Here is a 144,179-nt window from a genome sequence, read left to right on the forward strand (position 1 = left end):
GTATCCAACAGTTCCTCTATCGCTTACAACTCCTCCATCTCCTCTAGGGCCTCCACCTGTGCCCTCAACTAGTCCCTTAACCCCTTCCCTATCCATGATGCCTACGTTGGCGTCATGAAAAACTGTGCCATTAAGACCCATGATGCCTACGTAGGCATCATGGTATAAATCACCCTCCTGCGGGTCGAGTGACCGGGGTCAATGAAAGGTCACCCAACCCACAGATACAGGAACAATTGTGCTTCACCACAGGGGGGTGGCTTTGCCCCCCGGGGCTATGATCTCTCTGATTGGCTGCCGAAAGTGAAACAGCAAATCAGAGCTACAGTAATATTTCATCAATGAAATTTGATGAAATATTACAATCCAGCCATGGCTGATGCTGCAGTAGCCATGGTTGGAGACCGCAATCAGACCCCCCACTGGCTGGCGGGGATGATTGGTCCCCACCTCCGACTGACTGCAGGGATCAGTTGCCGCTGTCATGATATGCTCCCCCTTGCCATCCCTCCGCTCCCCCTGCCTTCCAATCACCCCCTTCCCTGGTACCCTACAAGTCCCGCTCTGGCTCCTAGTGTCCCACCATCCCGGATCATGGGCGCCGCCATCTTCCAAAATGGCGGCACATGCGCAGTGCACCCGTCGAATCTGCAAGCGGCAGATTCCTTTCATTCATTTTGATCACTGTGATAGATCCTATCACAGTGATCAAAATAAAAAAATAGTAAATCATCCCCTTATCACCCCCATAGGTGGGGACAAATAATAAAATAAATAAAATATTTTTATTCTTTATTTTTCTATTAGGGTTAGGGTTAGAATTAGGGTTAGAATAATGGTTAGAAATAGGGTTAGGGTCAGAATTAGGGTTAGGGTTAGAATTAGGGTTAGAATTAGGGATAGGGTTGGAATTAGGTTTAGGGTTGGAATTCGGTTTAGGTTGGAATTAGGGTTAGGGTTGAAATTAGGGTTAAGATTAGGGTTAGGGGTGTGTTGGGGTCATGGTTGGGATTAGGGTTAGGCTTGTGGTTAGGGTTATGGCTAGGGTTGGGATTAGGGTTGGGGTGTGTTGGGGTTAGGGTTAGGGTTGGGATTAGGGTTAGGAATGTGTTGAGGTTAGGGTTGTGGTTAGGGGTGTGTTGTGGCTAGGGTTGGCGTTAGAATTGAGGGGTTTCCACTGTTTAGGCACATCAGGGGGTCTCCAAACGTGACATGGCACCACCATTGATTCCAGCCAATTTTGGGTTCACAAAGTCAAACGGTGCTCCCTCCCTTCCAAGCCCCGACGTGTGCCCAAACAGTGGTTTACCCCAACATATGGGGTATCAGCGTACTCAGGAAAAATTGCACAACAACTTTGAGGGTATAATTTCTCCTGTTACCCTTAGGAAAATAAAAAATTGGGGGCTAAAAAATTATTTTTGTGGAAAAAAAATGATTTTTTTATTTTCAGGGCTCTGAGTTATAAACTTATGTGAAGCACTTGGGGGTTCAAAGTGCTCAACAGACATCTAGATAAGTTCCTTGGGAGGTCTAGTTTCCAAAATGGGGTCACTTGTGGGGAGTTTATACTGTTTAGGCACATCAAGGGGCTCTGAAAACTTAACGACAAACACAGACCATTCCATCAAAATCTGCATTTCAAACCATCATTACTTCCATTCAGAGCCCCGACGTGTGCCCAAGCAATGGCTACCCCAACATATGGGGTACCAATGTACTCAGGACAAACTGGACAACAACTTTTGGGTCCAATTTCTCCTGTTACCCTTATGAAAATAAAAATTGCGGGCTAAAAAATTATTTTTTGAGGAAAAAAATGATTTTTTATTTTCATGGCTTTGCGTTATAAACTTCTGTGAAGCACTTGGGGGTTCAAAGTGCTCACTACACATCTAGATAAGTTCCTTGGGGGGTCTAGTTTCCAAAATGGGGTCACTTGTGGGGGGTTTCCACTGTTTAGGCACACAGGGACTCTCCAAATGCGACATGGAGTCCGCTAGCGATTGGAGCTAATTTTCCATTCAAAAAGTTAATGCTCCCTCCCTTCCAAGCCCCGATGTGTGCTCAAACTGTGGTTTACCCCACATATGGAGTATCAGCATACTCATGAAAAATTGCACAATAACCTTCGGGGTCTAATTTCTCCTGTGACCCTTGGGAAAATAAAAAATTGGGGGCTAAAAATTATTTTTGTGGAAAAAAAAGATTTTTTATTTTCACTGCTCTGCGTTATAAATTTATGTGAAGCACTTTGGGGTTCAAAGTGCTCACCACACATCTAGATAAGTTCCTTAAGGGGTCTAGTTTCCAAAATGGTTTCACTTGTGGGGGTTTTTCACTGTTTAGGCACACAGGGGCTCTCCAAACGCGACAAGGTGTCCGCTAACGATTGGAGCTAATTTTCCATTCAAAAAGTCAAATAGCACTCCTTCCCTTCCGGGCCCTGCCGTGCACCCAAAACAGTGGTTTATGACCACATATGAGGTATCGGTGTACTCAGGAGAAATTTCCCAACAAATTTTATGATCTATTTTATCCTGTTGCCCATGTGAAAATGAAAAAACAGAGGCTAAAAGAAAATTTTTGTGGAAAAAAGTACTTTTGTTTTTTACTGATCAATTTGTGAAGCACCTGGGGGTTCAAAGTGCTCACTATGCATCTAGATAAGTTTCTTGGGGGGGGGTCTAGTTTCCAAGTTTCCAAAATGGGGTCACTTGTATGGGAGGTCCAAAGTTTAGGCACACAGGGGCTCTCCAAATGCAACATGGCAACCGCTAAATATTCCAGCATATTTTCCATTCAAAAAGTCAAATGGCGCTCCTTCCCTTCTGAGCCCTGCCGTGCACCCAAACAGTGGTTTATGGCCACATATGAGGTATTGGTGTACTCAGGAGAAATTGGCCAGCAAATTTTAGGATCCATTTTATCCCGTTGCCCATTTGAAAATGAAAAAATTCATGCTAAAAGAAAATATTTGTTGGGAAAATTAAAATGTCCATTTTTTCTTTCCACGTTGCTTTAGTTCCTTTGAAGCACCTGAAGGGTTAATAATCTTCTTGAATGTAGTTTTGAGTAGCTTGAGGGGTGCAGTTCTTACAGTGGTGTCACTTTTGGGTATTTTCTGCCATGTAGACCCCTCAAAGTGACTTCAAATGTGAAGTGGTCCTTTAAAAAAATGGTTTTGTAAGTTTTGTTGTAAAAATGAGTAATCGCTGGTCAAATTTTAACCCTTATAACTTCCTAACAAAAAATAATTTTGTTTCCAAAATTGTGCTGATGTAAAGTAGACACGTGGGAAATGTTATTTATTAACTATTTTGTGTCACATAACTCTTGCTAAATTTTTCAAAATTTTTGCCAAATTTCAATTTAATTCACAAATAAACGCAAAAATTATCGACCTAAATTTACCACTAACATGAAGCCAAATATGTAAAGAAAAAACAGTCTCAGAATTGCTAGGATCCGTTCCTGAGTTATTACCTCATAAAGGGACAATGGTTAGAATTGCAAAAAATGGTCAGGTCATTAAGGTCAAAATAAGCTGGGTCATGACGGGGTTAATCTGACACGTATTCCAAAAGTGCAGATAGAATCCTCCCACCTCTGTACTGCGCAGCCATGGATCACAGCAATCAGGCAGTGTTCAAATTAATATGCCTTCGAGATCACAGTCACACAGCTCAAGACTTGTCGACATCTATTGAGGCCGAGTTGAAGCAATGGCTGTCACCACTGATCCTGCAGTCATAGAATACCTTGTGCATTAATAGTGCAAACCTGGTAGCGGCTCAATGCCAGGGCGGCCTAACACACGTGCTTTGCATGTCCTCAACCTGGTGGTACAGCAATTTCTCCACCACTATTCTGGCCTGGATGCACTACTGCAGAAACCATGGATATTCTGTGTTCACTTCCACCTATCTCACCTTGCAGGTGATCAACTTGCATCACTTCAGAGGTCATTCAACCTACCGGTTAACCGTTTGATTTGTGATGTTCTGACACAGTGTAATTCCACTCTGTACATTTTGCAGCAACTGTGACAAAAGCAAATAGCCCTGGTGCATACCATGGCATGGTGCAAAACACGCTTGCGGAGTAGACACAGGTGTAGGACCTTTGCATTCTTCTGCACAGTTTTGAAATGGCTACTAAGATGGATAGCGCTGACGATTCCATCAAGAGCATCACTATTCCGGTCATCTACTTGCGGGAGCATACTTTGAATAGTCTGCGTGAGGAGGTGGTGGTCCCAGATGAAGAAGTGGAAGCAGAGGAGGATGTGGAAGGGATAACAATATCTCAAATTTCCGGACTGTTGTCGCCCAGGCGAGTGCCATGGGAGGGTAGCTTACAGCGATTGAGGGGAGCTGATGGTGCCAGACAAACTGTTAATGAAGGTGCAGTAACAAATGGAGGAGGATAAGGTGATTGACATGCAATTGTCAGGAGATAAATAGGATATTGATCTACTCTCTGTTTTCCATGGTTGACAAGAGGAGACAAAGGAAGCAACTTTGAGTGCTACCCCGATACCAACACACCATTGACTTGGACCTCATGGAAGCGCCTGACACATGAGCGCCTTCTTGCTGCACTATCTTCAACATGATGCCCATATTCTTAGGGTTAGAAATAGTGCTGACTACTGGGTTGCTAGGTTGTTAGATCTATGGTACAAGACTAAATTTAGCCAGATGCTGCCCCCCCTGGAAAGAGATGTGCGCATGCTGGGGTATTGAAACACGCTTGTAGACAATCTTAAGGGTGGTTTTCCCCAAGGCAGCAGTGATGCACACAGTGTTCATCCCAGTTCTAGATGACCAACCAAAGGAAGATCAAGGAGTCATCACAAAAACATAAGCAGCAGTGTTAGTGGCATAAGCAATTTCTTTGAGCTGTTTCATACATTTTTTAGAGCAGCCCATCCACCAGCAGAACAGTGTTCAAGTCTGACATGTGGTGAATGACTGGAGACAATGATGCAGGAGTATCTGAAGCTCAATATCAATGCCATCGGAGGGGTTTGGACCCTTTTGCATTTTGGTCTTTAAAAATGGAAGAGTGGCCTGAGCTCCAGAGTTTGCCTGTCACGTCTTGGAGGTTTTGTTATGCCCGCAGCGAGCGTTCACTCAGAATGTGTCTTCAGCGCTGCTGGTGGTGTCCTGACAGATAAGCGCATCTGTCTGTCCCCTAAAAGTGTGGATCACCTAGCATTCATCAAAATAAACAAGTCATGGAGCTTCAGTGACTTTTGCATCCCAGTCACAAACTGGCCAGGCTAGACGATGGTGTATTTAGTGTAATGCCTTGATCTCACATTATTGCAGTCTGTGCCACCTTTGAGGTGTCTTCTATACCTGCTGCTCCTTCTGATGCTGATGTTACAAACAATTTTTTAAATGTGGAGACTCCAAGTTAGGTCTCCATCTAGTGAGTTGGCTGTAGTAAAAGGTTTGTCAGAGGCCTATTATACTGTTTCTAATCTGTGGAAATTGAAACCACATTAGTGGTGTGTGATAATAATTTTTTAAATATGAAGACTCCAATTTGGGTCTCCATCTCGTGGGTTGAAGTTTAAGTAGGGCTCCCAGACAGGCAGGCCTGCACTTACTTTCATTCAACTACCTGTGTCACTTTCCTTACATTTTTCTACCAATATTACTGTATGAAACCAATGTTTGTCCCATGTGAGTGTGGATGAAATAAAAAAATAAAAATTTGAGGTGTTGCATGAGGTGTCAGGGTTCCAAGCTAAGAAGGCTTACACTGTTCCCTTAACCACCACGTCCTCATTGAAACATCAATTTCAAGCTGTTAATGCTGGGCCAGAACAGGATAATCCATGCCATTTGCAAATTTATACTTTGGGTCAATTGATGCCACTTTTCTCATGTCTGTCCCTAACTTTAGCTGTTTTGGAAGCTTTTTGTCACCCCTTAATGTGTTGTGTATATACTTGGTTTGGCCTCCCATTGAATCTAATGGAGTTTGGGTATATTGGTCGAAAAATGTTCGGTGAACAGCTAAACGTTCAACAAATCAAACTGAACCAAACCTTGAAGAGTTCGCTGATTTCTAATCTACAGTGGTGTACTGCCAATGGCCGGAGACCACACAGCCACTATGAGGCCTGACATCATACTTTCAACTGTTTCCACATCCTGAAGTATGATATTGAGCCCATTATACTGTATGGAGCACGATATTGGGACCATTATACTGTATGAAGCAATATATGGGGCCCATTACACTGTATGGAGCATAATCTGGAGCTCATTATACTGTATGGAGGGCTATATGTGGCCATGCTACTGTATAGAGAACTATAATCACCAATACTAGTATAAGATTAATCATATTGAAAAAGGAAGAGACCCATCAGAATTAAAATATAAAATATAATTAGAAAATTAATTAAAAATACTTTTCTTTAAAAATTAAGAGTGCCTAGTTTGGGGGACCCTACTAAATCCAGAAATAAATAATAAATAACAGTATAACATACAGTATGTAAATGAATTGTGAAGAAACTGCTATCACTGAGATGTATAGTCCTAAGAAAATAGAGCACAAAATATTGTTTGAGTAGGATAAACTCAAAGTAGTTAAAAATAATATTATGGTGACCTATTGTTATAAGTTAAGGCTATCCTCACTTCATATATGTAGATAGTCTAAGTTTAATAGAGCTAGCTAGAAAGTAAAGATGCAAATACTAAGGACTAAATCGATAAGAACCACCATAAAATATTACAATAACTCAGATATGGGATCAGATGACAGCTGGAATGGTGAGCCTGGATAGAGCAGAGTCCCCCTCACCCCGACGTGCACTTTGCCTCTCGCTTCTTACAGGTGCGCCGGGTATTGTAATATTTTATGGTGGTCCATATTGATTTAGTCCTTAGTATTTGCTTTCTTACTTTCTAGCACACTGCTAGCTCTGTTAAGTTATAATGATTGGTCACCATAATTATTTTTTAAACTATTTTGAGTATATACCACTCAAACAATTTCTTGTGCTCTAGTTTCTTAGGACTATGCATCTCAGTGATAGCAGTTTCCTCACAATTCACTTACGTATGTTATACTGTTATTTATTATTAATTTCTGGATTTAGTATGATCCCCTAACTAAGCACTCTGTTAGTTTTTAAAGAAAAGTACTTTTAATTAATTTTCTAATAAAAATGTATTATTTTTTAATTCTGATGGTTCTCTTCCTTTTTCCATAAAATTATTCTCATACTGAAATCGGTGATTATAATATTAGCTGGAAGTGCCATCAATTATTGACTTTGGTCACCTTTTGGTTAATCTGTATGGAGCACAACGTGAGGCCCATTGTACTGTATGGAGCACTAAATGGGGCCCATTATACTGTAGGAAGGACTATGAGAGAAAAACAAGAGAATGCTAGAGTCAAAATCTATCTTAAACAGTGCAAATTTTATTAGCAATAGACAGGCACATGTAAAGAAACATGACAATACTGACAGTACAATAAACAGTAAGTAATTAGCCTGGAAAAAAGAACTTGACAAACCAGCTACCAATTAATAAGTGTAAACATACTACCACCCATGAGCAAGGGAATGGATATGTGCAAGTGCAAAGAGCAAGGGAAAATGCTGAGGATGATCAGTCCTGCAGTATATTTTTTTGCACTCAACCCTGGCAGTGCAGTTGAGTGGTGCCGCGGCGATGAATGCAGCCCCCTACTGGTACAAAATTCAATGTATTACACTAAAGTCTGTAAATAAAAGGTGTCTCAGCTGGGGCAGCAGACATCACCACAGGACCAACACAATCACAGTAACGTGTGCAAAGGTGATCAGTCCTGCGGTATATTGTATTGCACTAAACCCTGGCAGTGCAATTGAGTGGTGCTGCGGTGATGAACGCAGCCCCCTGCTGGTATTAAGTTCAATGTAGTGCACTAAAGTCTTAAGTGCCCTTGAGCAAGGGATCATTCGTAAACAGATCTTTTAGGGTCTTCTGACCAAATCATCCAGGATCCCTACTATATATTTTGTACCAAAAATTCACAAGGACCACCTTGACCCACCCAGACATTCCATCTTGTCACGCATTGGGGGGTTGTGCAAACCCATTTGTCAATTTATTGATTACTATCTCAAACCACTGGTGGGGGCACTTGCCTCCTATGCCCGTGACACAACGGACGTCCTGGCGAGGATCGATGATATGTCCTTGGAACCGGACATGCTCTTTGTCACAGCAGACATCGAGTGGCTATACACGTGCATGCGTCAACAAGATGGCATCGATGCAAGTAGATTTTTTCTTAGGAGCAGTAACTGGGATGGCCCTATATGTTATTTGATATTAGAACTACTTGAGTATGTCCTTACGCACAACTTCTTTGTGTTTAGGGAAGTGTTCTATTTACAGCAGTGCGGCACTGCCAAGGGCGCGGCCTGTGCCCCTTATTTTGCTTGCCTCTTCCTGGGCTACTGGGATAGGGAGGTTTTTGTGGGGGAGGGGGGCGGGCCACAGACCATGTACAGTGCTGGCTGCGATACATTGATGATTTGTTCGTGTTGTGGCAGGGATCACAGCAACAGTTACTTGAGTTTATGGAGAGCCTACACTGCAATAGATTTAACATTAAACTAACATACACTTTTAGCAGTACCAAGGTGGATTGTCTGGACATCAAAATTAGAGTTGAGCAAAACGGGTCGGTCAAATTAAAAATCGCCGACTTTAGCTAAAGTCGGGTTTCGCCGATCGAAACCCGACCATAGCGTGAGGTTGGCCATGAGGTCGCTGAGCACCAAAGTTGCGTTTCAAATAATACTTCCAGCACCTTTTCAGAGCCAATGATGGAGGACGCACACTGTGGGTAACACAATGACATGGGCAGTGGCCACCACCATCTTAGAGAAAGGCATTGAAGTGATTGGCTGGCTTTGTGTGGCGTCACAGTGGCTATAAAAGGCCGTGACTGCCGACCGCCATCTTACTTCTGCCGATCTTAGAATAGGGAGAGGTGCTGCTGCTGATTCTGAACAAGGGAGAGCGTTAGGCAAGGAAGAAGAACAAAAAAATTGCTTCTGCTAAGAGCGCTTTTCACTGTACAGTTAGTGTGCAGTGAAAGGGGAGGATTTTTGTTGTGTGCAGCAGCGCTGGTGGTGATTAGGCTGCCTTTTAAGGCTACCTGCTAGCTGCATTGCTGTGTGCACACTGCTGTTCAAACTGCTTTTTTCAAAGCACTCCAACTTTTATTATTTTGTTCTCGTGAGTTACCAAGCGTTCACTTTTTCACACACTGTATAGCGGTGTACGCTCCTCACACACTACCGTGTACTGGCTGATATCACGGACAAATACAAGCAATCTGTGTGTGACTCTGGAAAAACAAGCCGAGGAGATTTTCCATTTTTCCAGACCTACACCTTATAGAGCTGTCCGCTTTTCAAACAGTTTCGTATATCTGTTGTTTGATCACAGTCAAAACTATACAGAGACAGGGTGTGTCATTCCGTATAAAAATAGACGAAGATTGACAATTTTCCATACAGTCACCATATAGAGCTGTCCGATTCTCAAACTGTATTGTATATCTGCCGTTCGCATTACAGTCACATCTATACAGAGTCAGCGTGTGTGTGTGACACTCCGTAAATACATATACGGAGATTGTTAGTTACACAAAAAACATATACAGCTGTACATTTCTGTTACAGTTCCGTATATCTGCTTGTTGGATTACGGTCAAATACATACTGGTAGACCGTCATTGACTAACAAAATATATACGTAGATTTAATTTTTTTAATACACCGTACACAGCTGGACGCTCCTCAAACAGTACCATCTCTCTGCTGATATTTTGGTACATTTTCTCAAACTTGAGGAAGTATGGTGGAAGAGGCCGCGGTCGTGGGCAGGGGGGTGTAGCTGGTAATGATGGTGGTGGTGCATCGGCTGGTTCTGGCAAAAGCACAATAGGAGCTAAGGCAGGAGGTGTTGAACCTGCATCATCCTCTGGCCCAAGAAGGCCTGTAAGGTTCCCTTTTCTTGGAGTAGGAAAACCGCTTTTAAAGCCGTTGCATCTGGAACACGTTTTGGCGTACATTGCCGAAACAGCCACCAGCTCTATTGCCACCTCTTCTGAACGTTCGAAACCTGCAAGCACGGAGTCGTCAGTGCAGGGTTCTGGTCAGGAAAAACACCTTTCCTTGTGTCCTTCACCCCCACCAAAAGTTAAGGATGCGGCAGTCCACACTTCAGATTACTCTACGGAGCTCTTTTCACATACCATACCTGGGTTATCCAGTCAAATCCTGAATTCCCCAGTCAAAGATTAATCTGACATGGAGTGCACTGATGCACAGCCATTGCTAGATGAATCTGCTGGTACATTGACCCAGAGCACTACATTGCCCTCGCAGTCTACTGAGACAGAATCTGACCCTGATGAAACTCAGGTGCCTCTTCCCGCATACCATACCACCTTACACGGTGACACAGAGGAAGGTAACGAGGAAGGTGCAGATGACTTTGAAGAGGAGGTGATGGATGACCCAGTTCTTGACCCGGATAGGCATCCATTGGGGGAGGAGGGTGGCCCTGGCAATAGTTCAGATAAGGAGAAGGATCCGCAGCAGGCATTGACATCGCAGCAGCCGTTATCTAGCAGGACCGTAGCTGTCCAAAAACGTGGACCAAAAACTAAAAGAGTTACAGGACAGCTTGGCCAGATGGTCAACTTAGCACAGCGTGCAAGGCCAGAAAATGTTTACCATAGTAGGAAGAGTGCAGTGTGGCACTTCTTTGTCAAAAATACTACTGATGAGGCAAAGGTTACCAGTAAGAAGTGCGGAAAGACCTTTAGTCGAGGTAAACCACTCAGAAATTTGAATACCAGTGTAGTGTCGGTGGTGGGGTGCCGAGCTGGGGGGGGTGATAGGGGGTGGTCCCACTTCTTACCGCGCAGAGATGATACAGAGACACGATGAGGCAGATTCTGGGTGCAACAGGTCCAAGTTTATTGCTCACCGTCCGACTGACGGTCCTCGCGGTACACCGCGATATCTCTCTCTCTGCCCTCCGTGTTCAGGGCCGCTCCAACACCGTATGTTACACTAGGGACGTATTTATACGTCACGTCCCGTCTCGCACTGTGACAATCCTGACAGCTCGGTTACTGTGGCCGCCTTAGGCCCGTACACCAACAGCACTTTACTGGTCAGTTTCGTCGTAACACATACGGTGTCTTCCACCCAGAGCCTTGTCTCTGCTGCGGTCCTTCCCTGTCAGGACCACCCCCCCTGACGTTTCCTCTCCTCAGTCCCCCTGGTCTGGATTCTCCTCAGAGTGCACAGACTGTCGTAGTCCTCCTGTCACTTGAGCTCCCCCTGGGGACTGGAATCTTCTGGAACCCTCCCTCAGAATTTATAGCTCACCCGGTTCCTTGAAACTGTCACTCCAACTGTCACCTCGCCCCCCATGACCAACGGTTTCTAAAGCCCTAAGCTGCTGTAAAGTCCTTCGCTCACACTCCACCCTGCCATCTAATGGTCATCCCAAGGTACTGCACGTCCACTACACTTTCCTAGTTGTTTCCCCACTGTAATCACTGACTCCTACCTACACTGTGCAAACCTATCTTTCTTCACTCTGACTAGTCCGTCCGTCCGTCAGGTCACCTTCCCTACACTCCACCTTCCTTTGTCCATTGTCGTCCTCGACAATCGTCATCCCTGCCTTCGTCGTTCTGAATCTACACCTACATTCTGTTGTCGGACCAGAAGTTGAGCCAAACCCACTATCTGCGGGGGCCGAACCATACTGAGAGCACTATGCTCTGAGCAGCCTACTGCTACTCACCAGCGCGCACGCCACATGACAACGTCTTTCAAATTGGGCAAGGTACACCCGTATTCTCTCTACGGCGTGTATCTTTCCCCTACTCTCCCCTACTGTTACCTTTCACTATCCGGTACGCCATGATCGAGGCCACTCACCTACCAGATCATTGCCGGCGCCCGACTTTCCTTCTTCAGGGGTGTCCGTGGTGTTGGGGACCTGACCTAGGACGGCTGTCTTTCTCACGTCTTCCAACTCATTTTCCTTCTTTCAATTACATGTCATGGTCGGCGTCCCGGTCTCCCAGACCTCCTCAACTCTTAGATCCCTACCGGATCTCACACTTTCCTTTGGTCCCGCAGACCTTCCCTTACCCGGACCTGTTGCATTTTACTTTGCATATTATACATCATACAACTTTATAATAGCACAAGTACCCCATTTTTTATAATTTTTTTTTTTCCGTTTTCTTTTGCTCATTTTAAAACCAACATATAACAACATAACATTGCATGTCTTCTTTCTCCCCCCTTCCTTGGACATGGACACTCCCTCTCTTCTAAGTATCCCCGCTCTGTCAGTCTAACAAGTAAACACAAACTATCCTGTAAGAGGAACATAGAAAAACAGACATAAAAATCACAGATAAACATTTCTTTTTTTTTTTAAAAGCTGACCGCGAACTGTCCTTTTGACCTGCACAACGGTGCAACGAACTCCTGACAGTTCAATCCTCCTTTCGGTGGTCAGTAGTATGGGACCCCACAACCGTGGAGCTCCCAGGATGCAAGAAGTGTCCCTTTCTGCAAGATAGTATAAACGAGCCGTCCCGGGGGTCATGCAGCAGCCATGCCAGCCTCTCCCCTCTCATGGAGCAGGTTCCAGACTTCCTGCCCCCTGGCCCTCTTCTTCTCTATAACTCCTGCGACCCAAACAGAGGGTCCGGCATGATCTCTGGAGTCCGGTGGGCGGGACTTAACCGAGGAAGGACGTGGATCAGAGGCGGCCGATGATTCCTGCGGCTCAACAGCCGCTGGGGCCAGGTGGCAAATGGGGACAACCGGGTCCTTGGAGGCTGGAATCACAAGGCCCACTAAGTCGGCCGCAGTCGACTTCAGCAGCGGCATAACCGCGGCCTCAGGACAGGCCGCATCCACTACTTCCAATAGAGCCGGAGTAACGGCCGGTTCCAACGACGCAGCTGCTATCAGCAGGGGGAACGCAGCAGCGTCTTCTTTGGATGACTTCCGCACTGGCGGCTCCAGGCGGGGTACCTCAGGGACTTGAGCAGGGGCCTCGCACAACTCTGCATACACCACTGGGCCCGATGTACCCAGGCCTTCCGGTGCGCAGGGGGCAGCGTGCTGCGGCGGAATGATGAGGGCCGCTGGCGGAGGCACTGGTGGTGCCGGGGGTACTCTCACCTTCCCCGGCGCTGCGGCCTCCATCACATCAATACGCGGCTTCACCCGCAGCCTCCGTCCCTCGCTCCACTGTCCCGCGGGTCTTTCCCCCAAACTCGGGGGCTCCGCTGAGAAGTCCTCTGCTGGTATTGGTGGCGGCCGTTCTCGCTGACTCCGCTCAGGCTCCGCTCCCCAGCTCAGCATCCCGCTGCTCTCCCGTGGCTCTGAGGGCGACTTCTGGCACAGCTCCATCCCCTGCCGCCACTGCCACTCTAGGCGGCCGATGCCCCGACACCTGCAGAGTCTCATACCGTCCGTTGGGCAGCACTCGAATGGCATCAGACAGCCGCAGCCAAGTTTTTCTTCTGTGCCACTCCCTCTGTGAGGTGAGGTGTCGGCAGGCCTCTCCACCCTCCTGTCAGGGTCCAATATATGGAAGCGTCGATCTCCAGGCACATACTGCTTCCTTTTGGGATACGTTGGAGGGGGTCCCAGTCCATTCAACATGACTGCAAACACCCGGACCTCTCCTCTGCGCTGAAGCAACACCGCCATACTGCACAGTACCTGGTACCGCCCCGGATCCTCTGCTGGCCACACAGATCCGCCACAGCGCTTCCCATTTGTATTCCACAGGTAGGACATTTGTAATCCACAGGTAATTGTAATCCAAAGAGTAGTCCAAGTCCTTTTCCAGTCTTTGAGGCAGGCCTGCCGCAGAAGATGATGTATTAGCGGCGTCTATCCTGCCGACTACGCCAAATGTAGTGTCGGTGGTGGGGTGCCGAGCTGGGGGGGGTGATAGGGGGTGGTCCCACTTCTTACCGCGCAGAGATGATACAGAGACACGATGAGGCAGATTCTGGGTGCAACAGGTCCAAGTTTATTGCTCACCGTCCGACTGACGGTCCTCGCGGTACACCGCGATATCTCTCTCTCTGCCCTCCGTGTTCAGGGCCGCTCCAACACCGTATGTTACACTAGGGACGTATTTATACGTCACGTCCCGTCTCGCACTGTGACAATCCTGACAGCTCGGTTACTGTGGCCGCCTTAGGCCCGTACACCAACAGCACTTTACTGGTCAGTTTCGTCGTAACACATACGGTGTCTTCCACCCAGAGCCTTGTCTCTGCTGCGGTCCTTCCCTGTCAGGACCACCCCCCTGACGTTTCCTCTCCTCAGTCCCCCTGGTCTGGATTCTCCTCAGAGTGCACAGACTGTCGTAGTCCTCCTGTCACTTGAGCTCCCCCTGGGGACTGGAATCTTCTGGAACCCTCCCTCAGAATTTATAGCTCACCCGGTTCCTTGAAACTGTCACTCCAACTGTCACCTCGCCCCCCATGACCAACGGTTTCTAAAGCCCTAAGCTGCTGTAAAGTCCTTCGCTCACACTCCACCCTGCCATCTAATGGTCATCCCAAGGTACTGCACGTCCACTACACTTTCCTAGTTGTTTCCCCACTGTAATCACTGACTCCTACCTACACTGTGCAAACCTATCTTTCTTCACTCTGACTAGTCCGTCCGTCCGTCAGGTCACCTTCCCTACACCAGTTGCATGCTTAGACATTTAATCAACATGCACTTGCAAATGTGGACGGACTATAAAACCTCAGGTAGCACATGTGCACTTGCTCCGACTGAAGGTAGCCAGCAATGCTCCATCGCTTCCCCCACTGTAAGACCACCACCACCGTTAAGCACACCACCAGCAATAAATGTTGAGTTGTCGTCGCAAGGCCAAAGCTCTCAGGGAATCACAATGGTTTTGCAACACAACACTGAATCTAGGCCATCACCACCAATACCATCACCAACCCCCTCTCACTCCGTCCGGTCCACCGCTACTTCCCCTATATATACTGTATATATAACTGTATTTCGCAAAAAAACAGCTACTAATTCCCTCTTGCATGCGGAATCCTTTCATCCAAAAACTTTGATACAAGGAATTCCGATTGGCCAATTTTTACGTATTAAACACATTTGCTCAGATGACCATCAGTTCGAATTACAAGCCAAAGAGTTATCACAACGTTTCAGAGAACGCAACTACAGCCATAGGAGTATTCGCAAAGGTTATAATAGAGCAAAACAAACGCCGAGGGATTCTCTGTTGTGTAGGGCACAGAATAATCACTCATCAGGGAACAAGGTGAGGTTTATAACCACTTTCCATGATCAATGGAGTCAATTGAGGAATATTTTAAACAAACACTGGAATGTTTTATTGAGTGACCCGACCTTAAGTAAAATTCTGGATCCATATCCTTCAATGGTAGCCAAACGCTCGCGGACATTACGTGATTGTCTGGTGCACAGCCACTTTGAATCCAACAAAAAGATTAAATCCACTAGGTGTGATAATCCTGGCTTTTTTCCGTGTGGAGTATGTAAGGCTTGTGCTAATTTGATCAGGGCTAATACTTTTAAAAATTTCAATGGTTCTAAATCTTTTGAAATCCGAAGACATTTAACATGTTCGAGTAAAGGGGAAATATATCATGCTACATGCCCGTGTAATAAAGTGTATGTGGGCCTAACCACCCATGAATTGAAAATTCGCACCAGAGAGCATTGCTTAGATATAGAAAAGGCCAAAACAGTGGAAGATGAGAGTGTTCTCAAAACATTACCGAGACACTTTAAAAGATACCATGGGTGCAAGGCACAGTTGCTGAAAATTAAAGGTATTGACAGCATTGTATTAAACTCTAGAGGGGGTGATTTAGGTAAAGAACTTGCCAGATTGGAGTGTAGGTGGATATTTAAATTGGGTACTTTGCAACCTCAAGGTCTTAATGAAAATGCTGGTTTTGGTGCATTTCTATAGGATATTATTGGGTTTTCTCCTGATCATTTTTAGGGTTTGGGTGTTTTTATTGTTCTGTTATTGTTGTACTTACATCTTTCTGTTTTATTTTGGGTTTGTTGGTATGAGCCTCATCCATGACGAAAGAAGAGTTTGGGGTTAAAACCAATAAGCAAGATATCGGAATCCATCCGAGTGCAGCCATGCTAAAAACGGCATTTAAACAGGATCATCTATGCAGAATTTCTTCCTGCTTTGATATGAGCCTCATCCATGACGAAAGAAGAGTTTGGGGTTAAAACCAATCTACGCAGAATTTCTTCCTGCTTTTATCTGAGCTTTATCCATGACGTAAGAAGAGTCTGGGAAAAATCTACAAGCAAGATATCGGAATCCATCCGAGTGCAGCCATACTGAAAACGGATTTATACAGAATCATCTATGTAGAATTTCTTCCTGCTTTTTATATGTGGTGGATTTTGATCATTTTTTTTACAACGGTTTGGTTCAGAATATAGTATCTGGGGATTTCCAGACATTTTTTGTCGGTAGTTTGGTGATTGATAATTTTGTACATTCTTTGTAATAATTATGCACATATAGTATGGGGCATATTTTGATGGACATTTTGAAGTGTTATGCATGTATATTTGTCCTTTCGAATTTTGTGAGAAGAGTTAGTGGGTATTTCCGCGACACTTAACAACATATTTTTATATCAAATATTTTATATTGTGAAATCCCTTTGCTCTGGTTATTATAGTGATTATGTTTACGCACAATGATCATTTAAGCTTTACAATGACTAATATACTGAATTTCGCTTCAACCGTTTAGTTATGTGGGCCAATGATATGAGCAGTATGGGATTGGAGTGCGCATGTGCGGTTCGGCACCCTCCTGACATGCGTGCCGTGGGCAGTTACACTGACGGTGTTCGTCCCTCATCGTCAATTGGATGATGGGGGATAGGAGGCTGTTCATTATGACCGCGGCAGGATGTCTTTTAGTGAAGTGGAGTGGAGCGCGATAGGCACATGCGCCATACAACCATCCTTATAGTGCTTTTTGAAAGGGTTTGATTCATTGGCTGAAGCATGGAAGACAGATTCTTTCTGATTGGCTGAGGCTGGTATTTAAACTCAACACACCCATTGCTTAGACACGCCCCCCGAGGAAGCTGGGAGCGAAACGTGCATGTCGGGGTGGAGGGATTTTTCTCCCAGGGGACTTTAATTAACGCTGCCAGGATTCAGGTAATGGCATCAGTAGCTCTAATGCTAACTAGTTTACATAGGTATACCATGGATGTTATTTTATAACTTTGGTTTATCTGAACCGATAAGCTTGTGCTGTGTAGTCACTATACTCTGCATGTTTGAGTAAACAGCAGACATTTATAGTATAGCTTTCCAGGAGCATACATCAACTGACTGCTTAGTAGCTATGAGGTTCTATACCATGCAGCAGAAAAATACATATAATGGGAGTTGCAGGTCCCTCTCTTTTTGCACTGATCTTGGAAACTTGTATGTCTTTTAATGTTTTGATATTTGTATTAATAAAAGTAATTATATTTTACCATTTGAAATGCTCTGGTGTTGATCTGTACTCCAATTGGAGGTGATCTTGGATTTTTGTACTTCCCCTATATGCAGCTCTTCAGTCCAGCTCACCCTACCAGACACTCTGAGTAGGACAAGAAAGTACTCATCCTCTCATCCACGTACACTGTGTTTGAACGCCTACATTGCCAAACTAATCTCATTAGAGATGATGCCCTACCGTTTGGTTGAAAGCGAAGCTTTCCTCGAGCTCATGGCCTACGCAGTCCCATGCTATGACCAACCCAGTTGGCAGTTCTTTTCTCGAAAAGCCATCCCAGCCCTCCACCTGCATGTGAAAGACCGCATTGTCCATGCACTCAAGCAATCAGTGAGTGGAAAGGTGCACCTCAAAACTGATGCATTGTCCAGTAGGTATGGCCAGGGCCGTTACGTGTCCATCACTGCGCACTGGGTTATCATGGTGGATGCAGGGTCCACAGGGGACAGCAGCGGTGGAACAGTGCTGCCTAGCCCACGGTATAGGAAACAGTTGGCTGTAGGCTTTCGACCCTCTTCCTCCTCCTCCTCCATAAGCGAAAGTTCGTCCACAGAGTGCAGTCGCACGAGCACTCCATCCACAACTGCCAGTGTTGCACACGAGGTGTCCCACTATTGAACAGCTAGTGGTAAGCGTCAGCAGGCTGTGTTAAAGATGATAGCTTTGGGCGACAACAGATACATCACGGAGGTACTGGCCGACTACTTGCAGCGACAAACTGAGTCATGGCTGGGCACTCTACATCTTGAGCCAGGCAAGGTAGTCAGTGATAACGGCCGTAATTTTGTGGCAGCCATAGCCCGTGCAAAACTCCCACACATACCTTGCCTGGCTCACACTTTGAACGTTGTGGTGCAGTGCTTCCTTAATAATTATCCAGAGTTAACATCCCTGCTCCATAAGGTGCGAAGACTGTGCTCGCACATCCGATGCTCAAATGTCCACTCCACTCGTATGCAGAAGCTGCAGTGATTGCTCCACCTCCCCAAGCACCGCCTAATCATAGACGTTGCAACAAGGTGGAACTCCGCCCTGCACATGGTTGAGAGGCTGTGCGAACAGAGGCAGGCTGTAATGCATTTGTGGGAGGATACACGGGCAGGCAGTTTGAGGGAAGACATGGAATTGTCGGGTGTGCTGTGGTCAAAGCTGAAAGACCTCTGTAAAGTACTTCAGTGTTTTGAGGAGTGCACACGGCTAGTAAGCACAGATGACGCCATCATAATCATGAGCATCCCACTTATGCGCCTGCTCATGCAAAGTTTGATGCACATTAAGGATCTGGCGTGTGCAGCAGAGGAGGAACAGGTGGAGGAGGAGGAGGAGGAGGGAAGCCTTGCTGACAGTCAGCCATTGTCTGGTCAGGGAACTGTCCTGAACGAGGAGGAGGAAGAAGAGGAAGAGGAGGAGGGGGATGATTATTTAGGGTTGGAGGATGCTTCTCAGGGGGCAAGAGAAAATGTTGGCATTCTAAGGTCAGGTACAGTGTTTGTGCATGACTGTAGGGATGTGGATTTGCCAGAAAGTGCGTCTCCACCCAGCAGTGACAGTGCATTATTGACACCTGGAACATTGGCCCACATGTGCGATTATGCCTTGCGGATCCTAAAAAGGGACCCCCGCATTGCCAAAATGATGAAGGATGACGACTACTGGCTGGCCAGCATCCTCGATCCATGCTGCAAAGGCAAATTACACAACATCATGCCACAGGAGAACCTAGAGATAATATTGGCTAGCAAACAAAAAACACTGGTAAACCGTTTGTTTGAGGCATTCCCTGCACACAGCAGCGGTGCTGGTTCTCCCACGAGCCGTAGTGGGCACAATGGAAGAGGTGTTCATGGTGCACACAGCCGAAGTGGCGTTGGAGACAGGGTTTAATGACCATGTTGTGGAATGATTTCTCAAGTACCGCTCACATGACTGCTAATACTGTAATACTGCTAATAGTATTTGCTATAATCTACTGTATGTGATTATTGTTATGCTGTAATGTCTATTGTCTGTACAAATCCCCTCTGAAATGTAAAGTGCTGCGGAATATGTCGGCGCTATAAAAATAAAATTTATTATTATATTATTATTATTAATACTGCATCGATTACAAGTGACAGGAGACAGCAGTTGTCAACTATGGTTACAAACTCCTTCTCCTCCCATATCAATGTTCTCCCTCACAGGTCATTCCCCTTTGACTATTGGGCCTCTAAACTGGACACCTGACCTGAATTGGCACACTATGACTTACAGGAGCTCGCTTGCCCTGCTGCTAGTGTGTTATCTGAAAAAGTCTTCAGTGCTACTGGATCAATCCTGACAGAAAAAAGGACCCGTCTGTCGACCCAAAATGTTGATGATCTAACCTTCATTAAAATGAACCATGCATGGGTTTCAAAGGATTTTGTCCCACCTTCTCCTGATGACACATAGGTTGCCAGAAAACTGCCTCGCTTTTGTCTTCCTCTTCCTCGGACTTGTCCAATTCCGCCACTTGCAGCGCTAAATGTCCAGCCTGCACATCAACATATGCCATTTTCCTCTCAAACTGTGCAGCCCACCCCCCCAAAGGGCTGGGATCAACACCTGGAGCACCCGGGAAAGTGCCGTTGCTCTGAACAGCTGGATGGGCCCACTGATGGCAGACGGCACTGGCACAGGGCCCCTCATAGTACAATACAGTGTCTCTGATGGTGGGGGCCCCACTCGCCGTCAGACACACCAGCGTACTATGAGGGGCCCTCTGCCAGTACCGTTGCCCACAAGTGTGCCCCCCTGCTTGTCATGGCCACAATACTTGCAAGTTGCAATACTTACCTCTCCCGGCTTCACCGCTGTGTTATCTGGGCAGTTAACTCCTTCACAGGGACGGCCACTAGAAATTTGGTGTATTGATCGATGATAGTTAAGATGTAGCTATGGCCTGTCCTGCTGGCCTCTACCTTCAGATGATCTATGGCTAATATTTGTAATGGACGTCAACTTACAAGCGGATGCAGTGGTGCTTTATGATCACCTTTCACATTTGTGATAGTCACAGACGTGTGACATTCCTGCCACCATTTTTCAATGTCTCCTCTCATGCCAATCCAATAGAATCGCCTACGGCCTGTGGCTTCTGTCTTTTGCACTCCATTATGACCAGACACATCATGATAGGCAGTGAGGACCATGTCTACATCTCTCCCTGTGATCACGATTTGATGGAGACGAGTAACATTGATGTGATCCATGCTACTGCGATTAAGCAATCCTTTCTTCACAAAGAACCGTTTTCGCTGTCTCCACAGACACAGTAATAGAGGGTCTGCATCGCCTCTGCAACATCTACCGGGAGGTTTTCCTGCAATGAGTAATTCCCAAATTTCTGCAAACACTCGACTTTCCGTCTGTACTTGTATCCATGTAGTTTCCAGTAGCGGAGAGTCTGGACTGGCTTACTGAGATTGAAATATATACGAAGATTTAAAAGTACCACAACACTGTATACTGTTGTACGCTTCGATTACCTTTCCTTATTTCTACTTTTTCAATTCTGGTGTAATACACAGTGAGCCTGTGAGTTTCTGTGTCTGACTCCGGAAGTATTGACGGAAATTTACAATTACCCCTAGACTGGATACACCTGGTATGTGCTGATACAGTACCTTTGTTCAAAATTTTTTATTACGGTATCGTCAATAGTGAGTGAGCGTGTGTGGTTTACGTCTTCTATATAAACGGTGAATCGGAGATACCAATTTTTACCCTATACTCGATACAGCTTGTATCTTGTTATACAGTACCTTTGTTCGACATTTAGTATTACGGTCAAGTCCATACTGAGTGAGCGTCTGAGAGTCTGAGAGTAACTAAGGGACTATGTATACAGAGATTTCAATTGTACCCTATAATATATATACTTGCTATCTTGTTATCCAGTACCTTTTTTACAACATTTTTTATTATGGTCAAACCCAGACTGAGTGAGCGTCTGAGGGTGACCCTGGAAATCTATACCGAGATTTCAAATTTGGCCAACACTGTATACAGCTGTAAACTTCTGATACAGTATCCTTTTTTGCTATTTAGATTCTGGTGTTATCCATAATGATCCTGTGAACGTCTGTCTGTTACTCCGGAAATATATTTGGAGATTTAAGATTACCCCAACACTGTATACAGCTGTACGCTTGTGTTACATTACCCATTTAGAGCTTTTCATATTCTTGTGTAATCCATACTGGGCCTGAGAGCGTGTCTGCCTCCTGAAATATATACAGAGATTCAGAATGTTTACACTATACTATATATACCTTGTATTTGGTGATACTGTACTCTTTTTCAACTTTGTATTTTATTGGGTAATCCATACTGAGCCTGTGAGCGTCTGTGTATGACTCATGAAATATATATGGAGATTTAATGTTATCCCTAGACTGTATAGAGCTGTATGCTTCTGATACAGTACCATATATCTGCTGGTATTTTGGGTCCATTTTCCAAAACATGAGGAAGTATGGTGGAAGAGGATGCGGACGTGGGCATGGGGAGCAACCTGGTACTGATGGTAGTTGTTGTGCATCTGCTGGTAGTGCTAGAAACATAATAGCATCTAAGGCAGGAGGTGTTGAGACTGCATCATGGTGTAGCTCTGGAAGGTCTGGAAGGCTCCCTTTTCTGGGAGTAGATAGACTGCTTTTAAAACCGGAGCATCAGGAACTGTTTTTGGCTTACACTGCTGAAACAGCCTTCAGCCCTATCACCTCCTCTTCTGAAGTTTAAAAAAATGCAAGCACTGAGTCGTCAGTGCAGGCTTCTGGTCAGGAGCAACCCCTTTCCTTGTGTCCTTTACCCACACCAAAACTGAAGGATGCGACAGCACACACTTCAGATTACTCCATGGAGCTCTTTTCACATACCATGCCTGGGTTAATTAAAAATGGGGCCCATCATATACTGGAGCATTCCAAATGGGGGACATCAGACACTGGAGCAGCATTTATGGGGCCCATTATACACTGGAGCATTAGAAATGGGGCCCATTATATATGGAGCATTATTAGGGCCCATCATACACTGCAGCATCATCCATGAGGCCCATCATATACTGGAACATTATAAATGGGGCAGATCAGACACTGGAGCAGCATCTATGGGGCACATTATACACTGGAGCATTAGAAATGGGGCCCATTATATATAGAGCATTATTTGGGCCCATCATACACTGGAGCATTATCCATGAGGCCCATCATATACTGGAGCATTCCAAATGAGGGACATCAGACACTGGAGCAGCATTTACGGGGCTCATTATACACTGGAGGATTAGAAATGGGGCCCATTATATATGGAGCATTATTAAGGACCATCATACACTGGAGCATCATCCATGAGGCCCATCATACACTGGAGCATTATAAATGGGGCAGATCAGACACTGGAGCAGCATCTATGGGGCACATTATACACTGGAGCATTAGAAATGGGGCCTATTATATATGGAGCATTATTTGGGCCCATAACACACTGGAGCATCATCAATGAGGTCCATCATATCCTGAAGCATTCCAAATGGGGGACATCAGACATTTGAGCAGCATTTACGGGGCTCATTATACACTGGAGCACTAGAAATTGGGCCCGTTATATATGGAGCATTAATTGGGCCCATAAGACACTGGAGCATAATCCATGGGGCCCATCATATACTGGAGCATTCTAAATGGGGCAGATCAGACACTGGAGCAGCATCTATAGGGCACCTTATACACTGGAGCATTGGAAATGGGGCCCATTATATATGGAGCATTATTTGGGCCCATCATACACTGGAGCATCATCCATGAGGCCCATCATAAACTGGAGCATTCCAAATGAGGGACATCAGACACTGGAGCAGCATTTATGGGGCTCATTACACACTGGAGCATTAAAAATGGGGCCCATTATATATGGAGCATTATTAGGGCCCATCATACACTGGAGCATCATCCATGAGGCCCATCATATACTGGAACATTATAAATGGGGCAGATCAGACACTGGAGCAGCATCTATGGGGCAAATTATACACTGGAGCATTAGAAATGGGGCCCATTATATATGGAGCATTATTTGGGCCCATCACACACTGAAGCATCAGAGGCCCATCATATACTGGAGCATTCTAAATGTGGGACATCAGACACTGGAGCAGCATTTACAGGGCTCTTTATACACTGGGGCACCTTGTACACTGGAGCATTAGAAATGGGGCCCATTATATGTGGAGCATTATTTAGGCCCATAGCACACTGGAGCATCGTCCATAGGAACCATCATAAACTGTAGCATTATGTGGAACTCATCATATACTGTATGGAACATTATATGTGACCAATTATTCTGTATGGAGATTTATATGGGGCTCATTATTCTGTAAGGCGCACAATGTGGTGGCCATAATACTGTATGGAGTAATATACTGTCCTTTTTTTGAGCTATTGTACAATTTAAAATAGATCAGTCATGTCATGTAAGCAGTGAAGTATTTGTCATTGTACTATACCTATATTTCTGTGCCGTATCAGGGCATCATGAGTTGTGGTGTGTGTTAAAGGGGTGCACTGACACTCTTTGGCCCAGGGCACACAAAAACCTTGAGCCAGCCCTACCCCCCCACAACTTTAGCCAAATAACCCCCTGTTTTTAATGCGTAACTATTATTATGAAGTAAATTAAGGTTAACAAGCTTCAGTAATAAGATTTGATGTTTTTGGTATTGAAATGGGCACTGTAGGTGTGTTTACTGTCCTCCGCTCCCTGCCGACTTTGCTTCCCCATTGACTTGCATTGGATTTCGTGTTTCAGTCGGACCCCGACTTTTCCCAATTGTCGGCCGATTTCGTTCGACCTGACTTTTGCGATAGTCGGGTTTCATGAAACCCGACTCAACCCTAAAAAAGGCAAAGTCGCTCATCTCTAATCAAAATACTAGCAGATACACTATCGAATTTGCAGACTCATGTGTACAGAAAGTCCACCTCGGTTCATTCTCTCCTCCATGCTCAATCTTGCCACCCACGAACAACCATCAGGGCCATCCCAGTGGGACAATTCTTGCGTATTAGACGTATCCGCTCATCAGAAACTAAATTCCAACATCAAGCAGGTGAACTTGAGGACCGTTTTCTAAGTAGAGGGTACAATCACTGTTATGTGAAAAAGGGCCTAAATAGAGCAAGGAGGACAAATCGACAAACCCTCTTACATCCAACCCCCAAAAAACAACAACAGGGTTGTGTTAGATTTATTTCAACTTTCAATGGGGAATGGGATACAATGAGGGACATCCTTAATAAACTTTGAAACATTCTAAGGATGGAGCCCTCATTGACTAACGTGGTCTCCGAGCGCCCTTTTATGACATATCGGAGAATCCCCAATCTTGGGGACATGTTGGTACGTTCTCATTATACCCCATTTATTAAATGACCCTTTGACTCTCGCGGTCCTCCCCAGGGATGTTTTCCCTGTGGAGACTGTGTGGCGTGCAGAAATGTCTTACGGACATCAACATTTCAATCAGCTGAAGGCACAAAAGCTTTTTCTATTTGACAACATATCACCGGCAACACCACTCAGGTGATCTATTATGCAACCTGTGGTTGCTCCAAAATTTATGTTGGCTTGACTAGCCACCAGCTTAAAATACAAGTTTAAGAGCATGTCCGTGACATTTGAGCAGCCAAAACAGTCTCCGATCTAACACAACTCAAAACGATACCCTGGCACTATAAGATGGTCCACAATTGTGACCCCAAATCTTTTTTAGTCTGGGGTATTCAGCATGTCAAAAGTGGCATTCGTGGGGGTGATATCAAACGCCTCCTTGCTCAAAAGGAATGTAGATGATCATGGTCCTTGGGACCTTGACACCACACGGTTAAACGAGTCGCTTAGTTTTTCACCATTTTTATAAATTATTCCTGTTCTGCCTGTCCCTCCAGAAAATGTCTTTCCGTCTTTTTAATTCACTTTTTGTGTTTTTATATTTTTTTCTTTCAATTTAGTGTTATGTGTTTTTCACTTTTATTTTATTTATTTATTTCTCTATTCGGCTTTAGATATAGCGGTTAACATTATTCAAGCTGGATTTCATTCTGGGTGGTGTCAGCTATCTAGATTTCAGGAATCTCTGTGAAAAATTATGGAAAACATTACAGAGAAGACTCAATAAGATTCTTGACTATATGATTACATAATTATTTATGTGTTTACATTTACTGTACATCTTTGATACTGAATTTCATGCTGCAATATATGTAGTCAGTGTCTTTAATGTTTGGACCATATATTCTCTTTGTTTGTTCATGTATATATTGTTAATATCTTCTCTTTGAGGATATATGATTATAGATGCATATGTGGATATGGAAATATTTATCATTCTATTAGTGCCCATACCAATTTACCCCTTAATTTGACCCCAGTGGGGCTTTATATGCCCCTACAAATTTTAGTAGTGGTATGCGATTCTGCTGGGTAAATTACTCTATTGGAGCAGTGGAGGTGCACTATGATTACTTTTGGAGGGCGGGACCCTCATGCGATGTCAGCTCACTGCGTTATCCTCTTTAGTGTACCTGCCATTGCCTGGGTGACGGTCTGGCACCGTCCGTCCCCGAGTGACGTCAGTGCGCTTTAGAATAACTTCACATATGTGCTCCCACACATCAGCAGAGGACGCATGCCCTGTACTTGCTTCCTGATTGGCCACCGCTTACCATGTGACCGCTTTCAGCCGGATATTTAATCAGGTTATTTTACATTCTTAGCCACGCCCCCCGAGGAAGCGGTATCCATACCGCGAAACGCCCATTGGAATATACAAACCAGTGCCCCATCTATACCTGGACATGATGGGTATGTTTACATGAGGACATTTCTTTCCCCTCTTCAAAGGGCTTTGTACAATATATATATGTGTGTAATTAGCGGTCTTTTTGCTTTGATTATCTTGCACATATTACTATGACTGTGTTGGTCCTGTGGTGAAGTCTATTGCCCCAGCTGATACACCTTTATTCACAGACTTTAGTGCACTACATTGAACTTAGTACCAGTAGGGGGCTGCATTCATCGCCACGGCACCACTCAACTGCACTGCCAGGGTTTAGTGCAATACAATATACAGCAGGACTGATCACCCTTGCACATGTTACTGTGATTGTGTGGGTCCTGTGGTGATGTCTGCTGCCCCAACTGAGACACCTTTTATTCACAGATTTTAGTGTACTACATTGAATTTTGTACCAGTAGGGGGCTGCATTCATCGCCGCGATATCACTCAACTGCATTGCCAGGGTTCAGTGCAATACAATATACTGCAGGACTGATCATCCTCAGCATTTTCCCTTGCTCTTTCCACTTGCACATATCCATTCCCTTGCTCATGGGTGGTAGTATGATTACACTTATTAATTTGTAGCTGGTTTGTCAAGTTCTTTTTTCCGGGCTAATTACTTACTGTTTATTGTACTGTCAGTATTGTCATGTTTCTTTACATGTGCCTGTCTATTGCTAATAAAATTTGTACTGTTTAAGATAGATTTGGACTCTAGCATTCTCTTGTTTTTTTCTCATATCAATAGGAGTCATCGCTATCAATTGAGATTTTATGAGGCATAATCTCTGCACTGACAGTAATGGACTAAAAATGTTGTTTTGGAGGTTTTTTCTCATGTATGAAGGACTATGTGATGCCCATAATACTGTATGGAGACCTAAATGGGGTTCATTATGCTGTATGTAGCACCACAAAGACCAAAAATACGAGTACTGTTAAGATGACTATGTGGTGCCCAAATACTGTATGGAGGACTATGTGATGCCCGTAATACTGTATGGAGGACTATGTGGTTCCCATAATGTGATATGGAGGGCTATGTGGGACCCATAATACTATATGGAGGGCTATATGTGGTGCTATGTGGGGCCCATAATACTTTTTGAAGGGCTATGTGGAGCCAATAATACTATATGGAGGACTATGTAAGGCCAATAATACTGTATGGAGAACTATATGGGACCCATTATACTGCATGAAGGACTATGTGGTGTCCATAAGATGGTATAGAATCGTAAATGGTGCCATTATGCTGTATGGAGCACTATATGGGGCCCAAAATCCTATTAAGATTACTATGTGGTGCCCATAATACTGTATGGAGAACTATGTGATGCCCATAACAATATATGATGGACTAGGTAAGACCTAGAATAATGTATGGAGGACTATATGGTGCCCAGAATACAGTATGGAGGGCTATGTCATTCCCATAATACTGTATGGAGGGCTATATGGGGCCCATATTACTGTATGGGGAGCCATGTGGGGCCCATAATACTGCATGAAGGGCTATGTGGGGCCCATAATACTGTATGGAGGGCTATGTGGAGTCATTATACTATCTGGACAGCTATGTGGGGGCCATTATACTATTTGAAGGGCTATGTGGGGGCCATCATACTATTTGGATGGCTATATGAGGACTATTATACTATTTGGAGGGCTCTTTGTGGGTCATTATGCTATACTGAAAGCATTGTCGAGGCACTTATACTATATAGAGGGCTATATGTGGGCCATTATACTGTTTGCCGGACTGTATGAGGGCCGTTATACCATTTGCAGGTATATGTGAGGGCATTATACTGTTTTCAGGACTATGTGAGGGCTATTTTACTGTCAGCAGGACTATGTGAGGGCTATTATACTGTTAGCAGGACTATATGGAGGCCATTATATGGTTTGCAGGGTTGTGTAGGGGGCCATTATTCTGTTTGCAGGACTATGTGGGGAACCATTATACCGTTTGTAGGTCTATGTCGGGAGGCATTATACTGTTTGCAGGGCTATGTTGGGGGTCATTATGCTGTTTGCAAGGCAATGTGTGGACGATTATACTGTTTGGGGGCTTTGTAGAGGCCATGATACTGTTTAGAGTGCAATTTCGGGGTTATTATATTGTTTGGAGGACAATAAGGGGGCCTTTATATTGTATGTAAGCATCTAGACAGTGTAGAAGTTTTTGTGGGGACCATAACACCGTGTAGGGATCAGTTTGTGGTTTGAGTGCTGGGTGGGGGTCATTATTCTATTTTGAGAGCTTGTGGGGGCAATTATCCAGTGTATATGGTTGTATTGAGGCCATGATGCTGTGTGTGGGCTATTACACTGTATGGGAGCCCATTATACTGTATGGAAGGTTGTGTGGCAATCAAAGTTGGGGCATAATACCATGTGAGTGAAGAGTATTGTGGATGAATTAACTAAGGGGGTATCATGCCACATTGCAGAGGAGCACTATGGTTGATATAATACTTTATGGGGGCAATTAAAGGAGAATCTAGGGGCTTCTATAACAGGAAAATGACTCTGTAAGGCCTGCAAAGTTGTGAGTTATGGTCTTCTGTGAAACCTCAAATATTACATTTTTTTTGGTGGGGCAGAGGGAATAGAACCTTTTTAAATGGGGGATAGTGATTTCTATGTATGCCCTGGTTATCAAGCATTGAGTGAAATCTCCTTCTGAACTCCTAACTCCAGAAGGAGCAGATTCTTTGATATGATGCCAGTAGATTGTCCTGAAATTTGCAGGTCACATAAAATCCTTTATGGTTCTTCTCCCAAACCCTTCTTCATAACATATGAATTATCATTTGTGCAGTGTTATACTATTTTTAGGATTATACACTCTGTTCTCTCTTGTAAGACAATTTTATTTCCACATATTTTATATTTTCTTACTTTTACAGATAACTGTGTCTGCTTTTAAAACCAAATCATTTTTACCTCTATTATGTGGATTACAGTAATTTTTGGACCATAAAACACACCCAGATTTAGACAACAGAAAATGTGAAAAATTGTTTCTACTAAATCAGTCTTTGACTGTAGTTGAAGGAGATGTAAAGTAATGTCATTATTCTTTAGTGGGAGGTTCTTAAAACTTTATATTGTTTAGGCACCTAGGATCCCAATGGTGGTAAGATAAACCATATCGTCATGAGGATGTCAAGTCCCCTTGGGAGACCTGGAGTTAAATGTTCACATCAGGTAATGAATCGAAGGTCTTCTTTATAGATGGTGTGTTTTGTGGCCGATATTAAATGGATTCACCGATCATGAAGGTATTCAAACAGAAAAATCCAGTGTTTTGGCTTAGCGCCTTTATCAAGGATATCTGTGAACAATACAATATTTGTCAAATTTGAAGAACGCAAAAAAAGAGCAAAAGAAAAAAGGAAAAAAAGAAAAAAACAAGATAAAACATTGACTGTTGAAGTTAGCTTGCTCGAATACATAAATATATATGTTAATTCTAGATAATATGGCAAAATCTTTAATATTTATTCACATGAGATATATGAAAAAAAGAAATCAATTTAATTTTCTTTCCAGTCTCTGGAAAAATATATTTAGCTTTTCTTGCACACTAATACAATATATACAGTCATGGCCAAAAGTTTAGAGAATTACACAAATATTATATTTTCACATGATCTGCTGCCCTCTGGTTTTTATGTGTGTTTGTCAGATGTTTTTATCACATACAGAAATATAATTGCAATCATGTTATGAGTAACTAAAGGTTATATTGACAGTTAGAATGAGTTAATGCAGCAAGTCAATATTTGCAGTGTTGACCCTTCTTCTTCAGGACCTCAGCAATTCTCCCTGGCATGCTCTCAATCAACTTCTGGATCAAATCCTGACTGATAGCAGTCCATTCTTGCAAAATCAATGCTTTTATTTTGTCTGAATTTGAAGGTTTTTGTTTGTCCACCCGTCTCTTGATGATTGACCACAAGTTCTCAATGGGATTAAGATCTAGGGAGTTTCCAGGCCATGGTCCCAAAATCTCTATGTTTTGTTCCCTGAGCCTTTTAGTTATCACCTTTGCTTTATGGCAAGGTGCTCCATCATGTTGAAAAAGGCATTGTTGATCGCCAAACTGCTCTTGGACGGTTGGGAGAAGTTGCTCTTGGAGGACATTCTGGTACCATTCTTTATTTATGGCTGTGTTTTTAGGCAAGACTGAGAGAGAGCCCATTCCCTTGGCTGAGAAGCAACCCCACACATGAATGGTTTCAGGATGCTTGACAGTTGGCATGAGACAAGACTGGTGGTAGCGCTCACCTGGTCTTCTCCGAATAAGCCATTTTCCAGATGTCCCAAACAATCGAAAAGGGGATTCATCAGAGAAAATGACTTTACCCCAGTCCTCAGCAGTCCACTCCCTGTACCTCTTGCAGAATATCAGTCTGTCCATGATGTTTTTCCTGGAGAGAAGTGGCTTCTTTGCTGCCCTCCTTGAGACCAGGCCTTGCTCCAAGAGTCTCTGCCTCACAGTGCGTGCAGATGCACTCACACCTGCCTGCTGCCATTCCTGAGCAAGCTCTGCACTGCTGGTGGCTGATCCCGCAGCTGAAACACTTTTATGAGATGGTCCTGGCGCTTGATGGTCTTTCTTGGGCGCCCTGGAGCCTTTTTTGGCAACAAGGGAACCTCTCTCCTCGAAGTTCTTGATGATGCGATAGATTGTTGACTGACGTGCAATCTTTCTAGCTGCGATACTTTTCCCTGTTAGGCCATTTTTGTGCAGTGCAATGATGACTGCACGTGTTTCTTTAGAGATAACCATGGTTAACAGAAGAGAAACAATGATGCCAAGCACCAGCCTCCTTTTAAAGTGTCCAGTGGTGTCATTCTTACTTAATCATGACAGATTGATCTCCAGCCCTGTCCTCATCAACACCCACACCTGTGTTAATGGAGCAATCAATGAAACGATGTTAGCTGGTCCTTTTAAGGCAGGGCTGCAATGATGTTGAAATGTGTTTTGGGGGATAAAGTTCATTTTCTAGGCAAATATTGACTTTGTAAGTAATTGCTGTTAAGCTGATCACTCTTTATAACATTCTGGAGTATATGCAAATTGCCATTAGAAAAAATGAAGCAGTAGACTTTGTAAAAATTAATATTTGTGTCATTCTCAAAACTTTAGGCCATGACTGTACACTAATAATATTAAACAGTATAGGAGAACAAATATCTCTTGTATCTGGCTTTTTCCTGTCATGTCTCTTCAGTTAACGGCTGCTACTGTCAAGAACAATCCTTATTGCTCAAAGTAGATACATATGAGTGTCTTCAATGTTCTCTCATTTGCATCACTTATAGGGGTTATCCAGGACTTTTATTATTTTTGCCTATGAAGCTAAGAACTAATAGGCAGTTGGTTGCTAAATACCTGCATCTTCTGTCTTTGATGATATCTGCTGTTTCAACCTGCGATTCCCCTGCTTAACTTCACCTCACATCAGCAGAGTAGCTCTTCTTCTTCTGATCATCTATGTCAATTGGCATCAATGCCAATCTCATGCTGATTGACAGCTGGTTCCCTGAAGTCAGACAGTGGGGAGCCGGATGTCAATCAGCATGACATCAACAGAGGGCCGCCTCAAAAGAACAGAGCAGAAGAGAAGATGTTGCTCAGTCGACATGACATCAATGGAAGTTGTAGTATCACCTTCACGATAGGTCCATGACCACTCTGAGCCAGCACATATCAGTGGCAGGTAGCTCTTAGTGACTTTTCCAAAAATAAAAATGTCCATTATAACCCTGACATAACCATATTAGGTGCAGCAACCATAGATATGTATACCTCCACTCATTGTCCCTGATCGTTTGACATCACACAGTCTTTTGCTGTTACTGGATATTGACCATTTGGAAATCTGCTCTGCGGTAGTGATGTCTTCTTTTCAATGCTGGTGACTGAATTTGATATGGTGCACTGTACAATTTAGACATGAGGAATGATTTTATCATTTGTGTTCACTACTTGTGTCTAGTGTGAACAGCATCATTTAAAAGCATGTTCCATCACTTTCCAAAGGATTCTAATAGTACTACTGACTGTGTAACTATCACAAAGAAAAAATGTTACTGCTATTATTGATTTACTGGTTATTACATTAATAATCTAATCTAGGGATGACAGAAGCCTTGCTGTTTGCCCTTAATGTTTGTAGAATAGTATCCAAGAAGTATCATTTCTCCTTGCGGAGAATGACATGCTAAGCATGTCGAGGTGAGGAGACTTAAAGCCACAATGCTTTAAATTGAGATTCTGGTTTGGCTTTTATCCTAAGTCATGTAACAAGGCTCGTTAAAGGGTCACCATTGACTTTTAGGATTGCTACTTCCAGTAGGTGGCACTAGAGTTCTAGTCCTCTTCCTCTCTGATGTAGAATAGTAGTTATACTCTGAAATCAACAACTTTTGCAAGCCTGCCGAAATGCAATTTGTATAGTATCTCAGTAGGGACTGTATATATGATCATTGCAGCAACTTCTCCTACCCTATTCTAGCAGCTGCCATGCAAAGGAAGTAGCAGTCAGTAGGGTAGAACTGGCAGTATTGTTCATGCTTGCATCAGTGCATGCAGACATGTCTCTATTAAGTCAGCACCCTAATGTTCTTTCTCGACAATCATTAAAGAAGCCATCAGTCTGGTACTGATGGACCTCCTGACTAAGGACAATAATATTTTATCCACAGAAAACATGGGGCAATACTGTCCAAGATCAATTATAGCAAAGTGTATTAAAGAATGTAAATAACAAACTAAGCATCAACATCAAAATACATAATACTGATAAAGGAGATAAGAAGTCCTGCTAGGACTTCACAAAAAGCCATGTACTGTAGGGAACAAAGCTAGCATGAAGAAGAAGGTGCTCTAATTAGATGAGATCAAGGTAAAACTTTTAGGGCTAGAGGCAAAATGTGTTTGGAAAACCACCCTGAAAACATCATCCCCATTGTCAAACATGGTGGTAGCAGCATCATGCTGTGGGGATGTTTTTCTTTACTGGGACAGGGAAGCTGGTCAAGATTGATGGGAAAATGGATGGATCTATATACAGAGCCATCCTGAAGGAAAACCTTCTAGAAGGTGCAAAAGACTTGAAACTGGGGTGTAGGTTCACCATCCAGCAGGACAACAACCGTAAACATACTGCCAGAGTTACATTGAAATTATTTAGATCAAAACATAACCATGTGTTTGAATGGCCCAGCCACAGTCCAGACCAAAATCCCATTGAGAGTATATGACAAGACTTGAAAATTCTTGTTCACGGATGCTCTCCTTCCAATCTCACTGAGCTAGCGCTAGTTCGCAAAGAAGAATGGGCAAACATTTCAACCTCTTGCAGCTGTAAATGCAGCAAAAGGGGGTCCTACAAAGATTTCACTCATGGGGGCTTTGTACAAATACACATCACAATTTTCATATCAATATATTTAAAATACTTAGACAATCATGAATCATTTCCTTTACACATCACAAATACTTGATACTTTGTGTGTATCACATAAAATCCCAATGAAACACATTTAAGTTTTTGGGTGTAACGTGAAAAAATATGGAAAAGTTTGTGGCAGTATGAATACTTTTTCAAGGCACTATATAAACTGAAAGGAGGATGTTTTATTATTCCCAATTTGAGGAATTATACAGTTGCTGAAACAGACAAAAAAATGTTAATCCCCTTAAAGTTTGCATATATAACTAGTTTTGGAAATGTTGGTGAAATATATTTACTTGAGAACAGAAAAGCACAAAATGGAGTGAATATCTAACTCCATGACATACTACTTTTAGTGTTGAGCAAGCGAGTACACTCGTTACTCGGGTTTCCCAAAGCATGCTCGGATGTCCTCTGAGTATTTTGCCTAACAAACAGGCAACTCCCACATGTATTCAACTCATAAAAGACGTCATGGAAGCTTGTAGCCATATAAAAATATCATAGCTTTATTAAATCCAATACAAAAATACACATAGACAAATTTAAAAAAGAGAGGTATACCAAATATAACACCACAGGTGACATATGCGATATGATGCTAAACAAAGATTAGTGTATTAGTACTTAAAAAAGTTGCTGAGAGTGTATCAAAAAAATATATATACACACTTGCATCAAATACATAAGTCAATGCATATCATAGTCCAGGCTGGAGAGAAAAAAGATTGGTCTGCAGAACATGAACCCTCATCACAGAAGTAAGTAATGCACTGGATTGCAGGGCCAGTCTGATGTCCAACTGGCTATTAAATTCATCAAAATTGCAGGAGTAAAATAAAGAGGCTAACAGGGCTGCAGATATAATCATAAAGATGATATGCAAATAAGTATAGACAGAGAGCGCACCATGCATAGGTTAACTAATTGAATGCTCAGTGATTAGAAGTAAAACCATAAAGTGTTTGCATAGCGCTGCTCCCATTCCCTACACACCCAACCAGAGCCATGAGAAATAGATGAAGCATATGACCTGACTGGCGTTGTAGATCCCCGACGCGCGTTTTGCGTGAGCTTCGTTCTGGGGGGAAAGTGTATTCAGCCTGTCTAGCAGCTACAAATCATGCAGCTGCTGTGACATAAACTAAATCTTCGAGCACGCCAAAATACTTGGAGACCACCTGAGCATGCTGGGGAAAACCCGAGCAATGAGTATACTCGCTCATCACTAACTACTATATGAAATGCATGTTTTAAAACTGAATTTCTTTAATAATTAATACCTAACTTTGCAAGATTCTCATGACAGATACTTCTTAAAAAAAGGTAGATTTCAGTTTTCCCTTTGTACCTAACTGTCATTTTAATTAATTTATGCTTAAATTTTAACTTAAATCTAAATTACGTTCACAACTTCAGCTATGTTGAATATCTTCTGAGGAGCCTGCCACGTCTGATGATGTCTGATTTATAATAAATTAACACTGTTCTGACTACTCCTAGAAGTGATCATTTCCTTTCCACTTCTATGATTACAGAATTGGCTTAACAATCCAGAACTTGTTGAAGGTTTCACATTCTACAAAGAAACTTCATTGTGTAGCCCCTGGTGGTATCAAAATCTATTTTTAGTCATAATCCCTCTGTGCTACAGTATCTAGTGCTTCAGTGAGATCACCTATGTGTGAAATCTTTGGGCACTTTCTATATGAATCTTACAATAAAGATTTTCTCCCATATAGTACTGCGTCTAAGGAAAAATAGTGATGTGTCCAGGCTTAAAGTGAATGTTACAATATAAACTGCATGCATTAAGCTGATCTTTTAGACATTATAAGGATCTATTATATTCTTAAAGATCAGATTGACTGTATAATTCTTTATGAAGGATTAACTCATTCTCTGTGCACCTACCTTGATTGACAGCTCCTCAGTGCCCCTCTTGCTACTGAGATCTGCCACTGCTCAGTATAAACTGCAGCAAGGCTGTGTGACCAGAGACTGAATACACATGGACTGAGGAGTAGAGATGAGCGACTTTGCCTTTTTTTGGGTCGAGTCGGGTTTCATGAACGAAATCGGCCGATTATCGTGAAAAGTCGAAGGCCGACTGAAACACGAAACCCAATGCAAGTCAATGTGGAACCAAGGTCAGCAGGGAGTGGAGGACAGGAAACACACCTACAGTGCCCATTTTAATGCCAGAAACATCAATTCTTATTACTTAAGCTTGTCAACCTTAATTTACTTTATAATAATAGTTATGCATTGAAAACTGGGGGTTATTTGGCTAAAGTTGTGGGGGGGTAGGGCTGGCTCCAGATTTTCGTGAGCCCAGGGCCAAAGAGTGTCAATGGGCTCCTTTAACACATGCCACAATTCATGATCCTCAGAAATGGCAGAGAAATAGTGGTATAGTACAATGAAAAATACTTCACTTCTTAAATCTCATGACTGATATCCATTTTCAATTCTCCAATAGCTCCAAAAACGGACAGTATATTACTCCATACAGTATTATGGCCACCGCTTCGTGTGCTACACAGAATAATGAGGCCCATATATTTCTCCATACAGAATCATTGGTCCCATATAATGTTCGATACAGTATATGATGAGCTCCACATAATGCTACAGTATATGTTGGTCCCCATGGATGAAGCTCCACTGTCTTATGGGCCCAAATAATGCTCCATATATAATGGGCCTTATTTCTAATGCTCCAGTGTATAATGGGCCCTGTAAATACTGCTCCAGTGTCTGATGTCCACCTTTGGAATGCTCCAGTGTATGGTGGGCCCCATATATCATTCTCCAGAGTACCATGCTCCCCAAAAATTGCTCCCAACCTTTAAAACAATTAAATAAGTATCCTCACTAGGGAATCCCTGTACTAGTCTGGACTCCTCATCGTCCCCATCTTCCATCTCACTGCACTTGGCTGTTTAGACAGAGGGCGTACAGACGTGATGTCATTGTGCTCTCTGATCAGAATATCACTGTCAGGACACGCGGAAGACATCATGGCGGTGGAGCAGGGAGAGGTAAGTATTTCAACTTTGCAAGTGCTGTGATCTGGAGCAAGCAGGGGGGGTCCACTCGTTGGTGATGGCACTGGCACAGGGCCCCTCATAGTACGGCGGTGTGTGGCGGTGTGTCTGATGGCGGGTGGGCCCTCCCACCAGCAGAGACACTTTTGTGTACTATGAGGGGCCCTGTACCAGTGCCATCGCCCATGAGTATGCTCCCCCACCTGCTCAAGGAACCGGCACTTTCATCTGCACCTTCCTCTTTGTCACCGTGTAAGGTGGCATAGTATGCGGGAAGGGGAAACTGAGTTTCATCAGGGTCAGATTCTGGCTGTGTAGAGTACGAGGGGAATGTACTGGTCTGGGTCAATGTACCAGCAAAATCATCTAGCAGTGGCTGGGCATCAGTGCACTTGTGGCGCCCCCAGGAGTACAGTCACCACAGTGGCATTACCTTCTTCCTAGGGAGTGTGATGTCATGCTTGGGAGCAACAAAGGAACTCTCTAGCAGTTAAACCAACACAAAACACAGTTCCCACTCCAGGCCAGCAGGGAGAGCTCTGAACCTGACTGCTGAGGAGCTGCACTCTGTGGTCGGTAGGAGGGAGGTTAGGGCAGTCTGTGAAGACAAGGGGAAGTGTGTGGATGTGAGAAGGGGAGCTGGAGGATGAGCAGAGTTAAGGCTCACTCCTAGCTGGAGCGCATGGTCTGTATTCCGGTCTCCGAGTTTGTAGGGACACTGACGGTCCTGCAGCAGAAACCGGAGGAAGTAGCAGCTGTAAATGATCTGTTCCCAACTAAGGCTCGGATGCCCCAGCAGCGACTTGTGTGAGCCAGAAGGAAAAGGCTATGGCTGCCTGCCATATGAGAAAGTTTCAAAAGAGAGTCAACAGGGGCAACTTCAGTGAACTCAGTACTGCGAGTACCTCAGATAAGCGCTAGAATGGAGGCCACACTACCTATAAGCAGAGAGAGAATTCCTAATTTGCTTCCAGGCTGACCAACTCCTTCTCCATCTGTACTCTGGGTTCTGTACGGCACTTACCAAGTACAGGTAAAGGAACTGCACGAATGTGTCTGTCATCTTTCTCCTGTGCCTGGCGCACGGCTCTGCTACATACTGCACTGCACACCATCTACCAACTCTTTCATCTGCCCTGTGACTACGGCCCTACCTGTGCAGGGCTTCTACATCTTAGCTGCACCACAACATCTGTCCCAGAGAAGCGACACAGGAGTGCTGGTCAATCTGATCAGAAACCACAGGTGGCATCACGTATCATTCACCTATAAACGTTATTCACCCCTTTGCATGGATGCCCAGGCACACGGACCCAGTCACCACCGCCGTGACACATCCCTCTGAGACACCGGCCCGGTACCGATTAACCCCACTGCCCTGGCTGGCCACCCACACTCCATGTCAGATTCATCTTGGACTGGGGAATTCACGATTTGACTTGATAACCCAGGCATGGTATGTGGGAAAGAGCTACATGGACTAATGTGAAGTGAGGCCTGCTGCATCATTCACTTTTGATGGGGGTGAAGGACACAAGGAAAGGGATTCTTCCTGACCAGGAGCCAGCACTTGACAATTCAGTGCTTGCATTTTTTGAAACTTCAGAAGAGGAGGGCATATTTGCTGGAGTCTGTTTTGGCAATGTAAGCCAAAACCAGTTCCTGATGCTCAGCTTTAAAAGCGGTTAACCTATTCCCAGAAAAAGTAGCCTTCCAGGCGTTCCGGAGCCAGACCATGACGCAGGCTCAACACCTCCTGCCTTAGCTGCTATTGTGCTTTTGCCACTACCAGCAGATGCACCACCACCATCAGCATCAGCTGGCCCCCCCACGCCCACGTCAGCGGCCTCTTCCACCAAACTTCAAAATGTTGCAGAAAATGAACCCAAAATAACATCAGATGCATGGTACTGTATCAGAAGCGTACAGCTCTATACAGTCAAAGGATGATTGTCAATCTCCCTATATATACCATCAGTCACACAGAGACGCTCACAGGCTTAGTATGGATTAGACAAGAATATAAAAAGTGTACAGTATCATCAGATAGCAGATATATATAGTATAGTTTAAACATTCTAAATCTCCGTAGATATTTCAGGAGGCAGACTCAGACGTTCTCAGGCCCAGTATGGATTCGACAAGATTGTAGAAAGTTGAGAAAGGGTACAGTATCACCGGATAACAGGTATATATAGCATAGTTTAAACATTAAAAACCTTTGTCTATATATCAGGAGGCAGACTCAGAGGGCCTCAGGCCCAGTATGGATTTGACGTGATTGTACAAAGTTGAGAAAGGGTACAGTATCACTGGATAGCAGGTATATATAGCATAGTTTAAACATTAAAAATCTGCGTGTATATTTCCGGAGTCCAGCAAAGACACTCACAGCCTCAGTATGGATTAGACAAGAATATAAAAAGTAGAAAAAGTGTAATGTATTCGAAGCGTACACCAGTATACACTGTTGGGGTATTTTTCAATCTTCATACTCTGTATATTTCTGTCTCAGTAAGACAATAAGGACTCTCCGCAAGAAGAAACGAGATGGTTTCAAGTACAGGCGGAAAGTCGAGTGATTGCAGAAATTTTGGAATTACTAATCACGGTAAAAACTCCCGGTAGAATTCTCAGAGACGATCCTGACCCTCAATTACTTTGTCTGTGGAGACAGCGAAAACAGTTCTTGTGAAGAAAGGTTTGCTGTATTGCAGTACCGTGGATCCCATCACCGTTACTCATCTCCATCAAATTGTGATCACAGGGACAGATGTAGACATTGTCCTCACTGCCTATAATGATCCGTCAGGTAACTTTGGAGTGCAAAAGAGACAAGCCACAGGCCGTAGGCGATTCTCTTGGATTGGCATGAGAGGACACATTTAAAAATGTGGGCAGGAATGTCACACGTCTGTGAGTCGGAAAACCGTGAAAACTGATGATAAACCACCACTGCATCTCATTGTGAGTCGACGTCCATAACAAATGGAAGCCATTGATCATCTGAATATAGAGCCCAACTGGACAGGGCATAGCTACGTTTTAATCATCATCTATCATTTCACCAAATTTGTATTGGCAGTCCCAGTGAAGTATTTAACAGGCCAGACTACACAGTGGAGCAGGGAGAGGTAAGTATTGCAAGTGCTGGTGCCCTGAGCAAGCAGGGGGGGCCCACTCGTGGGCGGCGGTACTGGCACAGGGCCTCTCATAGTACGCCGGTGTGTCTGATGGCGGGTGTGCACCCCCACCGCCAGAGACACTTGATTCTACTATGAAGGACCTTGTGACAGTGCCGTTGCCAAAGAGTGTGCCCACCCAACTCTCCAAGGCAATGGCACCCACACGAGTGCGTGCGCCAGGTGGTGACTCCGGCCTTGTGGGGGGAGGCAGCCCAGTTAAATAGGTGGAAAAATTGGCATATGTTGATGTTGGACATTCAGCAGCTGCAAATGGAGTAATTAGAGAAGTCCGCGGAAGAGGAGGACAAAAGCAAGCCATTTTTCTGGCAACCTACATGTCAGCAGGGGAGGGTGGGAGAAAATCCTTTGAAACCCATGCATGGTTCATTTTAATGAAGGTTAGATCATCAACATTTTGGGTCGACAGACGGGTCCTTTTTTCTGTCAGGATTGATACAGCAGCACTGAAGACTCGTTCAGATAACACACTAGCAACAGGGCAAGCGAGCTCCTGTAAGGCATATTGTGCCAATTCAGGCCAGGTGTCAAGTTTACTGGCGCAATAGTCAAAGGGGAATGACCTGTGAGGGAGAACATCGATAGGGGATGAGAAGTAGTTTGTTACCATAGTTGACAACTGCTGTCTCCTGTCACTTTCGATCGATGCAGTATTACCAGTCATGTGAGCGGTACTTGAAAAATCAGACCACAACATGGTCATGAAACCCCTGTGTCCAACGCCACTTCGGCTGTGTGCACCACGAACACCTCTTCCATGTTGCCCCCTACGGCTCGTTGGAAAAACATCACTGCCTCTGTGTGCTGGGAATGCCTCAAACAACCTGTTTACCAGAGTTGCTTGTTTGTTAGCCAATATTAGCTTTAGGTTCTCCTGTGGAATTTGCTTTTATAGCATGGATCCAGGATGCTGACCAACCAGTAGTCATCATCGTTCATCATTTTGGCAATGCGGGGTCCCTTTTTAGGTTCTTCAAGGCAAAATCATACATGTGGGTCAATGTTCCAGGTGTCAATGATGCACTGCGAGAGCTGGGTGGAGGAGCACTTTCTGGCAAATCCACATTCCTCCAGTAACGCACAAACCCTGTACCTGACCTTGCCAACATTTTTTCTTGCCCCCTGAGAAGCATCCTCCTCCCCAAAATAATCATCCCCATCATCCTCCTCCTCCTCTTCCTCTTCTTCATCCACGAGACTTCCCTGAGCAGACAATGGCTGACTGTCATCAAGGCTTCCCTCCCCCTCTTCCTCCTCAGCTGCAGACGCCTGCTCCTTAATGTGCGTCAAAGTTTGCATGAGCAGACGCATAAGTGGGATGCTCATGCTTATGATGGCGTCGTCTGCGATTACCAGCCGTGTGCATTCCTCAAAACACTGAAGGACTTTACAGAGGTCTTTCAGCTTCAACCACTGCACACCAGGCAACAGCATGTCTGCCTGCAAACTGCCTGCCCGTGTATCCTCCCACAAATGAATTACAGCCTACCTCTGTTTGAACAGCCTCTGAACCATGTGCAGGGTGGAGTTCCACCTTGTTGCAACGTCGATAATTAAGCTGTGGTTGGGAAGGTGGAGCAATCGCTGCAGCTTCTGCATACGACTGGAGTGTTCGGGCGACCGGCGGATGTGCGAGCACAGTCTTTGCACCTTGTGGAGCAGGGGTGTTAACTCTGGATAATTATTGAGGAAGCACTGGACCACCAGGTTCAAGGTGTGAGCCAGGCAAGGTATGTGTCTGAGTTTTGAAAGGGCTATGGGTGACACAGAATTCCAGCCGTTATCACTAACTACCTTGCCTGCCTCAAGATGTAGACTGCCCAGCCATGACTCAGTTTGTCGCTGCAAGTAGTCGGCCAGTACCTCCGCGGTGTGTCTGTTGTCGCCAAAACACATCATCTTCAACACAGCCACTAGCTGTTCGATACTGGGACACCTCGTATGCAACACTGGCAGCTGCGGATGGAGTGCTCGTGCGACTGCGCTCTGTGGATGAGCTTTCGCTTCTGGAGGAGGAGGAGGAGGGTCGAACGCCTACAGCCAACTGTTTCCTATACCGTGGGCTAGGCAGCACTGTCCCATCGCCGCTGTCCCCTGTGGACCCTTCATCCACCACATTAACCCAGTGTGCAGTGATGGACACGTAACGGCCCTGGCCATGCCTACTGGACCATGCATCTGTTGTGAGGTGCACCTTTCCACTCACTGATTGCTTGAGTGCATGGACAAAGCGGTCTTTCATATGCAGGTGGAAGGCTGGGATGGCTTTTCGCAAAAAGAAGTGCCGACTGGGTAGGTCATAGCGTGGTACTGCGTAGGCCATGAGCTCGCGGAAAGCTTTGCTTTCAACCAATCGGTAGGGTATCATCTCTAACGAGATTAGTTTGGCAATGTGGGTGTTCAAACACTGTGTACGCGGATGAGAGGATGAGTACTTTCTTGTCCTACTCAGAGTCTCTGGTAGGGTGAGCAGGACTTGAGAGCTGCATATGGTGGAACTAGCGGTGGACATGGCGGACTGAGTGAGGGTTGGTGATGGTGTTTGTGGTGTTGCTGATGGCCTAGATTCAGTCTTTTGTAGCAGGTGAATGACACAAGCAAAGGTGTTGATCCTGACCAGGAGCCTCCACTGACGACTCAGTGCTTTTATTTTTTGAAACTTCAGAAGAGGAGGCGAGAGAGCTGGAGGCTGTGTCAGCAATGTAAGCCAAAACTTGATCCTGAAGCTCCGGCTTTAAAAGTGGTTTACCTACTCCCAGAAAAGAGAGCCTTAGAGGCATTGTGGAGCCAGATGATGACGCAGGCTCAACACCTCCTGCCTTAGGTGCTATTGTGCTTTTGCCACTACCAACAGATGCAACACCACCACCACCACCATCGAGACCAGCTGGCAACTCCCGCCCACTTCAATGGCATCTTCCACCATACTTGCTCATTTTTGTGAAAATGTACCCAAAATACCACCAGCTATATGGTACTGTAAAACAAGGCAGAAGGTGTATATACTATTGGTGAGATTTTGAATCTCACTACAGATTTGAGGACGCAGAACTATTGTCTCAGGCCCAGTAGAGATTACACCTCAATGTAACAGGCTGAAATTGGATGGTGTATGACAAGGTGTAGGGTGTCTATAGGATTGGTGTGAATTTGAATCTCACTATAGATTTGAGGACGCTGAACTATTGTCTCAGGCCCAGTAGAGATTACACCTCAATGCAACAGGCTGAAATTGGATGGTGTATGACAAGGTGTAGGGTGTCTATAGGATTGGTGAGAATTTGAATCTCACTATAGATTTGAGGACGCAGAACTATTGTCTCTGGCCCAGGAGAGATTACACCTCAATGTAACAGGCTGAAATTGGATGGTGTATGACAAGGTGTAAAGTGTCTATAGGATTGGTGAGAATTTGAATCTCACTATAGATTTGAGGACGCTGAACTATTATCTCAGGCCCAGTAGAGACTACACCTCAATGTAACAGGCTGAAATTGGATGGTGTATGACAAGGTGGAGGGTGTATGTAGTATTGGTGAGAATTTGAATCTCACTAGAGATTTGAGGACGCTGAACTTTTGTCTCAGGCCCAGTAGAGATTACACCTCAATGTAACAGTCTGAAATTGGATGGTGAATGACAAGGTGTAGGGTGTCTATAGGATTGGTGAGATTTTGAATCTCACTATAGATTTGAGGACGCAGAACTATTGTCTCTGGCCCAGTAAAGATTACACCTCAATGTAACAGGCTGAAATTGGATGGTGTATGACAAGGTGTAGGGAGTCTATAGGATTAGTGAGAATTTGAATCTCACTATAGATTTGAGGACGCTGAACTATTGTCTCAGGCCCAGTAGAGACTACACCTCAATGTAACAGGCTGAAATTGGATGGTGTATGACAAGGTGGAGGGTGTATGTAGTATTGGTGAGAATTTGAATCTCACTAGAGATTTGAGGACACTAAACTATTGTCTCAGGCCCAGTAGAGATTACACCTCAATGTAACAGTCAGAAATTGGATGGTGTATGACAAGGTGTAGGGTGTCTATAGGATTGGTGAGAATTTGAATCTCACTATAGATTTGAGGACGCTGAACTATTGTCTCAGGCCCAGTAGAGATTTCACCTCAATGTAACAGTCAGAAATTGGATGGTGTATGACAAGGTGTAGGGTGTCTATAGGATTGGTGAGAATTTGAATCTCACTATAGATTTGAGGACGCTGAACTATTGTCTCAGGCCCAGTAGAGATTACACCTCAATGTAACAGGATGAAATTGGATGGTGAATGACAAGGTGGAGGGTGTCTATAGGATTGGTGAGATTTTGAATCTCACTATAGATTTGATGACTCAGAATTATTGTCTCAGGCCCAGGAGAGATTACATCTCAATGTAATAGGCTGAAATTGGATGGTGTATGACAAGGTGGAGGGTGTATGTAGTATTGGCAAGAATTTGAATCTTACTAGAGATTTGAGGACGCTGAACTTTTGTCTCAGGCCCAGTAGAGATTACACCTCAATGTAACAGGCTGAAATTGGATGGTGAATGACAAGGTGGAGGGTGTCTATAGGATTGGTGAGATTTTCAATCTCACTATAGATTTGAGGATGCAGAATTATTGTCTCAGGCCCAGGAGAGATTACACCTCAATGTAACAGGCTGAAATTGGATGGTGTATGACAAGGTGTAGGATGTCTATAGGATTGGTGAGAATTTGAATTTCACTATAGATTCGAGGATGCTGAACTATTGTCTCTGGCCCAGGAGAGATTACACCTCAATGTAACAGGCTGAAATTGGATGCTGTATGACAAGGTGGAGGGTGTCTATAGGATTGGTGAGATTTTGAATCTCGCTAGAGATTTGAGGACGCTGAACTATTGTCTCTGGCCCAGGAGAGATTACACCTCAATGTATCAGGCTGAAATTGGATGATGTATGACAAGGTGAAGGGTGTCTATAGGATTGGTGAGATTTTGAATCTCACTATAGATTTGAGGACGCAGGACTATTGTCTCTGGCCCAGGAGAGATAACACCTCAATGTAACAGGCTGAAATTGGATGGTGTATGACAAGGTGGAGGGTGTATGCAGTATTGGTGAGAATTTGAATCTCACTAGAGATTTGAGGACACTGAACTATTGTCTCTGGCCCAGCAGAGATTACTCCTCAATGTAACAGGCTGAAATTGGATGGTGTATGACAAGGTGGAGGGTGTATGTAGTATTGGTGAGAATTTGAATCTCACTAGAGATTTGAGGACGCTGAACTTTTGTCTCAGGCCCAGTAGAGATTACACCTCAATGTAACAGGCTGAAATTGGATGGTGAATGACAAGGTGGAGAGTGTCTATAGTATTGGTGAGATTTTGAATCTCACTATAGATTTGAGGACGCAGAACTATTGTCTCTGGCCCAGGAGAGATTACACCTCAATGTATCAGGCTGAAATTGGATGATGTATGACAAGGTGTAGGGTGTCTATAGGATTGGTGAAAATTTGAATCTCACTAGAGATTTGAGGACGCAGAACTATTGTCTCTGACCCAGCAGAGATTACACATCAATGTAACAGGCTGAAATTGGATGGTGTATGACAAGGTGGAGGGTGTATGTAGTATTGGTGAGATTTTGAATCTCACTATAGATTTGAGGACGCAGAACTATTGTCTCTGGCCCAGGAGAGATTACACCTCAATGTAACAGGCTGAAATTGGATGGTGTATGACAAGGTGGAGGGTGTCTATAGGATTGGTGAGATTTTGAATCTCACTAGAGATTTGAGGACGCTGAACTATTGTCTCAGGCCCAGTAGAGATTACACCTCAATGTAACAGGCTGAAATTGGATGGTGAATGACAAGGTGGAGGGTGTCTATAGGATTGGTGAGATTTTGAATCTCACTATAGATTTGAGGACTCAGAATTATTGTCTCAGTCCCAGGAGAGATTATACCTCAATGTAACAGGCTGAAATTGGATGGTGCATGACAAGGTGGAGGGTGTATGTAGTATTGGTGAGAATTTGAATCTCACTAGAGATTTGAGGACGCTGAACTTTTGTCTCAGGCCCAGTAGAGATTACACCTCAATGTAACAGGCTGAAATTGGATGGTGAATGACAAGGTGGAGGGTTTCTATAGGATTGGTGAGATTTTCAATCTCACTATAGATTTGAGGATGCAGAATTATTGTCTCAGGCCCAGGAGAGATTACACCTCAATGTAACAGGCTGAAATTGGATGGTGTATGACAAGGTGTAGGGTGTCTATAGGATTGGTGAGAATTTGAATCTCACTATAGATTTGAGGATGCTGAACTATTGTCTCTGGCCCAGGAGAGATTACACCTCAATGTAACAGGCTGAAATTGGATGGTGTATGACAAGGTGGAGGGTGTCTATAGGATTGGTGAGATTTTGAATCTCACTAGAGATTTGAGGACGCTGAACTATTGTCTCTGGCCCAGGAGAGATTACACCTCAATGTATCAGGCTGAAATTGGATGATGTATGACAAGGTGTAGGGTGTCTATAGGATTGGTGAGAATTTGAATCTCACTATAGATTTGAGGACCCTGAACTATTGTCTCAGGCCCAGTAGAGACTACACCTCAATGCAACAGGCTGAAATTGGATGGTGTATGACAAGGTGGAGGGTGTATGTAGTATTGGTGAGATTTTGAATCTCACTATAGATTTGAGGACGCAGAACTATTGTCTCTGGCCCAGGAGAGATTACACCTCAATGTAACAGGCTGAAATTGTATGGTGTATGACAAGGTGTAGGGTGTATATAGGATTGGTGACAATTTGCATCTCACTATAGATTTGAGGACGCTGAACTATTGTCTCTGGCCCAGGAGAGATTACACCTCAATGTATCAGGCTGAAATTGGATGATGTATGACAAGGTGTAGGGTGTCTATAGGATTGGTGAGAATTTGAATCTCACTATAGATTTGAGGATGCAGGACTATTTTCTCTGGCCCAGGAGAGATAACACCTCAATGTAACAGGCTGAAATTGGATGGTGTATGACAAGGTGGAGGGTCTATGTAGTATTGGTGAGAATTTGAATCTCACTACAGATTTGAGGAAGCTGAACTTTTGTCTCAGGCCCAGTAGAGATTACACCTCAATGTAACAGGCTGAAATTGGATGGTGTATAACAAGGTGGAGGTGTCTGTAGTATTGGTGAGAATTTGAATCTCACTAGAGATTTGAGGACGCTGAACTATTGTCTCAGGTGCTGTACAGATTACACCTCAATGTAACAGTCTGAAATTGGATGGTGTATGACAAGGTGGAGGGTGTCTATAGGATTGGTGAGAATTTGAATCTCACTAAAGATTTGAGGATGCTGACAATGATGCTCTCAGTCCAAGTATGGACGCAGGCAGCCTAATAAGCAGGACTGCTGCAAGGTGCACACACAAAAGGATGGAAAAATGAACGCTTGGTAACTGTGCAGAAAAGAGGACGAAAAGTATTTTTGCCTTTAAAAAAGCAGTTTGCACAGCAGTGTGCAAACAGCAGTGCAGCTATCAGGGAGCCTTATAAGACAGCCTAATAACCAACAGAGCTGATGCACAAAAATAGAGCCTCCCCTGTCACTGCACATGAAGTGTTGTGTTGTAAGTGGAAATCGGTAACAGCAGAAGCAGTTTTTTGGTTCTTCTTCCCTGCCTAACGCTCTCCCTACAGAATCAGCAGCAGCTCTCCCTATGCTAAGATCGGCATAAGTAAGATGGCGGTCGGCGTTCACGCCCTTTTATAGCCCCTGTGACGCCACACAAAGCCAGCCAATCACTTGCATGCCCTTCTCAAAGATGGTGGTGACTGATGCCTATGTCATCGCGTTGCCCACAGTGTGCGTCCTCCATCATTGGCTGAAAAAGGGCGCTGGAAGCATCTTTTGAAACGCGACTTTTGCGCTCTGGTCGCCGACCTCGTGGCCGACCTCATGCTACAGTGGGGTTTCGTTTCGTGAAACACGACTTCAGCGAAAGTCGCCGAGTTTTGAATATGACCGACCTGTTTCGCTCAACTCTACTGAGGAGCTATTTCATTGTATAGCTGGACTTAGAAAATGCTCATTTCGATATTAAGAATATCAAAGTAAATACTGTAAACCAGCTCCAACTAAAATATATTTTTAATAATGAAAGCAATTCGGATTTTGAAATCTATATAGAAACCGCATTTAAGAAGGAGGGACTCTGAAAGTCACAAAGACCATTTTTATAGGGCCATCAGGCGGCCTTTACTATTCTTAACAGGTCAGAACTTGAAGCAACTTGGCACTCAAACTATGGAGCGATTTTAACAAATCATTTATTTTGTGTGCATCCGAAAAAGGAAAGCTTGAACGTTTTCCGTCCCACAATGGACCTTCATCAGAACAATGTTTTCATTGATGATTTTATCAAAGAGGCGAATCCAGAAATCTCAGTTCAAGTGAGCTCAATGAGAGTCAGACGATTCCTTGGGCAGAATAGTCTCGTGGAGATCTAGAATTTATGCTGCGTCAAATGAGCAGTAGTAAAAACATGTGCTCAGAGTGAAAGTCTGGAAGACTACCTAAAAAAGGAGCTGTACAAGAGAGCCCAGAAGTCCTAGATAGGTATCCTGTAATGCTGGATAACTCAAAGATATCAATCTTGTAGTTGGAGTGTCTGACTGATAATGATGTCTGCTGAGAAAACACTGAATGATTCGCTGGGACAAGGAAGGGGACGTGCTTGCTGATGGTGCTAGTTGAGTTTGCGCAACGACAGGTGCAGGGCAAGAGGCATCGTCGCATTCACCATGGAAAGGGGATTGGGTTGCATGCACAGCAGATGAAGCAGTGGTGTCACCCGCAGACACTGTCCTGGACCCTGAAGTTCGACCCACAAAGTCAGGTGCTTTGCTGCCATGTGCCTGATCATGCTGGTGGTGGTGAGGCTGGTAGTTTTGCTACCTCTGCTGATGCTGGCCTGGCAGGTGGTGCAAATGGCCTTTTTGTGGCTATCGGCAGAGTCTTTAAAAAACAACTGGACTCGGGAAGATATAACAGTTGGACTGGCAACATCCGTCGTGTTGGTGTTACGTGGAATGGTTGCCCACCTTCTGTCTGTGGCCACCACACTGCTTCTTTCTGCCTGTTAAGGTGCTATGCCTCCCTCCCCCTGTGTGCTTCTGTCCTCGCTCTGCATGTCCTCCTGCCAGCTTGGGTCAGTTACTATATCATCCACCACTTTGTCTTCCACTTCCGCACCCTGGTCCTCCTCCTGACTTTCTGGCAATTGTGTCTCATCATCGTCCACCTTTTGTGACACTTTCCCACCGTTGCCTTCTTGTGATCGTGGCTGCTCAAATATTTGGGCATCTCTACATGCGATTTCATTTTGCCCCGTTTCAAGTGGACCGGGCGAGAGGCCCAAATCTATAAATGGAAAAGTGAACAGCTCTTCAGAGTGTCCAAGTGTGGGATCATTTGTTTCCAGGCACTTGGTATGTTGGGAGGAAGGAGGATCAGTGTGAGGAATATGCAGTCCAGACTCATGGCTACTGAGACTTGACTGTGTGGAAAACAGGGTGGTGGTGGTGGCAAAAGTGACTGGAAGCATTATCTGCTATCCAACCAACAACCTTTTGACACTGCTCAGGGTTCAATAGTGGTGCACTGTGGTCCCCTAGTAATTAGGACAGGAAGATCAGGAGAGAAGATGTGGGTGTTTGTTGTGGCACAATTTCACCTCGTCCTCTGCATGCACCATCACCATCACGTCAAGTTCCCCATCCCTTGCCACACACCTTTCCCATTTTAAATGGAGGAAACTATTTTCCACGTTCACTACAAATGGCTGAATTTGGAGCGAACTTATATGTGATCCATGTGACAGAAAGCTACAGTTTTAAATAGCTGGGCTGTAGGTAACTATTTTTAACAGCAAACTGGTGTCAATAACGTTGCTAACACACTGCAAAAAAATTTAAATTGAGGTCTACCTAGCACTGATACCTATGCAACTGGATTAGTCCTCAGAAGGATTGTTAGTTGAGATGGATATGTATATGATATATTGTGGTATACCTACACTAACTATGAATCAAGCAAACCTCTACCTAGCTCAGCAGCTCCTCTCCCTACACTGCCTGATTCCAGAGTAGACTGTGACAAGCATAGCGGTGCCAGGTCTGATATAGAGCTGATGACACTGTTCGGCCAACCAATCACTATAATGCCACAACCAACATGGCTGTGGCATTACAGTGTGTGGCAGACAATCCCTGCATGTTCATTGGCTCTCTAAAGATCTCCAAACATGCAGGGAGGGCATAAGAGCTCCCGCAGAGCAACCCCAGAAATTCTCAGCGAGCTCCGAGCATCTCGAGCAGTGAGATCCTCGGGCAAGTGACGAGTAGCGTCGAGCATGCTTGCTCATCTCTATTTTTAATGTTTAATATTTGATTAAGGCTTGCTAGTTGTTGCATTTTAGGGACTATGGATTAAAGGATGACCCACCTTATAATTTTTTGCTGGGCCTTTATTAATGTATAAAAACCACAAATGCACTTTCTTAATTTTTTTATGAGGCACACCAGTAGTTGCCTTCAATGGTGTATTGATAAAGCTGCTTGTAATTATTGACAGGCTTTGCACTGTGTGCAGAGCTTTTATGAGTGTAGTAGTACTACACTACACTTTCATAGTTTTTTATGAATGTAAGAGTACCACAACTACACATTGTTTAGAATATTTGAATGAGGCACTACAGTTGGAGCCTTCAAGGGTATATGGATGATCCTGCTTATGATTTTTTGCAGGATTTGCTCTTAATGCATAGTCTTTATGAGTCTCGGAGTACTACTACATGACAATTTAAACAGAATGTGTGTGAGACCCTCCTTTTGTCTAATGTAAGGTGTATCTGAATCCCTAGTGTTTAGTACTTCTTGCTTCCTTCATAAATTACTCTGAAATTTCTCATTTTTAAATTCAAAATAAAATTTTGGTTTACTTTAGTTACAAGTTTTTTAAAATCCCTTTAACATTTTGCTTTATATAAAAGTCATTATACAGGAAAGAATGTTTTTAACTTTTTTCATGTAAACTACAATTTCTTGTTGATTTTGAAGGTTTTAGTCTCAGTGCTTAAAGTGGAGTAAAAGTGTGACACCATGGTTTTCAGCAGCAAACTGGGAATCAGAGATGCTTCCAGGGGTCTTCCCCTTGCCGTTCTTGTTCCATTAAACAATTTTTCCATCCATTTCATCATTTTCACTGTTTCCCAGACCTCCTTGTAGGTTCTGTCTGAAAAATACTTTGATTTCCCATTGACTCTCATTATTCTCGTTGTTCAAAATGAGCACCTGAGCATTAGGAATTTCTCAGTTTGAGTAAGGAGCATCCAAGCATTTTAGTGCTCTCTCATATCTACCGTATTTTCCAGCGGATAAGACGACCTTTTAACCCCTGAAAATCTCAAAAGTCAGGGGTCGTCTTACGCTGGGTGCAGATTCATCTGCATATGGTGGGGGAGTGGTCCCGATGACGAAGGGAGGGAGCATCTCACAGGAAAGGTGTAAGTGGAGTTATCATCCCCCTTTTACCTCATTGGTGGCAGCGGTGCTATCTGCGGGTCTCTGAGCTGGGGGGCGGAGGCAGCTCTTTGTCCAGTGTCAGGGCTCTGCCGGCATTTGTTCAAAGCCTGGAGGTCCAGGCAGCTCCATTGCTGCGATGCGGTGGCCTCTGGGAAAATGGCTGCTGGGAGCGGCGCAAGTTCAGATTCAGATCTCGTCCTCGGCAGAGCCCCGAAGCTGGACAAAGAGCCACCGCAGCAGCTCCCCCAGCACAGAGCCCCCATGCTACACAAAGAAGAGCCGTCGCCGACCCCCAGCACAGAGCCGCCACACTACTGAAGGAGGAGCCACCGCCTCCCCCAGCACAGAGACCCGCAGATAGCACTGCTGCCACCAATGAGGTAAAAGAGAGATGATGACTCCAATTTACACCTTCCCTTTGAGACGCCCCCTCCCTTCATCATCAGGACCACTCCCCCACCATACGCAGATTGCTCCGCACCCGACGTATAAGATGACACACAACGTATTAGAAGACCCCCGACTTTTAAGAAGATTTTATATTTTAACTGGAAAAGTTGGGGGGGTCGTCTTATATGCCGGAAAATACGATGATATTAGTTAAGCAGAAGGTGAATATGGATGTTATATAAGTGGCATTGTCATTTTCTTAAACATAAAAGCTATGAAAATAGTTTTAACAAATAAATAACCAAAAAGCATTGCAAAGATCATATTATAAAGGAAAATCTGTCCAAAAAAGATAATGAAATATGAGATCAATGTTGTAATAGCGTACTTTAAAGGTTTGTGCAAAATCTCTTATTCTTTAATGTTTTAATTGTGATGATTCATGTTTTAAAATACATTGATATAGTCATAAATTTCATCAAGTGTTAAGTACTTAATTGATCATAAAAGTCCATTCTCGGATCACAAATCATGCAATGCTCTCCATTTGTATTGCTACTCTTACAACTTTTAAATTTATTTTAAAAAAATATAAGCAGCTGCCTGGTGCTGAGACACTAAATTCTACAATGTGCTGAGTGCTCAACTGATCATAAAAGTTCAATCATGAATCAAAATTCATGTAATGTCTTTAAATAGCTGTTATTGTCACATGAAGAATAAATCAATATAGCACTTCCCCGTAGAGTAAAAAAAAAAAAGAAGGCAATGTGTGCAGACTAAAAGCCAGCTAATTGAAAAGCTCCATCATATAAAAAGTGTAATAACTTCCCGGAAAGAGAAAAAAATATTCATGCCAAAAGATAATAAGGCATAAGTGACTTAAGGGAATTTTTGAAAGCAATGATGATATTGTAAAATAGAAAAAAGGAGGAAACTGCATTAAGTTAAATATGTATTTTAAATTGAAATATATTCAAAAAGAACATAAACTTCAAGACAATAAAATTAAAAAGTTTTTCCACTTTTTAGACCATTTCGAAGCTTTTTCTTTTGCTTTAGGAAAATTGAATTCTTAACTGCATGATAACGTAATAAAAAATAAAAATGCACCTTTTAGCCCAGCAGTTCTGTTCCATGGTCCATTTCACTTTGGTTAAAGCTGTGATGTGCCATATTGGTATATTATTTTTTTTCACTAGTTATCACCAATGTCTTTCACATACCTCTTTAAAGGGAATCTGTCACCCTTTTTCACCCTATCAGCTGTCGGCATTGACATCAGGGGGCTTATCTACAGCATTCTGTAATGCTGTAGAAAAGCCCCCGATGTAACCTGAAAGATAAGAAAAATACATTAGATTATACTCACCGGAGGGGGCGGTCTGGTTCAATGGGTGTCGCGGTCCCGTCCGGCGCCTCCCATCTTCATACGATGCCGTCCTCTTCTCCCATTCTGTAATAGCTCCGGCGCAGGCGCACTGCTCTGCCCTGTTGAGAGCAGAGCAGAATACTTCACTGTGCAGGAGCCAGACCTCCCCGACGCCTGCGCACTACAGGATACTGCTCTGCCCTTGAAAAAATGAAAAATTGCTGCTACAGTTTTAAACTTTCTAGCACCCTAACAAAATAAAAGGATATTTTAAAATATGGTGCTGATGTAAATCAGACATGAGGGAAATGTTTTTTAATGACTATTTTATGTGGTGTAACGGCCTAGACTAAAGGGATAATTGTTAAAAGTTTGAAAATTGCTAATTTAAGGATTTTTTTCACAGATTTCTGATATTTTTATAAATAAATGCAGAAAATGGCTACATAAATTTACTATTAGCATAAACAACAATGTGCCTTGAAAAATCAGACTCAAAATCAATGATATCCATTTTCAGCATTCTAGAGTTATTATTGCATAAAGTGATACTGGCCAGATTTTAAAAATTTGGCACGGTCACAAAGGGGTTAAATATTGATTAATAAAATTATTGGTTTTATTCATGCTTTGTGATCTCTTCCTTGTCCTGTATGCATTATATATGGGATTGGTTGTTGCATTATCCATGAAGTGCCCCATTAATGTTGGACACATGTGGATCAGAATTCTAAGATGTAGAATGTAGCAGAGCCCAAAAGCTGTCCCCACTCACATCACAGCTTTCTGTGTACATTGTCTATTGACAGTGAGCTGCTTATCAAGGGAGGTGTGGGAACAGTCTAACAGACAAGAGTGACTTAGTCTGGGCAGTGATAATATTCTGGTGATAAAGCCTTCATTTTAAGGCTATGTTCACATGTCAAGTAATTACCTATTAGAACAGATCCAGCAACAAACAGCTGACAAAAATTTGTGTAGATGCAACTTTTTTGTCCATCGAAAAATAAATTATTTCAACTGGATCCTTTTTTTCAATATTGGAGTCTATGGAAAATGGATCTGTTAAATAGCCATCCGTATTCCTTCCATTTGAAAATGATCCATTTTTTTTTACTGGATCAGTTTAAAATAAAAGAAAACCAATGGCAATTTAATAGTCCGTTTTCCATAGACTTCAATGTTAAAAATATCTCGTTGAAATTAGTTTATTTTTAGATGGGCAAAAAAAGTTGTGTTCACCCACTTTTTTGTCCACGAATTGCTGCTGGATCCATTAATTGTCATCAAGCCTAAGAGTGCTTTCACATTGTGCTTATCTTCATGCTCATGGGTCCCATTACTGCTTGTGTCCCCAAAATGGGTTTTGGACATATATGTGCCAATGGGGCCTTAGGCTATAATGTTGCCGGCAGAGGGAACATGCATCATTTTCAGGCGTATAGACATTGTATAGATGTAGTAGATATAGTATACAGTAGATGTAGAAGATTTAGTATAGACATAGTAGCCTGCTTCTGGGTGTCCGCCTCCAGTAGACGTACATGCCCAAAAATCATGCACGTCAAGGTGCACATTCACTCTGCCAGCATCCCCCCGATTTGTGGGTGAGTTTGGATGCAAGCTCTGATGGGACCCACAAACGTGAAGATGAGCGCTATGTGAAAGCACCCTATGTGCTTTCATAGACTGTAAGCTTGCGAGCAGGGCCCTCTTTCCTCTTGGTATTTGTTATAATCTATGTGATTATTGTTATGCTGTTATGTCTATTGTCTGTACAAATCCTCTCTGAAATTTAAAGTGCTGCGGAATATGTTGGCGCTATAGAAATAAAATGTATTATTATTATTATTATTATGTAAATAACAGCCCTAAGACGGTTACGTGATACATTGCTGAATTCAGTGCTTTAACCCTTACATTATGCTATCCTCCAATTTGATAGCAAAAACTTGTTGACAGATTCCCTTTATCAAAATTTAGGCTGGACACATCTGTAATTTGTTCAGTAGCAGTAACATACCAACACACATATTATTATAATTATTGTTTATTATTATAGCGCCATTTATTCCATGGCGCTTTTCATGTGAGGAGGGGTATACATAATAAATACAAGTACAGTAATCTTAAACAATACAAGTCACGACAGGTACAGGATGAGAGAGGACCCTGCCTGCGAGGGCTTACAGTACAGCGAGGGCTGTATCCTCACCCACCCAAGGGATGGGTGAGGATACAGTAGGCAAGGGTAGAGCTGGTCATGCAGCGGTTTGGTGGATCGGTGGTTACTGCAGGTTGTAGGCTTCTCGGAAGAGGTAGGTCTTCAGGTTCTTTTTGAAGTTTTCCATGGTAGGCGAGAGTCTATGTTGTGGTTGAGAGTTACAGAGTAGCGGGAGAAATCTTGTATGCGATAGTGGGAGGAGGAGGTAAGAGGGGAGTAGAGAAGGCGATCTTGTGAGGATTGGAGGTTGCGTGCAGGTAAGTACCAGGAGACGAGGTCACAGATGTATGGAGGACTCAGGTTGTGGATGGCTTTATATGTCATGGTTAGGGTTTTGAACTGGAGTCTTTGGGTAATGGGGAGCCAGTGCAGGGATTGACAGAGGGGAGAGGCCAGGGAATAGCGGGGGGACAGGTGGATTAGTCGGGCAGCAGAGTTTAGAATAGATTGGAGGTGTGCGAGGGTGTTAGAGGGGAGGTCACAGAGCAGAAGGTTGCAGTAGTCAAGGTGGGAGATGATGAGGTCATGCACTAGGGTTTTTGCAGATTCTTGGTTGATGAATGTACGGATCCGTGAAATATTTTTGAGTTGATGTCGGCAGGAAGTGGAAAGGGCTTGGATATGTGGTTTGAAAGAGAGATCAGTATCAAGGATAACCCCGAGGCAGTGAGCTTGTGGGACTGGACAGAGTGGGTAGCCATTTACTTTAATTGATAGGTCCATTGGGAGGGTCGTGTGAGTGGGGGAAAGATGATGAATCATGTTTTGTACAAATTAAGTTTTAGAAATCTAGCGAAGAAGAAGGATGAAATAGCAGACATTGAGGGATTCTGTTTAGTAGGGAGGTGGTATCTGGTCCAGAGATGAAGATCTGTGTGTCATCAGCATAGAAGTATACTGAAAGCCGTGAGATTCAATGAGCTGTCCGAGGCCGAAAACGGAGAAGAGCATGGGCCCTAGGACTGAACCTTGCGGGACTCCGACAGATAGGGGGCGCGGTGAGGAGGTGGTGTGCAAGTGGGAGACGGTGAATGTCCGGTCTGTTAGGTATGACGCGATCCAAGATAGGGCCAAGTCTGTGATACCAAGAGATGAGAGGGTCTGTAGTAATAGGGAATGGTCTACTGTGTCAAAGGCAGAGGACAGGTCTAGGAGGAGGAGGACAGAGTAGTATCGCTTGGCCTTGGCAGTTAATAGGTCATTAGTGACCTTAGTTAGGTCAGTTTCAATGGAGTGGTGTGGCCGGAAACCAGATTGTAAGAGGTCAAGGAGGGAGCAAGAAGAGAGGTGGGAGGACAGTTCAAGATGGACGTGTTGTTCCAGTAGTTTTGAGGTGAGAAGTGATATAGAGCGATAGCTAGATACAGAGGATAGGTCAAGAGAGGGCTTTTTGAGGATCGGTGTGATTGAGGCATGTTTAATGCTTGAGGGGAAAAAAACAGTTGTTTGTGATAGGTTGAAGAGATGGTTTAGGGTTGGGATGAAGACTGTGGTGAGGTTTGGGATGAAGTGGGATAGGATCGGGTCAAGTGCACAGGTAGTGAGATGTGATCTTAAGAGTAGAGTGGAGAGTTGATCTTCTGTAGAGAAGTTAGTTTTGGAGGAGGAGGGCAGGGCATTTAGGAGGAAGGGCTCTGGGGGTTGTCGACCAAAACTGTGTCTGATGTTATCAATCTTCTTGATAAATGAGGCAAAGTCTTCAGCTGAGATGAGTGAGGAGGGAGGAGGTGCTGGGGGCGGAAGAGAGAATTGTAGGTGTTGAATAACTGTTTAGGGTTGTGAGACAGGGAGGATATGAGAGATGAGAAGTAGATTTGTTTTGCTGCAGTGAGTGTGGCCTTGAAAGCAGTGAGGGACTCTTTGAATGCGATTAAGTCCTCTTTGGAGTGGGATCTTTTCCATCTCCACTCAGCAGCCCTGGAAGCTAACCTCACTTCTTTGGTCAAGCCGCTGTGCCAGGGCTGTCTGTTGATTTTGCGAGATTTGTTATGTGTGAGAGGGGCAACTGATTCCAAAGCTACAGCCACTGTGATGTGTTATATATATATATACTTGTGTATATATATATATATATATATATATATATATATACAGTCATATGTTAAAGTTTGGGCACCCCTATTAATGTTAACCTTTTTTCTTTATAACAATTTTGGTTTTTGCAACAGGTATTTCAGTTTCATATATCTAATAACTGATGGACTCAGTTATATTTCTGGATTCAAATGAGGTTTATTGTACTAACAGAAAATGTGCAATCTGCATTTAAACTGTGGGAACACAATAGAAAAAGCGCTAAAAAATGTCCTGACAGAAAACGTGTGAAGGAGCCTGTACTTAAGAAGATAAACTAGGACCCAACCTATATATTAGAAGTCATGTATATAAAAATAGTGAAAATAAGGTAAAAATTGCCATATATAAGAGTGACAATTACATGACACTATATGTAAGTTGTGCATATATGGCAGTGTAAAATAGTGATAAAGTGGATAAAGTGACAATAATGTGTCAATACATATCCTATTCACAATATACAAATAGTGAATAAGACAACCAAAGTGACAAAAAATAAATGTTGATAAAAAATATAAAAATAAATAATAAATAATAAGGTGACGCGTGTTGAGTCCATAATTATCTTCTTTCGGTTCCCTTAAACACGACTCCATCAGAGACCATTGGTTATACAGGACTCTAAAAACAGGATATATACTGAAAAAACAAAAACACAGTAAGACACATAATATGAAAACAAATGAAAAATAAAACCAAGAACGGTGCCAGGTGATTAAAGAAAAGTAGCAAAGCTAAGTTGCTCATTTAAAACAGCTGGCACCATTGTATTGAGGGTTGAGATCCATTGGCATTCTCTACGTGCCAATGCAAGTTTCACATCACCTCCTTGGATCCCTAGGTTGATACAGTCAATCCCCCAGTTCCTCAATATCAAAAACTAATGCAAAGTGTCTGGCTTGCAACCTATTAATGACGTCCACACTTGCCTGTGTGACTGGCGTCCTATGCAAGCCTTATCTATTAGTGGGGGCCTGCTGCATCCTGCTATATGTGCATTTGTCATCGGACAGGGTTTTGGGGAGACCATATCTTGTATGAGTTTGCTTGAATTTCTATATTAGCTGTTTTGATATTAGTGTTAGGGACTCTCAAATATGAGGAGCCATGACGTGGCTTGCGAGCTTAATCTATTTTGGCCAAAATATTAACCAATACCTCATTTAATGTACTCATTGCATGCATTCATTTTTGCACTTATCATATCAGTTTTTCCAGGATGATGCCAGGCCTCTTTCTTTTGGCTTTTTCTATTGGGGTGTCTGTCACTGTGTGTTGCATACTATAGTGCTCGAACAGCCCAACTGATAATTCTATGGGCGTCATTAATAGGTTGCAAGCCAGACACTTTGCATCACAATTGCCTGTGTGACTGGCATCCTATGCAAGCCTTATCTATGTGCATTTTTTCTACTAGGCATCCAACCCCTCCATGGTCTGGTAGGTGTGGGGTGGTTGTTTTACCAGTAGTTTGCACCTGTGCTGCTTCTTGCCTTTATTAGTGGGGGCCTGCTGCATCCTGCTATATGTGCATTTGTCATCGGACAGGGTTTTGGGAAGGCGGCCATATCTTGTGGTATGAGTGTTTTTCAGAAGTCGAAGAGGTACCATGATCTCAGGGAAGCCTTTCATTAGGTTAAGTACCAGACTAGTCAAGTGATGGAAATTGAGGGGGTCCATCAGGTTTCATGCAATATTGGGAGATGTTTTCAGGTGTATTTAGGCTGCATGTTCTGTTATATAATAGGTTTATACAATGTAGGAATGTTTCCTGGCAGTAGCACAGCCTGTGAACTGCATGAGGTCAAAATGGCTTTTAAATGTTTTTCTTGTTTGTCAATACACATATGTACACACATATACGCACACTGTCACGCCGGTAACATGCACACTTTCACAGTGCCATTCTACTCATTGTGCTCAACACTTTGCTCCTCTTCGTCTCAGGCCTTCAAGTTGAACTGTTTCTTGCAGCAATTGCAGCACTGCTCCATACACCACTTGTGGAGAATCATCACATGGCTATTCAGAGGCACAGCCAGTCTCTGCAGGAATTTAACTCTGGTGTGTCCTGCAGAGTTTAATTTCCCTGGCCTATCTGCTGTGACAAAGGGATATCTTAAGGTACTGTCACACTTAGCGATGCACCAGCGATCCCGACCAGCGATATGATGCGGTCAGGATCGCTGGTGCATCGCTAAGTGGTCGCTAGTGAGCTGCCACACAGGCAGATCTCACCAGCGACATAGCAGCGGTCGGGGGTCGCTACTTACCTGTCAGACGAGGTGATCCTGACGTCTTCCCTCCCGCATCCACGCGTCGCTCGTCTCCACAGCAGGAAGCCCCAGCAGGAAGCTGACGATGAGAAACGGTCCAGGACGTTCTCGCATGATCAGCGATAACCAGCAGGGGAGCGGTCAGAGGTAAGTATCAGACATAGCGATATCGGTAGCAATATCGCTATAACGTCACAAAAACCAGTGATGTTATAGCGATATTGCTAGCGATATCGCTTAGTGTGACAGGCCCTATAGGTAGAACGGCCCACGACACTCGGCTTGAACCTAGGTTCCTAGTTTAGTTTGTCTAGCGCATGTTTCTATTGTTTCCCCTGTTACCGACCTGGCTTGCATACCTATTCTGTCTGATCTCTCTGGACTTCGGCTTTGTATTCTGACTCTATACTGCTTTCCCCGACCTCAGACTGTCTGAATATGTCTTTACTTGTGCCCTCTGTATCACATATCCCTGACTGAAACATTGATCAGCTGCTGCAGATCCGGGAACTGCCATGGAGTGGCACCTTGTGGCTACCCAATGGCTCAAGCCTATCCTTAACAGCAAAGGGTCTAGTGAAGACCAGCTAGTCACATAGTCATGCCCCTCCAGGGTAAGCCTGACCCTCATATATACAGGTATATACACACAAATATATACATGTCCACATATATACACACGTATAAACACATATGAAGTTAAATCTTAGGGACTTATTGGGCCTTCACAAGACCCTCAGCACATGGTATGGAGATTTAAAATAAAAAGATGCAGCTGTTACAAGCTTTAATATTTTTATAGCTTGCTTCCCAGGTGGACACTGGTGTACTTGTTACTAGAGTTGAGCGAAACGAGTCGGTCAAATTCATAAGTCGCCGACTTTCGCTGAAGTCAGGTTTCATTAAACAAAACCCGACCATAGGGTGAAGTCGGCCATGATGTGGGCGACCAGAGCGTCAAAGTCGCGTTTCAAGTGATGCTTCCAGCGCCCTTTTTCAGCGAATGATGGAGGACACACACTGTGAGCAACGCGATGACATGGGCAGCGGTCACCACCATCTTAGAGAAGGGCATGCAAGTGATTGGCTTGCTTTGTGTGGCGTCACAGGGGCTATAAAAGGGTGTGCACGACGACTGCCATCTTACTTCTGCCGATATTAGCATTAGGGAGAGGTTGCAGCTGCTGATTCTGAATAAGGGAGAGCGTTAGGCAGGGAAGAAGAACCAAAAAACTGCTTCTGCTGTTAGCGATTTCCACTGTACAACACAACAATTTGTGTGCAGTGACAGGGGAGGCTATATTTTTTGTGCATCAGCTCTGTTGGTTATTAGGCTGCCTTATAAGGCTCCCTGATAGCTGCATTGCTGTTTGCACACTGCTGTGCAAACTGCTTTTTTAAAAGCAAAAATACTTTTCTTCCCCTTTTCTGCACAGTTACCAAGCGTTCATTTTTCCACACTTTTGTGTGCAGCAGTCCTGCTTATTAGGCTGCCTGCTGCCATACTTGGACTGAGAACATCATTGTCAGTCTCCTAAAAGCTCTAGGGAGATTCAAATTCTCCCCAATACTATATACACCTTGTACTTTGCCATACACCAGATAATTTCAGCCTGTTAAATTGAGGTGCAATCTATAGTGGGTCTGAGATAATAGTTCAGCCTCCTAAAATCTCTAGGGAGATTCAAATTCTCCACAATACTATATACACCTTCTACTTTGTCATACACCAGCCAATTTCAGCCTGTTAAATTGAGGTGTAATCTATAGTGGGCATGAGATAATAGTTCAGCCTCCTAAAATCTCTAGGGAGATTCAAATTCTCCACAATACTATATACACACCTTGAACTTTGTCATACACCAGCCAATTTCAGCCTGGTAAATTGAGGTGTAATCTATAGTGGGCCTGAGATAATAGTTCAGCCTCCTAAAATCTCTAAGGAGCTTCCAATTCTCCCCAATACTATTTACACACCGTGTGCCTGGTCAAACACCTGCCTATTTCATCCTGTTAAATTGAGGTGCAATCTATAGTGGGCCTGAGATAATAGTTCAGCCTCCTAAAATCTCTAGGGAGCTTCCAATTCTCCCCAATACTATATACACCTTGTACCTTGTTTTACAGTACCATATAGCTGGTGGTATTTTGGGTACATTTTTCCAAAAATGAGGAAGTATGGTGGAAGAGGCCGTGGAAGTGGGTGGGGTTTGCCAGCTGGTACTGATGGTGGTGGGGGTGGTGGTGCATCTGCTGGTAGTGGTAAAAGCACAATAGCACCTAAGGCAGGAGGTGTTGAGCCTGCGTCATCGTCTGGCTCAACAAGGCCTCAAAGGCTCCCTTTTCTGGGAGTAGGTAAACCACTTTTAAAACCGGAGCTTCAGGAACAAGTTTTGGCTTACATTGCTTACACAGCCTCCAGCTCTATCGCCTCCTCTTCTGAAGTTTCAAAAAATTAAAGCACTGAGTCGTCAGTGGAGGCTCCTGGTCAGGAACAACACCTTTCCTTGTGTCCTTCACCCTTACCAAAAGTGAAGGATGTGGCAGGCCACACTACAGATTACTCCATGCAGCTCTTTTCACATACCATGCCTGGGTTATCAAGTCAAATCACGAATTCCCCAGTCCAAGATGAATTGGACATGGAGTGCACTGATGCACAGCCACTGCTAGACTTTTCTGCTGGTACATTCACTCACTACAAATGTACTGAGCCAGAATCTTACCCTGATGAAACTCAGGTGCCCCTTCCAGCATACTATACCACCTTACACGGTGTCACAGAGGAAGGTGCGCATGAAATTGAAGAGGAGGTGATGGATGACCCAGTTGTTGACCCAGATTGGCATCCATTGGGGGAAGAGGGTGCCGCTGCCAATAACTCAGAAGAGGAGGAGGAGGATCCGCAGCAGGCATCGACATTGCAACAGCTGTTATCTGGCAGGCCTGCAGCAGTCCAAAAATGGTTTACAAAAACCCAAAGAATTGCAGGACAGCTTGTCCAGACGGTCAAATTAGCACAGCATGCAAAGCCTCAAAATGTCTTCCATAGTAGGAAGAGTGCAGTGTGCCACTGTTTTGAACAAAATCCTAATGATCAGGCAAAGGTTATCTGTAAGAAGTGCGCAAAGACCTTTAGCCGAGGGAAAAATCTGAGAAATTTGAATATCAGTTGCATGCTTAGACATTTAACCACCATGCACTTGCAAGCGTGGACGGACTACCAAATCTCACGTACCACATGTACACCTGCTCCGAATGAAGGTAGTCAGCAACGCTACATTGCTTCCCCCACTGTAAGCCCACCGGTTAGCACACCACCAGCAGCAAATGTTGAGGTGTCTTCACAAGGCCAAAGCAGTCAGGGAATCACAATGTTATTGCTACGAAAGACTGAATCTAGGCCATCAGCAACACCACCACCAACTCCATCACCATCACCAACCCTCTCTCAGTCTGCCATGTCCACCGCTAGTTCCACCATATGCAGCTCTCAAGTCCAGCTCACCCTACCATAGACTCTCAGTAGGACAAGAACGTACTCATCCTCTCATCCGCGCACACAGTGTTTGAACGCCCACATTGCCAAACTAATCTTGTTAGAGATGATGCCCTACCAGTTGGTTGAAAGCAAAGCTTTCCACGAGCCCATGGCCTACACAGTACCATGCTATGACCTACCCAGTCAGCACTTCTTTTCTCGAAAAGCCATCCCAGCCCTCCACCTGCATGTGAAAGACCGCATTGTCCATGCACTCAAGCAATCAGTGAGTGCAAAGGTGCACCTCAAAACAGATGCATGGTCGAGTAGGCATGGCCAGGGCCGTTATGTGTCCATCATTGCGCACTGGGTTAATGTGGTGGATGCAGGGTCCACAGGGGACAGTGGCGGTGGGACAGTGCTGCCCAGCCCACGGTATAGAAAACAGTTGGCTGTAGGCGTTCGACCCTCCTCCTCCTCCTCCAGAAGCGAAAGCTCGTCCACAGAGCGCAGTCGCACAAGCACTCCATCCGCAGCTGCCAGTGTTGCACACGAGGTGTCCCACTCTCGAACAGCTAGTGGTAAGCGTCAGCAGGCTGTGTTGAAGATGATGTGTTTGGGCGACAACAGACACACCGCGGCGTTACTGGCCGACTGCTTGCATTGACAAACTGAGTCATGGCTGGGCAGTCTACATCATGAGGCAGGCAAGGTAGTTAGTGATAACAGCCGGAATTTTGTGGCAGCCATAGCCCTTTCAAAACTCAGACACATACCTTGCCTGGCTCACACCTTGAACTTAGTGGTGCAGTGTTTCCTCAATAAATATCCGGAGTTAACAGCCCTACTCCATAAGGTGCGAAGACTGTGCTCGCACATCCGCCGGTCGCCCGTACACTCCAGTCGCATGCAGAAGCTGCAGTGATTGCTCCACCTTCCCAAGCACCACCTAATTATCAAGGTTGCAACAAGGAAGAACTCCACCCTGCACATGGTTCAGAGGCTGTGCGAACAGAGGCAGGCTGTAATGCATTTGTGGGAGGAAACATGGGCAGGCGGTTTGAGGGCAGACATGGAGTTGTCTGGTGTGCAGTGGTCGAAGCTGAAAGACCTCTGTAAAGTTCTTCAGTGTTTTGAGGAATGCACACGGCTGGTAAGCACAGACCACGCCATCATAAGCAGGAGCATCCCACTTATGCGTCTGCTCATGCAAACATTGAAGCACATTAAGGAGCAGGTGTGTGCAGCCGAGGAGGAAGAGGAGGAGGGAATCCTTGATAACAGTCAGCCATTGTCTGCTCAGGGAACTCTCCTGGACGAGGTGGAGGAAGAAGAGGAAGAGAAGGAGGAAGAGGATGATGGGGATGATTGTTTAGGGGAGGAGGATGCTTCTCAGGGGGCAAGAGAAAATATTGGCGTGGCAAGGTCAGGTACAGGGTTTGTGCGTGACTGGAGGGATGTGGATTTGCCAGAAAGTGCTCCTCCACCCAGCACTCACAGTGCATCATTGACACTTGGAACATTGGCCCAGATGTGTGATTATGCCTTGCATATCCAAAAAGGGACCACTGCATTGCCAAAATGATGAACGATGACGAATACTGGTTGGCCAGCATCCTGGATCCACGCTATAAAGGCAAATTCCAAAACATCATGCCACAGGAGAACCTAGAGCTAATATTGGCTAACAAACAAGCAACTCTGGTAAACCGTTTGTTTGAGGCAATCCCAGCACACAGCGGCAGTGATGGTTCTCCCACGAGCCGTAGGGGGCAACATAGAAGAGGTGTTCGTAGTGCACACGGCCAAAGTGGCGTTGGACACAGGGGTTTCATGACCATGTTGTGGACTGATTTTTCAAGTACCGCTCACACGACTGGTAATACTGCATCGATTGAAAGTGACAGGAGACAGCAGTTGTCAACTATGGTTACAAACTACTTCTCCTCCCATGATGTTCTCCCTCACAGGTCATTCCCCTTTGACTATTGGGCCTGTAAACCGGACACCTCGCCTGAATTGGCACAATATGCCTTACAGCAGCTCGCTTGCCCTGCTGCTAGTGTGCTATCCGAAAGAGTCTTTAGTGCTGCTGGATCAATCCTGACAGAAAAAAAGACCCATCTGTCGACCCAAAATGTTGATGATCTTACCTTCATTAAAATGGACCATGCATGGGTTTCAAAGGATTTTGCCCCACCTTCCCCTGCTGACACGTAGATTGCCAGAATAATGGCTCGATTTTGTCCTCCTCTTCCTCGGACTTTTCCAATTCCTCCATTTTCAGCTGCTGAATGTCCAACATCAACATATGCCATTTTTTCAACCTCCCTAACTGGGCTGCCTCCCCCTCAGGACCAGGGTCACAACCTAGTGCATGCACCCGTGCGAGTGCCGTTGCCCTGGACAGGTGGGTGGGCCCACTCTTGGGCAACGGCACTGGCACAGGGTCCCTCATAGTGCAATCAAGTGTCTCTGACGGTGGGGGTGCACACCCGCCGTCAGACACACCGGCGTACTATGAGGGGCCCTGTGCCAGTACCACTGCTCATGAGTGGGCCCCCCTGCTTGATCAGGGCCCCAGCACTTGCAATACTTACCTCTCCCTGCTCCACCGCTGTGTAGTCTGGGCTGTTAAATCCTTCACTGGGACTGCCAATACAAATATGGTGAACTGATAGATGATGGTTAAGACTAGAGTTGAGCGACTTTTGGTTTTTTAGGGTCGCGTTTCGTTTCATGAAACCCGACTTTTCCAAAAGTCGGGTCGAGCAAGATCGTCCGATTATAGGGAAAAGTCGGGGTCGTCCCGAAACACGAAACCCAATGTAAGTCAATGGGGAATAAAAGTCAGCAGTGAGAGGAGGACAGGAAACACACCTACAGTGCCCATTTGAATGCCAAAAGCATCAATTCTTCTTACTTAAGCTTGTCAACCTTAATTAACTTCATAATACAAGTTACGCACTGTAAAATGGGGGTTATTTGGCTAAAGTTGTGGGGGGGTAGGGCTGGCTCCAGGTTTTCATGTGCCCTGGGCGAAAGAGCGCCCCTTTAACACATACCACAACTCATCATGCTCCGATACGGCAGAGAAATAGCGGTATAGTACAATGAAAAATACTTCACTTTTTACATCTCATGACGAGGCCCATCTATTTCTCCATACAGAATCATTGGTCCCATATAATGTTTGAAACAGTATATGATGAGCTCCACATAATGCTACAGTATATGTTGGTCCCCATGGATGAAGCTCCACTGTCTTATGGGCCCAAATAATGCTCCAAACATAATGGGCCCCATTTCTACTGCTCTAGTGTATAATGGGCCCTGTAAATGCTGCTCCAGTCTCTGATGTCCACCTTTGGAATGTTCCAGTGTATGGTGGGCACCATCTATCATTCTCCAGAGTATAGTGCTCCCCAAAAATTGCTGTCCCAACATTGAAAACAATCAAATAAGTCTCCTCGCTAGGGAATCCCTGTACTTGTCTGGACTCCTCGTCGTCCCCATCTTCCATCTCACTGCACAGTATTTCAACTTTGCAAGTGCTGTGATTCTGAGCAAGCAGGGGGGGGCCCACTCGTTGGCGACGGCACTGGCACAGGGCCCCTTATAGTACGGTGGTGTGTCTGATGGCGGGTGGGCCGAACCTGCACTTTCATCTGCAGCTTCCTCTTTGTCACCGTGTAAGATGGAACTGTATATGGGAAGGGTAACCTGAGTTTCATCAGGGTCAGATTCAGGCCGAGTAGCGTGCGAGGGGAATGTAGTGGTCTGGGTCAATGTACCAGCAGATTCATCGAGCAGTGGCTGGGCATCAGTGCACTTGTGTCGCCCCCAGGAGTACGGTCGCCACAGTGGCATTACCTTCTTCCTAGGGAGTGTGATGTCATGCTTGGGAGCAACGAACGATCTCTCTAGCAGGTTAACTGATTGGGTGGCGTTATTCCCACGAGTCATGACCCTCCAAACAGCGTTCATGAAGGCAAAGTGTTTGTTTTACGTGGGCAGTATGGTTGCAAAGCTGAACCTTAAAGGAATGTCCAGAAGGGCACCACCAGGAGTGGAGCCTACTGTTAAATTCGACTCCACCTGGGAAACCTCAACCATGCCAGCTACAGAACAGATGCACACATTGCAAGCTTAATTCCGTTAACGAACGATACTCCATCATGCCCCGCGGTCCGAGTCCGGCTTACTAGAGGGACACGTGAGGCTCTGGCACATGAGATTGGCCAATAACTAGTGTGTCATGCCATTACATGTCCGTGGCTGCATGTGCGCTACACTGAAAAGGCCAGCGTTTGTCGCTTACAGGTGCAGATAACACGCTGAACAACGTTAGTGATGGGGATCACTGATGACAATTATTACCCGCGAACAATGATTTCCCAGTAAGTGCAGGTCAACCGCAGTTCCGGAATTAGGCCTAACCGTCATTCCTGAAAAAATGAAAAACTTACGTGTGCAAACCACAGGTGCTGTAGCTTGCTTAACAGCTAGCCAGCCGTTCTCACGCCCAGTATGGATTGCACGTGATTGCACAAAGGTTAGAAAGGGTACCGTATCCCCGGATAACATGTATGGATAGCGTACACATTCAAAATATATGTCTGTACATCAGGAGGCAGGCTCAGACGGTGTTAGGCCCAGTATGGATTGCACGTGATTGCACAAAGGTTAGAAAGGGTACCGTATCCCCGGATAACATGTATGGATAGCGTACTCATTCAAAATATATGTCTATACATCAGGAGGCAGGCTCAGACGGTATTAGGCCCAGTATGGATTGCACGTGATTGCACAAAGGTTAGAAAGGGTACCGTATCCCCGGATAACATGTATGGATAGCGTACACATTCAAAATATATGTCTATACATCAGGAGGCAGGCTCAGACGGTGTTAGGCCCAGTATGGATTGCACGTGATTGCACAAAGGTTAGAAAGGGTACCGTATCCCTGGATAACATGTATGGATAGCGTACACATTCAAAATATATCTCTGTACATCAGGAGGCAGGCTCAGACGGTGTTAGGCCCAGTATGGATTGCACGTGATTGCACAAAGGTTAGTAAGGGTACCGTATCCCCGGATAACATGTATGGATAGCGTACACATTCAAAATATATGTCTGTACATCAGGAGGCAGGCTCAGACGGTGTTAGGCCCAGTATGGATTGCACGTGATTGCACAAAGGTTAGAAAGGGTGCCGTATCCCTGGATAACATGTATGGATAGCATACACATTCAAAATATGTCTGTACATCAGGAGGCAGGCTCAGACGGTGTTAGGCCCAGTATGGATTGCACGTGATTGCACAAAGGTTAGAAAGGGTACCGTATCCCCGGATAACATGTATGGATAGCGTACACATTCAAAATATATGTCTGTACATCAGGAGGCAGCCTCAGACGGTGTTAGGCCCAGTATGGATTGCACGTGATTGCACAAAGGTTAGAAAGGGTACCGTATCCCCGGATAACATGTATGGATAGCGTACACATTCAAAATATATGTCTGTACATCAGGAGGCAGGCTCAGACGGTGTTAGGCCCATTATGGATTGCACGTGATTGCACAAAGGTTAGAAAGGGTACCGTATCCCTGGATAACATGTATGGATAGCGTACACATTCAAAATATATGTCTATACATCAGGAGGCAGGCTCAGACGGTGTTAGGCCCAGTATCGATAGCACGTGATTGCACAAAGGTTAGAAAGGGTACCGTATCCCCGGATAACAAGTATGGATAGCGTACACATTCAAAATATATGTCTGTACATCAGGAGGCAGGTTCAGACGGTGTCAGGCACAGTATGGATTTGACGGCCCAGATTACACAGCGGAGGAGCAGGGAGAGGTAAAGATTGCAAATGCTGGGGCCCTGCCCAAGCAAGGGGGGCCCACTCGTGGGCGTCGGTACTGGCACTGGGCCCCTCATAGTACGGCGGTGTGTCTGACGGCGGTTGTGCACCACCACCGTCAGAGACACTTGATTGCACTATGAGGGACCCTGTGCCAGTGCCCGCACCCAAGAGTCGGCCTACCCACCTGTCCAGGGCAACAGCACTCGCACGGTGTCGTGCGCTAGGTGGTGACACCGGCCATGGGGGGGAGGCAGCACAGTTAGGGAGTTTTAGAAAGTGGCATATGTTGATGTTGGACATTCAGCTGATGCAAAAGGCGAAATAGGTGAAGTCCCAGGAAGAGGTGGACCAAAGCAAGCCATTTTTCTGTCACCCTATGTGTCATCAGGGGAAGGTGGGACAAAATCCTTGGAAACCCATGCATGGTTCATTTTAATGAAGGTTAGATCATCCACATTTTGGGTTGACAGACGGGTCCTTTTTTCTGTCAGGATTGATCCAGCTGCACTGAAGACTCTTTCCGATAGTACACTTGCAGCTGGGCAAGCGAGCTCCTGTAAGGCATATTGTGCCAATTCAGGCCAGGTGTCCAGTTTAGCGGCCCAATAGTCAAATGACCTGTGTGGGAGAACATCGATATGGGAGGAAAAGTAGTTTGTAACCATAGTTGACAACTGCTGTCTCCTGTCACTTTCCATCGATGCAGTATTACCAGTTGTGTGAGCGGTATTTGAAAAATCAGTCCACAACATTGTCATGAAACCCCTGTCTCCAACGCCACTTCTGCTGTGTGCACCACGAACACCTCTGCCAAGCTGCCCCCGGCCCGTACGGCTCGTGTGAGAACCATCACCGCTGCTGTGTGCTGGGAATGCCTCAAGCAACCGATTTACCAGAGTTGTTTGTTTATTAGCCAATATTAGGTCAAGGTTCTCCTGTGGCATGATGTTTTGTAATTTGCCTTTATAGCGTGGATCCAGGATGCTGGCCAACCAGTAGTCGTCATCGTTCATCATTTTGGCAATGCGTGGGTCCCTTTTTAGGATCTGCAAGGCATAGTCTGACATGTGGGCCAATGTTCCCGGTGTCAATGATGCACTGCGAGTGCTGGGTGGAGGAGCACTTTCTGGCAAATCCACATCCCTCCAGTCACGCACAAACCCTGTACCAGATCTTGCCACGCCAACATTTTCACTTGCCCCACGAGGTGCATCCTCCTCCCCTAAGTAATCATCCCCATCATCCTCCTCCTCCTCCTCTTCTTCCTCCACCTCGTCCAGGAGAGGTCCCTGAGCAGACAATGGCTGAATGTCATCAAGGATTCCCTCCTCCTCTTCCTCCTCATCAACATTGGCTGCAGACGCCTGCTCCTTAAGGTGCGTCAAAGTTTGCATGAGCAGACACATAAGTGGGATGCTCATGCTTAGGATGGCGTCGTCTGCGCTTACCAGCCGTGTGCATTCCTCAAAACACTGAAGGACTTTACAGAGGTCTTTCAGCTTCGACCACTGCACACCTGTCAACTCCATGTCTGCTCTCAAAGTGCCTGGCCGTGTATCCTCCCACAAATGCATTATGGCCTGCCTCTGCTCGCACAGCCGCTCCACCATGTGCAGGGTGGAGTTCCACCTTGTTGCAATGTCGATAATGAGGCAGTGGTTGGGAAGGTGGAGCAATCGCTGCAGCTTCTGCATACGAACGGAGTGTACAGGCGACCGGCGGATGTGCGCGCACAGTCTTCGCACCTTCTGGAGCAGGGCTGTTAACTCCGGATAATTTTTGAGGAAGCACTGCACCACCAGGTTCAAGGTGTGAGCCAAGCAAGGTATATGGCTGAGTTTTGAAAGGGCTATGGCTGCCACAAAATTACGGCCGTTATCACTAACTACCTTGCCTGCCTCAAGATGTACACTGCCCAGCCATGACTCAGTTTGTCGCTTCAAGTACTCGGCCAGCACCTCGGCGGTGTGTCTGTTGCCAAAACACATCATCTGCAACACAGCCTGCTGACGCTTTCCACTAGCTGCTCGATAGGGGGACACATCGTGTGCAACAGTGGCAGCTGCAGATGGAGTGCTCGTACGACTGCGCTCTGTGGACGAGCTTTCGCTTCTGGAGGAGGAGGAGGAGGGTCGAACGCCTACAGCCAACTGTTTCCTATACCGTGGGCTAGGCAGCACTGTCCCACCACCGCTGTCCCCTGTGGACCCTGCATCCACCACATTAACCCAGTGCGCAGTGATGGACACGTAATGGCCCTGGCCATGCCGACTGGACCATGCATCTGTTGTGAGGTGCACCTTTCCACTCACTGACTGCTTGAGTGCATGGACAATGCGGTCTTTCACATGATGGTGGAGGGCTGGGATGGCTTTGCGAGAGAAGAAGTGGTGACTGGGTAGGTTATAGCGTGGTACTGCATAGGCCATGAGTTCGCGGAAAGCTGCGCTTTCCACCAACCGATAGGGCATCATCTCTAACGAGATTAGTTTGGCAATGTGGACGTTCAAACCCAGTGTACGCGGATGAGAGACTGAGTACTTGACCTACTCATAGTCTCTGGGAGGGTGAGCTGGACTTGAGAGCTGCATATGGTGGAAGTAGCGGTGGACAGGGCGGACTGAGAGAGGGTTGATGATGGTGATGGAGTTGGTGTTCTTTCTGATGGCCTAGATTCAGTCTTTCGATAATATAACAGTGGGATTCCCTGACTGCTTTGGCCTTGCAACGACACCTCAACATTTGCTGCTGTGCTAACCGCTGGGCTTACAGTGGGGGAAACAATGTAGCGTTGCTGACTACCTTCTTTGTGATCAGTTGCACATGTGGCACTTGAGGTTTGGTGTTGTGTCCACGCTTGCAAGTGCATGCTGGTTAAATGTCTAAGCATGCAACTGGTATTCAAATTTTTCAGATTTTTCCCTCGGCTAAAGGTCTTTGCGCACTTCTTACAGATAACCTTGGCCTGATCATGAGGATTTTGTTCAAAAAAGTGCCACACTGCACTCTTCCTACTTTGGCAGACATTTTGCGGCCTAGCACGCTGTGATCTTTTGACCCTCTGGACAAGCTGTCCAGCAACTCTTTTGATGTTTGGAACCTGTCTTTGGAGTGCTCCGGGCCTGCCAGATAACAGCTGTTGCGATGTCGATGTCTGCTGTGGATGCTCCTCATCTGAGCTATTGGAAGCAGCACCCTCTTCCCCCAATGGATGCCAATCTGGGTCAACAACTGGGTCATCCATCACCTCCTCTTCTATGTCATGTGCACCTTCCTCTGTGTCACCGTGTATGGTGGTATAGTGTGCGGGAAGGGGCACCTGAGTCTCATCAGGGTCAGAATCTGGCTCTGTACACTGCAAGGACAATGTAGTGCTCTGAGTGAATGTACCAGCAGAATCATCCATCAGCGGCTGTGCATCAGTGCACTCCATGTCAGATTCATCTTGGCCTGGGTAATTCACCATTTCACTTGATAATCCAGGCATGGTATGTGAAAACAGCTCCATGGAGTAATCAGTAGTATGGCCTGCGTCATCCTTCAATCTTGGTTGGGGTGAAGGACACAAGGAAAGGTGTGGTTCATGAACATGAGCCTCCAATGACGACTCAGTGCTTTTACTTTTTACAACTGAAGAAGAGGAGGCGATAGAGCTGGAGGCTGAGTCAGCAATGTAAGACAAAACTTTTTCCTGATGCTCTGGCTTTAAAAGCGGTTTGCCAACTCCTAGAAAACTAAGCATTCGAGGCCTTATGTAGCCAGACGATGATGCAGGCTCAACACCTCCTGCATTCGGTCCTATTTTTCTCTTGCCACTACCATCAGATCCACCACCAACACCATCATTACCAGCTGCCAACCCCCGCCCAATTCCACGGCCTCTTCCACCAGCCTTCCTCATTTTTGGTAGAAATGTAGACAAAATCCAACAAACTATATAGTAATGTAAAACAAGGTACAAGGTGTCTATAGGAGAGGGGAGATTTTGAATTTCTGCAGACACTTGTGGACACTGGACACTTTTGGATTGTGTGAGGCCCACTGATATCTGAGCGCTATGTCACAGGCTCGATGGCACAGCTGTGACAAAAGTGACGAGAGGATAAGGGAGATTTTGAATTTCTGCACACACTTGTGGACACTGGACCCTTTTGGATTGTGTGAGGCCCACTGATATCTGAGTGCTATGTCACAGGCTCGATGGCACAGCTGTGACAAAAGTGACGAGAGGATAAGGGAGATTTTGAATTTCTGCACACACTTGTGGACACTGGACACTTTTGGATTGTGTGAGGCCCAATGAATATCTGAGCGCTATGTGACAGGCTCGATGGCACAGCTGTGACAAAAGTGACGGGAGGATAAGGGAGATTTTGAATTTCTGCAGACACTTGTGGACACTGGACACTTTTGGATTGTGTGAGGCCCACTGATATCTGAGCACTATGTGACAGGCTCGATGGCACAGCTGTGACCAAAGTGACTAGAGGATAAGGGTGATTTTGAATTTCTGCACACACTTGTGGACACTGGACACTTTTGGATTGTGTGAGGCCCACTGATATCTGAGCGCTATGTCACAGGCTCGATGGCACAGCTGTGACAAAAGTGACGAGAGGATAAGGGAGATTTTGAATTTCTGCGCACACTTGTGGACACTGGACACTTTTGGATTGTGTGAGGCCCAATGAATATCTGAGCGCTATGTGACAGGCTCGATGGCACAGCTGTGACAAAAGTGACGGGAGGATAAGGGAGATTTTGAATTTCTGCAGACACTTGTGGACACTGGACACTTTTGGATTGTGTGAGGCCCACTGATATCTGAGCACTATGTGACAGGCTCGATGGCACAGCTGTGACCAAAGTGACTAGAGGATAAGGGTGATTTTGAATTTCTGCACACACTTGTGGACACTGGACACTTTTGGATTGTGTGAGGCCCACTGATATCTGAGCGCTATGTCACAGGCTCGATGGCACAGCTGTGACAAAAGTGACGAGAGGATAAGGGAGATTTTGAATTTCTGCGCACACTTGTGGACACTGGACACTTTTGGATTGTGTGAGGCCCAATGAATATCTGAGCGCTATGTGACAGGCTCGATGGCACAGCTGTGACCAAAGTGACTAGAGGATAAGGGAGATTTTGAATTTCTGCACACACTTGTGGACACTGGACACTTTTGGATTGTGTGAGGCCCACTGATATCTGAGCGCTATGTGACAGGCTCGATGGCACAGCTGTGACAAAAGTGACGGGAGGATAAGGGAGATTTTGAATTTCTGCAGACACTTGTGGACACTGGACACTTTTGGATTGTGTGAGGCCCAATGAATATCTGAGCGCTATGTGACAGGCTCGATGGCACAGCTGTGACCAAAGTGACTAGAGAATAAGGGAGATTTTGAATTTCTGCACACACTTGTGGACACTGGACACTTTTGGATTGTGTGAGGCCCACTGATATCTGAGCGCTATGTCACAGGCTCGATGGCACAGCTGTGACAAAAGTGACGAGAGGATAAGGGAGATTTTGAATTTCTGCACACACTTGTGGACACTGGACACTTTTGGATTGTGTGAGGCCCAATGAATATCTGAGCGCTATGTGACAGGCTCGATGGCACAGCTGTGACCAAAGTGACTAGAGGATAAAGGAGATTTTGAATTTCTGCACACAATTGTGGACACTGGACACTTTTGGATTGTGTGAGGCCCACTGATATCTGAGCGCTATGTGACAGGCTCGATGGCACAGCTGTGACAAAAGTGACTAGAGGATAAGGGAGATCGGATTGCTTTTAAAAAAGCAGTTTGCAGAGCAGTGGGTAAACAGCAATGCCAGCCTGTCAGGAAGCCTTAAAAGGCAGCCCAACAACAAACACCACTGATACACCACAATATAGCCTCCCCTTGCACTGCACACACAGTGACTGGTGTGTTGTGCAGGCCAAATCGTTAGCAGCAGAAGCAGTTTTTTTTTCTTCTCAGCAGGACAAAAAAAAAAAAATGGGAATGCTTTTAAAAAAGCAGTTTGCGGAGCAGTGGGTAAACAGCAATGTAGGAATGTCAGGAAGCCTTAGAAGGCAGCCCAACAACCAACACCACTGATGCACCACTATATAGCCTCCCCTTGCACTGCACACACAGTGACTGGTGTGTTGTACAGGCCAAATCGCTAGCAGCAGAAGCAGTTTTTTTTTCTTCTCAGCAGGACAAAAAAAAAAAAATTGGGATTGCTTTTAAAAAAGCAGTTTGCGGAGCAGTGGGTAAACAGCAATGCAGGAATGTCAGGAAGCCTTAGAAGGCAGCCCAACAACCAACACCACTGATACACCACTATATAGCCTCCCCTTGCACTGCACACACAGTGACTGGTGTGTTGTACAGGCCAAATCGCTAGCAGCAGAAGCAGTTTTTTTTTCTTCTCAGCAGGACAAAAAAAAAATTGGGATTGCTTTTAAAAAAGCAGTTTGCGGAGCAGTGGGTAAACAGCAATGCAGGAATGTCAGGAAGCCTTAGAAGGCAGCCCAACAACCAACACCACTGATACATCACTATATAGCCTCCCCTTGCACTGCACACACAGTGACTGGTGTGTTGTACAGGCCAAATCGCTAGCAGCAGAAGCAGTTTTTTTTTCTTCTCAGCAGGACAAAAAAAAAAATTGGGATTGCTTTTAAAAAAGCAGTTTGCGGAGCAGTGGGTAAACAGCAATGCAGGAATGTCAGGAAGCCTTAGAAGGCAGCCCAACAACCAACACCACTGATACACCACTATATAGCCTCCCCTTGCACTGCACACACAGTGACTGGTGTGTTGTGCAGGCCAAATCGCTAGCAGCAGAAGCAGTTTTTTTTGTCTTCTTCCCTGCCTAATGCTCTCCCTACAGAATCAGCAGCAACCTCTCCCTATACTGAGATCGGCAGAAGTAAGATGGCGGTCGGCGTGGACGCCCTTTTATACCCCCTGTGACGCCCACCAAAGCAAGCCAATCACTTGCATGCCCTTCTGAAAGATGGTGGTGACCCCTGCCTATGTCATCACGTTGCCCACAGTGTCCGTGGATCCTGATTGGCTGAAAAAGAGCGCAAAACAAAGTTTTGAAACGCGACTTTGGCACGTAAGTCGCCGACCTCGTGGCCGACCTCATCCTAGGGTCGGGTTTCGTTTCATGAAACCCGACTTTGCCAAAAGTCGGCGACTTTTGAAATTTTTCGACCCGTTTCGCTCAACTCTAGTAAGACGTAGCTATGCCCTGTCCTGCTGGGCTCTATCTTCAGATGATCAATGGCTTCCATTTGTTATGGATGTCGACTCACAATGAGATGCAGTGGTGGTTTATTATCAGCTTTCACGGTTTTCCTACTCACAGACGTGTGACATTCCTGCCCACATTTTTAAATGTGTCCTCTCATGCCAATCCAATAGAATCGCCTACGGCCTGTGGCTTGTGTCTTTTGCACTCCAAAGTTACCTGACATCATGATAGGCAGTGAGGACAATGTCTACATCTGTCCCTGTGATCACAATTTGCTGGAGATTAGTAACGGTGATGGGATCCACGGTACTGCGTTACAGCAAACCTTTCTTCACAAGAACTGCTTTCGCTGTCACCACAGACAAAGTACTTGAGGGTCAGCATCACCTCTGAGAATTCTCCCGGGAGTTTTTCCCGTGATTAGTAATTCCAAAATTTCTGCAATCACTCGACTTTCCGTCTGTACTTGTATCCATCTCATTTCCTCTTGCGGAGAGTCTGGACTGTCTTACTGAGACTGAAATAGATTGAAAAATACCCCAACAGTGTATACTGGTGTACGCTTCAAATACATTACCCTTTTTCTACTTTTTAGATTCTTGTCTTATCCATACTGAGGCTGTGAGTGTCTTTGTCGGACTCCGAAAATATACACAGAGATTTTTAATGTTTAAACCATGCTATATATACCTGGTATCCAGTGATACTATACCCTTTCTCAACTTTCTACAATCTTGTCGAAACCATACTGGGCCTGAGACCGTCTGAGTCTTCCTCCTGATATATAGACATTGATTTTTAATGTGTAAACTATGCTACATATATACCTGTTATCCGGTGATACTGTACTCTCTCAACTTTCTACAATCTTGTCGAAACCATACTGGGCCTGAGACCGTCTGAGTCTTCCTCCTGATATATAGACATAGATTTTTAATGTGTAAACTATGCTACATATATACCTGTTATCCGGTGATACTGTACCCTTTTTCAACTTTATACAATCTTGTCGAATCCATACTGGGCCTGAGACCGTCTGAGTCTGCCTCCTGATTAGAAATGAGCTGTGTTCGAGTCGACCTGTTTGCCAAGTTCAAATTCGAGCTGTTTTGGGCAGTGTTCGAGCCGTTTGTCGAACTCGAACACTTTGCTTAAAATTCGGCTGTTCGAGGTTCCGTTCGAGAATGGTTCGTTCACCAAAAGCGTAACTTTATTTTCACATTAATAATGGCTTTCAATGTTAATAGACAGTTTCATGGCATACTAGTGGTGTCTGGTAGCCAGCGGTGTAGTGCACCTGTCAAGGAGCTACACCGTGTGTGTTTCTAATAATTTTTTACCGCATCTTGACCAGAAAATCCTTTTGGACCTTGTAGCACTGTCTGCTACTCAGCAGAGGAGCCCACCCGTGAACCTAGCTATGCAGCCCGTTTATGAAAGAACCAGGTTTTGACTGCATTTAGCCCAGTTAATACTTTGGGCCTAGTAACTGTGTCTGCTACTCAGCAGAGGAGCCCACCCGTGAACCAAGCTGTGCCGCCTGTTTATGTAAGAACCATTTTTTAACTCCATTTAGCCCAGTGAATACTTTGGGCCTAGTACCTGTGTCTACTGCTCAGCAGAGGAGCCCACCTGTGAACCTAGCTATGCCTCCTGTTTATGTAAGCACTGTGTGCTGCTCAGCAGAGTTGTCCACCCATGAACCAAGCTATGCCGACTGTTTATGTAAGAACTGTGTGCTACTCAGCAGAGGAGCTCAGCTGTTCAGCAAGCTACAGCACCTGTGGTTTGGACACTTAATTTTTTCACATTCTTTCTGGAATGCCGGTTAGGCCTAATTCCGGAATTCCGGTTGACCTGCACTTACTGGGAAATCCTCGTTCGCGGGGAAGAATTGGAATATCAGATCCCCATCACTAACGGGGTTCAGCGGGTAATCCGCACCTGTAAGCGACACACGCTGGTCCTTTCAGTGTAGCGCGCATGCAGCCCCGGACATGTAAGGGCATGACAGACCTGTTATTGCTCGATCTCACATGCCAGAGCCTCACGTGTCCCTCTAGTAAGCTGGACGCGGACCGCGGTGGCACGCCGGAGTCTCGTTCGTTAGCGGAATTAAGCTGACAAATCGCTAGCACAACTAAAAACGGCCATGCACCACCACCCACAGAATCGACAAAGCTTGCAATCTGTCCATCTTTTCCATGGCTGGCATTGTTGAGGTTGCCCGTGTGGAGTCCTATTAACCCGCAGGCTCCACTCCTGGTGGTGCCCTTCTGGACATTCCTTTAAGGTTCAGCTTTGCAACCATACTGCCCTGGAAACCAAGCACTTTGCCTTCATGGACGCTGTTCGGAGGGTCGTGGGAATAACGCCGCCCGATCGGCAGGTGGCATAATTTATGGTGGGAAGTCCGACGGTATATGATCGTCTTCGCTTTTAGAATTTTAGATTTTTTTTATTTTAGATTTTTAATCCAGCCTTTCTTGACTTTATAAGGGCATGACATACCTATATCTGTGTCTCCTCCACCTCCTTTTACTCCTCCACCTCTTTTCAATATGTAGTTGCCCTTTTCCATATGTTATTTTTGTCTTCTAAGCATTTTGTCTGCTTTGGGACACCTTTTAAGGTGTTTTGTAATTGTTTTCTATGTGTTTGTATGTGTTTGCCTGCCATTGCTTTCAATGGGGCTCGACGGTGTTCGTCGAATGTTCGATGAACATTCAACGAACTTGCCTCCTGTTAGACGAACCGAACCGAACTTGAACACTAGCAGGGAGGCTCAACACTACTCCTGACATATAGTCGTACATTATTAATTTTTAAACTATGGTATATATACCTGGTATCTGGTGATACTGTACCCTTTCTGCCAGGAAGTCCTCCTCCACCCACCACTCCAAGTGTATCATTGCATGGACACCTGGAACATTGGCCCACATGTGTGATTATTTCTTGCAGATCTTCTTTTTATATTGTGGTGTGATCCATCCTGAGCGTGTGAGATTTTGTGAGTTACTCCTGCAATTTATATGTAGATTTAAAAATTACTCCAACACTGTATACAGCTCTACGCCTGTGATACATGACCCATTTACTGCTTTTTATATTCTGGTCTAATCCAAACTGACCAAGTAAGAGTCTGTTTCTGACTGTGGAAATAAATACTGAGATTGACAATGACCCCTACACTGTGTACAGCTGTACGCTTCAGATCCATTACCGTTTTACGGCTTTTTACTGTATATTGTGTTGTAATCCAAACTGAGCCTGAGAGCATCTTTGTCTGCCTCCTGAATATATATGGAGATATAGAATGTTTAAACTATACTATATATACCTGGTATCTGATGATACTGTACCCTTTTTCTACTTTTTATATTCTTGTCTAATCCATACTGAGCCTGTGAGCGTCTCTGTGTGACTCATTGATAAATCCAAAGGGAGTTCGTAGCTATATTCCGCGCTGCCGCTTTAGACAAATTCCAGGAGAATGCTGTATGATTGCAGTGGTTTTATTCTACGCGTTTCAGGGGTCTCATGCCCCCTTCATCAGGAAATACCACAAAATACATACAGGTATCACAGACATATATAGGTTTGGAAGGACGCGGCAAAGTGAATGAGTGACTTCAGATAAGATCGCTGGCAGCTTTTGTGTTCAACGCGTGACACATAAGTCTTTCCACTGCACAAGAGAGGCAGTAACATTCTTGTACTGCTCACTAATCAGCAGCAGGACAAGAATGTTACTGCCTCTCTTGTGCAGTGGAAAGACTTATGTGTTACGCATTCAACACAAAAGCTGCCTGTGATCTTATCTTTAATGAAGTCACTCATTCACTTTGCCGCGTCCTTCCAAACCTATATATGTCTGTGATACCTGTATGTATTTTGTGGTATTTCCTGATGAAGGGGGCATGAGACCCCTGAAACGCGTAGAATAAAACCACTGCAATCATACAGCATTCTCCTGGAATTTGTCTAAAGCGGCAGCGCGGAATATAGCTACGAACTCCCTTTGGATTTATCATTTCTTCTGGTCACTGAAGACCTGTGGATCTGCTGCAGCCGCTACCTACACGCTCTTATCTCATCCTAACCAGGTGAGCATATTTCAAGATATACTGTCCTTTGTAACGTGGATAAGACCCTATTGCGCTTTTGTCTCCCCCTTTTTTCTGTGTGACTCATGAAATATATAGGGAGATTGACAATTATCCTTTGACTGTATAGAGCTGTACGCTTCTGATACAGTACCATATATCTGATGTTATTTTGGGTGCATTTTCTCCAAAATTTGGAAGTATGGTGGAAGAGGCCGCGGACGTTGGCGTGGGGGGGCAGCTGGTACTGGTGGTGGTAGTTCATCTGCTGGTAGTGGCAAAAGCACAATAGCAGCTAAGGCAGGAGGTGTTGAGCCTGCGTCATGGTCTGGCTCCGGAACGCCTGGAAGTCTACCTTTTCTGGGAGTAGGTTAACCGCTTTTAAAGCCAGGAACTGGTTTTGGCTTACATTGCCGAAACAGACTCCAGCAAATATGTCCTCCTCTTCTGAAGTTTGAAAAAATGCAAGCACTGAGTCGTCAAGTGCTGGCTCCTGGTCTGGAAGAACCCCTTTCCTTGTGTCCTTCACCCCCACCAAAAGTGAACGATGCAGCAGGCCACTCTTCACATTAGTCCATGTAGCTCTTTCCCACATACCATGCCTGGATTATCAAGTCAAATCGTGAATTCCCCAGTCCAAGACAAATCTGACATGGTGTATGGGTGGCCAGCCAGGGCAGTGGGGTTAATCGGTACCGGGCCGGTGTCTCAGAGGGATTTGTCACGTGGTGGTGACCCGGTCCGTGGCCCTGGGCAACCATGGAAAGGGGTGAATGACGTTTATAGGTGAAAGATACGTGACGCCACCTGTGGTTTCTGATCAGATTGACCAGCGCTGCAGTGTCGCTTCTCTGGGACAGATGTTGTGGTGCAGCTAAGATGTAGAAGCCCTGCACAGGTAGGGCAGTAGTCGCGGGGCAGATGAAAGAGTTGGTAGATGGTGTGCAGTGCAGAATGTAGCAGAGCTGTGCACCATGCGCATGAGAAAGAAGACAGACACAGTCGTGCAGTTCCTTTACCTGTACTTGGTAAGTGCCATACAGGACCCAGAGTACAGATGGAGAAGGAGTTGGTCAGCCTGGAAGCAAATTAGGAATTCTCTCTCTACAGATAGGTAGTGTGGCCTCTGTTCTAGCGCTTATCTGAGGTACTCGCAGTACTGAGTTCACCGAAGTTCCCCCTGTTGACTCTCTTTTGAAACTTTCTTGTATGGCAGACAGCCGTAGCCTTTTCCTTCTAGCTCACACAAGTCGCTGCTGGGGCATCCGAGCCTTAGTTGGGAACAGAGCATTTACAGCTGCTACTTCCTCCGGTTTCTACTGCAGGACCGTCAGTGTCCCTACAATCTCGGAGACCGCAATCCGGACCATCCGCTCTAGATAGGAGTAAGTCTTAACTCTGCTCATCCTCCAGCTCCCCTTCTCACATCCACACACTTCCCCTTCCCTTCACAGACTACCCTAACTTCCCTCCTCCCGACCACAGAGAGCAGCTCCTCAGCAGTCAGGTTCAGAGCTCTCCCTGCTGGCCTGGAGTGGGAACTGTGTTGTGTATTGGTTTAACTGCTAGAGAGATCCTTCGTTGCTCCCAAGCATGACATCACACTCACTAGGATGAAGGTAATGCCACTGTGGCGACCGTACTTCTGGGGGCGCCACAAGTGCACTGATGCCCAGCCACTGCTAGATGATTCTGCTGGTACATTGACCCAGACCACTACATTCCCCTCACACTCTACACAGCCAGAATCTGACTCTGATGAAACTCAGGTTCCCCTTCCCGCATACTATACCACCTTACACGGTGACAAAGAGGAAGGTGCAGATGAAAGTGCAGGTTCCTTGAGCAGGTGGGGGAGCATACTCATGGGCAACGGCACTGGCACAGGGTCCCTCATAATACGCAAAAGTGTATCTGCCGGCGGTGGGAGGGGAGGGGGAGGGGAGGGGGAGGGGAGGGCCCACCCGCCGTCAGACACACCGCCGTACTATGAGGGGCACTGTGCCAGTGCCGTTGCCAATGAGTGGGCCCTCCCTGCTTGCTGAGGATTACATCACTTGCAAAGATGAAATACTTACCTCTCCCTGCTCCACCGCCGTGATGTCTTCCGCATTTCCTGACAGTGACATTCTGGTCAGAGAGCGCGATGACATCACGCCTGTACGCCCTCTGCCTAAACAGTCCAAGTGCAGAGAGATGGAAAATGGGGACGACGAGGAGTCCAGAGTACAGGGATTCCCTAGCGAGGAGACTTATTTAATTGTTTTAAAGGTTGGGAGCAATTTTTGGGGAGCACTATACTCTGGAGAATGATATATGGGGCCCACCATACACTGGAGCTTTCCAAAGGTGGACATCAGACACTGAAGCAGCATTTACAGGGCCCATTATACACTGGAGCATTAGAAATGGGGCCCATTATACACTCACTGGCCACTTTATTAGGTACACCATGCTAGTAAGGGGTTGGACCCCCTTTTGCCTTCAGAACTGCCTCAATTCTTCGTGGCAGAGATTCAACAAGGTGCTGGAAGCATTCCTCAGAGATTTTGGACCATATTGACATGATGGCATCACACAGTTGGCGCAGATTTGTCGGCTGCACATCCCTGATGCGAATCTCCCGTTCCACCACATCCCAAAGATGCTCTATTGGATTGAGATCTGGTGACTGAGGAGGCCATTTGAGTACAGTAAACTCATTGTCATGTTCAAGAAACCAATCTGAGATGATTCGAGCTTTATGACATGGCGCATTATCCTGCTGAAAGTAGCCATCAGATGTTGGGTACATTGTGGTCATAAAGGGATGGACATGGTCAGCAACAATACTCAGGTAGGCTGTGGCGTTGCAACGATGCTCAATTGGTACCAAGGGGCCCAAAGAGTGCCCAGAAAAAATTCCCCACACCATGACACCACCACCACCAGCCTGAACCGTTGATACAAGGCAGGATGCATCCATGCTTTCATGTTGTTTACGCCAAATTCTGACCCTACCATCCGAATGTCGCAGCAGAAATCGAGACTCATCAGACCAGGCAACGTTTTTCCAATCTTCTACTGTCCAATTTCGATGAGCTTGTGCAAATTTTAGCCTCAGTTTCCTGTTCTTAGCTGAGAGGAGTGGTACCCAGTGTGGTCTTCTGCTGCTGTAGCCCATCTGCCTCAAAGTTCGACGCACTGTGCGTTCAGAGATGCTCTTCTGCCTACCTTGGTTGTAACGGGTGGCAATTTGAGTCACTGTTGCCTTTCTATCAGCTCGAACCAGTCTGCCCATTCTCCTCTGACCTCTGGCATCAACATGGCATTTCCGGCCACAGAACTGCCGCTCACTGGATTTTTTTTCTTTTTCGGACCATTCTCTGTAAACCCTAGAGATGGTTGTGCGTGAAAATCCCAGTAGATCAGCAGTTTCTGAAATTCTCAGACCAGCCCTTCTGGCACCAACAATCATGCCACGTTCAAAGGCACTCAAATCACCTTTCTTCCCCATACTGATGCTCGGTTTGAACTGCAGGAGATTGTCTTGACCATGTCTACATGCCTAAATGCACTGAGTTGCCGCCATGTGATTGGCTGATTAGAAATTAAGTCTTAACACACAGTTGGACAGGTGTACCTAATAAAGTGGCCAGTGAGTGTATATGGAGCATTATTTGGGCCCATAAGACAGTGGAGCTTCATCCATGGGGACCAACATATACTGTAGCATTATGTGGCGCTCATCATATACTGTATCGACATTATATGGGACCAATGATTCTGTATGGAGAAATATATGGGCCTCATTACTCTGTAAAGTGCACTATGCGGTGGCCATAATACTGTATGGAGTAATATACTGTCCATTTTTGGAGCTATTGGAGAATTTAAAATGGATATCAGTCATGTGATGTAAGAAGTGAAGTATTTTTCATTGTACAATACCGCTATTTCTCTGCCGTATCAGAGGATCATGAATTGTGGCATGTGTTAAAGAAGCCCATTGACACCCTTTGGCCCTGGGCCCATGAAAATCTGGAGCCAGCCATCCCCCCCCCCACAACTTTAGCCAAATAACCACCAGTTTTCAATGCCTAACTATTATTATAAAGTAAATTAAGGTTGACAAGCTTAAGTAATAAGAATTGATGTTTTTGGCATTAAAATCGGCACTGTAGGTGTGTTTCCTGTCCTCCACTCACTGCCAACTTTTCTTTCCCATTGACTTGCATTGGGTTTCGTTTTTCAATCGGCCTTCGATTTTTCACGATAATCGGCCGATTTCGTTCGACCTGACTTTTGCGAAAGTCGGGTTTCACGAAACCCGACTCGATTCGAAAAAAGGCAAAGTCGCTCATCTCTACTTGTTACCATATAATTCTTTTACCAGGCCATGAACCCACCACTATGCTTGTCTCCCGCTCCCTGATTGTGTGATTGGAGGCCATCAGATGACATCAGTATCCAGGCATCACGCACAATAAACTTCCTAAAAGCGCTGATCACCGGGAGCTTCCTTCAGTGCCTTAACTTTCTGGCAACTTTTCTTTGTGCATCAGCTCTCACAAAGACAATGGCTGCTCCCATACACATTATTTCCTGTTGATACCAGTCGATGGTTAATTAGCCACATATTATGTGATAGGATAGCATTAAATTATTCACCAACCACGAACTGACCTTGCAAACAATTTATAGCTATGCAATCAACACTTTAAAGATGAGTTTTCATCTCACTATGTATGCATATATATTGCATTGACTTAAAATATGTAAATGATATGTTAAAACTTTTCTGTTTATACAGTATATTACAGATAAATTAAACCAAAACATGGATGTGCATCATTTGTCTTGAAGAGGATAAGACGTCATTTCAAGTACTATGAATAAAATTGGATTTTGCATTGATTTATTTTCAGCACTGGAATTAGTGGGGGAGAGAAATAATATATGTGATCTCTTGGGCAAAGTAGGCAGAAGTGTTAAATGAGTCTAGAGCTGTCATAGAGTTAAAGCCAGAGATGGGTAGGATAATTGTGACAGGTTAATGGCATACTAAATTATAGTATTGATTTGATACTGAATAATGAAACTCAATAGAATAAAATCTTTGGAAAGCAGGATGTTTAGATATTTCACTTTACAACATTTTGTGTTTAAAAGGAAATGCAGAAAATAATCAAATCAAAGCAGACTAAACTCTAAAACAGAAACATAAGAGAAATGTATCTTCATATATGAGTAATATTGTCACACTTAGCCAATTGCTGGGACATATGCTGGGTTATGCATGTTGACTGCAGCCATTAGAGGAGCACTGACCAACTACATGGAAGATGAATGGTGGTCTTGTAAGGTTCAGCTAGGACCGTAGGTGTGGCCGAGGACTCCGGGCCAACGGAGTCTTGGCCTCCCCTCACATAGACATGACAGTTTTCTGTCAGCATACTTGTCGCTTTCTCCAGATCCCTCCCAGGTCTTTCTGTTATGCACTGCATATTCTCCTCAGACTAAGTGGAACAAACCGAGTCACAGTCCTGTTCAATACTTGAACAATCAACTTTACTGTTTTCTTTACACAGCACAAACAAATTCACTCCAGCATCAGCATCAGGGTTGGCAATGGACATTTTTTCCTCTGTCCCTGTCTTTCCCTCTCTCCCACTAAGCTCGCTTCCAGGACGGACCCTGCTCTCCGGTCTTTCAGCATCAACTCCGCTCAGTCTTACTCCAGTAGGTGACCCTTTTAACCGTTTAGACCTGGTCTCAAGAATATCCACAGAAGAAATAACCTGTCACATTCTGAGTGACCTGCCCATACTGCTTAGTACTCTTCTGGCAACTGCAGACCCACAAATTCTGCACTGTCAGCACTTCTCCTGGTGTTACTCCCCGATGAGATACTGACCCGACTTCTGTATGACTGGGCTTTTGACTTTAACGTTATGGAGCCAAAAGCCCTGTCAGGGCGCTCCCGCCCTACCGATTCAAATTCCAGATGCTCCCTGGCTTAACAGCTGTTAGCCTCTCCTACTTTAACTATTTATAACCTGAGCATCTCTGACCCCATCTAGTGGGCAAACTAGGGTACTACACTTTCCCTATCTATATAACAGTTTCCAATGTTAAATGCATATAACAGATACAATAAATAGACATTTACATGGCATGTACAATAAATACGAATAACATTAAAGGGAAAGGGTACATAACATCCAACATTAAATATATTCTGTATATATATGGAACACCCGCCAGAGCCGTGGGAATACTCGGGTCCGGGCCTGGTCAGTTCTTAAAGAGATGTTTCTTGGCAGCAGTGACCCAGTCCGTGGCCCTGGGTGTCCAATAAAAATTATGAAAAGGGGTTTAAAGTTTATAAAAAATTTGTGATGCCACCTGTGGTACTCAGCAAGTAAGGTGTTAGCCGACGCTGCAGATTCAGTCCACTGGGGCAGTTGTTGATGCAGCAGAGTTGGTTTAGCTCTCACAAGCAGAGCTATTCCCCAGGGAATATTATAGCATTGAAGATAACGGTGGTAGTGCAGTACAGAGTGGATGACACAGTAAATGATTCTGAGGACACAGCAGAGTGCAGTCTTCACACTTTTACTCATAGTTCAATTAGTACAGTCCCCAGCTGGGGTGCTGTGTTCTCCAGGCTTGTGGTCCAGACAGCACTCAAGTAGCTTGGGGTGTGCGTTGCCAGGGCTCCCTTTGATGTTCCTTTCCAGGCTGTCTCGCTGCAGTGTCCAGAGCCAGCACACCCAGATCTTGTTGGGCGCCATTCGGTGAATGATTGTGGGGTTGGCTGCAGCACTTAAAGATACTGCCACCTCCGGTTTCCTAGCTGAGTCTTTAGTTTCTCCACTATTTTTGGGGCTGGTCCCTTAACTGCGACCTGGTCCCTCCACCGACCATGCTGGTGGATGTGGGCCCCACGGATGGATTGCTCGCTATCCATGCCCCTAAGACCTATTCTTCCTCTCCTCCTGGAGCTTTCCTTCCTTTCTTCTCTATCTTCACTCCGTCTCTCTCACTCTCTTTAGTCTGGAGACAAGCTGCACTCAGCTTCAATCTCCACAAGAGACTCCTTCTCTCTCTCTCTCCTGACTTACTTCTGTCCTCTCACACCCCTCTCTGACTGACTGACTGACTGACTCTTTCCAGAACAGTCTCTTTACCTCAGCACTAACTCCTCCCACCAACTGTCCCTCCCTTAAGCTCTGCCCCTTCTCTACTTTCTCCAACCACACCCTCTAATTAACTCCCCCTTGGCCAGATGGGGACTAGTGTTCGATGCTGGTGTGTGAGTCCTGGCAGTGCCTCTTCCTTAACTGAGAGCAGAGTACTACACCTCTGGATGAAGTGCAGTACCCTGTGGTGACTGAGACCACAGGAGCGGCACATTTATACACATATATATCTGTACAATTACAGACACTCCTTTGTGTCCCTTACAGTCTTTTAAAGGAATGTTAAGACAAGCCTACCACCTTTATATGGACAGAGAATGATTGCTAGTACATATAGAACATTATTTTATCAGCAACTCATGTTCTGTTTACACTGGATGATTTTTTTTTTATAACCAAGACTTTTCCGCAAGCTAGAATATCATTGCATCCAACAAATAAGCTTGTCACTTGTGCTGGGTGATTGCCAGCCTGTTTAAATTGACAAGTCGCAAAATAATGTTCCTACATATTCTTTCTTCTTTATCTTATTGCTTAATTAATTTTACATTTGCACTGATGCGGCAATACCAAATATGTTAAAACTAAAGAAATGAAAACAACTAACATGGAAGAAGGGGATAGGTTTAAATCATTCTATTTTTTAATTTTCAAAATGTATTTTACTTTTAACATTTTATTTTAGTACTCTTAGAGGAATTGAACCTGCAATCATCTTATTGATTGTCCTATATACTACAAACCAGCACTATTGCAGTATCTAGGATAAGTCACAGCCTCTATAAAGGTCATTCTGTGGATGAACTTTTCAGGTGAGCCAAAATAGCAATAACAGGGGTCCTTCAAATACAAAGATTTAATGTTTCTAGCATAAATACAGATGTAGAAATACTTAACTGGTTAGACGGCACAATACTATAACATAGCCATGCAGCATGACATAAGTTATTGGTTGCTACATTTGTACAGGATCAGAACCAGTAACAGTACATAAATACAGAAACAGATTACATCACCATAATACATCACCAGACCCACAAACAAATACATGAAGTCAACACCAGATCCAACATCAGTACATGTGTTTTAAATCAGAGCCACCATCAGTACATGAATATAACACCAAAATCACTCTTATTACATAGATATAGCAACAGAACCACCATCAGTACATTTTTGCATAACCACATTTATCACAGCAAGCAATTGCAACCTCATTTCAGCACCAGTCATGTACACTTGTACCACATGACCCTGCAACTTACAGTATATCCTTGGAAATGTTAAGGAGACACTGAGAGTTGTTGTTAACAGCCATTATCAGACTGCGGACGATACAGAAGCCACAAAACTAATTATACATAATACCGTATGTCACAAATAACTACTTAAATCCAGTTACTTTACAGGTCATAGATGTTCTCATCCCTTTTTTCTCAATCTTGTCCAGATGCTGAGAATAACTTTCATATCCCCAGCTCTTCTTTGCAGACCTTCCTCTTTTTCAGCCCTCGACAGCATATTCTGACCATATTTCTCTTAAAAATAGCTGTGTTATTACAATACCTCTTGCATTAAAATTTCTGCCTATGCTGTGGCCCTGAATTAATAACACCTTCTTACTGTGCTCTATGCTCAAAATATGACCACCACACTGTCCCTCTTATAATATTTTGTCTCAACTCCGATCCACCTGGGGAGACTAAGGGGCACATTAGAATAGCGAAAAAAGCCCCCTTCTCTGGCTTAGATGTTTTAAGGAGCCAGTAAGTCAGTGACCTTCATATACTGCAATTGTCATGTGCAGACACAGGAGACGCTGTCCTTTATCAAGACGACTGCTTTGTAAGTCATGCAGCTCATTTGTCAAATTTAGATCTGTCAGAAAATTAAATCTCAGCCTTTTCTGAGCCTATGTAAATTTTAGTAAAAAAATTTCACCTTTTTCATGAGTGATAAGGAGGCTTGTTAATTTTACTGCTAATTTGTCACATGTTGGGGACAGTTTAACTAAGCTGGGGTAACCTGTTCAGTGAATGTGTAATAGAGTCTTTAAGCTAAAATTCCAGATCATTCAATATAGTTGACATTTTGGTTGTCAGATAGAGGGCACCATTATACACATAGATTTTACTGAAGAAGCAGAGGATTAGATGATGGGCTGCAGAGGAGGTTAGACAGCTGATTGGAGAAGTGAGTATTATTATTTTTTTATACCTCATGTTTATTATGCTCAGGTGTAAAATTCAAGCAAAATACTGGATTAAAGATTCAGCAGATTCACTCACTACAATAAATTAGATAAAAATACAACCTGATGAAGCCTTGTTTACCCTAATAAAAGATAATTATGGATCTGTCAGTCCTATTATATATTATATTTTAAGCTTAAAGGAAATCTGTCAACAGGCTTATCGGCTGTTGATCTAGCAGTGCTCTTAAAGGGAACCTGTCACCCCCCAGGCGTTTTTAATTAAAAGGGCCACCTTGTGCAGCACTAATGCTGCATTGTGTCAAGGTGGCTCTTTTAGTTGGGGTCCCTTCCACCGCTGAAATAATCGTTTTTATAATTTGTCACTCATACCTCTAGTTTGTCCGGGGGGCAGGTCTTTCCTCCCGGACACAGACGCCTCACAGCCATCAGTCATTTCCTCCATTCTTCTGCATGCCGCCTCCTCAGTGTTCAGTTATTTGCCCGGCGCCTGCACTGTAATCTTGTTTCTTGGGCATGCGTAGTTATCACTGCCCATCCACTGACATCTCATGATGGCCGGTGGACACCGCATCTGGAGGCACGTTTGCCCCTCTCCTATATACTGACAAGCTCATTACCTTAGAGAGATCATTCTCCTCAATGCCTAAAGCACCATCGTCCTTTCTGATAGATGCCTATAAGCTCTACACAATTTATATACCACACTTAACTGAAGAAGGTCACATTGACCGAAACGTCTTTTTTCGTGTACTACAATAAACCGCCTTACAAATACCTTTAAGTTGAGTGCTAGGTTCATATTTGTTGCCCATCCACTGACATCTCATGATGTCTTCCTTCTCGCGCCTGCATGGACGCGTGGCCCGAGATCCCGCCCCGCAGTGTGAATAAATCAGAAGAGACTGCGGAGCGGGATTTCGGGCCGCGCGTCCACGCAGGCGCGAGATGGAAGACATCATGTGATGTCAGTAGACGGGCAGCGCTAACTGCGCATGCCCAAGAAACAAGATTACAGAACAGGCGCCGGGTAAATAACTGAACACTGAGAAGGCGGTGCCCAGAAGAATGGAGGAAATGACTGATGGCTGTGAGGCGTCTGTGTCCGGGGGGGAAAGACCTGCCCCCGCAGACAAACTAGAGGTATGAGAGACAAATTATAAAAATGATTCTTTCAGCAGTGGAGATCAGTTAGTACGTGGAGATGTGTGGACAAATTTTTTTTACCATGTTATTATAACGCTGACTCCTGCTAATACGGATTGTATCAGGTGATGGTGCCAGATGTTGTGGCATGCTCATAAAGTTTTGCCACATTTCAGCCATGCTAACACTGAATTCCAAGGTGCTGGCAGTGCCTCAGCTATTTTGGCGTCTTCCTCCTCCGCCTCTGTCTTATTTTTCCACTCAGCCATCGCTGTCAGTTGGAATAGCCATCAGTAGTTTCTCTACCAGCATATGCTTATATTCACACATTTTGAAATCCTGCTCCAGTTGCAGAAGTAATGTAAGTATGTTGTCCTTGTAGTGGGGGGGTCCAGCAGGGTGATCATCCAGTTATCTGCACTGGTAACAATACGGGAAACTCGACTATCATTGCGTAGATATATCAGCTTATATTGGCTCATGTGTGCTAGGCTGCCCAAAGGTAATGACAATTTGTCTTCGGTGGGATTTGTATCACCTGGGTACTCAGTATCCCGCCATCCAAGCTCCAGTGATGCCAGAGGGCAGCTCTTATTACAAGCCTGCTGTGAACAGAATAAAACCAGAAGGGTTTGGGGGATGAAAGCTGAACAGTTCCATGGGATGGTGTGGAGATGCTTGGTGACACTGATGGTGGTGGTGTTGCTGTCACATCTTCTCTTTGCTGGGGGGCAGGTGGACCTGTTGATCATGAGCGGGAGGAAGAGGCTGAGACCACAACAGTAGAGCAGAAGGAGGCTCAGATCTGTCATGCTTTTTAAGTTGTCCACTCTCCTGCACCTTGTGCTTTGAATTCAGAAGCCTCATCATGCAGGTGGCTCTCAGGTTCAGAAGATGTATGCTTTAATTAGACTCTGAAGGCACAGCGTACAAACCATCAGTTACTTGTCGTCAGCATAATCCCTGAAGAAATGCCACATCTGGGCGCTCTTTTCAGCTGTCTTGATATGCTTATAGCAGCAGTGCAGTTGGCAGTAGCAGCTGATGTACTGGCTAGTGGCTGCCCGCTCTGCTTTTGCACCCTGCTTCTTTTGCTGTGCTTCTGGGGCCACCTCCTCTTCCTCCGAACTACGCACATCACTAAGATGACCTCTGCTCCATGTGGAGTATAGTATCTCACTATCCCCTGAATTATCTTCCACCTATTCCTCATCCTTGCCCTCCTTCCTCTCCTGCAAACTGCAGAAAGACACTGCAGCTGACAACTGTGTTTCATCATCCTCTGACATAGGCTGTGCTGGTCTACTGACTGTGTGCATCAACCGTCCCATGCATTCATCTTTAACCTAACTAGTGGTTGGATATCAGTGCACTCAGTCTCTTCCACTTCTGGGCATGGCCAGGTGGATGGGCCATGGAACCCCAGCCAGTGGAGTCATCAAAATGCAGAAGAGACTGCTGCATGACTTGGGGCTCATACTGCCTGGCTGATTTGCAAGGGGGGGAGGTGGAAGCTAGATGACCATGGTCTTCAGGTGCCAACTTTGCACTTTCTACAGTGGACCAGGTGGAAAATAATGCAAAAATATCTAAAGCCATTCTCGGTCATCCAATGTAACATCTTTTCAACTTCCAGAAAATATTTTTTTACACTGCAAATGGCAACAAGATGCTGTTGAGATTTATTTATTTGCCACATTACTACAAACCAGAGCTGTCCAGAAATTTTTTTGTTTTCCCCACAAATAACAATGAGATTTACTTATTTGCCACACTACTAAAAAACACACAGCGGTTCAGAAATTTTTTTTGTTTGCCCTATAAATAGTAAATCAATTTACTTATTTGTGTCACAGTCTGAACACAGCGCCTCAAGCAGGGCAGATTTAGATGACACGTGTGACCCTGGATACACCGCCTCCAGTTGGGTGAATTTAAATAATAAAACATGCAGCTGGATATGCCGCCTCCAACAGGCAAATTTCGGAAATACACGTATGTCTGGAAACCCCGCCTCCAGTAAGGCGAATTTAAACAATAAAAGGGAAAACCTGGGTAACAATAACAATGGTGGCCCTACGATAGGGAACGGGGAAGTGAAGACCTCCTGCACTTCCCTGAGTCAGTGTCTCTACACTCCTAACATTCCCTAGGCCGGTTGCGCACCGGGCGACGATAAGGAACCTAAAAACCCTGACTCGCCATGCACCTAAACCCTTATTAGTGAAGTGGACGGTGCGGAAACTAATCCCACCACTGCACTAAAACACACATAAGGAAAAGAGACAAAACAGGGAAACACCACTTAGCTTTGCTCTGTTGCTTATGCTCCCAGCAACAGAGCCCACCACCTGCGTGCATCTTTTCCTCCGACCGGATCCAACACCATAGTGCAGCCTTGGAGCAAACAAAGTCCACCACCTGCGTGCAGCTGTCCAGAAACAGAGTCCAGCATATGAGTCCAGCTTTCCAGCAAAAGAGTCCAGCATCTTGAGTCCAGCTTTCCAGCAACCGAGTCCAGCATCATGAGTGGAGCTCCATCCTTCAATGCAATGACGCTCACCACCACCGGGGGGCAAATTTAGAACAAAAGACACAGTGCAATAATCCTAATGGCCACTGGGGGCAAAAACCAAACCTAAGCACAGAAAAAAAGGTTACCTGTGCTTTATCTCTGTCATATCCAACCTGGATCATGACAGTACCCTCTCCTTAATGAGGGGCCTCTGGACCCTCAAGACTGCTCCTCATTAGGGAACCACCTACAGCAGGGGCACCCAGATCCAGAGTTCACCCCAACCACTACCTGACACTTCAAGTTAATGACAAACGCACCGCTGGTATAGGCAATGTATGTTCTGGAGGCACCACACATCCCCAAAGCGCCGACCTGGGGAACGAGTTATGTATGTGCATGTTTGGTATGAGCTGGTAAGACTCGGCAACACACTTCCACAGGATGTTTTTTGGTGGCCACCCATTCATGCTTGTTCACACACAGGTCCGGACCTGAACGTTTATTGCCACACATTTGTTTGTCATAATTCGGTGAACTCATTCTGGGATCAACAACAGAGGCATCCCCTTTGTCACCACACTCACTCCCCCGCTATTCACCAAGGGAACACCACCTTCCAACCCTTTACACCATGAGGTCTGCACCTCCCAGGGTTGGCTAATGGCGAAGGTTGAGATTTGCTCATACAATCCTTATTGACAATCCTTATTGAAAAAATGACTAAGTATGGAATGGACAAGGCAACTGTTAGGTGGATTCATAACTGGCTTAGTGATCGGACCCAAAGAGTGGTTGTAAATGGCTGCACATCCAGTTGGAAGAATGTCTCAAGTGGGGTACCACAGGGCTCTGTCCTGGGCCCTGTATTGTTCAACATCTTTATCAACGATTTAGATGAAGGAATTGAGGGTAAACTGATTAAATTTGCTGATGACACAAAGCTAGGAGGGATAGCTAATACTAGAGAAGAGAGAGAGAGGATTCAAAAAGATATAAATAAACTGGAGAAGTGGGCAGCAACTAACAGAATGGTTTTTAACAGGGAGAAATGCAAAGTACTACATCTGGGCAATAAAAATGAAAAAAGCATATATAGAATGGGAGGAATAGGGCTAAGTGACAGCACATGTGAAAAAGACTTGGGTATACTAATAGATCACAGACTGAATATGAGTCAACAGTGTGATGCAGCAGCAAAAAAGGCAAATGCAATTCTAGGATGTATTAACAGAAGCATACAGTCTAGATCACGTGAAGTCATTATTTCCCTCTATTCCTCTTTGGTCAGACCTCATCTGGAATATTGTGTCCAATTTTGGGCACCACATTTTAAAAAAGACATCAACAAACTGGAGCAAGTTCAGAAAAGAGCGACCAGAATGGTGACCGGTCTGCAAACCCTGTCTTATGAGGAAAGGTTGCAGGATTTGGGAATGTTTAGTTTGCAAAAGAGAAGACTGAGAGGAGACTTAATAGCTGTCTACAAATATCTAAAGGGCTGTCACATTGTAGAAGGATCAACTTTATTCTCATTTGAACAAGGAAAGACTAGAAGCAATGGGATGAAGCTGAATGGGAAGAGACACAGATTAGATATTAGAAAAAACTTTTTGACAGTTAGAGTGATCAATGAGTGGAACAGGCTGCCACGAGAAGTGGTGAGTTCTCCTTCAATGGAAGTCTTCAAACAGAGGCTGGACAGACATCTAACTGGGATGATTTAGCGAATCCTGCTTTGAGCAGGGGGTTGGACCAGATGGCCCAGGAGGTCCCTTCCAACTCTACGATTCTATGATTCTTAAGCCCCTACTCCCCCGCAGTGCACCTGCTGCTCACACTGGAGAGGAAGGGTCCTGGGATATGGAGGAAAAATACACTCCCTGGTCGCCTTCTTCCACACGACCAGGAGGGGGCGGCTTCTTCGGTGGTATGGAAATTTGGCGTGAGTCCCACGGACTACACCACCAGTCTGCTCACTACCGGGACATACCCCTTCACCTCGGGGAACCCCAGACAGCACCATGGGGACACCAACTCCACCCACCTGTCTGGGTGCATCCGCCTGTATGAGCAAGTCCCGCTCCCCAGCAGCGACTCTAGGGGGCTTCATTGACAGCCGCTATTTGATTTTCTGGTTGAGTCAGAGGGAAGGCCTCAGACCCTGATTACTGCTGCTGGAACTGCTTACACACCATGCAGCTCCTCACTCACCTCAGTGAGGCCCAGCAGCAAATGCTCTCAGGTCTGATCATGGCCCGAGACTCACCAGAAAAAAAATGTATGGGTTGGTGATAAAGTCACGGTCACGCGCGATTGGGCACAGCGCCTCCAGCAGGGTGGATTTAGCTGACACGCGTGACCCTGGGTACATCGCCTCCAGTTGGGTGAATTTAAATAATAAAACGTGCAGCTGGATATGCCGCCTCCAACAGGTGAATTTCGGAAATACACATATGTCTGGAAACCCCACCTCCAGTAAGGCGCATTTAAGCAATAAAAGGGAAAACCTGGGTAACAATAACAATGGTTGCCCTATGATAGGTAACGGGGAAGTGGAGACCTCCTGCACTCCCCTGAGTCAGTGTCTCTACACTCCTAATGTTCCCTAGGCTGGTTCCGCACCGGGCGACGATCAGGAACCTAAAAACCCTGACTCGCCCTGCACCTAAACCCTCACTAGTGAAGTGGACGGTGCGGAAACTAATTCCACCACTGCACTAAAACACACATAAGCAAAAGAGACAAAACAGGGAAACACCACTTAGCTTTGCTCTGTTGCTTACGCTCCCATCACCTGCGTGCATCTTTTCCTCCAACCGGATCCAACACCATAGTGCAGCCTTGGAGCAAACAGAGTCCACCACCTGCGTGCAGCTGTCCAGCATATGAGTCCAGCTTTCCAGCAAAAGAGTCCAGCATCTTGAGTCCAGCTTTCCAGCAACTGAGTCCAGCATCATGAGTGGAGCTTCCACTTTCACCCAGGCTTGCGTGTAACTGAGGACTATCACCAACCGTGATTACCACACCTGACACTCTTTTATAGAGCAATCATACCTGTTTTATAATTGCGTGCACAACTAAAGTAACCAAGTGCAATGATGCTCACCACCACCGGGGGGCAAATTTAGAACAAAAGACACCACAGTGCAATAATCCTAATGGCCACCAGGGGCAAAAACCAAACCTAAGCACAGAAAAAAAAGGTTACCTGTGCTTCATCTCTGTCATATCCAACCTGGATCATGACAATTTGCCACACTGCTAAAAAACACACAGCAGAAAAAAATATTTGCTTACCCTGCAAATGGCAACAAGATGGCTGCTGAAACTTAGTTATTAGCCAAACTACTAGAAAACACACAGCGGGTTAAGAAAAATTATTTGTTTTCCCTAGAAAAGGCAACGAGAGGGATGCTGAGATTTATTTGCCACAGTACTAGAAAACACACTGCGGTCTAGAAAAATAATTTGTTAGCCCTATAAATTGCAACAAGACACCTGCTAAGATTTGTTAACTTGTCATACTACTAGAAAACACACAGCAGTTCAGAAAATGTATTTGCTTGGCCTACAGATGGCAAGGAGATGGCTTCTGAAATTGATTTATTTGCCACACTACTGGAAAACACACAGCAATCAAGATAAATTATTTGTGTGGCCTAGAAATGACAACAAGATGGCTGCAGAGTGAAATATTTTTTATACACACACTGCTCATTCAAACACTGCTGCAGAGTACACACAGTGGTTTTTGGCACAGTACTCCCACAGGCAGGTTTGCAGAGTACACACAGTGGCATAAAGGTACAGTACCACCGCAGGCAGGGGGTGCAAACTATGCCCATGGGCTTAAAGTCACAGTGCTCCCATAGAGGGGCTGCAAAATACATATTGTGGTTTAAAGACACAGTATCCCTACTGGCAGGGGTTGCAGAGAACATACAGCATCTTAAGGGCACAGTAACTCTGCAGGTGGAGCAGTGCAGAGTACACACAGTGGCTTAAAGGCACTGTACTACCACAGACAGGGTTGAAGACTACACACAGCAGCCTAAAGGCACAGTACTATATGAAGCAGGGTTACACAGTACACATGCAGCCTAAAGGCACAGTACTCCCACTGCAGTCAAGTGCAGAGTACATACAACAAACTTGTGGCAGACTGCGCTACCGAACACTATAATTGTCATGGCTGTGATGGCTCCTGAAGTTTCCCCAGCCTAAAAGTTTGTTGATTGGCTGAGCTGAAGCCTTTCAACAAACTTAATAAGGCATCTGAACCCAAACAGTAAACCGGACATCCTGTCAAAAGTCTGTGTTTGGTACCGGACATTAGATGTAGAGTTCGGGTTTGCTAATTCTTACTTAGAGAAAACCAAAAGCAAAAAACAAATATCCTAAAATAAAAAGGTAAAAAATAAATTGCAAAAATTGCATGAAGGTAGTAATAATAATAATAATAATAAGGGTATTTAGTAAACATAATTTTGATCAAAAGAATGTGCAAGACATTTACATTTTGCATACACATTAATTTACTTTTTCAGCTCAGACGTAGTTTCTCATTTAGCTCAATGTGCATTCTGTGCATATAAGGATGTAACTGCCCTGTTTCTGAGTTGGGAAATCCATCCTGTCTGGCTAATGCTTAAACTGGTAGTTCAGTCCCTCGAGCCTTGTTCACATTTATGTCACTTGACAAGTGGAAAGGTTTTAAATACAAGAGTTAGGACTGTCCCACAAGGGTTGCCGTGACGTGGCGGGATGGCTTGTACATTCTTTTGATCAAAATTATGTTTACTAAATACCATTATTATTATTATTATTATTATTACCTTTATGCAATTTTTCCAATTTATTTTTTACTTTTTTATTTTAGGATATTTGTTTTTTTGTTTTTGGTTTTCTCTGTGTAAAGGTCATGTGTTTATATGCATTTACATTTTGCATACACATTAATTTACTTTTTCAGCTCAGGCTTAAGGCCCTTTTACATTTAGCGATGCACCAGCGATCCGACCAGCGATCCGACCCGGTCAGGATCGCTGGTGCATCGCTAAATGATCGCTAGTGAGCTTTCATATAGAAAGATCTCACAGCGATGCAGCAGCGACGCAGCGCACGATACTCACCTTTCACACACAGCGATCCTGACGTCCTCCCGCCCGCGTCCACACGTCGCTCGTCGTCACAGCAGGAAGTCTCAGCAGGAAGCGCCCGACGAGAAATGGAGCCGGACATTCTCGCGTGATCAGCAATGGACAGCGGGGGAGCCGGTCGTTGGTAAGTATCACACATAGCGATATCGCTAGCAATATCGCTATAACGTCACAAAACCAGTGACGTTTTAGCGATATTGCTAGCGCTATCGCTTAGTGTAAAACCCCCTTTAGTTTCTCATTCCTACTTAGTAATAATGATGATAAGAGATGAACAGATCAGGCAAAAATTAAATTTACCTGTTCAAACGGATCTTACCTGGAAATTCAATTCGCATGAGACATTCTTCTCCACCAATTCAATGTTCCTTATCATACCCTGGGGTTTCATCACCCCCCTACATCATAATAAACATAAGATGTAAAACTAAATAAAATCCTTATACTCACCTTACTGCTCATCTCTCTGATCAATTCGCTCCTAAACATAACCTATTCAGTTCTCGCTGCATATTATCACCACAGTGAGAGCTGATTCCTGAGGAAATGTTCCCGGAATCATCAAAACTGAAAATCCCTACCTAGCGCATAGGAGCCAGGAGAGTTTTTGTGCGAATATGGTCACAATGTCACAATGTCAGTGTCACAACTTTATGCATGCATGTGAGGAATCATCCTCTGCCTCTTTGCACTGGGCTGGGACTTTCAGCTTTGAAGGGGTTCGGGACGTTTCCACAGGATTCATCATTCGTGGTTTTGATATGGAAATGCAATAAGGACAGAATAATTGAGGAGTAGTACTTTGTGAAAGTGGAAGCAAATTACAATTTTGGTAAATGCGGATTTTTATAATATTCTATTAGAATTAAAATCCACTCAAATACACTGCTCAAAAAAATAAAGGAAACACTCAAATAACACATCCTAGATTTGAATGAATGAAATAATCTTATTGAATACTTTGTTCTGTACTAAGTTGAATGTGCTGACAACAAAATCACACAAAAATCATCAATTGAAATCAAATTTATTAACCAATGGAGGCCTGGATTTGGAGTCACACACAAAGTTAAAGTGGAATCTAATGTCCTTAAAACAAGTCAAAATGAGGCTCAGTATTGTGTGTGACCTCCACGTGCCTGTATGATCTCCCTACTGTACAAGGCCTGGGCATGCTCCTGATGAAGCGGCAGATGGTCTCCTGAGGGATCTCCTCCCAGACCTGGACTAAAGCATCTGCCAAATCCTGGACAGTCTGTGGTGCAATGTGACTTTAGTGGATGGAGCGAGACATGATGTCCCAGATGTGCTCATTCGGACTCAGGTCTGGGGAATGGGCGGGCCAGTCCATAGCTTCATTGCCTTCAACTTGAAGGGAACTGCTGAAACACTCCAGCCACATGAGGTCTGGCATTGTCCTACATTAGGAGGAACCCAGGGCCAACCACACCAGCATTTGGTCTCACATGGGGTCTGAGGATCTCATCTCGGTACCTAATGGCAGTCAGGCTACCTCTGGTGAGCACATGGAGGACTTTGCGGCCCTCCAAAGAAATGCCACCCCACACCATTACGGACCCACTGCCAAACCGGTCATGCTGAAGGATGTTGCAGGCAGCTCTCCAGGGTGTCTCCAGACTCTGTCACATCTGCACATATGCTCAGTGTGAACCTGCTTACATCTGTCAAGAGCACAGTGCGCCAGTGGCGAATTTGCCAATCCTGGTGTTCTGTGGCAAATGCCAAGCATCTTGCATGGTGTTGGGCTGTGAGCACAACCTCCATCTGTGGACGTCAGGCCCTCAGACCATCCTCATGGAGTCGGTTTCTATCCATTTGTGTAGACACATGCACATTTGTGGCCTGCTGGAGGTCATTTTGCAGGGCTCTGGCAGTGCTCCTCCTGTTCCTCCTTGCGCAAAGGCTGAGGTAGCTGTCCTGCTGCTGGGCTGTTGCCCTCCTATGGCCCCCTCCACATCTCCTGTTGTACTGGTCTGTCTCCTGGTAGCGCCTCAAGCCTCTGGACACTACGCTGACAGACACAGCAAACCTTCTTGCGACAGCTCGCATTGATGTGCCATCCTGGATGAGCTGCACTACCTGAGCCACTTGTGTGGGTTGTATAGTCTGTCTCATGCTACCACGAGTGTGAAAGCACAACCAACATTCAAAAGTGACTAAAACATCAGCCAGAAGGCATTGGTACTGAAATGTGGTCTGTGGTCCCCACCTGCACAACCACTCTTTTATTTAGGGTGTCTTGATAATTGCCAATAATTTCCATCTGTTGTCTATTCCATTTGCACAGCAGCATGTGAAATTGATTGTCAATCAGTGTTGCTTCCTAAGTGGACAGTTTGATTTCACAGAAGTTTGATCAACTTGGAGTTATATTCTGTTGTTTAAGTGTTCCCTTTATTTTTTTGAGCAGTGTATATTCATTCATCTCTAATGATGAGCGAAACTGTCTGCATACGAATTTGGCAGTTTGCTCAAATTTGGCCAGAAAATAGCATCAAATTCTTTCTAGGTAAATCAAATGTTCATTTTTAAATCTTAGGATCTATCCAGACCCTGGGGTCTCTATAGAACCCAGAGCACAATAAATGTGAATTGAAAAAAAAATACTCACATATCTGCTCACCTTTCATACCACCAAATCCATCATCCTATCCTCTGTACAGCTCCGTCCGACCTACATGAATATCCACTGTGTGCCAGGGCTTGAAGAAGGACAGTAAGTGATAGGATATTTTTTTTTATTTCATCCCATTCCTGGCCCTCAATAAATCAGCAAAATGATGGCTGCATTTTTTTCTGAATGTGCAAAAAGCTAATTAGGAGAATCAGAGGCAAATAAGGAATTTGAGGCAAATTGCATCAAACTAACTTTTGCTTCAGGCTGTGTGCCCACGATGCGATTTTTAAGCGTTTTTGCCGCGATTTTCGGCACGAAAACACTGCGAAAACGTTTAAAAAACTCATACAGAACGCACCCCATGCATTCCTATGGCATTCCGCACATGCTGTGCTAATGCTGCGTTTTTTTCCGTGGCGGAATCGCATCGCGGAAAAAAATGCAGCATGCAATTGCCGTGATTCTGCACCCATAGGAATGCATGAGAACCGCTTACTTCCCGCATGTGGCTATGCACTGACATTCATAGTACAAATACACTAAAGTAGCAGTCTTAGCCCACACAGCTGCAGTCACTATTTTGATGTTGCATCATATCTTATACTCTAGTGAACTCCAGAGTAAGGCTGTGTGCCCACGATGTGATTTTTAAGCGTTTTTGCCGTGATTTTCGGCGCGAAAACGCTGTGAAAATGTTTAAAAATCGTGTACAGAACACAACCCATGCATTCCTATGGCATTCCGCACATGCTGTGCTAATGCTGCACTTTTTTCTGCGGCGGAATCGCATCGCGGAAAAAATCGCAGCATGATCATTCTTTTGTGCGGAATCACAAAGAATTGCCATGATTCTGCACCCATAGGAATGCATGAGAATCGCTTACTTCCCGCATGTGGCTATGCCCACCCTGCGCGAAGTTAAGCGTCTCATGTGCGGTTGGTACCCACGGTGTGGAGGAGAGGAGACTGTCCTCCAGGCCCTGGATACCATACCCCTGTAAAAAAAAGAATAAAAAATAAAAAATCGGGGTATATTTACCTTTCGCATCACTCGCAGCCTTCTCGGGCCTCAGCGTTCCCAGTACATCACAGTTCCCTTGCGGCAAGGTCCTGTGATGACGTACATTAGTCTCGCGTTACTCTAGCGGTCTCGTGAGATCGCTATAGCAAAGCGAGACCAACATCATCACAGGTCTCGCAAGGCATCGCTGGGAACGGGAGCATCGCTGAGGCTGCCCTGGACGTCGGAAGGTAAATATACCCCGATTTTTTATTTTTTTATCATTTTTAACATTCTATCTTTTACTATTGAAGCCGCATAGGCGGCCTCAATAGCAAAAACCTGGTCACACTTGTCAAACATTATGTTGGACGAGTGTGACCAACCTGTCAATCACTTTCCAAGCGATGCTTCAAATCGCTTGGAAAGTGCTTGAATATCGCACACGAAAATCGCGGCAAAATCGCGAACATAATCGCGGTAAAATCGCAGGGAAAAAAACGCGCGATTTCTGGGAAGGAGTCCAGTTTTGAGTGTCCGGATTAAAACGCAACGTGGGCACATATCCTCAAACCAATTTTCTCATCTCTACAGATTCATGTAAAATGCCTGTGACGGATGCAGTACAGTAGAACCCATGGTCTTCAAAATTAAAACAATGTCTACCATGAAGTAAATTCTGCTGGATAGAATTGTGCAGTCTGCTCCTCAATCCTATGCTATTATTATGTTATACTGATGTATATCAGCCAGAGGACAAAATATCACTCTTTTATCCTTCATCTGACTCTGATCAGAGTGCCATCAGTTTGAGAGAAAAAGAAAAGTTTTCCCATCCTCTCCATTCTGTCAATCCTTGAAAATCGAAACCCACTCGCATTTTGTCTGACCCACAGACTTCCATTGCCTATTTTGATTTGATATAAACACCAATGAAAAACAGTGTAACAAGTCCGGTATAAAAACTGAACTAGAAATCTTTATTGTAAACAGATGAGGCACAATAGAGCTAAAAAGTGACACTACAAAAAGGCAGTGTATAGTGAGCCACAAATAAATAATGAATAGTGAATATATGGATATAGTAACCCATTGGCAGTGTGAAACAAGTATTGTATAGGCAAAATGATACATGGAAATGCCATCCAAATAAAGGGAACAATCCCTGGCTAGACCATCAAGAGTAAAAATGCTGCCTAGACATTGAGTTAGTAGGATCTAGCCAGGGATTGTTCCCTTTATTTGGATAGAAAAAAATGCAACATGTGCACAGCCCTACAGAATATCATGGATATGAGTGCTATCAGTGAAAACATAGATAGCATTTTTCTGGAGTAATTGGTCATGTGCACAAGCCCATGAGTCCTATGGTCTTGCTTAGTAGGTATTTTCCAAGTTTCTCCAGAATACATGACAAAAATGTGATGTGCAAGGTCCCAAAGAATCATTTTGCTACCCTATTGTTATATTTACATGCTCTAGAGAAAAAAAATGTGGCTATTAGCCAATGATCGAGTAACACATTATGTCTCCTTCAACATTCCCTCTTAGCTATACGCTGGGAAAATACTAGTAAGATTTTGGGATGGCAGATGTGTCCTACATAGCAGGATTATAGGAAAACTGTCAGCAAATAAAGTATCCAGGGTGATACCAAAAAATCCTCTGACAATGGCACAAACATTGCTGTAGTCCCAGCCACAAATTTACATATGTTAGAAAGCAAAATGGTTAAGTGTTCATCTACTAAATCCATGTAATTCAAATTAATTGCCAAAATTTACTGTCATAATCTTTAATTAACATGATGGTAAAGTTAACAAAGGAATTAAGAAAACTCACAGAGTTAAATGATGTCTCCTGCTGCGGAAAGTGATGGAAAACTGTTCAAAGTAAACACTGTCCTAAGGGGAAGCCACAGCGATGCAACGAGTCCCATTCAATGATGTTCAGTGGCAAAAATAATGACAAAACTGTTATTTTAAATCGAGCAGGAAAAAAAGTCTATCAATATTTCTGAGAACGGAGAAACATGCAAAGCTGATGTTAAGAAACTTCAAACCTCTCTGTTGGCAACTTATTGATCACCTAGCCTGTTCACTAATGAGCTAACTATATGAAGTTTAAGGCGGAAAAGTTTACAATGTCGAAATATGCTGACACCATACTTGAGTTTCTGAAAGATGTGCAGCTTGAACGGACAGGTTAGCTCTATTAATAGGTTTCCTTGTTTCTTGTCTTGCTACTTTCCGGTCTATAAAGCTCTCTTGGCTGCAGTGACTCAATAAGACTCCACTTGAATGATGAAGACACATTGATTATTTAATGCAGCATATTTAAAGAAAGTTGACATAGGCACAAGGTCTGTAGCAGCACATCTATGTGCCCCTGTCACAAAGATAAAGCTTTGGTTCGGCCACCTAAGGCATATAGAAGATAATGGATATTGCTTAAGGTCAAAGTAAATTTATTCTGGATGCTGATCGAGACCTAATGCCCCAATAAATGAACATTCTTTTTAAAAATACATAGGAAACAAAATCTGTACAGGTAAAATATATTCATGCACATTAATAATATTACATGATTATTAATGCACAGGGGCATCATGATGGACGGATGGTGGGCGATGCCCAGACACAGGACAGGCATGATGGACGGAAGGTAGGCGGCTGTTACAGGGGGACACACCATACCTATGGGACACATAGGTATGAGGAACTATTTATAAAAGTCGATATTCCAGCGTTACTAGGGGTCAGAAACAGAAGAGCCACCTTCACAGAATGCAGCCTTAGTGCTGTTGAAGGTGGCTCTTTTAGTTAAAAACGCCCTGGGGGAGTGACAGGTTCCCTTTAACTTAGAAATCTGTATTTGATCATGTACAGGTGCAAAATTAGAATATCATCAAAAAGTCCATTTATTTCAGTTCTTTAATACAAAAAGTGAAACTCATATATTATATATAGTCATTACAAACAGTGATCTATTTCAAGTGTTTATTTCTGTTAATGTTGATGATTATGGCTTACAGCCAATGAAAACCCAAATGTCATTATCTCAGTAAATTAGAAAAAATAACAAAAAACACCTGCAAAGGCTTCCTAAGCATTTGAAAGGGTCCCTTAGGCTGTTTCAGTTGGCTCCACAATCATGGGGAAGATTGCTGACTTGACAGATGTCCAGAAGGCAGTCATGGACACACTCCACAAGGAAAGCAAATTTTGCATTTCATTTGGAAATCAAGGTCCCAGAGTCTGGAGGAAGAGAGGAGAGGCCACAATCCAAGCTACTTGAGGTCTAGTGTGAAGTTTCCACAATCAGTGATGGTTTGGGGAGCCATGTCATCTGCTGGTGTTGGGCCACTGTGTTTTATCAAGACCAAAGTCAGTGCAGCCATCTACCAGGAAATTTTACAGCACTTCATGCTTTCCTTTGCCAACAAGCTTTTGGGAGAAGGAGATTTAATTCTCCAGCAGGAATTGGTACCTGTCCACACTGCAAAAAGTACCAATACTTGGTGTAAAAACGACAGTATCACTGTGCTTGATTGGCCAGAAAACTTGCCTGACATTAATCCCATAGAGAATATATGGCAGGGGTCTCAAACTTGTGGTCCGTGGGCCAACTGTGGCCCTTGGGCCAATAGTTTGCGGCCCTCACCTTAGCCGGGATCACACATGCGAGAAACACGACAGTCTCGCATGTGAAATCCTAGTCACACGTAGTACCGCGTTGACAACGTGAGAGCATTCTCTACAAAACTTATGTTATGTTAAGTCCAGCTTTCTCAGACAAACCTTTGCCATTTCCCATCATGCAAGGCACTCATGGAAGTAGGCACACCACTCAGTGGTGAGGAGTATATGGATGTCATTTTGAAGCTACAGGAGGAATTTGATCACAGATTTGCAGACTTCAAGACGCACAGAGCCACATTTCAAATTTTTGCGGACCCCTTCTCCTTTGATCTGTAAGATGCCCCTCCTGTGCTTCAAATGGAGCTCATTGACCTGTAGTGCAACTCTGAACTCAAAGCCAAGTTCAGGGAGGTGAGTGGAAAAGCAGACAAGCTCGGGAAATTTTTGAGAGAATTGCCCCCCAGCTTCCCTGAACTTTCCCGAATGTTCAAGCAGACCATGTGTCTTTTTGGGAGCACATTCTTGTGCAAAAAACTCTTCTCTACCTTGAACTTCAATAAGTCCAAGTACAGGTCCAGACTTACTGATGAACATCTTCAAGCCCTACTGAGGGTCTCAACTGCTTCCCCCCTTAAGCCAAATGTGGCTCTGCAATGCGAGAGTAAGCACTGCCAGATCTCTAGCAGCAAGTAGGCAGAAGAAGCCATGTTCAAAACAGTTTGTGTTCAATGTTCCATTCATGTTCAGAAAGTTATGTTAAAGAACTGTTAATGCAGACATCTGAATCTGAATAATAATAACTAAATTTCTCTAGTCAGCAACTATATGTGGTTTCTTCAGTCTTCTATATCTGCTGTATTATTATCATTTTCATTTTATTTATTTATTACTGATTGATTTATTTTTTTCTTATGATTTTGTTAATTTATTTTTATTTTTTAACACAAAATAAGATGAAAAAATAAAGACTTGTGGGAAAACCTGATGCGGCCCAGCCTCACCCAGGGGCCTACCTCCAGCGGCCCCTGGGTAAATTGAGTTTGAGACCCCTGATCTATGGGGTATTGTCAAGAGGAAGATGAGAGACACCAGACCCAACAATGCAGACAAGCTGAAGGCTGCTATCAAAGCAACCTGGGCTTCCATAACACCTCAGCAGGGCCACAGGCTGATCGCCTCCATGCCACGCTGCATTGATGCAGTAATTGATGCCAAAGGAGCCCTGGCCAAGTATTGAGTGCATTTACTGAACATACATTTCAGTAGGCCAACATTTTGGACATTAAAATCATTTTTCAAGCTGGTGTTATAAAGTATTCTAATTTACTGAGATTGGATTGTGGCCTCTTCACTCTTCCTCCAGACTCGGGGACCTTGATTTCCAAATGAATTGCAAAATTTGCTTTCCTTGTGGAGTGTGTCCATGACTGCCTTCTGGACATCTGTCAAGTCAGCAGTCTTCCCCATGATTGTGGAGCCAACTGAAACAGCCTAAGGGACCCTTTCAAATGCTTAGGAAGCCTTTGCAGGTGTTTTTTGCTATTTTTTCTAATTTACTGAGATAATGACTTTTGGGTTTTCATTGGCTGTAAGCCATAGTCATCAACATTAGCAGAAATAAACGCTTGGAATAGATCACTCTGTTTGTAATGGCTCTATATAATATATGAGTTTCACTTTTTGTATTGAACTGAAATAAATTAACTTTTTGATGATATTCTAATTTTGTGAGAAGCACCTGTATATTTTAAATTTTGAAATTGGAATATGGATGTCACACAGATTTAAAAAATGAACACATGGATGGACTGTGGATGATAATACAGATGAAAATCATCTGAGATTTTTATATGAAGTTCGAACAATGAAGATATATTCTCCCTGCAGCTGCTCACTTCTAGTGCTGAGAGCGAAACTGTGAGCGATTATAGTCAAGGCTCACTACACAATGAAAGTGCTGTTATCTTTCACCTGCACTTTAACTGACAACCTGCTCTGTACAGTGTGAATGTGTGTAGAACAGGCTGTTAATCAATGTGCCAGGGCTGCCCTCACTGTATGGTCAGCAGTGACTGTAACTGCTCCCTACATCACCCCAATGAATGGAAGTGAGTTGTGCAGGGAGAAAAAACTTGATTTTCTCCCTGTAGCTGAACCTCCAGTAACTCTATATTGCAAGTGATTAGTATTTCTTGAAGTGATGGGTTCTATTTACGTGTTTGCATATATCTTGGCACACCGTATGCTGCTGAATTCTGATGTATCTGTCTTTCTACCTTTCTTTCTATCTATCTCTATCTATCTAATCTGCATCTTCAGCTTTCCATGAATTTCACATCTACTGATAAATGAAAACATTATGGTCACTTGCAAGCAAAATCTTCAACACATCACAACCCCTGAGTGGCCAGATATAGTTCCGTGTTGCATAAATTATGTCTTTATAAAATGGAAAAATCATGTTTTTTTTCAAATCTGGACATTTCACATCATTCATCTGAGCAAATATTGAGCCAAGAAGAAGAGTAATGAAGGACACATCAGTAATGCAGCAATGAAGGGTAACAAGAATAAAAGAGTTGTATGCAAGCTGTTATCCACTGTGTACAGTGTCTGCGTGGTCTACCAGCGTGACAGGGACTCCTCTCATGGTCATGACTTTTGACGCAGTAATGGACCCATTTAAAGTTAATCACTGCAAATTCCTAAAAGCTAGATAAATAGATTACATAGATTAGATAGAAGGGAAAGTAAAAGAGATGCAGCACTAGCATATAGAATTAGGGTGACGTGTCTCCCAGGTAAAGACCCAACCTTCAATGCAATTCAACAAAATTGAAGGCAGCACACCATATAGAAGGTGAAAAAATAGTGCTATTTAATAGCCCATAATGGCCATCACTATTTTTTCACCTTCTATATCGTGTGCTGACTCCAATTTTGCTGAATTAGATAAAAGGGATATAGATAAATAAAAAAAGGAAAAGGAAAGTAGCACTCAAATATTAAATGTGCAAAGACATACTCTATTAGCTTATAAGGCACAAGGAAATGTGTCAGCTCATGCACACTGAGCCTTTCTCAAGCAACAACTGCAACTTTCAAGCAACTTTCAAGCAACTTTCCCAAGCGTTTTATGACAAGATTCATTAAGGCTAGGTTCACATTAGCATTTGTGTGCGCAGTGTATCGTCTCCATGCGCAAACGCATGACAAAACGCATACAAACGCATGTTTACACAGCGTTTTTTATCCACATCAGCTTAAGCATGACAGCAAAAAAGGCTGTGTTTGCATGCGTTTGCATTTTTTCAGCGCATGCGTTTGGAGAATTTCCTTCACACAAGCCACCCCCCATGGGAGTGTCTCATTTCCCGAACATGATTAAGTGAAAAACGCATGCGTTTCGAACGCAAGCTTACGCATGTCCTTGCATACACGTGCGTTTCCATAGACAGCAATGGATTTTTTAAGCACTCATCCACAAGCGCATGCCTGCGCATATTTGATGGATTTTTGATGCTATAAAAAAGATGCAACACGTTGCGTTCGCAGGACACCACCACACACCGTGAAACGACGCATTTGTACGCATTTTCATGCGAACGCAAACAAATGCATGTCCCTGCATACACCATGTTAATTATATGTATGCATGATGCACATGATGCATGCGGATCTATGCGGAACAAACGCTGCGCGCACAGACACAAATGTGAAACCAGCCTAAGCAATCTGTATATGTATCAGAATAGAAAACTAGTTAACGCAATACAAAAACAACTTTATAATAACACAATAAATAGGAATGCACCAAATTTAAAAAGATTTAGCAAATTTTGCATTCCTTTTAATTCTACAATTACACATTTGGGCATTGGCTAAAAAGTATCCCTTTATTCATTCAATAGATAGATAATAAATAGATGATAGATAATAGATAGATTTGGGATAGATAGATAGATAGATAGATATAGGATTGATAGATAATAGATATATGCATAGATAATAGATAGATGAAATATAGATAAACTAGCTGAAGAGTCCGGCGCTGCCCGGGCAAAGTAACTAACTGTGGTTAGTTATAGCAAATTATAATTATCCTCCATCCCAAAGTCCCGTGCCCATATACCCATCATACATATCCACGATCCCATAGGCCCGTGCCCATATACCCATCATACATATCCTCCATGCCATAGTCGAGTGCCCATATACCCATCATACATCCTCCATCCCATAGTCCCGTGCCCATATACCCATCATACATATTCTCCATCCCATAGTCCCGTGCCCATATACCCATCATTCATATTCTCCATCCCATAGTCCCATGCCCATATTCCCATCATACATATCCTCCATCTTATAGTCAAGTGCCCATATACCCATCACACATCCTTCATCCCATAGTCCCGTGCCCATATACCCATTACACATCCTCCATCCCATAGTCCCATGCCCATATACCCATCATACATATCCACCATCCCATAGTCCCATGCCCATATACCCATCATACATATCCACCATCCCATAGGCCCGTGCCCATATACCCATCATACATATCCACCATCCCATAGGCCCGTGCCCATATACCCATCACACATCCTCCATCCCATAGTCCCGTGCCCATATACCCGTTATACATATCCTCCATCCCATAGTCCAGTGCCCATATACCCATCATACATATCCTTCATCCCATAGTCCCGTGCCCATATACCCATCACACATCCTTCATCCCATAGTCCAGTGCCCATATACCCATCACACATCCTCCATCCCATAGTCAACCATTATGACATCATAATGAGGGGCGGCGGGGCCTGAAACTTATGATGACATCAGTGTCGCCATGGCAACCATTGTGACATCATAATGAGGGGCGGGGCTTGATACGCACACACTGTTTCCCCAGTATGCAAATAGGGGCATTATGACATCATAATGAGGGGCGGGGCTTGACACGCACACACTTTTTCCCCAGGTATATAGATAGGGGCAAAATTGTTTGGTGAATTGGAACACGCGGGGTTAAAATTTCACCTCACAACATAGCTTAGGACGCTCTCGGGATCCAGATGTGTGACTGTGCCAAATTTTGTGGCTGTAGCTGCGACGGTGCGGATGTCTATCCCGGACATACACACATACACACACACATACACACACACATACATACACACTTTGAGCTTTATATATTAAATAGATAGATAGATAGATAATAGATAGATAGATGATAGATAATAGATAGATTTGGGATAGATAGATAGATAGATATACAGTGGGGAAAAAAAGTATTTAGTCAGTCAGCAATAGTGCATGTTCCACCACTTAAAAAGATGAGAGGCGTCTGTAATTTACATCATGGGTAGACCTCAACTATGGGAGACAAACTGAGAAAAAAAAATCCAGAAAATCACATTGTCTGTTTTTTTTTTCATTTTATTTGCATATTATGGTGGAAAATAAGTATTTGGTCAGAAACAAAATTTCATCTCAATACTTTGTGATATATCCTTTGTTGGCAATGACAGAGGTCAAACGTTTTCTGTAAGTCTTCACAAGGTTGCCACACACTCTTGTTGGTATGTTGGCCCATTCCTCCATGCAGATCTCCTCTAGAGCAGTGATGTTTTTGGCTTTTCGCTTGGCAACACGGACTTTCAACTCCCTCCAAAGGTTTTCTATAGGGTTGAGATCTGGAGACTGGCTAGGCCACTCCAGGACCTTGAAATGCTTCTTACGAAGCCACTCCTTCATTGCCCTGGCGGTGTGCTTTGGATCATTGTCATGTTGAAAGACCCAGCCACGTTTCATCTTCAATGCCCTTGCTGATGGAAGGAGGTTTGCACTCAAAATCTCAAGATACATGGCCCCATTCATTCTTTCATGTACCCGGATCAGTCGTCCTGGCCTTTTTGCAGAGAAACAGCCCCAAAGCATGATGTTTCCACCACCATGCTTTACAGTAGGTATGGTGTTTGATGGATGCAACTCAGTATTCTTTTTCCTCCAAACACGACAAGTTGTGTTTCTACCAAACAGTTCCAGTTTGGTTTCATCAGACCATAGGACATTCTCCCAAAACTCCTCTGGATCATCCAAATGCTCTCTAGCAAACTTCAGACGGGCCCGGACATGTACAGGCTTAAGCAGTGGGACACGTCTGGCACTGCAGGATCTGAGTCCATGGTGGCGTAGTGTGTTACTTATGGTAGGCCTTGTTACATTGGTCCCAGCTCTCTGCAGTTCATTCACTAGGTCCCCCCGCGTGGTTCTGGGATTTTTGCTCACCGTTCTTGTGATCATTCTGACCCCACGGGGTGGGATTTTGCGTGGAGCACCACATCGAGGGAGATTATCAGTGGTCTTGTATGTCTTCCATTTTCTAATTATTGCTCCCACAGTTGATTTCTTCACTCCAAACTGGTTGGCTATTGCAGATTCAGTCTTCCCAGCCTGGTGCAGGGCTACAATTTTGTTTCTGGTGTCCTTTGACAGCTCTTTGGTCTTCACCATAGTGGAGTTTGGAGTCAGACTGTTTGAGGGTGTGCACAGGTGTCTTTTTATACTGATAACAAGTTTAAACAGGTGCCATTACTACAGGTAATGAGTGGAGGAAAGAAGAGACTCTTAAAGAAGAAGTTACAGGTCTGTGAGAGCCAGAAATCTTGATTGCTTGTTTCTGACCAAATACTTATTTTCCACCATAATATGCAAATAAAATAAAATAAAAACAGACAATGTGATTTTCTGGATTTTTTTTTCTCAGTTTGTCTCCCATAGTTGAGGTCTACCTATGATGTAAATTACAGACGTCTCTCATCTTTTTAAGTGGTGGAACATGCACTATTGCTGACTGACTAAATACTTTTTTTCCCCACTGTAGGATTGATAGATAATAGATATCTGGATAGATAATAGATAGATGATATACTGTATAGATAAATGATAGATAGATAATAGATAGATAGCTACATAGATATATATATAAATAACGCTATGTAACAAATTTTCATTTATTTTTTGTTCCTGGGTCCAAAGTGTGTTTTCCTAACCCGTTATGCCTAAGACAAATAGAAAATAGTTGTTGTTCCACAAAAACTTTGCTTTTGTGATCAGGACAATGAATTTTTTAAATTTATCTGTTTTCGGGAAAATTCTCGATTCGTATTCAATACTGAGTAGTCTTCTAGAATACTGTTGAAATGTTAGAATTGTGCAGAAGTTTCTACAACTTTCCAGAATTTTCTAGAAGTTTCTAGAAACTTTTAGAGCGTTCTCGGACTGTTCAATAGTAGTAATCATACAAGCATAAAAGCACAGGTGATTCAAACCAACATTTCGGTCTGTTATCGCTGAGAAAGAGAATAGCTAATTGTAGTTAAAGAGCAATTATTTGTTTTAGATGGCATCAAGAGGTGGTTTGCGCCCAGCAGATGCTTTTTGCTACTTGTGTGGACAATTTATAAAGACAAGAGCGAGAAAGTATTCCGTGAAAGCATGTCGTATGATGTGCGAGGCCTACAAGGCATATTTCGGCATGTCTGTCGTGGATCAAGACAAGTCCTGGGCACCTCATTTCAAATGCGAATGTTGCATGAAAACCCTTGAAGGGTAAGGTAAGGTGAACAATTGCTGCTTGTTTAGATGGCAGTGCTTTACTTTGTAGAATTTCAATGATTTAGATCTAGTACAGTTTAACCCCTTACTGGCCGCGGATGGAATAGTATGTTCGCGGCCAGTATCCCCCACTTTAATGAGGGCTCCTGCGGTGAGCCCATATCAAAGCCGGGACATATCAGCTGTCTTGAACAGCTGACATGTGCCCGCAATAGACGCAAGTGGAATCACGATCCACTCGCACCTATTAAGTAGATAAATGCCTCTGTCAAATGCTAAAAGCAGCATTTAACAAGCGCTTCCAGCCACCGGGCATGAAATATGCGCACCGCTGACCACGTCACGTGATCGGGGTCATCGGTGTGTCGGCATAACAATCTCCTTAAGATCTCTGTGGTTGTTGATGCCAGATTGCTATGAGTGCCACCCTGTGGTCGGCGCTCATAGCAATGCAGCAATTCCGCTACATAGAGGTGATCTGAGCATCACCACTATTTAGCAGAGGCGATCAAGCTATGGCAGCTTCTAGCCTCCCATGGAGACTAGTGAAGCATTCTAAAAGTAAAAAAAACAAAACCTAAAAATATGAAAAAAATAAAAAAAATAAAAGTTCAAATCACCCCCTTTGCCCCATTCAAGATAAAACAATAAAAAAACAAACATACACATATTTGGTATTGCCAAGTTCAGAATCGCCCGATCTTGTAATAAAAAAAAGGATTAACTTGATCGCTAAACGGCATAGCGACAAAAAAAGTCAAAACACCAGAATTACGTTAATTTGGTCACCGCAACATTGCACTTTTTTTGCAATTTCACTGCACTTGGAATTTTTTTCCTGTTTTCTAGTACACAACATGCTAAAACCAATGGAGTCGTTCAAAAGTACAACTCGTCCCACAAAAAAATAAGCCTTCACATGGCCATACTGATAGAAAAACCTCTGAAGGTGCTGATGCCACCACTGCATATCAAGTTAGGTCTCATCAAGCAATTTGTCACGGCTCTTGACAAGAAGTCAGCAGTTTTCAAGTACCTCCAAGACCTCTTTCCAAAGCTGTCCCAGGCAAAGGTCAAGGTTGGTATCTTCATCGGACCGTGGATCAAAAAGATCATAGAATGTGATGAGTTCACCAAGCTGCTGAACAGGATGGAGAAAGCAGCTTGGAACAGTTTCGTTACGGTGGTTCATGGCTTCCTGGGTAATCGCAAGGCTTTTTTTTTTTTGGCTTCCTGGGTAATCGCAAGGCTTAAAACTATGTGGAGTTGGTTCAGATTATCATAAAGAATTATGCCATAATGGGAAGCAGAATGTCTCTCAAAGTCCATATCCTTGATGCTCATCTTGACAAGTTCTAGGAGAACATGGAAGCTTACTCAGAGGAGCAAGGCGAGTGCTTTCATTAAGAAATATTGGACTTTGAACATCCTTACCAAGGACAGTATAACAAAAACATGATGGGGGACTACATTTGGGGGCTTCTTTGAGAAAGCAATTTGCAGTACACCAGCAAGTCTAGAAAAACTACTCATTTCTGAACCTTTTTGAGTGATTTTTGACTGTCTTTATCTATTTACCATGCAAGTTTTGACTTTTATCAGACCGCATGAACGAAAATATAATAATTTCCTATTTTGACACAATAAATACAAAAATTTTTTGGCCTGTGGTAACAAAATCAAAGTTTGTGCTGATGATAGTTAGAAAACAGAGATAAATAGATAATTAGATAATGTATACTGTAGATAGATAGATGATATAAGCTGGAGTCACACATAGCGACTTACCAGCGATACCGACACCGATATCAAGGTGTCAGGATCGCTGATAAGTCTCTATGTGATCGCTGGTGAGCTGTCATACAGACAGCTTCACCAGCGATTAGCACAGCGATGCCGAGCACCTGGCATTGCTTGCCATTCCTGTAAAAAATAGAATTAAAATAAAAAATATAGTTATTCTTACCTTCCGACGTCCCACGCAGCCATCCTGCCTCCCTCCACGCTCCGGTCCCAGTAATTCTTTGCGAGCGCAAAGTCTCACGGTCATTCGTGCAAAGGATCACTGGGACCGGAGCGTGGAGAGAGGCAGGATGGCTGAACGGGATGTCGGAAGGTGAGAATAACAATATTTTTTATTTTAATTCTATTTTTTACAGCTGATCGCTGGTCTCCCGCCTGTTACACGCAGCGATGCGTGCTGGCCAGCGGGAGACCAGCGACGAAAAATATGTCCAGAGGTTTCTTACAGCGATCAGCGATACCGGCAGGGGGGCCGGTCGCTGATCGCTGTCACACACAGCGATCTCGCTGGTGAGATCGCTGTTACATCACAAAAGTTGTGACTCAGCAGCGATATCGCTAGCGAGATTGCTATGTGTGACTCCCGCTATAGATAGATAGAGATGAGATAGATAAGAGATATATAGATAGACAGATGGATAATATATCAATAGATGTTAGATAACAGAGATAAATAGATAGTTAATATTGTAGATGGATAGATCAATATGAGATTGATAGATAACAGATAAATAGATAGATTGATGATATATATGTATTATTGATTATAGAAGGATAGCTGTAGGTAATAATGCCACTTACTTCATAAAGCGCAGCCTCTGTCAGTAGGTCAGGGGACTGGAGATAGGAGCATATCTGTTTTTATCACTGTATAGAGAATGCTATTTTAAAATGTGTTCTGGGACACAAGTGATTTCCATAACCGCTTTGCATTCGTTGCCTGAGGGAAAAGCAAGAGCACAAAGTTACAATGTTGGAATTTACAATAAATTATTAGCGCTTCCAAGTGACAACAATAAAGAAGATTTTATTTGAGATCTGAGAAGCCAGTCATGATAAAATGATCGATTTCAGATAAAGCCTTTCCCTTATCTCATTTTAATAATGGACCTGACAGATTAACCTCGCTGTCGATAGATAAATGTCGCTCTCTGTGAACCTGAATCTTTTGCAAACTCAACAATCCCGCCAAAGTTTCCTAAAAAATATCCTTAAGGAATAAGACAGGACTAGAGGATCTTCTGTGTACAGTTGTCTGTTCTCCTGCTCTCTCTTCAGAAGACAAGTAACTTGAACATTTACGGATACGTTCGGCGCACCACACATTTTTTGAAGCCCAGCACGTTTCACAAGGTCACAGGCAGCCGGCCTAAAATATTAACTCGGTTAGCGGTATGATTAAATGTCTGCCGTCTTCTTTGAAATCTGAAGAAACAAGAGTAAATTGGCATGTGAAATGTGAATCCCGGTGGCATAAAGCAATTAGTGGGATAAGGTAATAGCACCCAGTATGTGTAAATTTATTTGGGCCACACTTCGCTTTGAGCTTTAGTGACCTGATGAGCACAGATCATTCTTTACTAGTCATCAGTGACAGATGTGTTTACCTGTCTCCAAAGGGGCACTTGCTAATAAAGATGCAAGGGAGAGCACAGAATCTGACTGCATTCTCGAAAGTTACTTATATGCAGTGACTCTACTGGACAGATCTGCGACATTCGATTTTGCTGAACATTTTTTATGTATTGCAAAAAAAAGAAGAAAAATTAATCAAAGATCAGGCTCATGTCATCAATGCCAAACTACCAGCTATGAATATAAAGCCCATCAGACTTCAAAGTAAATACTCATTCTGATGCCCGGTAGAACTGAACACTTTTCATGGGCCATTAAGTTCTAACCTTGCAGTAAGTGCCATAATAATTATTTTTGCGTTTCCCCTCATCATCAGAAGAGATTAATATACATCAAATCTTAACCTCACCATGTTGTTCCATTTTTATGTGCCTTATTTAAATTAGCCATATGGGCTTGTAATCTATCAGGTTGATTATGTAAATGTTTGCCTGTTTGACATTTAAAAGTATGTGTAATTGTTAGAATTGCAGAATAATTGCATGTGAGCGTGTCATAGAATCTGCTCAACACATTCTTTTTTTTATCAGTAATTTCAATGAAAATGAGTAAAAGTTCAAAGAAAAAAATTGATTGCATAAAATTTTAATCCCCTCCACTCCCATCTTGTATATAATTACTTTGACATTGCAAGAGATGTTAAACCAGGGTTTATATATTTTTATGCAAGTTATAGCAGGGAGTGACCTTGTACATCTTGCTACATACGAAATAGATAACATATGTAGCATAAGAGATAGACAAACTGAAAAATCGTGGAAGAGACAGATAGAGAGATACTTAGATAAATAGATAGCTGCTGTGTGGACTTGTTTGTATACTTCACAGCTCTAGCAGCTCCCACCTACTCTGCTTGAAGATGATGGTCAGTTTTCAATTTTTAGTATTTTGTTTGAGGTTGTGACACCTCTATGCAAGGCTAAGCTCCTCCCATCAGACTCGGGCTGCTTTTAATTATTGCTGTATCCTACCAGCACTTTAAATTTGTTGGTTTTTAGATCGGGAGATGCATGTTTGATAAATATTCGTTTTGAGTCCCATTAAATAAAATTATACCTTGTCATGGCTAATGGGCTCTTATGAATTTGTCAATTTGTGCACTACTTGATAAATATTAGTTTTGAGTCCCATTAAAGTTATACCTTGTCGTGGCTAATGGGCTCTCATGAATTTGTCAATTTGTGCACTACTTGATAAATATTAGTTTTGAGTCCCATTAAAGTTATACCTTGTCGTGGCTAATGGGCTCTCATGAATTTGTCAATTTGTGCACTACTTGATAAATATTAGTTTTGAGTCCCATTAAATAAAGTTATGCCTTGTCGTGGCTAATGGGCTCTCATGAATTTGTCAATTTGTGCGCTACGTAAGAAGCTTGGTTTAATGTGTATATTCTAATTAGTAGAAATAAAATCCAGATTTCATATATTCATTGTTTGCATACGTCTTATCGCAAACAGAGGATTGTTTATTCTGTTGTTTGCAGATAAATAGATAAAAGGAAACAAAGGAAAGGAAACAAAAAAGAGAGAAGAAAGAATATCAGAGAAAAAGAGAAAAAAAGAATGAACAAAAGAAAGAAAAAAGAGAGAAAGGAAGAAAGAAGGAAATAAATAACGTAAGAGAGAAATAAAGAATGAAAGATAAAAGGAAGCAAAAAGATAAAGAAAATAGGAAGCGGATAGATGTTCAGTAAACAGATAGACAGACAGACACATAGATAGATAGATAGGTAGATAGATAGACTAAAGGGCATGTCACACTAAGAGATATCGCTAGCAATATCGCTATAACTTGTGACGTTATAGCGATATTGTTAGCGATATCGCTGTGCCTGATACTTACCTACGACCCGCTCCCCCGCTGCTTATCGCTGATCGCGCTAGAACGTCCAGGACTGTTTCTCGTCGTCAGCTTCCTGCGGTGCTTCCTGCTGTGACGACGAGCAACGCGTGCAGCCGGGCGGGAGGACGCAGGATCGCCTGGTGTGACAGGTAAGTAGCGACCCCCATCCCCAGCGATGTCGCTAGTGAGATCTGCCTGTGTGGCAGCTCACTAGCGACCACTTAGCGATGCACCAGCGATCCTGACCGCGTCATATCGCTGGTCGGGATCGCTGGTGCATCGCTAAGTGTGACAGTACCTTTATACAGATAAGCAAACTGATTTGCAGCAAATTCAGGTTTGCAGCAGTCTGAATTTTTTCGAGATTAAATTTGCATATAACCAGCAGTTCGATCCCAATTTTGCTGTATTATTTTGAGGGTTAAGAAAGGGTTCAAGTACAAAGACACATTATGCTCATCGTTCTTCTGTTGATATACCTATTCCACTGACATCATCCTAGTTCTCATGTTCTTTTGTTGATCCGATCTGATGGTGTGACCAGTTTGATTCCTATCATTGGCCTCATGTGTTACATCAGATCCCATAGTATTAGAATAGTGCAACAGAATAATAGAAAGCTAGATTAGAAAAGGCGAACCCAAAGCTTTGTTTTTTATTCTTTTCAGCCCTCTTTCGTCCCCTCACATTAAAATCGATTCTGACCAAATTTATTAGAACTGAATGAAGTCTGCTGGCTAAATTTGAGTAGATCTGTCTCAATAGAATATTGGGAGATTCGATCATCTCTAATCAAATATTAACATATACATATAGGTAGAATGCATTTTTAGTTTATAATAAAATTTATACTTGTTATGTCTCACATTTTTTTTGTTCATAATTCTCGCTATAGTTGATTTTTTTTTTTGTAGATTATATTGAGCCACAGGTCCCTTGATCGGATATTGGAGAAATCTCTAGAATGCAGAAAGGACACAGTCTTTTCCATGATTCCATAATGGACATTAGCAAATAGTGTGGCAGATCGGCTCACTAGGCTGTGCACTGAGGTAGACACAGGCACACTGTCTCTTTAAATAGTCCATTGGTTTATTGGATATGCAGCATAAACCAACATACACCAAAAATAAATAAAGACCTTTGGGCAAAACAAGATAAGCAAGACAAAATAGTACCTCACAGTCTCTGCAGTTGTGGGAATCCGCCACGTTCAAGATTAGCAAAACCTCCTGGTTCAGTTTAGCTCTAGGATCAACACTTTCCTGGAATTCCTCTCTCCTTCCATGCTGAACAATGACTGCCTATGGAGCCCAGCTATTAAAGCTCCCGACCACTCCCTTGGGTGGAGATAAGGTGGACAACCTCCCTCCTGCTCTATGGTTGTCCACAGAAATCCCAGCCAATTAAACAAATTACCTCTTAATCCCTCACAGCACTAAATGTGCTGGAGGAAAATATCTGGATTTTAACTTACTGACGCCATTAAGCACAGCAACACAAATCTCCCTTTGAGTATTTTACCAGTGACTTTGTTACATATCCCCCCCTCTGTCCAAAGCCGAGTGAATTGGCACCCACTTGCTAAACAGGGGAGTCTGGACAGGGCACCTGCACTCCCATGCAGCTTCCCTGGACTGTCTTCAACATCAAAATTAAAGTCCTGGAGCGCTAAAACCCATCTAGTCAAATGGGCATTCTCCCCCTTCCTTTCCCTCATCCATCTCAGGGGCACATGATCTGACCCTAGCCTGAACTTCCTGCCTAGCAGGTAGTATCTCATTATGTCATCTGCCCACTTGATTGTCAAGCACTCTTTTCTATGATGGCATAGTTCATTTCAAAGGAGAAGAGTTCCCTACTCAAGTATAGGACTGAATGTTTATCCCCATCTATCTCCTGAGACAACACAGCTCTCATCCCAGCATCAGAGACGTCCAGAGCATAAACTCCTTAATGAAATCCGGTGCGAACAAGACTGGCTGTCTTCACAGGGCAAGCTTCAATTCCTTGAATGTCATCCCTGCTTCAGAGGACCATTTGGCTATCGACATCTTTGTGCCCTTGTGAAGATCCGTCAGAAGGGCAGATTTCATGGTGAAATTCGGGATAAATTGCCAATAGTATTCCACAAATCCCAGAAATGCCCTGACCTGCTTTTTGGAGACTGGTTGTGGCCACTTTTCAATTGCCTCCATCTTGCCTATTTGCGGCTTTATGATATAGCCCAAGTATTTTTCCTCTTCTTTCACCAGGTCGCACTTCTTTGAGTTTATGGTAAACCCTGCCAGCCTAAGTGTATTTAGTACTGCCTGGACCTTCTGCAGATGACTTCCACAATCCGGGCTGAAGATCACAATGTCATTCAGATAAGCGGCAGCTTAGTTTTTGTGAGAGGCTAGGATCCGGTCCATGACCCTCTGGAAAGTAGATGGGGCCCTTTTTTGTCTGAACTGCATACTGAAAACACCCATCAGGTGAAGAGATGGCCATCTTCTCCTTTGGACATGGGGAAAGGGGAATTTGCCAGTGCCATTTTGTTAGGTCCATATATGGCCCTAGCCTCTCAATGAGCTGATCAACCCGGTGCATCGGATAGGCGTCGAACTTGGACATCTCATTTAGCTTCCTTCAGTCACTACAGAAGCATCACTGCATACAGTTTCGGGCACAAGGACAATAGGGCCAGACCAGCTGCTCTTTGGCTCCTTGATGATGCCCAGGCTAAACATTCTCTTCACCTACTTGGAGATCACCTCGCAGTGGGCTTCAGGAATTTGATACGGCTATTGATTCAACCTCACATGCGGTTCAGTCAGGATTTTTCACCTCACAACCTGTGTGCATCCTGGTAACTCCATAAACTGGTCCAAGTTCTGGTGAAGCATCTCAAAGCACTGTCTGGGCTGACCATAGTGAATTGTGCAACTGTAACATCCTTGACCCTGGCTTCAGGTTTTGTCCCAGGGCATGTTGTTTCCATCAGATCCCTGTATCACCATGGTTTCAGCAGGTTAATGTGGTACACCTAGTACGGTTTTGTTCTCCCTGGTTGATGGACCTCGTAGTTGATGTCACTCAACTTTTCAACCACCTCATATGCCCCTTGCCACTTGGCCAGGAAATTACTTTCCACAGTGGAGATCAGCACCAACACCAGGTCTCCAAGGCTAAACTGTCTCAGTCTTGCCAACTGTTTGTAGACCCTTGCCTGGGCCTCTTATACTTGAAGGAGGCTCCCCCTCACAATCAACATCACACTCGCTATCCTGTTCTGCATTTAGGCCACATATTCAATCACAATTCGGTGGGGTGTTACCTCTGCTTCCCAGGTCTCCTTTGCAATGTCCAGAAGTCCCTGAGGGTGCCATCAGTATAACAGCTCGAACGGCGAGAACTTCGTAGAGGCCTGTGGGAGTTCTCAAATGGAGAACTGTAGATATGGTAACAGGCAATCCCAGTCCCGGCCATCCTTCTCCACAACCAACTTCAGCATAGATTTCAAGGTAGGTCTTGTTGAACCGTTCCATGAGGCCGTCTGCCTGCAAAAGATGCCCTGAGTTGGGTAATCTAGAGGGTCTTACAAAACTCTCCAATTACCTTGAACATGAACCGTGTTCCTTGGTCCGTCAGAATCTCCATGGGCAGGCACATCCGGAAGAAAATATGGACTAGCTCTCATGCTATACTCCTGGCTGAGGAGTTCCTCAGTGTTACCGCCTCCGGGTACTGTGTTGCATAGTCCATGACCACCAAGATGCATTTGTGGCCTCTGGCGGACTTAATTAGAAGTCCTACAAGGTCCATAGCAATCCAGTCAAATGAGACCTCTATAATTGGTAACAGCACTAGTGGACTGCAGAAGTTGCATACAAGAGAAGTTAACTGACAGGTAGGGCAGGAACGGCAGAAATTAGCAATGACTCTGACACACAGACCATTAGCACCTCTGAAGGAATCGCTCTTGTGTCTTATCTATGCCTAGATGCCCCCAAGACATGAAAATCAGCCAGATCTAGTACTCTACATTTATAGGGTGCCAGGACTAACAGCTGCTCTAATGCTTTGCCTCACTGCTTAATGACCCAATAAAGCAAATCATCATGCACTGCCAAGTCAGGGAAACTGGTGTCGTCACCCAGCTTTTGGGAAACCCTATTTATCACAGTCACACTTTTAAATGCTCCTTTTAGAGTAAGATCCCACAGTTGAGCAGTCCCAAAATTTCCTCCAGAAACCCCCAGTTCAGGAATCTCTGCCTCACTGGTCACCATCTCATCTTCATCACCAGCCAGGACACACAAGGGGAGCTCATCCACCTCAGACTGCAATTAGGTTTCATCAGGGTTAGCCTGGCTCCTAAGAAGCTTTGTATCCTTGCTTTCTGTCATAAGTCCCAGAACAGGCTAAATTCCCTCTCTATTATCACCGAGTGTAGCTAGTCTTTAACTTCACCGACCTTATGGGTCTCAGCACCACAGTTTGTTTTTATAGATATTCTCACAACAGGGTAGTCCTTGGTAACAGGCAATCCCAGTCCCGGCCATCCTCAACAACCTACTTCAGCATAGATTTCAAGGTCTTGTTGAACCGTTCCATGAGGCCGTCTGCCTGCAAAAGATGCCCTTAGTTGGGTAATCTAGAGGGCCTTACAAAACTCTCCAATTACCTTGAACATGAACTGTGTTCCTTGGTCCGTCAGAATCTTCATGGGCAGGCACATCTGGAAGAAAATATGGACTAGCTCTCATGCTATACTCCTGGCTGAGGAGTTCCTCAGTGTTACCGCCTCCGGGTACTGTGTTGCATAGTCAATGACCACCAAGATGCATTTGTGGCCTCTGGCGGACTTAATTAGAAGTCCTACAAGGTCCATAGCAATCCAGTCAAATGAGAACTCTATAATGGGTAACAGTACTAGTGGACTGCAGAAGTAGCATACGAGAGAAGTTAACTGACAGGTAGGGCAGGATCGGCAGAAATTTGCAATGACTTTAACACACAGGCCATTAGCACCTCTGAAGGAATCGCTCTTGTGTCTTATCTATGCCTAGATGCCCCCAAGACATGAAAATCGGCCAGGTCTAGTACTCTACATCTATAGGGTGCCAGGACTAACAGCTGCTCTAATGCTTTCCCTCACTGTTTAGCGACCCAATAAAGCAAATCATCATGCACTGCCAAGTCAGGGAAACTGGTGTCGTCACCCAGCTTTTGGGAAACCCTATTTATCAAAGTCACACTTTTAAATGCTCCTTTTAGGGTAAGATCCCACAGTTGAGCAGTCCCAAAATTTCCTCCAGAAACCCCCAGTTCAGGAATCTCTGCCTCACTGGTCACCGTCTCATCTTCATCACCAGCCAGGACACACAAGGGGAGCTCATCCACCTCAGACTGCAATTAGGTTTCATCAGGGTTAGCCTGGATCCTAAGAAACTTTGTATCCCTGCCTTCTGTCATAAGTCCCAGAACAGGCTAAATTCCCTCTCTATTATCACCGAGTGTAGCTAGTCATTAACTTCACCGACCATATGGGTCTCAGCACCACAGTTTGTTTTTATAGATATTCTCACAACAGGGTAGTCCTTGGCATCCCCGTGAAGACTGTGGGCACCCATGTGTTTCCAGGGGATAAACTAGTGAGGGAGTGTGGCAATTACCAGGGTCACTAAAACTTCTTGAGTGCAAGAGTTCTGACACCATTATTCCATTTATTGTCACTGGACATGACTGCTCCCCTCCCCAGGCTGAAAGTCAGTGCTGCAGGCCGGATAGACATAGTATGAGCAGCGCCTCCCTAGGCTGCAGTCTATCTGCTCAGAACACATAGGACTAGGGGTTGCTATGTGTCCAGGACCGTGGCATCTCCAGCAGACCAGGTCATTACCAGCAGCTTTTGGCAACCCCTCAGTGACTCCTTGGGACTTTGGGCTCCTGTCAGTGGTGCCTATACTACCCCTGTTTTGGGACTCGGGCTCACGCTAAGTCCCCCAGTATGGTGATGCACCACCCCCCGAATTCCCTAGGAACCTTTTGACCACCTGGAACCTTTCTATGAGGCCCACAAGGTTGTCTGCATTCCAGGAGACTCCCTGGGCAACCTAGGTCTGCACCGGTTAGAGGAGGGAGTGGATAAATTTTTCCATGACCACCAGCTCAACCATCTGGGCTGGAGTGGAGGATTCAGGCTGCAAACATTTCTGTATTAAATGCAATAAGTAAAAGATCTGAGATTGGGTAGGTTTGTCACCGTGATATGCCCAGTGATGAAACCTTTGGGCTCTGACAGATATTTTGACCCCTGAGTGTGCCAATATCTCAGTTTTTAACTTTACATATTCCCTGGCATCTTGTAAGGGCAAATCATAGTAAACTTTCTGAGGTTTTCCAGTCAGATAGGGGACCAGCACCTTTGTCCACTGCTCTGGAGGCGGTTTCTTCTGCTCTGCAACACGTTTGAAAACTGTAAAAGAATACCTCTACATCATCACCCAGCATCATTTTCCGCATCTCTCGTCTTACCGCCTTCAGGACGTATGTGTCGTCACCTGGACTTGGTGAATGAGTTTTCGCCCTCCCATGAACTGCCTCTGCAAGCAACTCAATCTGCTGCTGCTGTTGGAACTGGTCCTGTTGGTGCTGCTGCTGTTGGAGTTGCTGATGATGCTGCTGCTCTTGCATCTGTTGGATAAGCAGTTTACTTATCTCCTGATGTGCCAGCTGTTTCTGCTGCTGTGCATTCACCAGATGCATAATCAGGTCCTCCATGCTATCTGATGTTGTCTCCAGGCTTGTGTCCACCTTTACCCAGGATATGCGATTTGTCCACAGCTGCTACTCGTATTCCTGGAAAGTTACTCACATTCAAAACAACATCTGTGGTAGATTGGCTTACTTGGCTGCACACTGAAGTAAACACAGATACACTGTCTCTTTAAATAAACCAACTGTCTCTTGTTGGTTTATTGGATCTGCAGGATAAACCATTGTGCACCAAAAATAAACACAGCCCTTTGGACAACACAAGAAAAGCAAAACAAAATGGTATCTCACAGTCTGTACAGTTGCAGGGATCTGCACCACTAAGGGTTAGCAAAACTCCAGGTACAGTTTAGCTCTTGAATCAACATTTTCCTGGAGTTCCTTTATCCTCACATGCTGAACAATGACTGCCTCTGGAGCCCAGCTAATTAAACCCCAGACATATGGGACAGGGGAAAGTGTGAATTCATTTATTATTGTGATAAATAGATCAGGTAGGTAAGGTATGTGAGATGGAAGAAAGATAATTAGTTCAGATTTGTCCACATTGAGTTTGAGGAAGCGAGAGGAGAAGAAGGAGGATATGGCTGATAGACACTCTGGGATTCTGGAGAGCAGAGAGGTGACATCTTGGCCAGAGAGGTAGATCTGAATGTCATCAGCATATAGATGGTACTGGAAGCCATAGGACTTTATGAGTTGTCACAGGCCAAGGGTATAGATTGAGAAGGGGTCCTAGGTCAGAGCCTTGAGGGACACCAACAGAGAGGAGGCAAGATGAAGAGGTAGTATGGGAGTAGGAAATGCTAAATGTGCGGTTGGTGAGGTATAAGGAGATCCAGGATAGGGTAAGGTCTTTGACACCAAAGGAAGAGAGTATCTGTAGTAGGAGGCAGTGGTCCACTGTATCGAAGGCAGAGGACAGGTCTAGAAGGAGGAGTATAGAGAATTGTCTGTTAGCTTTGGTTATAAGTAAGTCGCTAATAAGTTTGGTCAGGGCAGTCTCAGTGGAATGGTGGGGACGGAAGCCAGATTGTAGGTTGTCGAAGAACGAGTTAGATGCAAAGTGAGAGGAAAGTTCAGAGGGGTCAAGGAGTTTGAAAGCAAATGGGAGCAAAGAGCAAAGATATGGGGCAATAGCTGGACAAAGCGCTTGGGTCAAAGGATGGCTTTTTGAGGATAGGTGTGATTGTGGCATAATTGAAAGCAGAGGGGAAAGTACCAGAAGTTAGTGATAGGATGAAGAGATGGGTTAGAGATGGGATTAGCTTACAATATTTAAGGAAATTAAGGAAATGAGAGCCACAAAATAAGTAAGAAGTGCTAGTTATGTATGATTCAGCCATCCTTATAATAAATAGGGGTTATGATGTAAAGCTGCATGATCCAGTCATCAGCCACTATTTGTGTAAATACAATTACCAAGTGCTATTGGATTGCATTGAGAATGTAGAGACAGATGAATAGGATGCACCAGGTTGTGAGGAAAATTTGGAAAGAGGAAAAAGGGAAGAGTTAAAGTAGATTAGTGAAATGAGGTGACAAGTCTGTCTAAAGAAATGTGTTTTTAAAGCTTAAAAATACCGAGCTAGGTATTAGTTGGATTGCCTAGATTAGTGCATTCCAGAAAACTGGTGAAGCACAAGAGAAATCTTGTATATGGAGGTGCAATGTTCATATTATGGAAGATGTTTGTCTTAGATCAATTGCAGAATGGAGGACATGGGTAGGGGGATAGACAGAGATGAGGGAGGAGATATAGGGTGGTGCAGAACTGTGGAGAGCTTTGTGGGTAGGAGAGATTACTTTGCATTATATTCTGGGCAACGAGTATGACTGGCACAAGGTGGTGGCACTGGTGAGGCAGCAGGACATAAGTACAACCCTGGCTGTTGCCTTATGGATTGACTGGAATGTGGAAAGTTTTTGCTAGTGTGAGACCAATCAGAAGAAAGTCGCTGTAGTCCAGACGAGAATGAATTAGAACAACAGTTTTTGCAGTTTCAAAGGTGAGAAAAGGTTGGATTCTGAAGATGGTTTTAAGATTCAGGTAACATGAGCGAGTGATCAATTGGATATAAGGAATAAAGGAAAGTTCTGTGTCAAACATGACCCCAAGACAGCGAGTGTGTTGCTTAGGAGTTATGATTGAATCAATCAAGTCAGTTGTGATATAGGGTATAGGTAGGTTAGTAGAATCATAGAATCATAGAATCGTAGAGTTGGAAGAGACCTCTTGGGCCATCTGGTCCAACTCCCTGCTCAAAGCAGGATTCGCTAAATCATCCCAGTCAGATGTCTGTCCAGCCTCTGTTTAAAGACTTCCATTGAAGGAGAACTCACCACTTCTCGTGGCAGCCTGTTCCACTCATTGATCACTCTAACTGTCAAAAAGTTTTTTCTAATATCTAGAGGGAGGCAACATGAGAAGTTCAATTTTGGAGATTCAGTTTCAAATAGAGGGAGAACAAAATGTTAGAAACAGCAGATAGACAATCCCTAGTATTTTGTAATAAGATGGGGGTGATGTCAGGAAAAGACATGTATAATTTGGTGTCATCAGTGCAGAGGTGGTACTGGAAACATAATCTGCTGATAGTAAAATAGGGGCAGTTATAGAGAAAAAAGGGGACAAAAGACTGAATCCTCAGGAACCCCCATAGTAAGGGTGAGATTAGTGGAATTATAGATGGCAAAATATACAGTGAAGGAGGTAGGAGGAGAACCAACAGAGGGCAGTTTCTTTAAGGTCTATAGAGTGAAGCATAGTGAGGAGGAGCTGACGATACACTGTGTCGAATGCTGTAGCGAGATCAAGGAGAATCAGCAGGAAGTAGTAGCTATTATATTTAGCTTTTAGTAGATTGTTAGATATTTTTGTAAGAGGAGTTTCATTAGAGTATAAAAAGGATGAACCTGATTGTAAAAGGTCAAGAAGAAGAATTATCTGAGCTATAGCGGATGAGATAAGAGTGGACCAAATGTTCCAAAGGTTAAAAGATTAGAGACAGGTCTGTAGTTAGCAGTGCAGTTCTGGTCATGGGATTTGTTTTTAGTAATGGGATTCTGGTGGCTTGTTTAAATGAAAAGAGAAAGAAGAAAGACAGATGGTAAATGCTCTAAAATGGAGGAGGTGTAATGATAATAAGGTCTGTAAAGATAAGGTTTGACAATGGAAAAGATTGAATGACTTCACAGAGTCCTGGCCTAAACCACACTAAATACTTTTGAAAAATATTGAAACTCAAATGTTGACATGAATATCTTTCCAAAACCGTTTTGGAAGCCTGCCAAGAAGAGTGGAAGCTGTTCTAAGCATAAGTTCCTTGGTTTTGCATTGGGATTACCACCAATCTCCTATAGGTTTTACGCTCCCACAATTTTGAACATATAATATGTATAGTGTATATCTTTCTATAGAGAGTGCCCACTAATTATTTCTGTACACAAAAAATAGTTTTAATGTCAATATATTGCTTTATGTAACACTTTAGACAGGTTTTTATTGAAAAGTTTTACACACCTTTGTGTGTTTTTTCCATTATTTTCATTTTTTTTTTATTTATGATGCACATGTCAGCTTTAATCTCAATACCATTCAAAAACTGAATTTTATTGACTTCCATATACTGTAATTGTATTTATAGTACCATTTGAAACCTCTATGGAGCCGTATTAAATAAGTGAAAAGTTTATCGTGATGAAAGCAGTTACTCATGTATCTATGTGAGCAAGCAAGAAATAGAAACACACATTGACTGCTAATTAAAAGTGTTTGAAAATATCTGTAACTGACGTAAAGAAACTGATGGGGTGAGCAAGGAGACATCTGGAGACTAGCTTCATCATTGACTCATAAAGTTTCCTTCCATTAATCTTTCTGGAGAGGGATTTGGAGTCTTTTAGGTTTGTACATGTGAAACATCTATAACAAAAAACACTTTCATCTTTTTCTTTACATGGCAAGAAAAGCTCCATGTGCAGGTAATATAGTATTAGTCTGTAAGCTCAGTGAACCTAGCAAATTTCAGACATATTATTAGCAGAGGTTAAATATCACTCACCTGGCTTCATTTCTTGGCATTTGAATAGTATAAGTTGAACAGAACGAGGTCAGACATGACCTTGGTCATATGCAACATCATTTGAAGCGTAAATAAAGTCCGTGGAGCCTCATTTAAGAGTCTCAAACACATGACAAGCCAGATCTTCCTAGCCAGATACCTGGCCTTGGTATTTCCCTTGTCATATCTGTAAACTCGTAAAGAGCTGGATATTGACTTAAAGGGCCACTTAATATGGTGGTAATGGTGGTTACCGAAAGGAGCCACCCCTTGGCTGGGTCCTTCCCTGGAGGAAGATCTGGCTAGTCCCATGTTTGAGACTCTTAAATGAGGCCCCACAGACTATTTGCATATTCGTATTTCCCAGGGAGCAATGCACCTAGGATTTCACTGTGATTGAGTGCCTCTGCCGGCTGCCGCAGTGTTTTCTTTGACTGGTCTCCCTGAGGTCAGTGATTGTTTCGTGATGTTGATCATTTGAAGTGTGACATCTTTTAAAGTGTTACATCTGAAATATACCAGACTGGTAAACCATTGTTTATTCTCCTTCCTGCTGCCATGTACTGACCCTGACCCTTCTATTTTCATCCACAGGTACGTCTGAACCCTCTTTATCCAGAATACCCACTGCACCCCTGAACCCCATGCATACCTCATCCTCTGTTTTTAACTGGTACGTCTGAACTCTGTTTTTTCCCCTGACTTTAATTCCATGTATCATACTTCAAACTTACTGTATGCATATAGATATGCCCATGCTCCTCTCACCTAGTCTTATCCTTCCATCTTATCCTGCCTCTTTCTTCAGCTTTGATGCTAGTCAAATGTCCTATTAACTGTAATCTGTTAATTTCTCCCTGCTGTGAACCGTCCTCCTGCCCCCTCCTCGCTCTCTCACTAACCTGGCTTCATTTCTTGGACATTTGAATGGTATAAGTTGAACAGAGCAGGTCAGATGCGACATAATTTGAAGTGTTACATCTTTTAAAGTGTTACATCAGAAATATACCAGAAATAGTGCAGAAATCGGTCAGAAGGTAAGAATAACCACTGCTTTATTTTACTTGCCTTTCTTTTCTTACCTGCTCTTTAACCATGTTCACATTTGCTCTCACCGTTTTTGCTACACTAATTCTCACTCTACTTCACTATCCCCAAACCCTTGCACCCTCAAACCAAATAAGTATCCCCCTTCCTCTTACCCCCACTTTGCTTCATCTGCAGACCTGCTCCTTAACCTCAGACATCTGCTACTAAAATATAATACAAGTCGATCACTCTCCTTCACCCACCTGCTTTCCCTTTCTCTGCTTCTTCTCACTGCTGGTGACATATCCCTCAATCCTGCCCCCCCACCTCATACATCCCACTTAAAACTTGTGCCACTGACCCCCACCCTCCCATTCCCTTTCTCTGGAGCACTTTGGAATGCCCGCTGCATCTGCATCAAGCTCCACGTGATTCACAACCTCTTTACCTCCCGCAACCTTTCCTTCCTGGCCCTCACTGAGACCTGCCTGACACCCCCTGACATGACCTCCCCTGCAGCACTGAGCTACGGCGTCCTCCACTTTACCCACACTCCTCGCCCTGGCAACAGACATGGTGGAGGAGTGGGTTTCCTTCTTTCTAAAAACTGCTTCTTTAACCCTATCCACCCCCCACCCTCCCTTATCCTCCCTTCTTTCAAGGTTCACTCTGTCCGTATCTACTCTCCCTCTAATCTCCAAATGACTGTCATATACTGACTACCGGGCTCAGCCACTGCCTTCATCGACCAAGTCTCCACCTGGCTCATCCACTTTCTCTCTGCTGACATCCCCACCATAATCATGGGGGACTTCAACATCCCCATTGACACCCACCAGCCAGCAACCTCAAAACTCCTGTCACATACCTCATCCTTTGGACTTACTCAGTGGTCCTCCAGAGCCACCCACACAGATGGACATACATTAAACCTCATCTTCACCCGCCTCTGTTCCTGTTGTGAGTTCATTTTCCCCTTCACCGTCGATGTCTGATGAACTCCCTCTTCTGGTGAAGGAAGGTAGTGAGGCTGATTACCAAGCACCTGATCTGGTAGATGATGACTGGGTAACAGGAAATTCTGACTGAATATAAGGCAGCCGACGCCCTTCTGAGTCGCTGGTGATTTCTCTGCTGGATTCTTGGAGACCAGTCTGATTCCTGCTTCCCAAAGATAAGTTTTTGCTCTGCTATTGAATTTATTAGTTTTGTTTTGTTTACCTTGTTTTTTGGAGTTCAGCCATCCCCGGTCGGGGGTGTGCTGAGTTCCATTTTTGTCTCTGATCTGTTTGTCTCTTTGCTCTGTCTTCAGAATTTACCTGAGTGCTGATATAGTCTTTTTGAAGTCCTAGCGACTTCAGGGCTTGTTTTTCCTATCACACGGTTGGGACATTTTTTGGTAGGGTTTTTTACGGATTGCAGACAGCAGCTTTTCTATCCTGTCCTTTTTAGTTAGCTTGGGTCCCATCGTTTGCTAAACCCATCTTTCTATCTGTGTTAGTGTTTTCATCTTGCTTCACCGTCATTATATGTTGGGGGCTGCCTATTGCTTTGGGGTCTGCTCTGGGGCAGTTTAGATTTCCCCTTTCTTTCTTTAGGCTTATTTAGTTCTCCGGCTGTGACCGAGGGGTCTAGGGCATCATAGGAATAGCAGGAAAGAGTTGTAAGAAAAAAAAAAAGAGTTTGTCAGAATTTTTTTTTGTGTATATTTTTTCCTCTATGTCTCTGAGGCCATAGGGGGAATTTTTTTTTCTTTCTCAATGGAGATGAAGCAATTGTCTGATTGTGTGGAGCAACTCACTGCTGAAGTGCTGGGAATTTCCGCCTATCTTGCTCATTCACATGCTACTGAACCAAAGATCCCTACTCCTGAAGTGTTTTTTGGGGATCGGTCTAAATTTTTGAATTTTAAGAATAATTGTAAATTATTTTTTGCTTTGAAGCCTAACTCGTCGGGGAGCTCCGTGCAGCAGGTTAAAATTGTCATCTCTTTGATGCGTGGCGATCCCCAGGATTGGGCGTTTTCTTTGAAACCTGATGATCCTATTCTTAGTAATGTGAACGCATTTTTTCAAGCCTTGGGGTTGTTGTATGATGAACCTAATGCTAAATGCTATTGATCAGGCTGAAAAGGCCCTGTTGGCATTGAGCCAGGGTCGGGATTCTGCAGAGTTGTACTGTCAAAAATTCCGAAAGTGGGCGGTCCTTACTACCTGGAATGATGGTGCCTTGGCAGCTCTCTTTCGGAAGGGTTTGTCAGAAACCGTAAAAGATACTATGGTGGGATTTCCTGTTCCCTCTGGTCTTGACGATTCTATGTCATTAGCCATTCAGGTTGATCGGCGTTTGCGTGAACGCAAAACCGCACGAGAGATGTTGCCACCTGTTGAACAAATGTCTGAACCTATGCAATGTGATAGCGTTTTGTCTAGGGCGCAACGTCAGGAGTTCAGAAGGCGCAATAAGCTGTGTTTCTTCTGTGGTGATGCCTCACATATTATTTCTGTCTGCCCTAAACGAGAGAAACGTTTTGCACACACATTTGCTGTGGGTGGTGTTCAACCTAAGTTTCTTCTGGCAATTATTCTGATCTGCTCCCTGTCCACATTTTCCGCTAAGGCTTTTGTGGATTCGGGAGCAGCTCTGAACCTGATGGACTTGGATTTTGCTAAACGTTGTGGATTTCCTATGACACCTCTGTGAACGCCTATCCCTTTGAGGGGTATTGATGCTACTCCTTTGGCGAAGAATAAACCTCAGTTTTGGACCCAGGTGGTAATGCGGGTCGCCCCAGACCATCAAGAGAATTGCAGATTTTTGGTGCTGCATAATTTGCATGATACCATTGTTCTGGGGTTTCCCTGGTTGCAAATCCATAATCCAGTTTTGGATTGGAAATCTGTGTCTGTGGTGAGTTGGGGTTGTCGGTGTGCCCTTAGTGATGCTCCTGTTTTCTCCACCTCTCCCCAGTCGCATGATGTTCCTGACTATTTGGCTGATTTTTATGATGTATTTAGTGAGAATGAGTCTGCATCTTTGCCTCCTCATAGGAGTTATGACTGTGCAATTGAGCTGAGCCCTGGGTGTAAATTTCCCAAGGGTCGACTTTTCAATTTATCTGTACCCGAGCACGAGGCTATGCGATCCTATATTAAGGAGTCGTTGGAGAAGGGTCATATTGGACCATCCTCTTCACCCTTAGGTGCTGTTTTTTTTTTCGTGGCTAAGAAAGATGGGTCATTAAGGCCTTGTATTGACTATCGTTCCCTCAACAAAATTACTGTTAAATATCAGTATCCGTTACTCCTGATTTCTGATCTATTCTCCAGAGTTAAAGGTGCTTGCTGGTTTACAAAGCTTGACCTCAGGGGGCGTATAATCTTATTCGCATTAAGCATGGGGATGAATGGAAGACGGCGTTTAATATTCCGGAGGGACATTTTGAGTACCTGGTGATGCCTTTTGGGCTCACTAATGCCCCTTCTGTCTTCCAGTGCTTCATGAATGATATTTTCCGAGACTTGGTGGATACATTTTTGATCATCTATCTGGATGATATTTTGATCTTTTCCAAGGATTGGGACTCTCATGTGGAACATGTTCGGACTGTGTTCCGGATTTTGAGGGAGAATTCCCTGTATGTCAAGGGATCGAAATGCCTTTTTGGTGTACAGAGGATTTCATTTTTGGGATTTATTTTGTCTCCGTCAACTATTGAAATGGACCCGGCCAAGGTACAGGCCATTTATGATTGGGTTCAGCCCACTTCTTTGAAGGCCCTCCAGAAGTTTTTGGGTTTTGCTAATTTTCATCGTAAATTTATAGCTAATTTTTCTGGTATTGCCAAACCATTGACTGATTTGACTAAGAAGGGTGCTGATGTGCTGAATTGGTCTCCGGAGGCTGTTTCTTCCTTTCAGGAGCTGAAGCGAAGGTTCACTTCTGCTCCGGTTTTGCGATGTCTCACTTCCGTTTCAGGTAGAGGTGGACGCTTCTGAGATTGGTGCAGGAGCTGTTTTGTCCCAAAAAGATCCTGTAACATCTAAAATGAATCCCTGTGCTTTCTTTTTGCGAAAGTTCTCCCCATCTGAACTTAACTATGATGTGGGGAATCGGGAACTGTTAGCCATGAAATGGGCATTTGAGGAGTGGAGACAATGGTTGGCGGGAGCTAAACATCAAGTCGTGGTCCTTACTGACCACAAGAATTTGATTTACCTGGAGTCGGCCAAACACTTGAATCCTAGACAGGCTAGGTGGGCCTTGTTTTTCACACGTTTTGATTTTGTGGTCTCTTTTCTTTCAGGCACTAACAATGTCAAGGCAGACGCCCTCTCTAGGAGTTTCTTTGCTGATTCTCCTATTGTGACCAAGCCTGCTACCATCTTAGGTGAGGGGGTAGTTCTTTCTGCCATCTCGCCCAATTTGAGACGTGCTCTGGAAGAGTTTCAGGAGGACAAACCTGAGCATTGTCCCATTGGAAAATTGTATGTTCTTGACAAGTGGAGGAAGAGAGTGATGTCTGAAGTTCATTGCTCTGCATTGGCTGGTCATCAATGTATTTTTGGTACTAGAGATTTGGTGAGTCAGTCTTTTTGGTGGCCCGCCTTATCTCGTGATGTCAGGAATTTTGTGCAGTCCTGTGGGACTTGCTCTCGGTCTAAACCTTGTTCTCGCTCTAGTGGGTTGTTGATGCCTTTGCCGGTGCCCAGGAGGCCATGGACCCATATTTCAATGGATTTTATCTCTGATATGTCTGTCTCTCAGAGAATGACTGTTATTTGGGTGATTTGTGATAGATTCTCTAAGATGGTCCATCTTGTACCACTCCCTAAGTTGCCATCTTCCTCAGAGTTGGTGCCCTTGTTTTTGCAACAGGTGGTTCGCTTGCACGGGATTCCTGAGAACATTGTATCTGACAGAGGAGTTCAGTTTGTGTCTAGATTTTGGAGGACTTTCTGTTCCAAGCTGGGAATTCAGTTGTCCTTCTCCTCTGCGTTTAACACTCAGACCAATGGACAGACGGAGAGAACAAACCAGACTTTGGAGTCGTATTTGAGATGTTTTATTTCTGTTGATCAGGATGATTGGGTTTCATTTTTGCCCTTCGCCGAATTTGGTTTAAATAATAGAGCTAGTTCTGCCACTTTGATGTCACCTTTTTTTTGTAACTTTGGGTTTCATCCTCGATTCTCTTCAGGGCAGGTGGAGCCTTCTGCCTGCCCAGGTGTTGACACTGTGGTGGAGAGAATGCACCAGATCTGGGACCAAGTGGTGGATAAGTTGTCTCTCTCCCAGGAAAAGGCCCAGCGGTTTTCCAACCGGCATAGGACCATTGGTCCCCAGTTTAAGGTGGGTGATATGGTTTGGTTGTCATCAAAGAATATCGCTATGAAGGTGGCTTCTCCAAAGTTTAAACCTAGATTTATTGGACCTTACAAGATTTTGGAGATTCTTAATCCAGTCTCTTTTCGATTGGCTCTTCCGGTTTCATTTAAGATCCATTACGTGTTTCATAAGTCTCTGTTAAAGAGGTTTGTTGAGCCAGTAGTTCCTGTGGTGGCACCTCCTGACCCGGTATTGGTTGAAGGTAATGTGGAATATGAGGTTTAGAAGATTCTGGATTCTCACCTGGCTAGACGGAGACTCCAGTATTTGGTTAAATGGAAGGGTTATGGCCAGGAGGATAATTCTTGGGTCCCTGCATCCGATATTCATGCTGAAAGATTGATTCATGCCTTTCATCGGGCCCATCCTGATCGCCCTGGTGGCGTGGATGAGGGTTCGGTGACCCCTCCTCAAGGTGGAGGTACTGTTGTGAGTCCATTTTCCCCTTCACCGTCGATGTCTGATGAACTCCCTCTTCTGGTGAAGGAAGGTAGTGAGGCTGATTACCAAACACCTGATCTGGTAGATGATGACTGGGTAACAGGAAATTCTGACTGGATATAAGGCAGCCGATGCCCTTCTGAGTCGCTGGTGATTTCTCTGCTGGATTCTTGGAGACCAGTCTGATTCCTGCTTCCCAAAGATAAGTTTTTGCCTGCTATTGAATTTATTAGTTTTGTTTTGTTTACCTTGTTTTTTGGAGTTCAGCCATCCCCAGTCGGGGGTGTGCTGAGTTCCATTTTTGTCTCTGATCTGTTTGTCTCTTTGCTCTGTCTTCAGAATTTACCTGAGTGCTGATATAGTCTTTTTGAAGTCCTAGCAACTTCAGGGCCTGTTGTTCCTATCAGATGGTTGGGACATTTTTTAGTAGGGTTTTTTACGGATTGCAGACAGCAGCTTTTCTATCCTGTCCTTTTTAGTTAGCTTGGGCCCCATCGTTTGCTCAACCTATCTTTTTATCTGTGTTAGTGTTTTCATCTTGTTTCACCGTCATTATATGTTGGGGGCTGCCTATTGCTTTGGGGTCTGCTCTGGGGCAGTTTAGATTTCCCCTTTCTTTCTTTAGGCTTATTTAGTTCTCCGGCTGTGATCGAGGGATCTTGGGCATCGCAGGAACCCCCCACGGCTACTGTTAATTGTTGTGGATAGGATCAGGGGTCTGCAATCCGATAGCTACCAACCTCTCCGATTTTCTCGACTTAGCTTGTATTTTTGTTTTTTCCTCCTTCGGTGACTCATTCATAGCATGTTACCTACCTAATCTCACAACCTCTCCCTTCCCCCTATCTGACCACGATCTACTCACCTTCTCATCCTTTCCTCCTCACCTGCCCCCCATGCCCAGCCACTAGCACATCCTCGCAGAAACCTTGCACACCTAGAAACTCACAGACTCTCAGACTCTCTTCTACCTCTGTCCTCCATATATTCACTCCATGATATGGACACCGCTACCACTTTCTACAACGCCACCCTCACGTCAGCCATAGACTCAGTCGCCCCTCTCATGCATGGCAAAGTGCAACAAATCAATAGGGAACCCTGACACAACAACCTCACCAAAAACTTTGACAAGCATCCAGGGTCGCGGAGCGGCGTTGGAAGAAAACACATCTGCCGGATGACTTCACCGCTCTCAAACAAGCTTCACCGCTCTCAAACAAGCTACACTTGCTTTCAAATCAGCCCTCACCTCTGCTAAACAGACCTATTTCACAAACCTTGTATCTTTATTATCCCACAACCCAAAACAACTGTTCAGCAAATTTAACTCTCTCTTCTGCCCACCACTGCCACCTCCAATTCACCTCATCTCTGCCAAGGACTTTGCCACCTACTTCAAAAACAAGATCGACCAAACAAGACAAACCTTTACTGTTCCACCACCCCAACCATGCCACATGCCTGACCTCTGCCCTTCCCTAATAACCCCCCTCTCCAACATCACTGAAGGAGAGCTTACTCATATCCTTTCCAAGTCACACCTCACCACCTGTTCACTTGACCCCATCCCTTCCCACCTGCTCCCCAACCTCACTAACATGCTCATCCGAGCTCTAACCCCTCTCTTCAACCTATCGCTATCTTCTGGTACCTTCCCCTCTGCCTTCAAACATGCCACTATCACACCCATCCTCAAAAAAGCAAACCTTGACCCAACTGCTATGCCCAGCTATCGCTCCATATCACTGCTCCCATTTGCTTCCAAACTCCTTGAGCAGCACATCAATGCTGAACTTTCCCCACACTTCTCCTCTAACTCCCTCATCGACATCCTCCAATCTGGCTTCCGCCCCCTCCACTCCACTGAAATGGTCCTGACCAAAATTACTAATGACTTACTCACAGCCAAAGCTAACAGACAGTTCTCCATCCTCTTCCTTCTCAACCTGTCCTCTGCCTTCAACACTGTCGACCACTGCCTACTGCTATAGATTCTTTCTTCTCTTGGCATCAAAGACCTTGCCCTGTCCTGGATTGCCTCATACCTTTCTGACCTCACATTTAGCGTTTCCCACTTCCACACTACCTCCTCATCCCGCCCTCTCTCTGGTGGAGTCCCCCAAGGCTCTGTCCTGGGGCCCCTACTTTTTTCCATCTATACCCTTGGCCTAGGACAACTCATAAAGTCCCATGGTTTCCAGTACCACCTGTATGCGGACGACTCTCAGATCTACCTCTCTGGCCCAGATGTCACCTCTCTGCTTTCCAGAATCCCAGAGTGTCTATCAGCCATATCCTCCTTTTTGAACTCTCGCTTTCTAAAACTCAATGTAGACAAAACTGAACTCATTATCTTTCCTCCATCTCATGTATCTTCCCTACCCAATCGATCTATTATGGTAAACGGTATTACGCTCTCTCCTGCACCTGAAATCCGCTGTCTCGGAGTAACTGTTGACTACCCTGTCATTCAAACCACACGCCCAAACTCTTGCCACCTCCTGTCACCTCCAACTCAAAAATATTTCTTGAACCCTTCCCTTCCTCAGCCCTCAATCTACTAAAACTCATGTACATGCCCTCATCATCTCCCGCCTGGACTACTGAAACACTCTCCTCTGCAGCCTCCCTGCTAACTCTCTTGCACTGCTTTAGCCTGTCCTCAACTCTGCTGCTGCCCAACTAATTCACCTCTCTTCTTGCTACTCCCCTTTCTCTCCCCTCTGCAAATCGCTACACTGACTCCCAATTCCCCAATGAATCCAGTTCAAGCTGCTAACACTGACCTACAAAGCCATCCGCAGCCTGTCCCCTCCCTATATCTCTGAACTAATCTCCCAATATCTTCCCTCTCATAATATTCGATCTTCCCAAGACCTCCTACTCTCCTCCACACTTATTCGTTCCTCACACAACCGCCTCCAAGATTTCTCCCGAATATCCCCTATCCTCTGGAACTCCAAGCCTCAACACGTCCGGTTATCTACCACCCTCGGATCCTTCAAATGGAACCTGAAAACCTATCTTTTCAGGAAAGCCTACAGCCTGCAATAACCATTCTGCCACCTCACTACCGCCCTAGCTGTTGCCTCATCACCACAAGAGCTGCTGCACCCCCGACCTTCTGTCTCTTCCCCACTATTCCATAGAATGTAAGTCCGCAAGGACAGGGTCCTCTCCCCTCTGTGCCTGTCTGTCATTGTAAATTTGTCAACTGTTAATGATATCTATAACATTGTATGTAACCCCCTTCTCATGTACAGCACCATGGAATTAATGGTGTTATATAAATAAATAATAATGATAATAAGGGCAATCTGGGCTGCTGTTTGGGGCTCAAGACTTTGGAAGACCAGGAGGACCCATGTCCAAATTGCCCACATTATAAACTAAAGTGTAACATGACATGTCACATAGCCAAGGATAGTTTCTTGTAGTTCCGCTGTCTGTCATTTACAAATATTTTTTTTAGGATGCAGGTAAAGTTGAATACAGTAGCATTGCTTCAGAAGTCCATCATCTTGCACCATCTTTAAAATGTAGGTGTTAAAATTATGTAATTGGGATAGCAGCAGTATCACAGCAAGAAGAAGCTTATGGTACCCATGGAAGCTGTGCCTCAAGGGATCATAAGAAAAGGGAAGGGTTTTTAAAATTCTATACACTTTACTTAAAAGAGGGAGAGTGTGTGAGTAGCTGGGGAAAGAAACAAAGTATTGAATTGGATGAAGCACAGTGGGAAACTTATTGATGGAGAAGAGGTACAGAGGATAAAGATTTTAGGGAGGTGAGGTATAGTGGCTAATAAACTGTAAAAAGAGGCAAAAGTAGCTAATGAATTGGAAAAGCATAGTGGAAAAGGAATTTGTGGAAAGTGAGTAATAAAATGGGGCATTAGTGGCTAATGAATTAAAGGGGTGCAATACACTCTTGGCTAGAAAAAGTTGACATGAAGGTCTGCCCAGATGTAGAGGAGAAGAAAGAAAATCTAATTTATTTAAATTATTTTACATAGCAGCACTCAGTACTGCATAATGTCCTCCTTTACACTGTTCTACATACGTTTAGTAGTTGTCGGGTTTAGTGATGGGCAAGCACTAGAATGCTCGGGTCGAGCAAATTGGAATACTCGGGTACTCGGACAGAACAACGAGCTATGGGACACCCGAGCATTTTTACCACAATCCCCCCAGGGGTCCATTTAAGGTCTAGAAACGTCTGGAAATGATGGAAACACTGCTCAAATGACATGGGGACATCATGGGGATCGCCATTCCTGACTCCTAGTTCACAGCTTTAAACAATGTTGTCAGAGTTTCATGCCATTTTTACCGGTGCACCCAAAAACATACCAAAACGAAGCCAAAACGTATTTTGCTGGGAAATATGTTAAGGTACATCCTTTCCAGGGTAATGACTTGTATATAAGGCAAAATAATTAACCCCAGACCAAAATATTTCTCCCCTACTTGGGCTGTGTTCAGATGCAGCATTTTTGAAGCGCTTTTCAACTTTAACATTGCTTTCAACCAATACAAATGCAGGAGGGCTTCCATAAAAAATGTTGCATTGACTGCAAGGCCTTCCCTGCTACCAAGTCATAAGCACCCCAATAAGCCTTTGAACCCACATACTGGATGGGCACGGGAAAATCCACTTCACATTATTCATTTTGTACTCCTATTCTGTTTTCTTATGCATTGACTGCAAGGCCTGCACTGCTGTCAAGTCAAATGCACCCCAATAAGCCTTTGAACCCACATACTGGATGGGCACAGGAAAATCCCCTTCACATTATTCATTTTGGACTCCCATTCTGTTTTCTTATGCATTGACTGCAAGGCCTGCCCTGCTACCAAGTCATATGCGCCACAATAAGCCTTTGAACCCACATACTGGATGGGCATGGGAAAATCCACTTCACATTATTAATTTTGGACTCCCATTCTGTTTTCTTATGCATTGAGTGCAAGGCCTGCCCTGCTACCAAGTCATATGCACCCCAATAACCCCCAGAAGACTGCAGTTGGTGAATAGTCTACCAGCATCAACAAGGTTGTCAGTATTCAGGTCTGTCTTCACACATACCATATGAGGAGTGGACATGGATGTCTGACATATGTAACATCCTCCAAAACTTTGTTGAATCCACAAAGAGGATGAGCATCAATGACACCATAATTAACGTCTCCATCCTGCTTATTTGTGTTCTAATTTGAAGATAGAGAGTTATTATAGAGTGAAAACATATGTACAGTTTAACAGTTTCAAACACAACAATCCTAAGTAACAGCGATAACAATAATCCAATAATTAAACCAAAACAAAACTACCCTGCTGGTGACAGCTTACAATCTACACTTAGTAACAATGATAACAATAATTTAACCCAAACAAAGCAATCCTGCTCGTGACAACTTACAATCTAAAATGAGGTGGGGAGGTAAAAAATTCAGGGGTGTATTTACAAGAAGGTATTTAAAATGATGTTTATACAATGATATCACTGAGGTTAGTTCTAAGTGTTGGAGGCCTGAGGACAAGGAGGAGGAGAGCATGGTCAGTCGTCTTCTTGCTGAGGACACGGAAGTATTGATTGTTAGCAGTCTTGCACACATGGCTGAGTTTATGTTACACTACCTTTCCCTTCACCCTCGCGTTATCAAATTTTGGGAGATGGGCAATACTGATTGGTGACACTTCTAGACCCATGCTACAAGGAGAACTTTACATCTCTTATTTCAGAGGCAGACAGGTGTACTAAAATGTTGGAGGAACAGAGGGCCCATCTTGTGGAATTATTTAAAAAATTCACATCTGAAAATGCTGGCAGCAGAGGTCAAAGTTTGTTGGCCAAGCAAGGAGTACAGGTGAGAGAGACACAACACCCACCTGGCTATAGCTACCAAGTTGACATAGCTTGTGCACAGCTGAACTGAGTTTTCAGAAAAAAAAATCCTTAAATAACATGTTTGATAGATTGTCTAATGGAAACACCCATATAGCATTGTTATTAATATTATTTAGTTATTTATATAGCGCCATTAATTCCATGGTGCTGTACATGACAAGGGGTTACATGCATAGTAATTAATATAATTTACTCCAAAAAAAATTGCAATGACAGACTGTTACAGAGGGGAGAGTACCTTGTCCTTGACGTCTTTCTTTCTGCGGGAGAATGGGAAAGAGACAGAAGGTGGTGAGTATGGCAGCTCTTGTGGTGGTGTAGAAGTCACATTTCCGACCACCACACTCTCCAATTGACATCTCTGGAAATACTTTCGAAATGTCAAAATCTCTAGCTTCGGATATAGAAAATGCATGGGCTCCTTTTAAATGTCATCGTCCAACCAGTTGAGTATTAGTAGGTGAGGGCTTGTCAGAATCCTGCCCAGGAACACCAGGCTTCAGTAGGTGCGAGTCCTGTCCCCGTGATCTTCAACGTTATCTTTCTATGGCTCTTCCAGGCCTGATTTCATCAAGAAGATTTAGCCTTCGTAACACAGAGACAGAGTACAATACAGAGTACAACACCGCCTAAGCATTAACCCTCTGCTACTCAGACTTTCTATCTGCACAGTGACTACCTCTAGGCTGAAGATGATGATGGGGTAGTAGTTGGAGCATTTAACACAGTCATGAAGCTGCCATAACAGCTTGAAACAGAAAACTTTTTACGTACATACCCCACTGTAAAAGATTTTTTTTTTTTATAAAAAAGAGTACTGGATATAACGAGAGTGACAGACTGCCCAAAAAAGGAAATTTAGACCTAAAATGCCTCAATTTTGGGCACACGGATGTATGAGGTGTGTCAGAGGTAGACTCCACTGTAAAATGTGGCCTGCTTATATACAGTCATATGTAAAAGTTTGGGCACCCCTATTAATATTAACCTTTTTTCTTTATAACAATTTTGGTTTTTGCAACAGGTATTTCAGTTTCATATGTCTAATAACTGATGGACTCAGTTATATTTCTGGATTCAAATGAGGTTTATTGTACTAACAGAAAATGTGCAATCTGCATTTAAACAAAATTTGACCGGTGCAAAAGTATGGGCACCCTTATCATTTTCTTGATTTGAACACTCCTAACTACTTTTTACTTACTTCCTGAAGCACTAAATTGGTTTTGT

At 44.2% G+C, this 144,179-nt stretch overlaps 1 long non-coding RNA gene across 1 annotated transcript; it reads right to left on the reverse strand.

The window, feature by feature from the left end:
- Nucleotides 1–29,419: 29,419 nt before the first annotated feature.
- Nucleotides 29,420–120,630, reverse strand: LOC141088625 (uncharacterized). The gene is made up of 3 exons (XR_012231998.1): nucleotides 120,530–120,630; nucleotides 116,673–116,811; nucleotides 29,420–29,881 (listed from the first exon to the last, which is right to left on the reverse strand). It is a non-coding gene; the product is annotated as an uncharacterized lncRNA (long non-coding RNA).
- Between the last annotated feature and the right edge of the window lie 23,549 nt (nucleotides 120,631–144,179).

Source organism: Dendrobates tinctorius, unplaced genomic scaffold (assembly GCF_039654945.1).
Source record: "Dendrobates tinctorius isolate UK_male_01 unplaced genomic scaffold, ASM3965494v1 ptg000039l, whole genome shotgun sequence".
Classification (NCBI taxonomy): Eukaryota; Metazoa; Chordata; class Amphibia; order Anura; family Dendrobatidae; genus Dendrobates; species Dendrobates tinctorius.